General features: G+C 52.1%; 2 protein-coding genes and 1 pseudogene across 2 annotated transcripts; 2 read left to right on the forward strand and 1 right to left on the reverse strand.

Moving 5' to 3' along the window:
• The first annotated feature begins 40,377 nt into the window (after positions 1-40,377).
• Positions 40,378-72,437, forward strand: LOC132085896 (zinc finger protein 180-like). Its single transcript, XM_059491370.1, has 6 exons — positions 40,378-40,429; positions 44,341-44,406; positions 44,560-45,192; positions 47,545-47,639; positions 72,105-72,128; positions 72,255-72,437. Exons 2-6 carry the CDS (start codon positions 44,385-44,387, stop codon positions 72,435-72,437), a joined length of 957 nt encoding a protein of 318 aa, XP_059347353.1. The 5' UTR covers positions 40,378-40,429; positions 44,341-44,384.
• Positions 72,438-83,348: 10,911 nt separating this feature from the next.
• LOC132085917 (olfactory receptor 14J1-like) lies at positions 83,349-84,305 on the forward strand. Its single transcript, XM_059491386.1, has one exon. It carries the CDS (start codon positions 83,373-83,375, stop codon positions 84,303-84,305), a length of 933 nt encoding a protein of 310 aa, XP_059347369.1. The 5' UTR covers positions 83,349-83,372.
• Positions 84,306-98,752: 14,447 nt separating this feature from the next.
• The window catches only part of LOC132085897 (zinc finger protein 850-like), a 997,265-nt pseudogene continuing 953,656 nt past the window's right edge, over positions 98,753-142,361 (reverse strand).

Below are 142,361 nucleotides of genomic sequence, written 5' to 3' on the forward strand. Positions count from 1 at the left end.
CTCGTGACTCAACTTCCTCACTTACTACTCTGTCACACTGCCTTTTCAATCTACCTGTTCCACTCCTATCTCTCCCTCTTTCTCTATCTATTAGCCCCATCCTCTCACCATCTAATCACATACTAAATTGCCTGCTACCAACCCCTCCAAGGAAATTGAACCTATTCATTCACTCTCTTTCTCAGTCTCCCTACTGAGTAAATCCCTCCTGCCCAACGACCTTCCTACAGGTGCCTGGACCAGGGATCCCCTCCTTCCCCCTGGGTCAAACCCTCCCGGGGTCCCCACTCATTCATTTTTCTTTCACTTCCCTCCTTTTCTGGCTGACCTCTCCCCAGCCCAGCCCAGCCGGCTCTGGCCCCACAGCTCTGCTCAGGCCAGGCTGCTCTGGCCACTGCCCCACGGCCTCAGCCCCTGGCAAGGGCACAGCAGCAGCTGCAGCTGCCCCAGGACTCAGCCCCAGCCATGGGGGAAGGTGCTTGGCCAAGGCCAAAGGAGGCTCCCTGGCTGCCCTGCTGCCCTTGGGCTGAGGTGCTGAGAGCTCTGCAGCCCCTGCTGCCATCCCATCTGCCCAGGGCAGCACAAGAGCTCCGGCCTTGGGGCCCTCATGCTCCAGGCCCAGGGCCCAGGCCAAAGCTGGGGCAGCCACAAAGCTGTGCCCATTTCTGTTCATTGCTGCTCTGATGAGGATGGATCCTCAGCCACTTGGAGGTTGCTGATGAATTTAATTACTCCAGTGGCCTCTTCTTTCTTGAGCTCTTAAGTTCAGGAATTCAGTGAGAAAAGCACATAAATATTTGTTCAAAACACCTGAACATGAAAAGTCCCTAGGAATAATTTGTTTTCAATTCTCTTATGGTTAATTATGCACATTCCAGAAGTATATTGAAAGTCAATATATGGTATTGAAAACAAGACGGAAAAAATTGTTTTGTCCTGTTTTCTTTTCCTGTTTATAGATAGATTTTCAGCAATGCGCAATTGATTTTGACCCCCTGCACCTTCTAATGCAATTTGAACATATATGAAAATCAAGACCCTTCATGCCTGACAATCAATTAGACCTTATCCCCACTCCCTCCCCACCATTTCTCTCATCAGACCCCTGGCACTCCTATGGATCAGGAATGGTGTGGCCAGCAGGAGCAGGGCAGTGATTCTTCCCCTGTGCTCAGCACTGCTTAGGCAGCACCTTGAGTGCTTTTGCAGTTCTGGGCCCCCAGTTTAGGAAGGACATGGAGGGGCTGGAGTGTGTCAAGAGAAGGGCAACAAGGCTGGTGAGGGGTCTGCAACACAAGTCCTGTGAGGAGTGGTTGAGGGAGCTCAGGTTGTTTATCCTGGAGAAGAGGAGGCTCAGGGGACACAAGGTGGTATCAGGGCAAAGATTGGACTTGATGATCTCCAAGGTCTTTTAAGACCTTGTTGATTCTGCGATTCTCTGAAACCACCCTTGGAGCAGTTGCAGGAGGAGCCCTGGGCCTCCTCTTCAGGAGCTCCAGCAGCCCAGGTCCCTCAGCTTCTCCTGCCCGCCCCAAAGCCCATCCTGTCAGTCCTGCAGAGCCTCTGCAGCTCCTCCTCACTGCCCAGAACAGGGAGCCCCAGAGCCAGACACAGCAGCCCAGATGTGCCCCCCTGGCCTGGGGTGCCTCTGGCAAGGGAGCAGCACCAGGCACTGCAGGAGCCTGCAGACAATTCCTGCAGCATTTGTAGGATGATCCTGCTGCCCAAGGGACGTTCCCATGGGGCCAAATCAGGAACTGCAATGGGGAGTGGGGCCAGAGAGGAAAGGGCAAACAGGGATGGGCTGTTTGCAGGGGAGGGAACAGGGGTGGGCAAGAGGAAGAAATCTGGATAAGGAAAAAAGAACGAAAGCACAGTTGAAGGAAAGGAAATGCTTGGGGCAGTCTGGGGTGGCTGCCAGACAGCCCTGGCTCTGAGCAACAGCATCTGCAGTGGGACAGAAAACTCCCAGCTGATGGGAGCAAAGTTTCTGGCTGACTGCAGAGGCCAGGACAAACCTGGGTGGTTTCCCTGGTGTCCCCCAGCCCTTGCTGGCCCCAGGGGCTGATGGCATTTGTGCTCCCTCAGGTTCATGTCCCCACACCAACAGCATGGGGGTGCTCCCCCTGCTCTGTGCAATGCAAACAGGGGCTCCTGAGCCAGTGCTGCCGTGTCTGTGCCTGCAAGGATGGGGCACCTGTGTGAGCTGGGGCAGAGGCCAGGGCTGCACAGGGGGGATGTTGTTGGCAGCTCCATGAGGACGCTCTGGGACGCTGCCCTGGGCTGTGCAGCGCACTGGGGATGGATCAGCCCCTGCTCTGCTGCTCCTTCCCATCTGCCCCAGGGCCCTTGCAGAGCCCCAGCCATGCTGTTTGCCCCCAGCCTGCCCACGGCCAGCCTGGGGCTGCTCACAGGGCTCTTTCTGTGCTGAGCATTGGCCTGGCCATGTTCTTGAGAGAGCCTGGGCAAGGAGCCTGGAGCCCCCAGGCCCTGGGCTGAGGCGTCAGCACTGCCCCAGCAGTGCCCATGGCCTGTCCCTGCTGCAGCCCCGGCACTGCCACCCCCAGGGCTGTGCCCAGCCCCAAGAGCACTCAGGCCCTGCAGCAACACCAGGGCCACCAGGGCAGCAGGGCAGGGCCACGGCAGCAGCACTGGCAACACCAAGTGCTGCTGCTGCTGGGCACAGCTGCTGAGTCAGCGCTGATCTGCCCCCAGCTCTGCACACAGACACTGCTGCTGCAGCTCCAGAGAAGAGAAAAAAGGGGATCTCCCTTGAAAACTGCTGGGAGATACTTTAGTTCATTTGAAGCCACCGAGAGTGCAGCACCTCATTTACACAGTCTATGACTACAGCAAAGGTGGAAAGAAACAAATATAGAAATGGCACAAACAATGGCATTTATTTCTGGACAATCTTAAAAAAACTAAAACAAAAGAAAAAGACAACACATAAAGCACCAAACCTAACTACTATCAAAGACAACTTGAATTGCAAGCATATTGCAGAACATGACCAGCAGTTTAGGGTTTCTTAAACCATCCAGTCATCAGTGTCCACACTGCAGCCTTGACCTCCTGGTTCCTCAGGCTGTAGATGAGGGGGTTAAGGGCTGGAGGCACCACCGAGTATAGAACTGACAGGGCAAGATCCAGGGAAGGAGAGGAGATGGAGGGCGGCTTCAAGTAGGCAAATGTGCCAGTACTGAAAAACAGGGAGACCACAGACAGGTGAGGGAGGCAGGTAGAAAAGGCTTTGTGCCGTCCTTGCTCAGAGGGGATGCTCAGCACAGCTCTGAAGATCTGAACATAGGAGAAAACCATGAACACAAAACAACACAATGATAAACTGGCAGTAACCACAATGAGCCCAATTTTCCTGAGGTAAGACTTGGAGCAGGAGAGCTTGAGGATGTGGGGCATTTCACAGAAGAACTGGCCCAGGGCATTGCCATGGCACAGGGGCAGGGAAAATGTATTGGCTGTGTGCAGCAGAGCACTGAGAAAGGCACTGGCCCAGGCAGCTGCTGCCATGTGGGCACAAGCTCTGCTGCCCAGGAGGGTCCCGTAGCGGTCGTAGCACATGACAGTCAGGAGGGAAACCTCTGCTGAACAGAAAAAGACAAACAGAAACACCTGAGCAGCACATCCTGAGTAGGAGATGTCCCTGGTGTCCCAGAGGGAATTGTGCATGGCTTTGGGGACAGTGGTGCAGATGGAGCCCAGGTCGCTGAGGGCCAGGTTGAGCAGGAAGAAGAACATGGGCGTGTGCAGGTGGTGGCCGCAGGCTACGGCGCTGATGATGAGGCCGTTGCCCAGGAGGGCAGCCAGGGAGATGCCCAGCAAGAGGCAGAAGTGCAGGAGCTGCAGCTGCCGTGTGTCTGCCAATGCCAGCAGGAAGAAGTGCCTGATGGAGCTGCTGTTGGACATTTGCTGTCTCCAGCCATTGGAACCTTTTGAAGAAGGAATTAGAGTGCTAATTGAGGGGAGATTTCTCACAGAAAATCAAAGTTGTTTCTCATAGACCCTTTCCTGCCACTTGACACCTCCCCCTGTCCATGTCTAGGAGACATTCCTTCACCTTTGTTGCTGGAGCCCCGATTGCTGCTGGCCAATGTTGTGTGAGGAGCTGGACCTTGACCTGCAGGACACCTGGGAATCAGCCCTGACTCCCAGTCAGTGCAGGAGAACAGTGAGGGCAGAGGCCAGTCCTAGTGTTAGGACTTGGATAAAGAATATTCTCCTGTGGCAGAGGATTGCCTGGGTGATGGGACGGGGAATGCAAGAGGCAGAAGGCAAGATTCTGCGGCACTGTGGAAGAACAGAGTCCAGAGAGGCAGGAGGATTGTCTGAGGCTTAGTGCAGAATGAGGGGAGCTGCTCTGTCCCTCTCTCCTGTTCCAGCTGCCCTGGACTTGCACCTTTCTGAGATCCACTCCTCTGTTACCCTGGACAGCCAGGAGATACAGCTGAGAGCAGAGGGATCCCTGGCACACAAAGTGGCTCCTGCCTTTCCCAGAGTCAGGAGAGTGGGCTCAGTGCCAGCCTCCCAGGCTGCCCTGCCCAGAGCTCCCTGGGCACAGGGAGCTGGGACACCCCATTGCTGAGCTCAGCCTGCACAGGAGGAGCCCAAGGGCTGGACCTGGACCTGCAGCTGGAACTGCCATTGCAGAGAGCCCCTCAGCAATGCCAGCAGCACCTGGGCAAGGCAAGGAGAGAGAGAGAGCCAGGCCTGAGGAAAAGCCGTTCCCTGGCCAGCCACAAAAACCAACAGCGCTGAGTGGAAGGGAAAGTTCTGGGTTTGTGTTGTTTGTTCTGTTCTGGTTTATAAATTTCTTAGTAAAGAGCTGATATTCCTTTTCCTACACTTTTGCCTGGAAGCCACATAATTTTCCAAATTTAAAAATGTAAGAGATGGGTCTTCTTTCTATTCCAGGAATGTTCTTACTTTCCTTGGCTGACATTTCTAATTTAAATGTCAATTAAAGAGTTGCCAACTTCTGGGTTCCAGAGTTGATGGGACAGAGACGTCAAGAGGAGACATGGTCAAGGACTTGGCCATCTCATGCTCTTCCTTTTAAGCCAGTTGGGACACTAAGGGCCCTCTCCTCAGATGGCACTTCTGCTCATGTGGTCGCACAGGAGCTGGCTTTGGTAGAATGTCACACTGTCCCCAGTGTGCCATGGCTGACAGACTGATGGACAGATGGGGCCCTGTCTCTCACCACAAGCAAGGCCTGACCGACACCTGCCACACACAGGTGTTCCAAAATATCTCCAGACATCAAACATTTCCTGTCTCTGACACCCCACCCTGTGCCATGCCCTAATCCCGACTGCCTTGGTAAAGAGCGACACTCTGGAACCCTCACAGGGCCTCTGTGAGATCATCGTCTTGGGTACAGGGCAGAGGAGGGGTTTGGAACAGGGGACAAGAGAGTCCAGAGCCACCTGAAGGCCGCTGTGGCCATCAGAGCAGTGAAAGTCCAGGGCTCTGCCAGGTTCCTCTGGTGGAGGAAACATGCTGGGGACAGCGTTTGGGGTTTATTCCTTTTGTGGCTTTCCCTGGAAATTGTTCCTTTTTTGACCATTTGGACTCTGAACCTTGTTCCTGTTTCTGTTGGTTTTATTCTCTCTCATTGCTGTTTCAGGAAATCGTTCTTCTCTAAGCCCTTTGGGATCCTTGTGCCCCCATGGGGATGGAGAGGGGCAGTTTTTAGTGGCAGCACACACACGAGTGGGTGCCGATGGGTGGGCACCCCCAGTACCCCCCAGTTCCCCCCAGTGTCACAGCACATTCCCATAGATGTCACCGAGTTCCTGCAGTTGCCCCTGGGGTCCCCGCAGCTCCGCGTAGGTCACCTGGGGATCCTGAAGGGTGGTGGCACGGGGGGACACTGCGAGACACACGGGCTGGGGTTCTGGGTGGGGTAAAACTCATGGGTAACGTGTCCCCCTGCGTGTGTCCTCCCCGTACTCACCCCCTGCCCTCTTGGTGGACAATGTTGGGTTCCCAGGGGAATGGGGGTGCCAGGGATAGGCAGTGGCTGGGTGGGCACAGGGGTCAAAGCTCCTTCCTGGAGTGCCTCAGATTTTGGGGTGACCCAAGGCCCAGCACAGCCCCCACCCTGGGGCACCCCAGGGCTGTCCTGAGAGTTTCTGTTTCCCTGCTCCACACATCCCTGGGTCAGGTCCCCCCATTTGGCCTTCCATCCCAGGCAACACCTGATGCCAAATTGCTTGAGACAAACTTATACATCTATAGAATAAAAGCAAAAGCATTATTTTCCCAAGAAAGAACAAACTCATCAAAAATCAATCTGACAAGGTATATAATGGTCTGGTTTATAGAACCCATTGCTTTTCCAACAAATCCCTCACAATAAAAACACAAACAAATCACAATGAAATGAGAAGTTTTGGTTCTCTTGCTGCATCCCACAGCAGCTTTATCTCCCTGAGTGTCCAACAGCTCCATGGGATTATTCCCTGCCTGCTGGGCAGCAACCCAGCCCATAAGGAAACCTTTTCTTGACCCATATTTAGGAACTCTCCCTGTGTTTCTCATTTCCACCCTGAAACCTGATTGATTTCCCATTGAAGAAGGGGAGAAGCTCTGTCTATCCTTGGGACAGTGCACAGGAATCTGTGGAAATGCCTGTGTGTGCCTCAGGGTCTGATTCCCTGGTAAATCCACTCCAGCCTGCCCTGAATTCCCCTGCATGGACACTCCCTGCTCCTGCTGTGACACCCCTGTTCCCCAGCCCCTGGTGTGCCACCCCTGCTCAATATTTTCACACTTTCCCCTCTCTTCTGGTGTACACATCCAGAAAACACACATTCTTTCCATGAGGTTCCAAAGGGCTGCAGGTTTTGTTCAAGAAGGAGGGTCCAGGTCAGGTTGTTGAGCAGATTGTGTTGTCCTTGCAGTAGTTTTGTGGTTTTTCTCAGTCCCTTGGGCAAAGGGACAAAGTGATCAATTGTTGCATTTCTGGACTGGTTCCCTCTCAGCTGCCCCTGCAGGGGGAGTTTCCAGCCAGCCCTGCTCTGAAAACCATCAAAGGCCCTCTCAGAGCCACTGCTTGGCCTGTCTTTGGGTCTTGTGCTTCTTGCAGGGCTGAGGAAACCACAGGCAGGCCTTTTTCCACCCACAGAATTCTCACCTCTGCAGCAGCTCTAAAAGTGCCAGAATAAAAGCCAAAGGGGCAGGGAAGACCCTCAGGTCCTGGCTGTCACCTAGCGCTGGCCAGAGCAGGGCTGGGCAATGGCCATCCCTGTGCAGTGGGGCTGGGCCATGGCTGGGCCCCACCCTTGCATTGACAGGCGTCCCCAGGATGTGCCACCCCTGGGACAGGCACCCGGCCAGGAACGTGCAGGGACATTTTTGGAACTGCCACCCTCTGGGACAGGACCCCCCATGCCAGGATACGTCACCCCCTGGGACAGGATTCTCTCAGGACAGGACCCCCCTTGATGTGTCCCCCAGGACAGAACCCCGCCCCTTTCCCATCTGAAACTGAGCACAAATGGCCTCTTCCTTCTTGTCTAGGAAAAAGAAAGTGAAAGTGTTGAGGGGACACAGCCCAACACCCCCATCCCCCACAGCCTGCCCACCCTTTCCTGCGTCCCCCACTCCCCATCTTCCCTCTCTCCTGGGTGCCCCCAACCTGTTCTTTGCTCAGGTGTTTCCCAGGATTGCTGCGTCAGGAACCGGGGATGGGGGTACATTGCACAAAAGTGAGGAAAATAGGGAAATAAGAGAAATAAAGAGAGGAAAAAGTCAAGGGCGGGGGTGGGCACAGAGGCACAGCAACCCAGGACCCCCATGTGATACCTCCCCAGGAAATGAGCACCCCAGGGAGGCAGCGCTGGGCCCTGGGTCACCCCGATTTCTGAAGCACCCTGGGAAGGAGCTGTGACCCCTGTGCCCACCCAGCCACTGCGCATCCCGGGCACCCCCATTCCCCTGGGAACCTAACCATGGGACCCCCATTGCCTTGGTCTCTCCTCCCTGGGGACTTCTATCCCAGAACTGCCATTGCCCAGCACCACCATTGCCTTGAGCCCATCCCATGGGCTGCTTCTTCCCCCAGAACCCCTATTCCCAAGGGTCCCATTTTTCCCCCTGCGCCCCTAACTCCGGCACCCACATGCCACGACACCAAATCCCTGGGGACCCTGTTTCCACAGCACTTCCATCCCTGAATCCCCCTAGGCATGGAGACCCCAATTCCCCTGGACACCCACCCTTGGTTCCCCACATCCCCTGAGCCCCCCACTCCTGGCAACACCATCGCCAACCATGTCCCCAGACTATCCCAGAATGTCCCTGGCCTGTGCCCAGCTTGTGGCCACCCTGCCCCCACCAAGGGCCACCTACATGTGGGGACGGACATGACCTCGCTTCCTTCCCCTTAATCCAAGAGTCACCAGCCAGGGGAGTGGTGGCCACAGCAATGAGTGACAGCAAGTGCACATGGCTGGGGACACCGGGATGGCTGGGAAGGTGGCGCTGCTCCTGTGGGGTGAGTCCCCTGGGCACGGGCCTGACACCCTGGGCATGGGGAGAGGACAGGGCACAGAGGAGCTGTGGGGTCCCCTGAGGTCCCCAGGGTCAGCAGGGCATTGAGCCCAGTGTGACCAGAGTCCTGGGGTGGCTTTTGGGGACAGGAACAGGGCTCAGGAATAGGGGAACTGGGATGTGGGGACAGGGGATAGAGATGTTGGGACAAGGATGTTGAAGAAGGAACCTTGGGGCTGGGGCAGCTGTGGGGACAGGGACACAGTGATGCAGGGACAGGGACAAGAGGACAAGCACCATGCTGATGGGCCATGGGGACAGGTGCCAATGGAATGGGACCATGGGTGCAGGGCCATGGGGATGTGGCTGTGGGGCTGCTGATGTTGACCAGTGTCAGCACAGGGTCCCCATTCCTGAGCATGGGTTGGCCACTGTGTCCCTGCCCTTGAGACATCTGTGCCACACCAATGCCCCCATGGAGACCTTTTGGGGACAGCCCCAACACCCCATATTCCCTGTGCTGCTGTCCCTGCAGTGCCATCCCCCATCCAGCCCTGTCCCTTCGCCCTTTCAGCCCAGACCCTCGGCCTCGCTGGTGAGTCCTCAGGGGATGCCATGACCTGACCCTGCTGTCCTCAGCCCTGCGCTGGCCCTGGTAGTCTGGTGTCCCCTGTCACCCACAGGTGCCCAGACCACCCAGCTCCTGGTGGAGTCCCCGTGGAGGCCGGCAGTGCTGTGGGACAGGGTGACACTGACCTGTCAGGGCTCGGGGACTGCCAGTGCTACCACCTGGTACAAGGACAGGGAGCGCTGGGTGCAGGACGGACAGGAAAACATCACTGTCACCAAGAAAGACACCTACTGGTGTGTCAGACCTGGCACCAGGCGCAGTTTCCCCCTGAGCATCTCAAATGATGAGGGATGTTTAGGTGTCCCCAGCCTGGGACCCACGAGATCCCTGAGGGCCCCTGGTGGTCTTTGCTCCATAGGTCACCTCCTGTGTTACCAGAGCTCGTCCCCTGCTCTGGGACATCCCAGAGCATCCCAGAGTGAGAGGATCCTGTTGATGGAATTGATGACCTCTGGTGTATTGGAAAAAAAGGCTCCCAATATTACCAGTTAGATTGTGCCTGGGCCGGTCTGACCCTCGCTGCTGGGCCAAAGGCAGCAACTGCAGCGTGTCACCCCAGAGATACCTTGGCTTGCTGGAGATTGCAGCTGGGCACTGAACAAGTCCAGGCTTGTTAGGAACCCCGTTTACCTCAGGAGGAATAGCTTCAGGCGATGGTGAAGAGAAAAAGGAGAGGATTCTGCTGGAGGGTTTAATGTCCAGAGGTTTATTCCATGGTTGCAGAGGTCTGAACGTGAGCAACTGCTCCAACAGAACCCCAGCCACATGGTCTCATTCACCTTTTAAGCTCAGGGACAGGGGGAGGGGAGGTACAGGTGAGCCACCAACCAGGTGAGAGGGGCAGGGTCTCAGGGGAAGATGACACCCAGAAAGGCCAATGACCTCTGGGCATAGGGGCATCCTTTGAACTTGACCAACCACACGACGCCTTGCTGGAATGTTCAGTCTGATTGACAGGACTCACTCAGCATGGGGGCAAGGGGGAAGGGAGAGACCTATAGGCACACCTGGGAAAGTGACCTGGAAGGCCAAAATGGGACATTACAGCACACCACAACACTGGTGCACTGAGTGCGACCCAGTGGGGGTCCTGATTTCACCAGGACCCTCCAGATCCCTGTCATGTGATGTGATGAATCCTCTCTGTCTCCGAGACTTGCTGGTACTGCAGGCACTGGGGCAGGCGCTACTGGAGGGGGACACAATGACACTGTGCTGCCAGGGCTGGTGGAACAACACGGTCACCTCGGTGTCCTTCTACCAAAAGGAGACAGATCTGGAGGTGTTCTCCAATAGCACCGAGCTGTCCCTGTCCCCTCTGCAGCTGAACCACAGTGGCCACTACAGCTGCAAAGGCCAGGTGGAATACTGGGTGTGGAAGGAGTCTGCGCTGGTGACAGTGACAGTGCATGGTGAGCATCCCAGAGCTGCCACCCTGACACCTCCAGCCCCTTCCAGGGAACTTGGGGTCACAAATCTCCCTCCCCTCTCCTTCCCTGAGCTCTTCATGGTGCAAGTGCTGGAAGGTCCCCGTGATCTCACCATAGGTTCCCCCCTCACTCTCAGCTGCCTCAGCACCCCCGGGCCCCTGCAACCCTGAGCCCCCCTCCTGCACGTGTTCTACCAGGACGGGCAAGTGGTGGGGGGCCTGCAGGGGTCTTCACCCACTGTGGGGGTCTCCCACTCGGGGAATTACAGCTGCCAGGTGCTCTCCAAGGGGAGGCCATGTGGAAGAGCAGTGCCTGGCTCTGCGTCACGGTGCGCAATGAGTGCTAGGATGGGTACAGGGAGCCCCAAGAGACCCCTTGGGTCTCCTGCCTGGGCACCTCCATGACCCCCGGACACCTTGCTTGTGTCCCCCCACCTCTGCCCTGTGTCCTCTCACCCCTCCACGGTGTGACCTCATCCCCGACATCCCCCATCACACCCATCCCCCCTGTCCATACCCACCCACACTGGCTGCCAGCCCCTCCCTGTTCCCTCAGCCCTGTCTGTGTCCCCACAGTGCCCGTGGCCAATGCCACCATCATCCCCAGTCCCCTGTCACACCAGGTGCGTGCAGGTGACCCCATGACCCTGCGCTGCTAGGTGCAGGTGGGTTCAGCCCCTGTCACCTTCACCTGGCTTCACAATGGGCAGGAGGTTGCCTGGGGTGCCCTCCTGGAGCTCAGAGCCATCAATGTGGGACATCTGGAGCTCAGAGCCATCAATGTGGGCCACCTACCAGTAAGTGGCCACCAACCAGCTGGGACAGGACGGCACCGTGTGTTCTGGGCACTCAGCCCTGAGCTGGCACTGACAGTGAAAACATGGGGACACAGGGACACAGGTGGCGACACACAGGGTCACTAGGGAGTGCAGGACCCCTGGAATGATGGGTGACACCCTGACACCGTGTCCCCCTCTGTTTCTTGCAGTGGCTGCAGGGGTTGGTTGGGCCCTTTTGTTCCTGCACCTGCTTGTGGGTGTCATTGTGACCTGGCATCAGTGGCACCATATGGGTGGATGACAATGGGGAGACAGGGGTCCCAGGGAGCTGTAGAGGTCCCCAGAGTTGGGGAGCAATTAGACAGCACCCACAGCCCCAGAATTGTGACCTTGTCTGGGGGTCCTTTAGGGTTTGGGGAGGTGCTGGAGGGTCCTGCAGGGATGTTGGGGGTTCCCTTGGGGGTGTTTGGGTGTCTCTGTCTCTGCCGGGCTTTGGGTTCTTGAGGCTGAGTTGGTCGGGGGCACTGGGGATGTTCATGAATTCTGGGGGACCTCAGGGATGCTTGGGGGTCCTGTGGGAAATTGAGGGCCCCTTGGCTGTTCAGGATTCCTGAGAGGGGTCATAGCCCTCGGATCCCACAGTCACCCCTCCCCTCTTTCCTCTGCAACTGCAAGAAAGCAGCAGGAAAGGTGAGTGGGGGCTCAAACCACACTCTCTCCTTTTACCCCGACCACCACGACCTCCCATTTCTTCCCCCACATCCCCTTTGCTCCTTCAGGGTCCCCCCGGATCCCCCGGCCCCCCCAGAGGAGGGGGAGGTGCTGTACACCCACGCCATGGTCACCAAGAGGGCAGGGGGTGAGTACGGTGGGGACACACACAGAGGGACACCTCACCCACGAGTGTCACCCCACCCAGATCCCACAGCCCGTGTGTCTCGCAGCATCCCCCCGTGCCACCACACTCCAGGATCCCCAGGTGACCTACGCGGAGCTGCGGGGACCCCAGGGGCGACCACGGGAACCCAGTGACATCTACGGGAATGTGCTGTGACACTGGGGGGCACTGGGGGTACCCACCCATGGGCACCCACTCTTGTGTGTGCTGCCACTAAAAAATTGCTCCTCAACCTCCTTGTGAAGGGAGAAAGATCCCAAAGGACTGAGAGAAGAACAATTTCCTGAAACAGCAACAAGAGAGAATGAAACCACCAGCAACAGTAACAAGTTTCAGAGTCCAAAGAGTCACAAAAAGAACAATTTCCTAGGAGAGACCCCAACAAGTAACAAACCCTGAACACTCCTCCCAGCATGTTTCCCACGCCAGAGTAACCTGGCATGGCCTTGGATCTTCCTCGCTCTGATGGCCAAAGCGGCCTTCAGAAGGCTCGGGATTCTCTTCTCCCCTCCTCTTCTCCCCTCCCAAACCCCTCCTCTCCTGTGATCATCCCACAACAATGCCACGAAGGCCCTGTGAGGGTTCTGGAGCCTGCCCCTTTGCCAGAGCAGTTGGGATCAGACCATGGCACATGGTGGGGGTTCAGAGACAGGAAAAGTGTGATGTCTGGAGATATTTTGGAACAGCTATGTGTGGCAGGGGTGGGTCAGGCCTTGCTTTTGGTGAGACAGGGCCCCATCTGTCCATCAGTCTGTCAGCCATGGAACACTGGGGACAGTGTGACACTCTGCCAAAGCCAGCTCCTGAGTGGTCGGGGGACCAGAAGTGCCATCTGGGGAGAGGGCCCTTGGTGGCCCAACTGGCTTAAAGGGCAGAGCATGAGGTGGCCAAGTCCCTGATCCTGTCTTCCCTTTAGGTGTCTGTCCCATCCACACTGCAGCTCAGGAGCTGAAATCTCGTTTATGAGCAATATGTGCCAAGAAAGTGGGAATGTTCCTGGAATAGAATGAAGACCCATGTCAAAAATGTTTTCTAATTTCAAAAATGGTGGGGCTTCCAGGCCAAAGTGTAGGAAAAGGAATAACAGGTCTTTACTGGGAAATTTATAAACCAGAACAGAACAAACAAGAGAAACCCAGAACTTTCCCTCCCGCTCAGCACAGTTGGTTTTTGTGGCAGTTCTAACTGCGGCCAGCAGGGGGCGCTGCAGAGAGCACTCCCGGCCAGCAGGGGGCGCCCCGGTCCAGCTCCATCCCCTCAGGGACCATGGCAGCCTCGGACGGGAGGGAGGAGGGGAAATCGCTCCTTTTGCAAACTCACGGGCACCAATCGCTCCCGGCACCACCACCGGCAGCGGGCAGAAGCCGCCAAGGCAGCAGGTTGGATCCCAGTGCCCACCGGCAGCGTAGCAGTGTCCTGGACTCAGGCACACGCCCTTTGCAACACCTGCGACTGCTGTCCCTGATCCTGAATGGAAGGAAGGCAGCACCTGACCCCAGGCAGGTCTTGGGTCCACAGCAGCCCGTCTAGTGGCTTTACACCGCAATTCCTGCAAACCCTCAGCCTTTCACTCCGTTTTCTTCCTTCAGCCCTGGCACAGCCACTCTGGAAATGTTGAATTGCCCTGGCATGTTGAGGAAAGCTGGTACTCGGTGCTGACTCTGCCAGGGCTCCTCAGGGGGCTCCAGAGCACTTTTGGAGTTCCTGCTCTTCTTGGGCCACTGCTGGTCCCTACACAGAAGCCACGGGGGAGGAGGAGAAGGAGAGCAGAGCCGCAGCTCTGAGGGCTCTACAGCTGCAGCTGGAGCACAGGGACAGCCCAGGCTGGAAGCAGTGCCTTGGGAGGGCAAAATGGGGCAAAATTGGAGCTGATTGGGCCAATGCCCCAGTTCTGCTCTGGGTGCTGCAGACCGTTAAGGAGGCATTGTAATTAGGGCCGGGGTTCCTAAATTTCAGCCATAGTCCTAAAGCATCCCGGTGCACAAACATCCAGTGCCTCTACTGGCGATTTTGGGCTACACAAGGCAGCACTGGACACAATTTGGGGGTCCGATGCTGCCAGCTCTGCCCACAAGGAGCTTTTTTGGCTGTCTGTGTTATGTTTGCCCAATATTCCCATCATAAAAAAAACCCAAACAATATTTGAGATAGCAGCAATTTTATTTGAATAGTTGAGAAAATATATAAATAAGGGATAATTTGGTTCAAATAATAGCGCATAAGCAAAAAAAAAGTGGGGTACAGAGTGAAGGGCTCTTGGACCCGTGCCACCTCACATATGAGCTTGCCAAGTGAAAATTACCCCCTTACATGCCATGTGTTAATATCATCTCCTCCCATTTTCAGTTTGTCATATTTCTATCTCCACCCTCATTACCACCTTTACCGCCACTGAGTTTGATGGTCGCACAAGTCTTTTGGAGGTCGTCTGATGAAGATTTCGTAGTCTTCCTGTGTGTCTTTTAATTCACCTTTGGGTTACACATGCGCCACCAAGCCAGTACAATGTAAGCCAAGACTAACATATCACTACATCTACATATCAAGGCAATAAATCCCTTATAATTAACATTTTTCTGGGACCCAACCAGAGTTTCCCTTCTGTGTTAATTTTTAGCAACTGTTATCTCTTGCTTTCCTCCTGTTCCTGAACATCTGCAGGGAGGGGGGTGGAGCCCCTCTTCTCCCTTTCTTCTTTGGCATTACAATTTTTAACTGTTTTATTATCCACAAATATTAATTATTGTATTAATATTGATTCCTGTTTCAATTTTTATCAGCATGAATCATACCTGTTTACCACAAATCCCCCATTTCTCTTCTTGATCATTATGTTCTGTGCTTTATTAAAAATCTATGCCCTGATATCCTTTATACTCTTCAGAATTTTGATTTTCTTGTTGTCTCTTCAGCTTCAAATTTCTCCAGCATTTCTGTTGCTGCCTCTAATTTTCCAGACTTTTTTCAAATTTGGTTAGCATTTCCTGGGCTATTTCAATCTGTTTAGGTCCTTATTATTTAACACCGGTTGATTCAGCTGTTAGTACCATCACAGATTTTGGTTTTCCTCTTTCTACTGATTCTGAATCTAGAGATATTATTGTAATCTGCATCTCCTGAATCACTGAGCAAATTAGCCTAATAAAACATGGAATCATACAAGGCAGAAACAAAGGTCTCAAAATTGAACAAAACAACATGAACTCTAACTTTTTCTACCAAACACCTCCAAAGAGGTTATCTCATCAATCTGCTTTCTAGATTGAATTCCACTTTTGTACTGGCTCATGAGCCACCCTTTTAATTTCCTCGACAGGTTCAGTGATAGCTTCTCCATTTTCTTCAATTTCTATGCAGCAGTAAAATTTGTTAAATCTCCCATAAACTCTTCCTTCTTCTGCTAACAGATAGTCTAGGGCAATCCTGTTTTGGTACACAAATGCCCGCATTTGTGTATATTGCCTGGCCAACATTTTTAAGGCACCAGTGGTGTGATTTGACACCACTTCCACTACTACTTGGGGCCCTATCACTCGATTCAACAGGCAAATTAGGGTCCTATATCCCCATGACCAATCCTGAGCCATTGATAGATTGGTAGGGGTTAGCTCCAGGACTTCTGTACCAGCATAAATCAATCTGTTCATCCCATTCACAGTTTTTTTTTATTGGTCTCTAATAACCAACAGGGGTTTCAGGTCACCAAACTTTTGAACGATTATCCATATTGACCACCAATGTGGATTTACAAGGAGTATGCCCCACTACTTTATTAAATTTTCTTCCTTCTTGAGTTATACAAATGATTTCAATTACTTGATAGCTTAGAATCTATCTTTCAAGTCTCTTCAATGTTCTAGAAATTTGGGTATGGTTCCATTTTAAAAATTGTTCTGGAGCTAAGCTCTCACTTTTCCACGTCCATCTTTTCAGCTATTTTTAGACCTCCACAAATCCAACATTTGGATAATCCCAATTCTGTAGCAATATCTTGCATCAACCTCACAAACAGATTCTTATTCGAGGCTGGCAGGTTCCAATCTTTGTAGTGCTGTTTAAGCTATTTATACAATTCAGCCAATTCTTTTGACTCTTTTCTCTTGTTCTTTCCTCTATTCTCCTTTGTTTCTTTCTCTTCTTTTATTTTCTCTTTCAATTTTTCTCTTAGTGCCTGGTTTCCCATGCTTATACTTGGATCATTTCAATTATCGTCTCTTTCAAAACAAAAGAACTTTTCATACTGGGGGCAAATCTGATTACCATGGGGATGAGGAGCTCGTCCATTATAGTTTAAATTTTTCCCTACCCAATGCATCTTTCTTTCTTTAACACAAACATCTATAAAGTGGTTGCGATTGTAGCAGGCAGAACTAACATATGGGTGTGTCACAAACACAGATCCCATCTTGTCCTTAATCTTCATAGGGTGATTGCAATAGTCACAAATATTGAAATTGCTGGGACTTTGTTTTTGCCCTGTTTGCTTTTTTATTGATGAAACTCTGTCCAGTGTGGCTCTCTGGCTTTGGCCAACCATCCAGGGTACCAGAATGATCACAGTGAAAATAATATTATAGATTTCTTTAGGAAATCTACCTTTCTACCTTTCTCAAGGCCCCTTGGGTTGCAACCAAGGGCCGAGATGCTAGTCTTCTCAGTAGCAAAGGTAACATCTAGGGATCTAGTCACTGGTGTTTTTAGTTTATTTGGTGCCCATAGCCCCACAGAGTTTGCTTGTCCCCTCTTAAATACCATTTCTCAGTTCTGGCTGGTTAAGAAGAAATAATTAAAACGACAAGAACAGGGGAAAGGTTAGGCTGGAATACCATAAATCTGTATTTTCCAAAATTTCAGGGATGTGTCAACCACAATAAGATTTCACTAAATATTTTCTACTTCAAGTGCAAGAAGTGCATTAAATCACAGCCTCCAATAGGCACACTTGCCAGGCCAATATGCCCCTGGAATGCACTTATGATGTGATATATAGACTTCTTCTCCACAACAACTATTGATTATGAGACACTGGTCTATAATATTATAAATTGCTTGTTCTCTTATTTGTGCTATAGCCAATATGGCAAGAACCAATTGATCTAAGTTCTCTATTAATCCAATTGCTTCTGGAAGGGTCCCGTCTCCCAGTCTCATTGGTATCTAAAAAAAATCACTAGCAATGCGTTCTATAGTTAGCTGTCTAAATACATAACTATAGCAAAGCAAGCAAATCAATTGTTTCTCCTTCTCTTCCCTCTTAGGTACTCTCCACCATGAGTTAAAGCAAAGTGTGCAAACAATACATATCCAGGGATGACACCCTAAACCATGTTTACTGCACTGCCAATGTTTTAGTTGTCTCTGGACTCTTTCAACAACAGGTGTTATCACTCTCAGTTTCTGGAATTGCAGTTTTGTAATAAATTCTAATAATGTTGCTGGTGGGTAATTTTGGAGGAGATCTTTGATCCTTTTAGGCTGTTCCCACTGATTCAGAAAGTCTTTTATTCTTTTCCACCAGCGTTCTTCTGCCTCTGAGCTCAAGGGAATTGCAGTCGGCAGCCACTCCAGGATGCTTAGTTCATTCTTACTAAATCAGGGTTAATATAAATCCACTTAAATCCCACCACATTATCACATTCTTGGAATTACATATTCCAACAATATTTTAGCCTCCGTTTGAACTGTAGCCCGAGCTGCTGGAAATGCTTCAACTCACTGAGTTAATTGATCTATTATAACTAAGAAATATTTCCACCGACTCACTTTAGGCAATTCTGTAAAATCAGCCTGGATCGTTTCAAATAGCCTGTAGGCTGTTTTGCATCCTCCAGAGGGAGGGCTTCTTAATGCCTTCTTAGTTACTTTTTGACAGGTGAGACACCCCTGGGTGATTTGCTTTCCAATTTCAAATATCCTTATACACCCATAAAATTTTAAAAAGTGATCACAAAGGGCTCTTATTCCCCAGTGTGTCCATCTATGCAAGTTATCTAAGACCTAATGTGCCACTGGTTTTGGCATCATAATCTTGCTATAAAGAAAAACCCACTTTCCCTCCTTAAATGTTTTTCCTAATTTCCTTATAGCTGCCAGTTCTGCTAGCGAAAGAGAAAGTGTCCCCTGCTGAATTCTGTTTCTTGTAAGGTAATGATTTCAGTATTTTTGCTTTGGGTTTTTTTTTCCTTAAGGTCGCTCTTTTTGCTTCTTCGTCGGCCAAATTATTCTCTCTGACTCTAATATCCCTCTCTCTCTGGTGTCCCTTTGCATGAACTACTGCTATTTTCTTTGAGCTTTTTAAAGCTTCAAGTATCTGAATTATCAATTCCCCGTCTACTAACCCTTTCCCTTGAGTGTTTATAAGTCCCCTTTCCTTCCAAATTTTTCTAAAAGTATGTACTACACTAAAAGCATATTTGGAGTCTTTATAAATAGTCCCTTCTTGCTCTTTTAGTATGAATAATGCACGGAGTAATGCATAAAGTTCACAGGCTTGTGCTGACCAGGAGGGACTAAGGGGACCAGATTCCTTTACCCCAAGCTCTTCCCCACTTCACTCAAATGACAACCCATATCATTAATTTCCAGATTATCTTCTTCAGTTAAAGAATAATTTTTTAGTTTTCCTTCCCAGGGTTTTATCTGTAAATTTAAGGCTAATATTAGATCTCTGCTTAATAAATTATTCTCCACTTCTGGTATCAACAATAAATCATTTACTCCAAATTTGTCGCCTGTTTAAATTTGCACCCCTTTAATTACAGGAACTGGAAAAGCCTCTCTTGTAATTCTAACTACTGGAACTTGCTCACAACTTATCTCACATCCCTGGGGTAATTTTGTCATTGTCGACTGAGAAACTCCTGTATTGACTAAGAATATAACTTATCAACACACTTCTGGTGGTGTTTTTCAGTCCCCTTCATTAAACAGAGCCCCTGACCTCCATAAAAGTTTCCTCATCTTGCTCTTTCTTCCTGCAACTTTTTTTGTCTGTGCCCCTTTTTATGATAGTAAAAACAGGTAGGACCTGCACCCTTTAAGGTAGGGCAAGAATTTTTTTAGGTGCTCTTTCTTGTGGTCGGAAAAACACACAGGTCTTGTGTTCCTAAAGATAGATCTTGACATCTGCTCTTTGTTTTTCTCTGTGGATTTTTCTGTATTCAAAGCTGCCTGCATTTCTTTAACTGCTGCTACCAAAATTCTGGCATCTGCTTTCTGCTTTTTCTTATCTCTGTTCACATACACCCTTTGTGCTCCTCTCAATAACTCCTGAAGTGCCCTGTCCTGCCTCTGAACAACAGACCTACTTCTCCCCTCAGGACTCCAAAAGGCAGCATTTTCACTCTCCTCCTGATTAACAGGGTCTTTTGAATTCACATATATATTTAGAGCCTGGCAAATATAATCCTCAAATGATCCGAACTTAGACCAATAAAAATTATCTTTCCGGATCATTTCCTTTTTCCATTTAAACATGTAATACTTAATTATTTTCCGTTTACTTTTTCTCCTTTGGGATTCCCATTCATCCCCAAACCGTATTATCATCCCCAGTGGGCTGTCCTGAGGAATGCTCTCCCCCTGAGAACCCACCTCACAGTTCCTAGATACCTCAAACTGCTGTGAATTACTCACACAATCCGCAGCCCCTGGGTCAAGGAACTTACTTTTTCCCTGACCCATTTCTGGACAACGAACTAAGAAATCCCTGGTGTCACAGACATCTTTTGTGAAAAATCCTTTCTTTGGGATTTTTTCCCTTTCTGAGAAGCTGTGGCCTCAGTAACAAAATGTAAACTATGGTTATCTGCTGCTGTGAAATGCAACAGGTGCACCTGTGATTGGCCCATGTTTGATGTTTACAATTAATGGCCACTCAAGGACCGAGCTCGCTGTTGGGACCAGTGACAGGACTCGAGGAAAGGGCAGGGAGCTGGGATGGGGCAGGTTTCATTTCCGTATTAGGAAAACGCTTTTCACCCAGAGCAGAGTCAGCAACTGGGACGGGTTCCCCATGGACGCAGCCCAGCGGAGCCTGGGATGCTCGTGGGAAAAAGTTAAAATGGAAAGAGAAAACCCTAGCAAAGTAGCAAAAAGATTGGAGTTCGTAGTCACGAGTCAAGAGCCAGGCTGAGGTGATCCTGATTTCATGTTGACAGAGCTAACCAAAGCAGCAAAAGAGTTGGCGATCAAGGCAGCCAGAGCACGTGTGCAGGGACAAATTGCTAGTGGAGCCTTACAAGGCACAGTAGACAAGCTGTGTCCTATCGTAAGCCCTTTGTGGGACGCGAACGATGCCGGCTGCTGTGCAATGTTCACCAGATACCAGGAATGACCGAGACTGGCAGTTCTTGCCCTAGCAGGTTACCGGTTAAAATGCAGCTAAAGAATAATAAAGAAGTTGAATTTTTAACTAAATGTGGAGACACATTTTCACGCGTGAATCAAGCACTGATACCCAAAAGTGAAAACTATCCGCCAGCAATAGGAGCCAGAAAAGGCATTCTTCCTGCAACCACTTCAATGTAAAATCAAGAAGAAAATGGGAATACATCAGTTTCTTTATTTACCAAACTCACTCAAATCTGTCCTAGGCATGGATTTGCTTGAAAATTTAGAAGCAAGAGTTCCGTTTAGAGAAAGAAAACTAACATGGAAGGTAACTGAAGACAAATGAGAAGTTTTAGCAGTAGGACTGACAATTGACCCAAGACCAACAAACAAGAAGAACTATTTAGAGCAAGTATTGAATCAGGTATACCCCAGAGTATGGGATACTGATAGCCCAGGAAGATCAAAACGAGCAGACCCTGTGAAAATTGAGCTACACACAAGAGTTGAGCCAGTAGTCAGAAAGCAATACCCTTGAAGATTAGAAGCTAGGAAAGAAATAGAACCAACAATCAATAAATCCCTGACATCAGGATTATTAAAAGAATAAAAGTCAGAATTGAATACTGCTAGATTAGCAATAAAGAAACCTAATGGCACTTAGAGACTAGTGCCAGATTTCCAGGTAATTAATGGTTTATACCTTACTAGCTTACTGGCTAAGCTTGGAGATGATTTTATTTGGTGCGGGGAAGGTCCATGGGCAGGTGCTGTGGAGAGCCGCTCCCTCTTGGTCTGAGAGACCAGCTCTCCCAGCCCACCTTGCTCCCAGGCCCGGAGGGTGTAATGTGCGCTCGACCGGCAGCCGAAGGAGGGCTCTTGACACCGTGTCTGATGCAACAGGGTTTACTGAAGGTAGGTCAGAGGGTGCAGGTTGGGTGAGGGTGAGAAGAGGGACAGGAAGAGGCAGGAGCACAAGCACTGTAACATGACACATAAGGCACCTGCAAGCTGCTGGGGAAGCCTCAAGTCTGCTCAGTGAGCCACGTGTGCCCTCAGCATTGGGACAGCCACCTTTCCCTCAGTGAGCCTCACATGCCAGGGTCATCATATCAAGAGGCACCAGGCATGCTGTAGGTGACTCAGAGCGAGTGCAGTGGGTCATGGTGGCCAGGGGCCAGAAGCCGGCAGAAAGCCACCAGGGCTTGGAAAAGGCTCTGCTCTGCTTACAGCGTGGGCTGAGAGCTGGGAGAGCTCCGTTTCCCCCTTGACATGTTGGAGACGGGGCCTTTCACCCTCCTGATAGGGCTGCCCCTGGCTGCAGGCAGCCAGAGGAGTACGACGACACAAGGCCGAGAGCAGCAAAGCAAAGAGCCAGCCGTGCACAGCACAGGGAGGTGGCCCAGTGCAAAGCCAGCGTGGCACCCTGAAGGTGCCCGCTGCACTCTCATGTGTCCCTGCCTTGGGAAGGACAGGAATGCCCGTGGTCCAAGAGGGCCTTTCTGTGGCCCCTGTGGGCTCAAAGCTGCTGCTCTTCTGGCTCAATGGGGCCTAAAGCCACAGAGCTCGGCCTCCCCCACAGCAACAGGAACAAGACTTGGATATCAGACAGTGGAGCTCAATGCCTAAGGCTGAGGGGCACGGGGCCTCCAGTCTGGAGCCCAGGGAGGGCACATGCCCAGCCCCACAACAGCTGGCCTCACAGCCCTGAAAGGCCAGGACCAGGGTTCCACGCCTGATCCCAGGGGGTCCCTCCAACCGGCCACAAACCTGGAAGCGCCAGAGCAGCCGGCTGTCAGGATCGAGGCGGCTGCCAGGGGGCTGCCTATGGCCTCTGCCAGCCAATTGCTCAGGGCTTAGCAGCGCCTCAGCCCCTCAGGGTCTCCCCCAACCTGGCCAAGCTTGCCGGCAGCAGCGCCGCAGCCCCACAGCAGCTCCAGAGGAGCCCCATCCAGAGGCACCTGAGAGCCCTCAGCAAGGCAGCCAGCAGCGCATGGGCAGGAGGACACGGATGGCCCTTCCTCCCCGGCACAGGGCTTGTGGCCATTGCCAGGCACCGCTCTGGCTGGGATCCCCGCAGCTCCGGCCCCTGCCCAGCCGCTCTGTCGGCAGCACAAAGGCTTCAGCAGAACCACCAAAGGCCAAGGGGCTTCTGGCCATTTTCCCTGCGACACTGCACGCCCGGACAGCTGGCTGAGCACAAGCACCTATTTCCCCCTCTCCCCATATGCCCTACAGACCCTGTGCAGGAAAAGAAAGATCCTGGCACTCTGTGTATTGGAAGATATTCTATTCTATTCTATTCTATGATATTCTATACTCAACAAAAAACGAAAATACAAACAGAAAAATCTTGAAGAAAAAACACAAATCCCTGCTGGCTTAAATGGCCCCAGCAGACAGAGTCTTTCAGATCATCTCTCTGCGGAGCTCCAGCAGAACAGCACGGCAGTGCTGCACAGACGAGGCCGTTTCCTCCATGCACTGCGGAATCGATCTCGCAGCTTACGCCATGGGGAGTAGGGAGCTCTCTGTAGGGCCCGGAGAACTAAAGAAAATTCAACTGCAGCATCTCTGATTGCAGGACTGCTGTCACATGCCATTTCTTCAAGGGCTGCAAGAGAGCGGAAAAGAGGCAAGGTCGGATCCCGCATGTGCAGGGAGCCGAGGAGAGCCCCTGCCGGCGCTATCCCGGCCGGCTCTTGCCAAGGCCCGCAGGGAGAAGGGAGCAAGGGGATCAGCCCGAAGGTGCTGGCCACGAATGCCACACGTAGCCCTGAAATCTCTGTGTGCTCTGTCCACGGGAGCAGAGCCCTCCGCAGCCGGGGCAGGGCTTGCAGCTGCCCCCTCCAGCCCCCGCGGTCAGCCGGCTGCCCTCACACACTCACCAGTGCAGATCAGCTGCAGCTCTTGCTGCTGCCCCCTCAGGTGCCGCCCGGCCATGCCTGTGAACACAGAGCCTGTCACGGCCCCAGCAGCACAGCTCCCTGCCGGCTGCGCTGCCGGTGCTGTGGCCACACGGGCTGCTGGCCCGGCAGGGCTCAGCCCGGGCCCTTGCCGCACGCTGCCGCCCCAGGGCACGGCTGCCAGAGGGCGGCAGCAGCAATGCCCAGGCCAGGCGGGGCTCCACAGCGCCGGGAGGTGCTCTCTAGCTTGTTCCAAAAAAAACTCAGAGGTGTGCTCTCTAGCTTGTTCCAAATTCCCTCAAATCCCCCAAAGTGGGATTTAGCTACAAAGAGATGACAAGGACTACTCTTAGTGCTGGCTCTTTGACTCCAGAGCAGCTGCTTTAGAATCTTTCCCACAAGCCTGTGTAGTCATGTGCCAGAAATGGATCATTTGAAGAAACTTTCCCAACTGACTTGCATGGAGGTTTGTCTGAAGGGTATTTGAGGAGAAAGGCTCCCAGCAGAGGTCTGGGCTTTGGCCTAGCTGTGTCCCCTGCTGACTGTGAAGTGTGCCATCAACTGCCATCAGGCTTTCTGGGCTAAAAATATCATCAAGTCACTTGGACTTGCTCTTTTAGGCCTCTAAGAGCTGGACCAAATTTCGGGGCACATTTGGAGACCTCGTCTATGGGTGGATGTTCCACCTAGGATTTTCCCAATTGCTGGGAATGGTTCTCCAGGTCCCTAGTGTAAAACAGGGCTCCCCAGGAACTGCGCATCTGCAAGATGGTAAACAATTGTCTTGGTTTGAAGAGAGAGGTGTTGGCTAATGAAGGCAGAAGGCTTCTCTGAAATGGAAAATGTAAATCCCCTCCCTTCAAATGATTCTCATTTAGAAATTCAAATGCTCTCAGGGAAAGATATGGGGATAGGACTGAGCCCGCAGAGGCGGGCAGCGTTTGCTGATGGTCTGAGCCCTTCCTAAAGATCCTGTCGGGCTGTCTTAGACACCTGGGGCCAGGCATTCCTTCCAGCCTGGGCCACTTTGGCTGCACTGGGGGCGGCCCCAGGGCAGAAGGCAGTGTGTGCCAGGGCCCTGGGTGGCACGCTGCAGCACGGTCTCTGTGCCATGGAACGGAACCCGGTGACCAAGGGCCCTTTGTGACACGTGGGAAATAGAAGCTTGCCGGGTGCTGGGAACGCACAACGGGGCAGAACGGGACAGAGCCGTGCCGTGAGGAGCCCCCGCACAGCGCACTCGTTCCCGTCTGACCCGGAGCCTTTTGGAGGCGTTTTTCCTGCAGCTGACCTCGAGGCCAGACCACAGGACTTGTTGACCCGTGGCCTTCCCGAGGCTTCTCTTCTGCAGGTGCCCTCACAAATCCCATCATTAACATGGAGCAGAGACCCCTGAAAGTGCCCAAGGTGGCCTGGGGGGAAGAGGAGGAAGAAGGCCTTGGAGCTGTCCAAGCACATCAAACCAAAGAGGTGGTGCGGTTTGAGCTGCCGCAGGAGGGTGAGTGGCAGAGCTGGGCCACAGGGTCAGTGCCTGCAGCCAGCTTGGCGCCATTCCATCCCATCCCTTCCCACTTTATCCCACCCCACCCAATCCCATCCCATTCCCATGGACAGGACAGAAGAGGGGCCGGGCAGACACCCCGCAGGGGCCGTGCTCCATCCCCTGGGCCATCCTGGGGCTGTCCCTGCCTGGGGAGCGCAGGGCTGGGCTGTGTTCTCTGGCCTCTCCCGCAGCCCCTCACCTCTGGCTGCGCTCGCTCTTTGCCAGGTGCAGCCCTGCAGCGCACACAAGAGCAGGAACGCACCCGTGGCCTATTCCGCAGAACAGCGCAGGTACCTGCAGCCGTCCCCACCTGGGCTGGGTCTGCTGGCACCGTGCTTTGTGCATTCCCTGCAACATCCCTGGCTTCTTGCCCTTCTCCTACAGCTGGTTTGCAAATTCATCAAGAAAATTCGGCAGGAAGAGACCAGCACCATGGGCACTGGGCTCAGAGCATATTCGCACATCTTCCAAACCAAGACCAGTGCTGCCCTGCTGGATATGCTCGTAGAGGAAGGCTTTTCCAATTCAAAGCAAGTAAGCAGCCAGTGGCCAGGGTTTGATCCTCCCAGCAATTGCTTGGTCTACCAAGCCATTCCCGCTGGTCACTGTTACTCTTTGAGGCCATGGCAGTGTGCTGGGAAGGGAAGCACTTCTCTGGGGAAGCTGGGGACATTCCTCCCTCTGGCAGCTTTCCAAGTCTCCCCTGCCTTCTCCAGGTGCCCGCCCTGGTCAGGTACATCCACCAGTGGCTCCTGGCCAATCAGTTTGCCGAGCACAGGCTGGACAGGACCCTGCTGGATCTCACCGAAGCACAGCCCGCTGACGTGGTCATGACGCTCCTGCGTGTGGCCCCGTCCTGTGACAGGTATGGGGCCCACCTGCCCAGAGGGCTCAGGCCTCCCCAGCCCATCAGCCTGTACAGCCTGGCCCAGGTGTGTGACCAACAGAGAGTTCCAGGGCTCTCTGGCTGCTGCCTTTCCCAGCCCTGGCAAGTCAGCCCCTGAGCCTGCTGCCATGCTCCTTCCCTGCCCCTCAGGGGCCTGTCCCCACAGGGCTGGGCTGCCTGTGTGCTGCTGGTGAGTGGCAATGTGCAGAGGCAGAGCTGGCAGCCAGCTCAGGTCCCCACTGCTGCCCAGGCCACAGTGCTGTATCTGAGACCCCCCTGAGACAGAGCTCTAACCCCACAGAGCTGCTTTGACCATGTGGATGAGCATCATGTGCTCGCCCAGGACTGTGGAGCCGGCGCTGCTGATACTCCGGGATGTGCTGGCGAGCTGGCCCAAGCACACCACGTGCACCTCCGATGGGGACAAAACGGGTGTCTTTGTCCTGGCTGTGAGTTTCTGTAACTGGCCTTTGCTGGCCCCAAGGCTGCCTCTCCAGCAGCTCTCCATCCTCCTTCCCCCACTGCATCTCCCTGCCTCAGGCGCTGGGTTGAAACCTAGCCCAGGGGCAGCTTCAGGCCCACCAGGCCCCGTGCTCCCCCTGCATCTCTCTGAGCCTCTCCCTGCCCTGCTCGGGCCCTGCCACACGGACACCTGGGCACTGAGCGCTGTCTCGGGGGGCTTTGTCCTTTGCAGGCAACTGTGGTGATGTGGAAGATCGTCCTGCCCTGTGTCCCACATAAGGTGATGGTGTATTTCCCCCACCTCTTTGTGCATCTTCTCTCCCAAGTGTTCTTGGGCACTCTGGATATGCCAGAGGAAGTCAATACCTTCTGGAAGGGATGCCAGGAGGAATACGGCCTTGCCACCAGCCCCACCAGGTGCTCCACGCCACTCCTCCTGTCCCTACCATGTCCCTGGGCAGGAGCCAGTGCTCCCAGCGTCACCTGGGCTTTGCTGTGCACGCAGGTTTGCAGTGAGGACCCTGAAGTCCCTGCTCTGCCGAATGCAGCACGAGGATGTGGTGGTGGCAATGGAACGCAATTGTGGCTGGGACACGCTGCTGCGTGCTGACACCCACCACTATGGCGTGGGTCTGCTGGCCAGGTGAGACCCCCTTCTCCCCACTGCCTTTTGACATGTGTGCTCCGTGCTCAGGTGCCCCACACAGTCCCCGAGGTCGTGGGCCATAGGGCCTTGTCACCGAGGGATGGCCAAGCAGATTGGAAAAGGCTGGGAGAGGAGGGTGCCCACCAGGAGCTGCCTCCCAAATAGCCCAGGGCCCCTTGCAGGGTGCTGGGGAAAGACCAGACCTCTATGAGTCACTCCTGGCAGAGGTTTGTCCCCCTTGCCCACAGTCTTGGCTCCTTTTTCTCCTGCCAGAGAGATGTGCTGTGTCTCCATCCCCTTGTGTTCCCGGATCGCTCGCTACCTGCTGCGGCTGCTCAGCACACAGGAGCCACGCTGGGAGCTGCCCGCCCTGGCGTTCCTTGTGGAGGTGAGCCTGATGGCCAGCGCTGCCTGGCTGAGCTGCCTCCCAGCTCTCTGCCCTCTCGGAGCCGCAGCTGCCTGGCACGGTGCCCGCGCCCTGTGCTGCTGCCTGGGCCCAGCCCCGTGCGGCCCCGGGCTCCTGCCGGCCGGCTCCCTGTCACTGCCCTGTGCCTTTCAGGTCCTCCAGTGCCTGGACTTGAGTGAACGCGGTGCTAAAAGAGTCCTGAAAATCTTGTCAAGGCAGCTGCAGAGCGAGTGCAGGGAGAGGCGTCGCCTGGCACTCAGGGCCCTTCTTGAGCTCATTGAGGAGCCCTCCATGGTGAGAAGGGGGCAGTGGCTGAGGCTGAGCTGGGGAATGCAGTCACTTGGGCTTGGCAGGGCTTTGGGTGCTAGGGCAGCTGCTCCCAGCTCTTCTGCCTCCCAGTTCAGCTGCCCGAGTGCTTCGGGACAGGCCTTTGGCCTCTGGGCCTTGCGGCGGCAGGATGGCGTTTCACAAACTTGTGCTCCTCACAGACCAAAAAAATGTGGAGCCTGACTGAAAGCCTTGTGGAATTCCTGTGGGATGCAGATGGAGAGATAGTTTTCATGACAGTCATGCTCCTCAGCTTTATCATTTTGGACAATGACATGCTGATGCCTGGTCCCATCACAATGCAGCTGCTTGAGGCGCTCCTGCCACTCATTGACCACGTAAGGCTCACTGCTCCCAGCCACGGCCACTGGGTGCTGTCCGGACACTTTGTGCCCTGTGGATTTGCAGGCCTGTGCCAAGCTGAGCCCTGTGCAGCCAATGCTGAGGTCTTTTGTTCTTCCTTCCATACAGAACAATTGGCAGGTTCAGCTGATCTCCATACTGCTCTTCCGAACATTGCTGACTCTTCCACAGGAAAAGGAAAAAAAGGCCCTGAAGACACCCCTGCGCCAGAGCCTGCTGCCCCTCTTCTTCCACTGCCATGATGAGAAGCGGCTTGTGGCACAGGTGAGGACTCGTGGGCTGCTGCTGTCCCCCTGGCAGGGGGCTCGGCTGTCTCCTGCCCTGTGCCTGCTGGACTGCAGCCTCCTCCAGGCCATGGCACAGGGACGCGGGTCCTGCACCCTGCGCTGTGGGGCCATCCCCACGTCTCTGCTGCTCTCCAGGCTTCTCAGGAAACGCTGCTTGGTGTGGTCGAGTTCCTGAAGAGAAGGGATCTTGAAAGAATGGTGAAAAGACAGAATCTGTGGAAGTTCAGCGAGTGTCTGGTAAGGACAGCCTGCGAGCCCCAGCCTCAGCCCGGAGAAGCCCCCCGAGCGTGGTGCTCAGTGTGCAGGGCTGGCAGCTGTGCCCCGGCCCGGTGCTGCACGCAGAGGCCGCGCGGGCTCTTCTCCAGGCTCCCGTGGGCCAGAGCCGGGTGCCCACGGAGCCCTGGCCCGGCGGAGCTGCGGGGCGGCACCGCGGCTCCCCGGGCAGCAGCCGGCCCTCTGCCCCCTCCTCTCGGGAGCCCTTGGCCAGCGGCTGCTGGCCACGCCTCAGGGCTGTGCGGGCAGGGGAGGCCGGGGCTGGGCGCAGGCAGCGCCGGGCCCCCAGGGGCTGAGCCCGCGCCAACCCTTCCCTCCTGTCGCTCTCTGCAGCTGGCAGAGGACAGGATCCGAGCGGCCGAGCACCTGCGCCGGGCCATGCCCTACCTGGAGAGCCCACAGGAGTCCCTGCGAGAGGCGGCCATCAGGTTCATGGGTGAGTCCCGAGCCCGGGCTGCCCCTCCCCTCCCCTCCCCGGCCCGCCGCAGCTCGGCCCCAGCCCCGCCTGCTGCCCCGGCCACGCCAGCCCTGCCCTGGGGCGCCGTGGAGCCCCGCCTGGCCTGGGCATTGCTGCGGCCGCCCTCTGGCAGCCGTGCCCTGGGCCGGCAGCGTGCGGCAAGGGCCGGGCTGAGCCCTGCCGGGCCAGCAGCCCGTGTGGCCGCAGCGCCGGCAGCGCCGCTGGCAGGGAGCTGTGCCGCTGGGGCCGTGACAGGCTCTGTGTTCACAGGCATGGCCGGCCGGCGCCTGAGGGGGCAGCAGCAAGAGCTGCAGCTGATCTGCACTGGTGAGTGAGGGCAGCGGGCTGACAGCGGGGGCTGCCGGGGCAGCTGCAAGCCCTGCCCCGGCTGCAGAGGGCTCTGCTCCTTGTGCGGACATGGGGCGGCGTGGGCAGAGCACACAGAGATTTCAGGGCCACCTTGGGGATTCGTGGCCGGCAGATTCGGGCCGGTGCCCTTGGTCCCTGCTCCCTCCTGGCCATGGCCAGAGCCGGCTGGGATGGCCCTGGCAGGGGTCTCTCCACGGCTCCCCGCTGATCCGGTGTCTGACCGTGGCTCTGTCCCTCTCTCTTGCAGCTCTTGAACCGCTGACAGAGGACATCAGCAGTGCCGTGTCGGATGTGGCGCTAGAAACACTGTATGGCCTCCAGGCACTGCAGAGGGAGCGATATTCCCTCTTCCAGAGGCTTCAAGATCAGCTCTGCAGGACATGGAGGACACGGCCTCGTCTGTCGGGGCTCGGCTGGCTGCGCTGCTGCAGCTCTGCAGAGAGCTGATGCCAGAGGCTCTGTCTGCTGGGGCCACCTGAGCCAGCAGGAATTTTCCATTTCTTTAAGATTGTTCTTTTCTTCTTTTTGTTTTTTTTTTTGTTTTCTTTAGTATATGAATATAGAGTGTGTTATAATACACAGACTCCCAGGAGCTTTCTTTTGCTACCCAGGGTCTGCAGGGCATAGGGGAAGAGGGGGAGAAAGGTACCTTGGCTCAGCCAGCTGCCCAGGCGTGCATTGGTCAAGGGAAAATGGCCAGAAGCCCCTTGTCCTGTGGTGGTACTGCTGAAGCCTTTGTGCCGCTGACAGAGCGCGTGGGCAGGGCCCGGGGCTGCGGGCATCCCAGCCAGAGCGGTGCCTGGAGATGGCCACAAGCCCTGTGCCAGGAAGGAACCACCCTCTGTATCCTCCTGCCCGGGTGCTGCTGGCTGCCTTGCTGAGGGCTCCCAGGTGCCTCTGGATGGGGCTGCTCTGGAGCGGCTGTGGGGCTGCGGAGCTGCTGCCGGGCAGCTTGGCCGGGCTGGGGCAGCCCCTGAGGGGCTGGGGCGCTGGCAAGCCCTGAGCAATGGGCTGTCAGAGGCCACAAGCAGCCCCCCGGCAGCCGCCTTGTTCCTGCCAGAGCTGACTTGCAAGAGGGATCCTGGGCACTCTGGAACTAACAGCATCAGTGTTGCTGGAAACCCAAATGCAGGGAAATCTCAGACCTTTGCTCTTGTCAGCAAAGCTTAGAATTAAACACAGGATTTGATCGGAGACCTTGGAAAGGCCTTCCAAACTTAGGTGCTAGAAGCGAGAATGAAGATTTCTAGTTTATTATAGCAGAGACACGGGGAGGAAGGTTGAAGTGGAGGCAAGTTTAGAGTTTTAGGGCTGAAGATCTAGAAAAAATACAAGTAGTTACAATGGTAAACGAGAAGCTTAGGATGCAGTGCTGTAGGTTTGTGTGTCATAACATGATTGGCTAAGGAAGCTTACACTGTAGCATGAGCCCCTAAGATGAAATATTGAAGGACTGGCTGCAAAACATAAATATCCTTGTTGGCAGTGTCTTCTTGGCCAAGAAATCCTTCAAAGCTCTTGTAACTACAAGTCTTGCGGCCTTGTGAGCCATGCAGTGCAGATGTGAGACAAACTCACCCTTCCTGTCTATGTAGAAGAGAAGAAAAAGCAATGGCATCATCTAAAAAACTCAGAGGTGTGCTCTCTAGCTTGTTCCAAACTCCCTCAAATCCCCCAAAGTGGGATTTAGCTACAAAGAGATGACAAGGACTACTCTTAGTGCTGGCTCTTTGACTCCAGAGCAGCTGCTTTAGAATCTTTCCCACAAGCCTGTGTAGTCATGTGCCAGAAATGGATCATTTGAAGAAACTTTCCCGACTGACTTGCATGGAGGTTTGTCTGAAGGGTATTTGAGGAGAAAGGCTCCCAGCAGAGGTCTGGGCTTTGGCCTAGCTGTGTCCCCTGCTGACTGTGAAGTGTGCCATCAGCTGCCATCAGGCTTTCTGGGCTAAAAATATCATCAAGTCACTTGGACTTGCTCTTTTAGGCCTCGAAGAGCTGGACCAAATTTCGGGGCACATTTGGAGACCTCGTCTATGGGTGGATGTTCCACCTAGGATTTTCCCAATTGCTGGGAATGGTTCTCCAGGTCCCTAGTGTAAAACAGGGCTCCCCAGGAACTGCGCATCTGCAAGATGGTAAACAATTGTCTTGGTTTGAAGACAGAGGTGTTGGCTAATGAAGGCAGAAGGCTTCTCTGAAATGGAAAATGTAAATCCCCTCCCTTCAAATGATTCTCATTTAGAAATTCAAATGCTCTCAGGGAAAGATATGGGGATAGGACTGAGCCCGCAGAGGCGGGCAGCGTTTGCTGATGGTCTGAGCCCTTCCTAAAGATCCTGTCGGGCTGTCTTAGACACCTGGGGCCAGGCATTCCTTCCAGCCTGGGCCACTTTGGCTGCGCTGGGGGCGGCCCCAGGGCAGAAGGCAGTGTGTGCCAGGGCCCTGGGTGGCACGCTGCAGCACGGTCTCTGTGCCATGGAACGGAACCCAGTGACCAAGGGCCCTTTGTGACACGTGGGAAATAGAAGCTTGCCGGGTGCTGGGAACGCACAACGGGGCAGAACGGGACAGAGCCGTGCCGTGAGGAGCCCCCGCACAGCGCACTCGTTCCCGTCTGACCCGGAGCCTTTTGGAGGCGTTTTTCCTGCAGCTGACCTCGAGGCCAGACCACAGGACTTGTTGACCCGTGGCCTTCCCGAGGCTTCTCTTCTGCAGGTGCCCTCACAAATCCCGTCATTAACATGGAGCAGAGACCCCTGAAAGTGCCCAAGGTGGCCTGGGGGGAAGAGGAGGAAGAAGGCCTTGGAGCTGTCCCAGCACATCAAACCAAAGAGGTGGTGCGGTTTGAGCTGCCGCAGGAGGGTAAGTGGCAGAGCTGAGCCACAGGGTCGGTGCCTGCAGCCAGCTTGGCGCCATTCCATCCCATCCCTTCCCACTTTATCCCACCCCACCCAATCCCATCCCATTCCCATGGACAGGACAGAAGAGGGGCCGGGCAGACACCCCGCAGGGGCCGTGCTCCATCCCCTGGGCCATCCTGGGGCTGTCCCTGCCTGGGGAGCGCAGGGCTGGGCTGTGTTCTCCGGCCTCTCCCGCAGCCCCTCACCTCTGGCTGCGCTCGCTCTTTGCCAGGTGCAGCCCTGCAGCGCACACAAGAGCAGGAACGCACCTGTGGCCTATTCCGCAGAACAGCGCAGGTACCTGCAGCCGTCCCCACCTGGGCTGGGTCTGCTGGCACCGTGCTTTGTGCATTCCCTGCAACATCCCTGGCTTCTTGCCCTTCTCCTATAGCTGGTTTGCAAATTCATCAAGAAAATTCGGCAGGAAGAGACCAGCACCATGGGCACTGGGCTCAGAGCATATTCGCACATCTTCCAAACCAAGACCAGTGCTGCCCTGCTGGATATGCTCGTAGAGGAAGGCTTTTCCAATTCAAAGCAAGTAAGCAGCCAGTGGCCAGGGTTGGATCCTCCCAGCAATTGCTTGGTCTACCAAGCCATTCCCGCTGGTCACTGTTACTCTTTGAGGCCATGGCAGTGTGCTGGGAAGGGAAGCACTTCTCTGGGGAAGCTGGGGACATTCCTCCCTCTGGCAGCTTTCCAAGTCTCCCCTGCCTTCTCCAGGTGCCCGCCCTGGTCAGGTACATCCACCAGTGGCTCCTGGCCAATCAGTTTGCCGAGCACAGGCTGGACAGGACCCTGCTGGATCTCACCGAAGCACAGCCCGCTGACGTGGTCATGACGCTCCTGCGTGTGGCCCCGTCCTGTGACAGGTATGGGGCCCACCTGCCCAGAGGGCTCAGGCCTCCCCAGCCCATCAGCCTGTACAGCCTGGCCCAGGTGTGTGACCAACAGAGAGTTCCAGGGCTCTCTGGCTGCTGCCTTTCCCAGCCCTGGCAAGTCAGCCCCTGAGCCTGCTGCCATGCTCCCTCCCTGCCCCTCAGGGGCCTGTCCCCACACGGCTGGGCTGCCTGTGTGCTGCTGGTGAGTGGCAATGTGCAGAGGCAGAGCTGGCAGCCAGCTCAGGTCCCCACTGCTGCCCAGGCCACAGTGCTGTATCTGAGACCCCCCTGAGACAGAGCTCTAACCCCACAGAGCTGCTTTGACCATGTGGATGAGCATCATGTGCTCGCCCAGGACTGTGGAGCCGGCGCTGCTGATACTCCGGGATGTGCTGGCGAGCTGGCCCAAGCACACCACGTGCACCTCCGATGGGGACAAAACGGGTGTCTTTGTCCTGGCTGTGAGTTTCTGTAACTGGCCTTTGCTGGCCCCAAGGCTGCCTCTCCAGCAGCTCTCCATCCTCCTTCCCCCACTGCATCTCCCTGCCTCAGGCGCTGGGTTGAAACCTAGCCCAGGGGCAGCTTCAGGCCCACCAGGCCCCGTGCTCCCCCTGCATCTCTCTGAGCCTCTCCCTGCCCTGCTCGGGCCCTGCCACACGGACACCTGGGCACTGAGCGCTGTCTCGGGGGGCTTTGTCCTTTGCAGGCAACTGTGGTGATGTGGAAGATCGTCCTGCCCTGTGTCCCACATAAGGTGATGGTGTATTTCCCCCACCTCTTTGTGCATCTTCTCTCCCAAGTGTTCTTGGGCACTCTGGATATGCCAGAGGAAGTCAATACCTTCTGGAAGGGATGCCAGGAGGAATACGGCCTTGCCACCAGCCCCACCAGGTGCTCCACGCCACTCCTCCTGTCCCTACCATGTCCCTGGGCAGGAGCCAGTGCTCCCAGCGTCACCTGGGCTTTGCTGTGCACGCAGGTTTGCAGTGAGGACCCTGAAGTCCCTGCTCTGCCGAATGCAGCACGAGGATGTGGTGGTGGCAATGGAACGCAATTGTGGCTGGGACACGCTGCTGCGTGCTGACACCCACCACTATGGCGTGGGTCTGCTGGCCAGGTGAGACCCCCTTCTCCCCACTGCCTTTTGACATGTGTGCTCCGTGCTCAGGTGCCCCACACAGTCCCCGAGGTCGTGGGCCATAGGGCCTTGTCACCGAGGGATGGCCAAGCAGATTGGAAAAGGCTGGGAGAGGAGGGTGCCCACCAGGAGCTGCCTCCCAAATAGCCCAGGGCCCCTTGCAGGGTGCTGGGGAAAGACCAGACCTCTATGAGTCACTCCTGGCAGAGGTTTGTCCCCCTTGCCCACAGTCTTGGCTCCTTTTTCTCCTGCCAGAGAGATGTGCTGTGTCTCCATCCCCTTGTGTTCCCGGATCGCTCGCTACCTGCTGCGGCTGCTCAGCACACAGGAGCCACGCTGGGAGCTGCCCGCCCTGGCGTTCCTTGTGGAGGTGAGCCTGATGGCCAGCGCTGCCTGGCTGAGCTGCCTCCCAGCTCTCTGCCCTCTCGGAGCCGCAGCTGCCTGGCACGGTGCCCGCGCCCTGTGCTGCTGCCTGGGCCCAGCCCCGTGCGGCCCCGGGCTCCTGCCAGCCGGCTCCCTGTCACTGCCCTGTGCCTTTCAGGTCCTCCAGTGCCTGGACTTGAGTGAACGCGGTGCTAAAAGAGTCCTGAAAATCTTGTCAAGGCAGCTGCAGAGCGAGTGCAGGGAGAGGCGTCGCCTGGCACTCAGGGCCCTTCTTGAGCTCATTGAGGAGCCCTCCATGGTGAGAAGGGGGCAGTGGCTGAGGCTGAGCTGGGGAATGCAGTCACTTGGGCTTGGCAGGGCTTTGGGTGCTAGGGCAGCTGCTCCCAGCTCTTCTGCCTCCCAGTTCAGCTGCCCGAGTGCTTCGGGACAGGCCTTTGGCCTCTGGGCCTTGCGGCGGCAGGATGGCGTTTCACAAACTTGTGCTCCTCACAGACCAAAAAAATGTGGAGCCTGACTGAAAGCCTTGTGGAATTCCTGTGGGATGCAGATGGAGAGATAGTTTTCATGACAGTCATGCTCCTCAGCTTTATCATTTTGGACAATGACATGCTGATGCCTGGTCCCATCACAATGCAGCTGCTTGAGGCGCTCCTGCCACTCATTGACCACGTAAGGCTCACTGCTCCCAGCCACGGCCACTGGGTGCTGTCCGGACACTTTGTGCCCTGTGGATTTGCAGGCCTGTGCCAAGCTGAGCCCTGTGCAGCCAATGCTGAGGTCTTTTGTTCTTCCTTCCATACAGAACAATTGGCAGGTTCAGCTGATCTCCATACTGCTCTTCCGAACATTGCTGACTCTTCCACAGGAAAAGGAAAAAAAGGCCCTGAAGACACCCCTGCGCCAGAGCCTGCTGCCCCTCTTCTTCCACTGCCATGATGAGAAGCGGCTTGTGGCACAGGTGAGGACTCGTGGGCTGCTGCTGTCCCCCTGGCAGGGGGCTCGGCTGTCTCCTGCCCTGTGCCTGCTGGACTGCAGCCTCCTCCAGGCCATGGCACAGGGACGCGGGTCCTGCGCCCTGCGCTGTGGGGCCATCCCCACGTCTCTGCTGCTCTCCAGGCTTCCCAGGAAACGCTGCTTGGTGTGGTCGAGTTCCTGAAGAGAAGGGATCTTGAAAGAATGGTGAAAAGGCAGAATCTGTGGAAGTTCAGCGAGTGTCTGGTAAGGACAGCCTGCGAGCCCCAGCCTCAGCCCGGAGAAGCCCCCCGAGCGTGGTGCTCAGTGTGCAGGGCTGGCAGCTGTGCCCCGGCCCGGTGCTGCACGCAGAGGCCGCGCGGGCTCTTCTCCAGGCTCCCGTGGGCCAGAGCCGGGTGCCCACGGAGCCCTGGCCCGGCGGAGCTGCGGGGCGGCACCGCGGCTCCCCGGGCAGCAGCCGGCCCTCTGCCCCCTCCTCTCGGGAGCCCTTGGCCAGCGGCTGCTGGCCACGCCTCAGGGCTGTGCGGGCAGGGGAGGCCGGGGCTGGGCGCAGGCAGCGCCGGGCCCCCAGGGGCTGAGCCCGCGCCAACCCTTCCCTCCTGTCGCTCTCTGCAGCTGGCAGAGGACAGGATCCGAGCGGCCGAGCACCTGCGCCGGGCCATGCCCTACCTGGAGAGCCCACAGGAGTCCCTGCGAGAGGCGGCCATCAGGTTCATGGGTGAGTCCCGAGCCTGGGCTGCCCCTCCCCTCCCCTCCCCGGCCCGCCGCAGCTCGGCCCCAGCCCCGCCTGCTGCCCCGGCCACGCCAGCCCTGCCCTGGGGCGCCGTGGAGCCCCGCCTGGCCTGGGCATTGCTGCTGCCGCCCTCTGGCAGCCGTGCCCTGGGCCGGCAGCGTGCGGCAAGGGCCGGGCTGAGCCCTGCCGGGCCAGCAGCCCGTGTGGCCGCAGCGCCGGCAGCGCCGCTGGCAGGGAGCTGTGCCGCTGGGGCCGTGACAGGCTCTGTGTTCACAGGCATGGCCGGCCGGCGCCTGAGGGGGCAGCAGCAAGAGCTGCAGCTGATCTGCACTGGTGAGTGAGGGCAGCGGGCTGACAGCGGGGGCTGCCGGGGCAGCTGCAAGCCCTGCCCCGGCTGCGGAGGGCTCTGCTCCTTGTGCGGACATGGGGCGGCGTGGGCAGAGCACACAGAGATTTCCGGGCCACCTTGGGGATTCGTGGCCAGCAGCTTCGGGCCGGTGCCCTTGGTCCCTGCTCCCTCCTGGCCATGGCCAGAGCCGGCTGGGATGGCCCTGGCAGGGGTCTCTCCACGGCTCCCCGCAGATCCGGGATCTGACCGTGGCTCTGTCCCTCTCTCTTGCAGCTCTTGAACTGCTGACAGAGGACATCAGCAGTGCCGTGTCGGATGTGGCGCTAGAAACACTGTATGGCCTCCAGGCACTGCAGAGGGAGCGATATTCCCTCTTCCAGAGGCTTCAAGATCAGCTCTGCAGGACATGGAGGACACGGCCTCCTCTGTCGGGGCTCGGCTGGCTGCGCTGCTGCAGCTCTGCAGAGAGCTGATGCCAGAGGCTCTGTCTGCTGGGGTCACCTGAGCCAGCAGGAATTTTCCATTTCTTTAAGATTGTTCTTTTCTTCTTTTTGTTTTTTTTTTTGTTTTCTTTAGTATATGAATATAGAGTGTGTTATAATACACAGACTCCCAGGAGCTTTCTTTTGCTACCCAGGGTCTGCAGGGCATAGGGGAAGAGGGGGAGAAAGGTACCTTGGCTCAGCCAGCTGCCCAGGCGTGCATTGGTCAAGGGAAAATGGCCAGAAGCCCCTTGTCCTGTGGTGGTACTGCTGAAGCCTTTGTGCCGCTGACAGAGCGCGTGGGCAGGGCCCGGGGCTGCGGGCATCCCAGCCAGAGCGGTGCCTGGAGATGGCCACAAGCCCTGTGCCAGGAAGGAACCACCCTCTGTATCCTCCTGCCCGGGTGCTGCTGGCTGCCTTGCTGAGGGCTCCCAGGTGCCTCTGGATGGGGCTGCTCTGGAGCGGCTGTGGGGCTGCGGAGCTGCTGCCGGGCAGCTTGGCCGGGCTGGGGCAGCCCCTGAGGGGCTGGGGCGCTGGCAAGCCCTGAGCAATGGGCTGTCAGAGGCCACAAGCAGCCCCCCGGCAGCCGCCTTGTTCCTGCCAGAGCTGACTTGCAAGAGGGATCCTGGGCACTCTGGAACTAACAGCATCAGTGTTGCTGGAAACCCAAATGCAGGGAAATCTCAGACCTTTGCTCTTGTCAGCAAAGCTTAGAATTAAACACAGGATTTGATCGGAGACCTTGGAAAGGCCTTCCAAACTTAGGTGCTAGAAGCGAGAATGAAGATTTCTAGTTTATTATAGCAGAGACACGGGGAGGAAGGTTGAAGTGGAGGCAAGTTTAGAGTTTTAGGGCTGAAGATCTAGAAAAAATACAAGTAGTTACAATGGTAAACGAGAAGCTTAGGATGCAGTGCTGTAGGTTTGTGTGTCATAACATGATTGGCTAAGGAAGCTTACACTGTAGCATGAGCCCCTAAGATGAAATATTGAAGGACTGGCTGCAAAACATAAATATCCTTGTTGGCAGTGTCTTCTTGGCCAAGAAATCCTTCAAAGCTCTTGTAACTACAAGTCTTGCGGCCTTGTGAGCCATGCAGTGCAGATGTGAGACAAACTCACCCTTCCTGTCTATGTAGAAGAGAAGAAAAAGCAATGGCATCATCTAAAAAACTCAGAGGTGTGCTCTCTAGCTTGTTCCAAACTCCCTCAAATCCCCCAAAGTGGGATTTAGCTACAAAGAGATGACAAGGACTACTCTTAGTGCTGGCTCTTTGACTCCAGAGCAGCTGCTTTAGAATCTTTCCCACAAGCCTGTGTAGTCATGTGCCAGAAATGGATCATTTGAAGAAACTTTCCCGACTGACTTGCATGGAGGTTTGTCTGAAGGGTATTTGAGGAGAAAGGCTCCCAGCAGAGGTCTGGGCTTTGGCCTAGCTGTGTCCCCTGCTGACTGTGAAGTGTGCCATCAGCTGCCATCAGGCTTTCTGGGCTAAAAATATCATCAAGTCACTTGGACTTGCTCTTTTAGGCCTCGAAGAGCTGGACCAAATTTCGGGGCACATTTGGAGACCTCGTCTATGGGTGGATGTTCCACCTAGGATTTTCCCAATTGCTGGGAATGGTTCTCCAGGTCCCTAGTGTAAAACAGGGCTCCCCAGGAACTGCGCATCTGCAAGATGGTAAACAATTGTCTTGGTTTGAAGACAGAGGTGTTGGCTAATGAAGGCAGAAGGCTTCTCTGAAATGGAAAATGTAAATCCCCTCCCTTCAAATGATTCTCATTTAGAAATTCAAATGCTCTCAGGGAAAGATATGGGGATAGGACTGAGCCCGCAGAGGCGGGCAGCGTTTGCTGATGGTCTGAGCCCTTCCTAAAGATCCTGTCGGGCTGTCTTAGACACCTGGGGCCAGGCATTCCTTCCAGCCTGGGCCACTTTGGCTGCGCTGGGGGCGGCCCCAGGGCAGAAGGCAGTGTGTGCCAGGGCCCTGGGTGGCACGCTGCAGCACGGTCTCTGTGCCATGGAACAGAACCCGGTGACCAAGGGCCCTTTGTGACACGTGGGAAATAGAAGCTTGCCGGGTGCTGGGAACGCACAACGGGGCAGAACGGGACAGAGCCGTGCCGTGAGGAGCCCCCGCACAGCGCACTCGTTCCCGTCTGACCCGGAGCCTTTTGGAGGCGTTTTTCCTGCAGCTGACCTCGAGGCCAGACCACAGGACTTGTTGACCCGTGGCCTTCCCGAGGCTTCTCTTCTGCAGGTGCCCTCACAAATCCCGTCATTAACATGGAGCAGAGACCCCTGAAAGTGCCCAAGGTGGCCTGGGGGGAAGAGGAGGAAGAAGGCCTTGGAGCTGTCCCAGCACATCAAACCAAAGAGGTGGTGCGGTTTGAGCTGCCGCAGGAGGGTAAGTGGCAGAGCTGAGCCACAGGGTCGGTGCCTGCAGCCAGCTTGGCGCCATTCCATCCCATCCCTTCCCACTTTATCCCACCCCATTTTATCCCATCCCACCCAATCCCCTCCCATTCCCAGGACACCCTCAGCACCCCCCAGAGCCCTCCCCAAACTCCCCCCAGGACCATCCCAACACCCCCAGACCCTCCCAAGACCTTTTTACGACCCCTCCCCAAAACCCCCCCAGACCCTCCCACGACCCCTCCGCCCCCCCGCGAGACCCCTCTTAGGAGCCATCCGCAACCCCCAGGTCCCCCCACAACGCACCAGGACCCCTCCCCAGACCCCCCAGACCCTCCCAAACCCCCGGACCCCTCCAAAACCCCCCCAGACCCTCCCCCGCCCCCCCCCCCCGATCCCCTCTCAGGCCCCGCCCGTTCCTGTCCCGAGCCCGGCGGGTCCCGGCGGCGGCGGGGGAGGGAGGGCCGCTTCCGGCTCGCCTCTGATTGGCTGGGGCGGCACGGGGGAGGCGGGCGTAGCTGAGGGGAGCGATGCTGTGAATGGTTATTTCGGGGACTTGCAGGGCGGTGGTTGGTTGGTTCGGGGCGGGGCGTTTTGCCGTTCTTGAGAGTCCGCGCGCGCGGCAGAGGCCGGAGATTGTGAGGGGAGAGCGGAGGTGAGGTGGGGACGGGGGGAAACTGGGGCGGTTTGGGGCAGGTCTGAGGGGAAATTGGGAGTTTTTGGGGGCAACGACGGGAAACACAGGGGTGTGCGATGGGTTTGGGGTGAATGAGGGAGTCTGAGGGGGCTTTGGTTGGTCAGAGGGAGCTTTAGGGAGGTTGGGGGGGAGCTTGAGGCGGTCTGGAGCGTTCTTAGATGGGTTTAGGGGGATCTCAGAAGGATTGGGCGGGTCTGAGGGGATTTTGGGGGATTGTGAAAGGAACTGGGGTGTTGTGAGGGCATCTGGGGGGTTCTGAGGTGGCTCTAGGGGTAATTTTGGGGAGTCTGTAGGGGATTTCATAGAGTTTGGGAGGGGTCTGAGGGGGATGTGGGGCATCCTGATGGATTTGGAGGGGGTCTCAGGTGGGTCTGGGGTGAATTTTGTGGGGAAATGGGGGGGTCTGAGAGTCCTGGGGAGGTTTTTGGGGTCCAGGGTGGTTCTGGGCCGACACTGGGGGACTCTGGGGGGTTTGGGGTTCCTGGACGGGTCCCGGGGGAAGATTTGGGGGTCTCGGGGGGTCCCAGGCCCACCCTGAACCGGGGTCTGGGGGTTTCGGGGGGAGGGGGCACAGCAGGGGTTTCCCCCCCACCCTCCAATTTTTGGGGGGGTCTCCCATGGTGCCCCCTCCCCAAAAAGCTCCGAGGGCCCCCTGAAGTGGCTCCTGTTCCACCCGCCGGTGCCCCCTGATCCAGGACGGCCCCACTGACTCTGGGGGGCTTCTGGGGGATTTTAGGGTTTTGAGAGGGTTTTTGGGGATTTCAGAGTTGCTATTTTGGGCTTTGTGGGATTTTTTGGGGAGTTTAGGTGAAATTATTGGGATTTTGAGGAGAATTATTGGGTTTTGGGATGGTTAGAGGATTTTGGGGGGTTTTGGATTTTGGGTGTTTTGTTGAGGTTGTAGGGGTTTTTTGGATGGGGAGGGGATTTATTGAAATTTTTGGGAGTTTTTTATAATTTTGGTGAGTTCCACTGGGATTTTTGGAGATTCTCTGGGGGTTTTGAGGGTTTTCTTGTGACTTTTGGGGATTTTGTGGGGTATTAGTGGAATTTTAGGGTGGCTTTGGGGCATTCCATGGGAGTGGGGAAGGGCTGAGATGCACCAAAATCTCCTTGAAACCCCTGAAAATCCCAATAAAACCCATTAAATCCCAATTAAATCTCTCAAAATCTCATTAAAACACCCTAGAATCCCAATAACAGCCCACAAAATGTTTTGAAATCCCAATAACCCCAAAAATCCTGATTAAACTCCGCAAATCCCCCAAAACTGTTCTCAAAACCAAAAAACGTCCCACAAAATCTCCCCCAAATCCAAAGAAATCCTGGCAACACCCAAAAAACCTCACTAAACCCTCCAAATCCCACCAAAAATCCAAAACCCCCCAAATCCCCAATGAATCCCACTAAATGCCACCACAATTCCAATAAAATCCCCACAAAATCTCCTAAAAAATCCCAATAAAACCCCCAGAATTTCTGAGAATCCAAAAAATCCCAACAAAATCTCAGTAAAATCCCCAAAATTCAAAAAAAGCCACAAAAAATTCAATAAACCCCCAAACACCCCAAGAAAAACTCCCCCTCAAACTGCCAATAGAATCCCCCAAAATCTAAACCCCCCAACATCCACAAAACCAGCCACTCCCAGTCAATCCCAGTATGATTCCAGTTGCTCTCTATGTGATCCCAGTGTAACCCAGCATGGACTCAGCTGCTCTCACTGTGATCCCAGTGTGATCCCAGTTGCTCCCAGCATAATTCCAGATGTTCCCAGTTCCTCCCATTATGATCCCAGTTGCTCCAAGAATACTCCCAGTCCCTCCCAGCAGGGTCCCAGTTGTGCCCAGTTGCCTCCAGGGTAGATTCAGTTTCCCCCAGCATCGTCCCAGTTGCTCCCAGCATGATCCCAGCTGTTCCCAGTGTGGTTCCAGTCCCCCCACTATGGTTAGAGACACTCCCAGTTTGTTTTAGTTACCTCAGAATGGTCCCAGTCTTGCCCAGTTACTCCCAGTTTCCTCTAGCATAATCCCAGTTTCCATCTGTTGCTCAAAGGGTGGCCCCAGTTGCTCCCAGTATGATCCCAGTTGCCCCAGTTATAGTCTCAGTCCTCTCAGCATGGTTCCAGTTCCTTCCAGCTGTTCCCAGTTGCTCCCAGTATGTCACATTTTCCTCCCAACATGGCCCAGTAGCTCCCAGCAAGCCCCAGTCAGGTTCCATTCAAACCCAGTATAGTCCCAGTATGAGTGTAGCCACTCCAGTATGAACCCAGTCACCTGCAGTCTAATCCCAGTGTCTCCCAGTCACTCCCAGTTTGATGCGAGTGCCCCCAGTGTGATCCCAGTTGCTCCCAGCATGGGCCCAGCTGTTCCCAGTGTGGTGCCATCACTCCCCTGTTGTTACAGACACTCCCAGTGTGGTCCCAGTTGAACCCAGTCACTCCCCTGCTCTAGTCCCAGTCACTCCCCAGATGATCCCAGTCCCCCCAGTATGGTCCCACTCACTCCCAGTTGCTCCCAGTGTGGTCCCAGTTCTCGCCAGCATGGTCCCAGTTGTTCCAGTCATTCCAGTATGGTTCCAGACACTGCCAGTATATCCCAGTTGTACCCAGCATGTCTGTAGCCATTTCCAGGCACTGCCAGTGGCCCCAGTAAGGTGTTAGTTCTCCCAGTATGATTCTCCAGTCATGCCCATTGTATCCCAGTTGCCTCCGGCATGCATCCAGTCCTTCCCAGTTCCTCCAGTTTGCTTGCAGCATCATCCCAGTTTCCCTCAGTTGCTCCCAGTAGCCCAAAGTGTGATCCCAGTTGCTCCCTTTCAACCCCAATAGGATCCCAGTAAGCTCCAGTTTGATCCCAGTCACATGCCAGTCCTCCCAGTGTTGTGCCAGTATAATCCCAGTTCCTTCCAGTCTCTCCCAGTATGGTCCCAGCTGCCTCCAGCATGGTTCCAGTTGCTTCCTGGATCAGCCCAGTCAGTCCCAGTATGATGCCATTTGCTCCCAGCGTGCTCCCGGTCAGGCCCAGTATGGGGGATGATGTGCAGGGTGTGTTCCCAGTCACTCTCAGATACTCCCAGTATTAGTCCAGTCCCTCCCAGTATGATCCAAAGGTGAGCCCAGTGTGCTCCCAGTCCCTGCCACTATGAACCAGTTGTGCTCCACATGGTTCCAGTTGCTCTCTTTCACCTTCACTTTTGTTCCAGTCACTCCCAGTATCTCCCAGTGTGTCCCAGTTCCCTCCAGCATGTTCCCAGTCACTCCCAGTTGCTCCCAGTTGGGTTTTTGGGGAGATGTTTGGAGAATGAAGCAGTCCAAGGCTGAGCGGAAAAGGCCCCTTGGGGGGACATGGGGGGGTGCCAGTGGCGGCTGCCGGCAGAGGCAGCCTGGAGGAGCAGAGCCCTGTGTGCCCCAGGAGCCCAAAGTGGGGAGCCCAGAGAGGGGGAAGCGCCGCCATGGGCGGGAGCCTCAAGAGCCTGGAGAGGGGCAGGGGGGACTCCTTGGAGCCGCTGCAGCCCAGAGCAGAGAACGAGGGGAGAAGGGAGCCCAAACAGCCCCGGCATCCCGGAATGGGGAGAGCGAAGAGGGGGGAGCTTTTGGCATTGCTGGGACTGCCAGCAGCCTGGGCAGGGTGGGCACCGAGCACAAGGGGGACCCTGAATCCAAGCATGACCCCAGCAGCTGGGACAGGGGGAACCCCCGAACACCAAAGGGGAGGGACCAGGGATGGGGAACTCCTGGGAGGCTTTTCCATGGCTGAATCTTGGTGTTTGGGAGGTTTTTATGAAGCTCAGATGGCCAGTGACTTGTAGAGATGGACTTGGGCAGAGGGAACTTCAAACTCAATGTGCCTATACCTTGTTGTCCTCAAACCAGGATTTCCCATTCGCAGTGCTTGGGAGGCTGCGAGGAAGAGGAAGATGCCCCGGGACACTGATGCAGGTGAGGAGGAAGTCAGTGCCTCTTTCCCCTCTGTGCTGCTCCCTCTCCCAGCCCAGCACGGCCCCAGCTGCAGCTCAGCCCTGGGGGAATCTCCTTGCCCTTGCCTGTGGCACGGAGGCAGATCCCATCCTGTCCTTGTCCTTCCTCCCCCAGAGCAGGAGCTGAGCATGGAGAGCAGGGAGGACAAATGCCCGTGGCAGAACCTGGTGGAAGAGGCCGTTTTGAGCGGCTCCACGGCGCAGGAAGCCAACGGGGAGGAAAAGCCCCGGAGATGCCGCACAAGGAGGGGCTGCAAACGCAGCTGGCGGGGATCTGAGGGGGAAAGAGCCAGCCTGGGCCGGGAAGGCGGCTGGAGATGGAGCCAGAGCTCGGAGCTGGTGCTCCATGAGCAGCTCCATGATGGGGAGAAGCCCCACACCTGCTTGGAGTGTGGGAAGAGCTTCAGGAGGAACTGCAACCTGATCAGGCACCAGAGGACCCACACTGGGGAACGGCCCTATGAGTGTGATCAATGTAGGAAGAGGTTTAAGAGCAGCTCCAATCTCCTCGATCAGCAGCACACGCACAGAAAGGAGAGGCCCTTCCGCTGCCCCGACTGCAGGCAGGGCTTCAGGTACAGCTCCTGTCTTGTTGTGCACCGACAAACCCACACTGGGGAGAGGCCCCACGAGTGTGAGGAATGTGGGAAGAGCTTAAGCCATAGCTCCCAACTGATCCGCCACCAAAAGATCCACACGGGGGAGAGGCCCTACGAGTGTTCCAAGTGTGGGAAGGGTTTCGGATCAAGTCAGATCTCCTCCGGCACAATTGCATTCACACAGAGGAGAGGCCTTTCCAATGCCCCGGTTGTGCGAAGGGATTCCAGCACAACTACACAACTACACCCTCATCAAGCACCGGCACATCCACACTGGGGAGAGGCCCTACGAGTGTCCCCAGTGTGGGAAGAGCTTCTCCAGCAGCTCTAACTTGACCCAACACCAACGGAGGCACCGGTAAGGGAAGCCCTGTGAGTGCCCCGAGTGCGAGAAGAGCTTCGTGCGCTGCTCCAGCTCCATCCCCCACTGGAGGAGGCACTTTGGGCACAGTCCTGGTCACTCACATTCCCTCTGATCCGTTTTGGGAACACACCTGGCTGCTTCTCCTTTTGGTTTGGCTTAAATTTTTTTCTCTTCTCCATGTCTTTGCGCTCCAAAAGCCAAGAGGGATCAATCTGTCACCTCAAAACCACTCAAATTCCAATGAAAACAACTGCATTTTAACCCAACAGGGCTCAATCTCACCTCAAATTGCTGGTTCCCGCCTGACAAAAACTCAATCCTGTGCCAGACTCACTCCATTCCACAGCCACCAGGGTGAGTTGGGGCTGGGAGGTGATTGGTAGAAGTGGGATCCCAATTTGGAGCAGTGGGATGGGGATTGTGTGGGGTGGCTGGGTGGGATGTATTTGACAGCAAATAAAACTTTCAGAGTTACTGATTTCTGTCCCATTCATTTTCAGTCACTTCTGTGTGCAGAGTGCAGCCTTCTCAGCTGTTTCAATTCCTATAAAAATCTCATTTTTTAAATCATCTAACCCAAACAATTCAAAAGCCAATATCCAAATAAAACCACGCACCCGAAATTAGAATTTTGAAAAAGAAAATTATTTTTTAGAGTACTTAAGGATGTTGATAAAGTTTAATTGTTTGGTTCAAATGTGTGAGAAATTATAGTGGTGTTTGGTTTTGTGTTTAGTATATTTGTAATAGGAATTTTTTTTACTAAGGTGTGTTAGATTCTATGATAGTTTTTTAGATATTTTTTATCTAAAGTATATTGGTTACTGAGTTAAAACTTACAAAAGGTATTTCTTTGTATATAATTGGTTTATTTATATTTTTTGGTAATGTTATATTAATAGTTTACTGTTGTTTTGACTTGAATCATTATTGGAGTATTGTAAGGAAGAGTTGAAATTATATTTCATTTTTATATTTCATTTTTATTCTGATATATTTAATTTTAATTATAATTTCTTGATTTTTAATTTATTATAATTTGCTGAGAGAATAGGAAGGAAGTTCAAGGGCAGGAACACTTTTTCCTGGCTGGGAACTGGAATTCCAGACCCTAGGAGTGTGTGCTGGACCACACACACTGCAATCAAATATGGACTGGGATCAAATATGGACTGGGATCCTATGGGTCAGGACGGCACAGAATGGGACCATAGGGATCGGGACCACACAACTTGGGATAAACTGGACTGCGATCAAATATGGGCTGGGACCATATGGAATGGGACCATAGAGATCAGGATGAGACAGGCTGGGATAAACTGGGTTGAGATTATACGGACTGGGCCATATGGACTGGGATTGCACAGACTGGGATTGCACAGACTGGAATCACACGGACTGGGAAAAAGCTTTGGCTACCATAGGCTGCCTTTGGCTGCCATGCACGTCGGAAGGCAGCCACATCAAGTTGGCCATGTCCTGTTTGGGGGTCCCATCCCCCTCTTTCCTCCGCTCTCCCGCCCCTTCCCCATCATTCCCCCAGTCCCCAGTCCCCTCCCCCGTTCTTGGTTTTGCGGGTTCCAGGCCTCTCCTGCTCCCTTTGGGGGTCCTGACCCCCCTTTGGGTTAATTTGGGGCCCTGCCCCCTTCTCACCGGGCCCTGCCCCCGCACGCCCCATCCCCATCCCCGGGGTCACTTCCCCCCGCCCCAAATTCCGCTCCTGGCAACTGATGAGTCATCAGCGACAAACGCTCTGATTGGCTGGAAATGGCCCCTGGAGCAGCGGGACAGGCACCTTTGCAGCCTGAGCTGCCCTTGTTCCTCTCTGTCCGTGCCTGGAACACAGCGCGGAGGAGAAGGGCAGCAGGGCCCTGCGTGTCCCCCGGCTCAGGTTTTGCGCCGCTTCAGCTCCACGGAGACGCGGGTCAAGTGAAAAACACAAACAGTTTATTAAGGGAAAGCGAAGGTAAGGGCTGAGCTGGGAGGCAGAAAAGGGGATGGGCAGGGCCTGAGGGCTGCAGGGAAGGAGCTGCCAACAGGGAGAGAGATGGCAGGAGCTGCTGGAGCTTCGCACAGGCTCAGCTGTGAGCAGCCAGAGCCGTGCGTGGAGCTCCAGCTGGTCACTTCTGCTCTGCAGGTGCTCCCATCTTCAATGGGCACTGGAAATCACCGATGGACGCTGGTACATCTCATCCAGCTGATGAACAAAGTCGTGAACATCTTCTTTCAAAGGTCATCTAAAGCAGTTTGCTCATGCATGATGGATTCTAATTTTCCTTCAGGGCTTGAGCTGGAAGATTGGAACAGAGCCATGGTCAGAGGCCAGATTGAGGGAATCCAAGGAAAGCCTCCTGCCAGGACCATCCCAGCCGGCTCTTGCCATGACCAGGAGGGAGCAGGAGACAAGGGCTTCGGCCGGAAGGTGCTGGCCACGGATCCCCCATGTGTTCCTGAAAGCTCTCCGGGCTGTGCCCCTGCCACCCCTGGTCCGCACAGGCAGCAGAGCCCTGCGCAGCCCGGGCACGGATTGTAGCTGCAGGGCCGGCATTTGCAGCGGGCGTGGGCAGCCTCCCAGGCGGCTGCAGGTACCAGAGGCCCGAGAGCTGGGAGCCAGCTCAGCCAGGCAGCGCTGGCCATCAGGCTCACCTCCACAAAGAATGCCAGGGCAGGCAGATGCCAGCGGGGCTGCTTCCCAACGAGCAGGCTGAGCAGGTGCGAGGCCATGAAGGGACACAAGGGGGTCAAGCCACAGTGCATCTCCCTGCCAGGGGAAAAAGGCACCAAGGCCCTGAGCCGGGTGGGCAGACCTCTCCCAGGTGTGGTCTCACAGAGGTCTGATCTTTCCCCAGCACTCTGCAAGGGTACATGGGCCCCTTGGGAGGTGGCTTCTGCTGGGCATCCTCCTCTCCCAGCCTGTTGCAGTCTGCTTGGCCCTCCCTCGCTGACAAGGCCCTCTCGCTTACAGCCCCAGGGACTGTGTGGGCCACTCCGGGCAGGGGGCACAAATGCTGGTGGTGGCAACGGGGACTAGGAGATCTCACCTGGCCAGCAGACCCACTGCATAGTGCTGGGTGTCAGCACAGAGCAGGCTGTCCCAGAGCTGCTTGTGCTCCAGAGCCACCAGCTTCTTGTCAAAGCCCAGGCGGGAGAGCAGAGCCTTCATGGTCTGTGCTGCAAACCTGCGTGCCGAGCAAAGGCCAGGTCACTGGGAGCACTGGCCCTGGCCACAAGGGCGTGGGAAGGACAGGGCGACTGGCACCTGTTGGGCTGGCTGGGGAGGTCGTGTTCCTCCCGGCACGCTCTCCAGAAGCGCTGGGTCTCCGTGTCCTCTGGTCTCTGCTCCGTGGTGGTAAAAATTTGCAAGAACAGAGCCACGGGTAGGTGGGGAGAATGAAGGAGGATTGCGTAGTGCCACTCGGGCATGCTTGCAATCTTCCACAGCACCAGAGTTGCCTGCAAGAGACAAAGCAGCCCGAGGCAGGACTCAGTGCCGAGGTGTCCATGAGGCAGGGCCTGAGGGGAGAGGCAAGGGGAGCACCTGGCCTGCTGCCCCTAGCCCAGCTTTCAGCCCAGGCAGGGAGCTGCAGGCTGGGGAGAGCATGGAGAGCTTCTGAGAAGGTGACCTGGAGGGTGAGCATAGGCCAGCTCCAGAAACTCACAGCCAGGGCAAGGATGGCCTTCTTGTCCCCGCTGCAGAGGAAGCCGCCGTACGGTGGCTGCTCCTCTATCGCAGAAAGCAGCACTAGAAGCACCTCCTCCACGGCTGCTTCTGAGGTCCCCACGGCTCTCCAGATCAGTGCAGCAGTTCTGTGGGACCAGAGCTGTGCGTCAGTACCAAGCCCTGTGCAGCTGCATGGGGCCGCGAGGGAGCATGGCAGCAGGCTCAGGAAACAGAGGGGCCCGAGGGTGCCAGTGCTCTCCGCCTGTCTGGCAGAGCCCGCTGGACAGGCTGTACAGGGCAAGGGGCCCTACGGGCCGGTGAGCACCGAGCTCTCGAGGCAGTTGTGCCCCGTACCTGTCACACGTTGGGGCACAGCGCAGGAGGCTCATCACCACGGGGGCAGGGTGTTCTTCAGTCAGGCTGACAATGGCCATTTGCAGCCCGGCATCCACAGACTCACGGGACGTGAGTCTCTGCAGCATGGCACTCACCACAGCTTGCACCTGGAGGAAGCAGCATGGGGAAGACTTGGAGTGCTGTCCAAGGCAGCAACTTGCCCAGCTTCCCCCAAGAAGTGCTTGCCTTCCCAGCACACTGGGATGGGGCTGAGGGGGCCCAGCGAACATGGCTTGAGGGGCCACGTTATCCTGGGAGGCCTTCAGCCCTGGCCCCAGACTGCTGCAGAGAATAAAAACCCTTCTGGAATAACTCCAGAGTGGGTCCAGCACTCACAGTGAGCGTGGGCATGGCCTCAGTCTCTGGGATGCCCTGTGGGATGGTGTTGGTGGTGGCCATCCCCTCCGTCAGGGCCATGTCAGCCTCCTCGCAGCCCTCATCCGTTTCCCAGTCGGAGCTGGTAGCCAGGTCAGAGGAGGCTGTGCTGGCAGCAGCCTCTGCCCACAGCTCGCTGGGCCTTGGGTCGGGCTCGGCCTTGCCCTTGGGTGTGGAGCCGCTGGCCTTTGTGTGCTGAAGGCGGAGGAGCCTCCGCAGTGTCTGCAGCAGAAGGAAGGGCGGGAAGAAAGGGACGTTCCATGGCCTGCTCCAAGCGCAGGGCCCGGCCGAGCAGTGCCAGCAGGCCCAGCCCAGGGGGGATGGCTGCAGGTACCTGTGCTGCTCTGTGGAAGAGGTCACGGCTGGGCTCCTGCTCTTGAGTTGGGTCCCTGGCTGCATCTGTTAAAGAGCAAGCGCATCCAGAGCTAAGGGGCTGCGGGAGAGGCTGGAGAACACAGCCCAGCGCTGCGCTGCCCAGGCAGGGAGAGCTCCACGGGAGCCCAGGGGATGGAGCACGGCCATTCAGGGGAGCAGCCCCGGCCCCTGTCCCATCCCGTCCATGGGCATGTCCACAGGGATGGGATGGGATGGGATGGGATGGGATGGGATGGGATGGGATGGGATGGGATGGGATGGGATGGGATGGGATGGGATGGGATGGGATGGGATGGGATGGGGCAGGGCAGGGCCAGGCCAGCTGCAGGCACCAGCCCAGCAGCCCAGCTCCACCACTCACCGTCCTGCAGCATCTGCAACTGCTCTGGCTCTGCAGGCTTCTGCGCTGGGGCAGCTGCAGGGCCTTTGCTTTTCTTGCCCCCAAGCCCCTTGAACAGACTGAGCAGTCTGCCCACTATCCTGCTGTCTAACCTTTCAAATGCCTTGGCAAAGGCCTGAGTAACCAGGGGCTGCAGTCTTGCCTTGAAGGCATCTGCAACAGAGGAGCCTCAGGAAGACTACAGGACAGCAAGTCCTGCACTCGAGGGCTCCTGCCACAATGACAGGAGACTCCTGGTGAATGATGGAGGTCACCAAGTCCCACGGCCTGGCCACGAGGGCACCAGCCGCAGGGATGGGAGATGCCTCGGAAAAGCTCCGAGTCACCAAATGCCGAGGTCTGGCCGTGAGGCCAGCCGCAGGAGGAATGCCTTGGAAAAGCTCCAGGTCAGCAGCCAATGAGCCAGCTGTGGGGCGACAACTCACAGCACCGCTCTGTCACCTCCTGTCCCATCGCGTGCACTGAGCACTGTGGTGTGGCCGTGTGGCTGCCAGCCCCTATGTCAGCGCGTGCCACAAAGGGCTGCTAAGACACGCTGTCCCTTTCGGTTCCACAGGGAACCTGCTGCACTGTGTCACAAAGGGACATGCTGCCACGTGCCCCGGGGCCACCCCCTCCCCACCCAAGGTGCCCCTGCTTGGAAGGAATCCATGGCCCCGAGTGTCTAACACAGCCCTGGACACACCACAACCCGCCAAGTGCTCAGGGAAGGACTCTCCACGGTGCCCGCACAGCCCAGCTCACTGCCGGCCCTGCAGCAGAGCAGCTTCCAGCAAGCAAGGGGCAAACGCATCTTGCCAAGAGTTAAAACACAGCAGATAGGAAAGATGGCATGAATGTGTGCATAAAGGCCTTTGAATTCACAGCTCTCTGAGAGGCATTTCGGGCTCTTGGCTGGACAGAGATGATCCCTCTCTGTCCTGTGCTCAAAGCAGGGGACACACCCTGCCGCTGGTGCTTGCCTTGGTCTCTGCAGGCCCAGGCAGATGCCAAAGCTGTTCTTCACAGCCTTCTCCCTTGCCACGCCCCTCTGCCAAGTGCAAGGGGCCTCAAGGACGGAAAGGAGCGCAGGGAGCAAAAGGGAGACAGCTGCACCTACCTCACTGGGGGCTCCTGGGGAAGCACTTTGCTTGAGAAGCAAGCCCCTCTCTTCCAAAGGCATTTCCCCAAATGTGTCCATTTCCCGGGGAACACCAACGCACACTTAAGAAACCCTGGCAAGGCTCTATTACTTCTGCACCTTGTAGCACAGGCACTCCAGCTCGAGCTCATCTTCCTTCTCCTGAGCCTGTTTCCTCGTGTCCATTGTGGCACACAGCCATGGGCCCCCTAAAAACAAGAACTGCCTGCTGTCCCTTCAAGTGCCCGAGCTCCTGCCCACGCTCACAGCAGCAAAACCAGGCTGTTCCCAGGCAGGGAGCGGAGCCCTGTTCCCACAGGAAGCTCTTGTGAGCCCCTTCCCCACTGTGCACGCAGCACTTCTGCCTGCCTGCCTGCCCAGAACGCTCTTGGCACAGCAGAGCACAAGCTGGCCGGCTCTGGGCTCAGCACAGCCCAAACACAGGCACGGGAAGACACAGCTGCGGCTGTTTTGCAGCCATGCCCCAGAGGGATGGGAAGGGGCCCCTGCCTCTGGTCTCACTGCCCTCTTCCTGTCCCTGTGTAGGGATGGAGCATTGCTGTGCTTTCAGGAAGCTCTTTGTGGAAACTTCTGCCATTGCAAGCTCCTTTGCCCTCCGTGGATGCCTGCACTGGAATCCCTCACGGCTGGGTTCAGAGCACACTCAAGCTGGCTCTTCTACAACTCAGGGTCCTTGTCCCATTCAGCGTGCTCAGCACGCCCTTTAACTCCACGCTGCTGTGCAACTGGAGCGGCGGGACAGGCACCTTTGCAGCCTGAGCTGCCCTTGTTCCTCTCTGTCCGTGCCAGGAACACAGCAGGCAGGAGAAGGGCAGCAGGGCCCTGCGTGTCCCCCGGCTCAGGTTTTGTGTCACTTCAGCTCACGGAGACGCGGGTCAAGTGAAAAACCCAAACAGTTTATTAAGGGGAAGCAAAGGGAAGGGGCGAGCTGGGAGGTAAAATAGGGCATGGCCAGGGCCTGAGGGCTGCAGGGAAGGAGCTGCCAACAGGGAGAGAGATGGCAGGAGCTGCTGGAGCTTCACACAGGCTCAGCTCTGAGCAGCCAGAGCTGTGCCTGGAGCTGCAGGTGGTCCCTTCTGCTCTGTAGATTCTCCCATCTTCGATGGGAACTGGAAATCATCGAAGGAGGCCGGTACAGGTATATCTGATGCAGGAGACAAATGAAGTCCTGCAGATCTTCCTTCGAATTTCATCTGAATCCATGTGTTCATGCAGGATGGGCTCTCGTCTTCCCTGACGGCTTGAAGAGCTGGAAGAGAGAGGAACAGAGCCATGGTCAGAGACCAGATTGAGGGAATCCAAGGAAAGCCTCCTGCCAGGGCCATCCCAGCCAGCTCTTGCCATGGCCAGGAGGGAGCAGGAGACAAGGGCTTTGGCCAGAAGGTGCTGGCCACGGATCCCCCATGTGTTCCTGAAAGCTCTCCGGGCTGTGCCCCTGCCACCCCTGGTCCTCACAGGCAGCAGAGCCCTGCGCAGCCCGGGCACGGATTGTAGCTGCGGAGCCGGGATGTGCAGCTGTGCCCGGCAGTGCTCGCTGCCACGCGGCTGCCCTGACTCACCCTCAGTGAGGACCCGGAGCTCCTCCTGCTGCCCCATCACGAGCACTCCGGCCACCCCTGGCAAGACAGAGCATGTGGCGGCGCCAGGCGGCACAGCTGCCCGACACGGGCTCTGCCAGCCCTGCAGCCGCACGCCCTCCTGGCGGGCAGCGAGCTGCCGGGCCCTGCCGCACGCTGCCGCCCCATCCAGAGGGCACGGCTGCGGGAGGGCGGCGGCAGCAATGCCCAGGGCGGGCGGGGCTGCAGCGGCCCGGGCGCGGCTCCCGCTGTAGCCGGGGCAGCAGCCGGGCCGGGGGCAGGGAGGGGCGCGGGGCTGCCGGCTCACCCATTGACCTGACGGCCGCCTCTCGTAGGGGCCTCTGTGGGCTCTGCAGGTGCGGCAGGGACCAGCGCAGGTGCTCGGCCGCTCGGCTCTCGTCCTGCAGCACTGCGGGGAGCGCCGGCAGGGAAGGCTCGGCGCGGGCTCTGCCCCTGGGCAGAGTACTATACAGTAAACAGTACTATAATGTTAGAAATGAGAAGCATGACTAGGTCATTATTCAAGCAGCAATCAATTTATTAATTATTTTGGTTTACCAAATGAGCAATTGGTTTACCAATTTATGAGCAATACAGCGCTGAGTACAGTGGGGGAAGTTTTCCCTCCAACTGCACACGGATAGTTGAGGCTTACCAGTATTTACAGAGGCACTCCTAAGCTTTCTCAGCAGTTTCTAGTCCAAATTTTTACTCATCAGTAGTTTCTCTTCCCAATTTTTACATCACAATTCTATACAGTATTGTGATTATTTTTTCTCAGGATGTATCCCAGAAAAGGAATATCCCAGGTGGTGGGGGGTTCCAACTTCTGAACGAAGAAAGAAGTCTCCCAGCTGTTGGGGTCCAGATTCCAGACATGGCTTTACCTTTTGATTGCAAAGACTATAAATCTCACAACAGTGATGTCCAGCTTCCCTTGGTCAAAATTGTTAGTCCTTGCGTTGATATTCATATTCATTTCTCAAGCTGCTTTTCACTGTTTTGTCAAGGCGTAAGATAGGCATATTTCCTTTTTATATATTCTAAAGCTATAGTTTCAAAGATCCTTACTACAAGCAATATTCTGAAATTATACTTCAAAAGGTTATTATTGCAAAACTCTTTAAGTCTTAGCTACAAGCAGAAAGTTCCTGTCAAAAAGCAACATCCGCAAAGCTTTAATTCAAATGCTACTAAATCAACTTAAGACTTATAAAAGCTAATTAGGAACAAAGGATAGGTTCAAAGGCCTTCTTGCATGCTTTACTTTCCACAGTTATATTAGAATTCATCTTTATAAGTGTCCCATGGTTGGTTTCCAAACATAGCAAAATCGCAAATACACACGTTGCCGGCATGTACCAGACACAAAATACAGCTTTGTATTTGACAAAAGGAGAGAAAGGAGAGCGATTTAGAAAGATGCATCACCAATTGCCTAAATTGTTTATCATCTTGCAGATCTGCACTTGCTGGGGAGCCTGATTTTACACCAAGGAACTGGGGAACCATTCCCAGCAATTGGGAAAATCCGAGGTCGTCCACCATTCATAAATGAGGTCTCCAAATGTGCCCCGAAATTTGGTCCAGATCTTCGAGGCCTAAAAGAGCAAGTCCAAGTGACTTGATGATATTTTTAGCCCAGAAAGCCCTGCAGCTGATGGCACACTTCACAATCAGCAGGGGACACAGCTAGGCCAAAGCCCAGACCTCTGCTGGGAGCCTTTCTCCTCAAATACCCTTCAGACAAACCTCCATGCAAGTCAGTCGGGAAAGTTTCTTCAAATGATCCATTTCTGGCACATGACTACACAGGCTTATGGGAAAGATTCTAAAGCAGCTGCTCTGGAGTCAAAGAGCCAGCACTAAGAGTAGTCCTTGTCATCTCTTTGTAGCTAAATCCCACTTTGGGGGATTTGAGGGAATTTGGAACAAGCTAGAGAGCACACCTCTGAGTTTTTTAGATGATGCCATTGCTTTTTCTTCTCTTCTACATAGACAGGAAGGGTGAGTTTGTCTCACATCTGCACTGCATGGCTCACAAGGCCGCAAGACTTGTAGTTACAAGAGCTTTGAAGGATTTCTTGGCCAAGAAGACACTGCCAACAAGGATATTTATGTTTTGCAGCCAGTCCTTCAATATTTCATCTTAGGGGCTCATGCTACAGTGTAAGCTTCCTTAGCCAATCATGTTATGACACACAAACCTACAGCACTGCATCCTAAGCTTCTCGTTTACCATTGTAACTACTTGTATTTTTTCTAGATCTTCAGCCCTAAAACTCTAAACTTTCCTCCACTTCAACCTTCCTCCCCGTGTCTCTGCTATAATAAACTAGAAATCTTCATTCTCGCTTCTAGCACCTAAGTTTGGAAGGCCTTTCCAAGGTCTCCGATCAAATCCTGTGTTTAATTCTAAGCTTTGCTGACAAGAGCAAAGGTCTGAGATTTCCCTGCATTTGGGTTTCCAACAACACTGATGCTGTTAGTTCCAGAGTGCCCAGGATCCCTCTTGCAAGTCAGCTCTGGCAGGAACAAGGCGGCTGCCGGGGGGCTGCTTGTGGCCTCTGACAGCCCATTGCTCAGGGCTTGCCAGCGCCCCAGCCCCTCAGGGGCTGCCCCAGCCCGGCCAAGCTGCCCGGCAGCAGCTCCGCAGCCCCACAGCAGCTCCAGAGCAGCCCCATCCAGAGGCACCTGGGAGCCCTCAGCAAGGCAGCCAGCAGCACCCGGGCAGGAGGATACAGAGGGTGGTTCCTTCCTGGCACAGGGCTTGTGGCCATCTCCAGGCACCACTCTGGCTGGGATGCCTGCAGCCCCGGGCCCTGCCCACCCGCTCTGTCACCGGCACAAAGGCTTCAGCAGTACCACCACAGGACAAGGGGCTTCTGGCCATTTTCCCTTGACCAATGCACGCCTGGGCAGCTGGCTGAGCCAAGGTACCTTTCTCCCCCTCTTCCCCTATGCCCTGCAGACCCTGGGTAGCAAAAGAAAGCTCCTGGGAGTCTGTGTATTATAACACACTCTATATTCATATACTAAAGAAAAAAAAAAAAACCAAAAAGAAGAAAAGAACAATCTTAAAGAAATGGAAAATTCCTGCTGGCTCAGGTGGCCCCAGCAGACAGAGCCTCTGGCATCAGCTCTCTGCAGAGCTGCAGCAGCGCAGCCAGCCGAGCCCCGACAGACGAGGCCGTGTCCTCCATGTCCTGCAGAGCTGATCTTGCAGCCTCTGGAAGAGGGAATATCGCTCCCTCTGCAGTGCCTGGAGGCCATACAGTGTTTCTAGTGCCACGTCCGATACGGCACTGCTGATGTCCTCTGTCAGAAGTTCAAGGGCTGCAAGAGAGAGGGACAGAGCCACGGTCAGATCCCGGATCTGCGGGGAGCCGTGGAGAGACCCCTGCCAGGGCCATCCCAGCCGGCTCTGGCCATGGCCAGGAGGGAGCAGGGACCAAGGGCACCGGCCCGAAGCTGCTGGCCACGAATCCCCAAGGTGGCCCTGAAATCTCTGTGTGCTCTGCCCACGCCACCCCATGTCCGCACAAGGAGCAGAGCCCTCTGCAGCCGGGGCAGGGCTTGCAGCTGCCCCGGCAGCCCCCGCTGTCAGCCCACTGCCCTCACTCACCAGTGCAGATCAGCTGCAGCTCTTGCTGCTGCCCCCTCAGGCGCCGTCCGGCCATGCCTGTGAACACAGAGCCTGTCACGGCCCCAGCGGCACAGCTCCATGCCAGCGGCGCTGCCGGCGCTGTGGCCACACGGGCTGCTGGCCCGGCAGGGCTCAGCCCGGCCCTTGCCGCACGCTGCCGGCCCAGGGCACGGCTGCCAGAGGGCGGCAGCAGCAATGCCCAGGCCAGGCGGGGCTCCACGGACATTACAGAGTGGCAGTATGACATCACAGAGAGGGTTCTGTGATATTACTGACGGGTTATGACATCACAGAGGTTGCTGTGACATCACAGAGTAGGGTATTAGGCCATACTGCAGACTCTACTATCATGGAGGGTGGCTCTGTGACATCAGAGAGTGGGTTGTGACATCACTGTGTGTGTGAGTGACATCACAGAACAGGCTGTGACATCCCAGGACTGTGACATCATTGTGTTCCTTTGTGATATCGCAGAGCTTTCTGTGACATCACAGCACAGCTGTATGACATCAAAGAGGGATATGCCAGTGTTGGCTCTGTGAAACAGGATGGCTTTGTGACATTCCACAGTGGGCTGTGGACATCCCAGGAGGCTGTGTGACATCACAGGTGGCTTTGTGACATCACAGATGGCTGTGTGACATCACAGGGGAGCTCTGCGACATCACAGGGACTGTGTGACATCACAGGGGCTGTGTGAGATCCCTGGGGCGGTCACTCTGCCCCGGCCCACCTCACAGTTCTCTCAGAGCAGTCCAACCCTGCTCGTGCACAGCAGGGTCCCCTGTCCCCCCGGGTACCCCCGCCCCTGGCCCCGCAGCCTCCCCCAGAGGATTTTTCCACGAGATCGACCCCAGAGCCTGAAACGGGGACGGGGGGCCGGGGCCCTGGGGGTGGCACAGGGGGACAGGGACCCCCCGACAGCGTCCCCGTGTCCCCCAGGGCCAGAGCCTGGGACAGGGCTCCTTTACCCTGCTACCAACGAGGCCTTGAGAGCGCTGAAAAAATCCCCAGCAAGGGATCAGCAAAAACCAGACTGAATATAAAGGGACAGCAGCATAGATTTCCGTGGCAAGAGTCACTCTGCTGGTGACTGGACACTTCAGGCACACCAAGGAAACAAAGCAACAACAAAACCAACCAAAATCCAGGCAATCAAACCACAAATTAACTAAGAACTTTCAAAATTTGTGCACCTGAATGTGTGCCTAAAGGACAGTGAGGGCAAGGATAAAATGAATGCAGCCTAAAAGCTAAACAGAACTCAAATTTAACAGGCCTTGATTGATACCTTAGACTTCAGTATTTAGCAAAATAACAGCACTTGACAGTACTTAATCTTACTTATAACCTAGGACTTAATGATTTTACAGTGGAAAAACACTTAACAATATTCAGCTTAGCTTATAACTTATGTTAAACTTCACTACTTAGCAAAAGAAAAACTCCTAGTAGCATTTAACTTAGCTTACAGTTTTTGACTCACCCTTACCTACAGGCCTGACTGGCTCAGCTATCCAAGGCACTCAGACCCCTCAGAGAGCAGCATTTCTGCCACATTTCCCCAGCACAGGCACTCCTGTGTGCACACAGACACCAAGAGTCAGTGCAAGGCACCTGTGAGCAATTCCCCTGAGGGCAGGCAATGCTCACTGTGGATCCTTTGGCATCTCCCCAGCAAAGGGCAAAGGGTTGAGCCTGAAGGAGTGGGGGGATCGGCCCAGGCTCCGAGAGTTCCCGGCTGGGAGAGGCCCCACTCAGAGGGAGTCGCTGGCCCAGGAGAGCTCCAAGGGCTCCTTTTGGAGCGCTGTTTGTGGGGCCCCAAGAGAGGGGCTTCAGTCCCAGCAATGGTTCATCCTGGCCACACTTGGCACCAACAGCTTTCTTTGGCAGTGTGAGAACAGGGATCTTGTGCCACTGAGGGAACAGAAACAGGTCCCAGGGCTGCTGCTAAAGGAACCAGGAGCTGGTTGGGCAGCAGCAGTGCCTGGAGCAGACAGTGTTTGTGATGAGCTGCAGAGGAGCTGAGCCCAGGGGCTGTTGGCCAAAGCTGAGGCCCTCAGGAGGGGGAATGCAGCAGTACAGGGCCATTGAACCAAGGGACCATTGTGACACTGTGGGGCCCTGTGAGAGCAAGGGACCATTGTGACACTCTGGGACCTCATGGAACCATGGAGACCACGGTGACATTGCTGGGCCCCATGGAACTAAGGGGACAGTACTGACACTGTGTGACTCCATGGAATGTAGGGATTATTGTGCCACTGAGGGGCCCCATCAAACCAAGGGTCCATTGTGACACCAAGGGTCCATGGAACTGTGGAGACCATTATGGCACTTTGGGGTGTCATGGAAACAAGGGGCCATTGTGACACTGTGAGACCCCATGGAACCAAATGTCCACTGTGACATTGCAAGGCCTCATGCAACCATGGAACCATGGAAAGATCATTAAGTCATTTCACAGCCTCATGGAACCAGGGAGCCATTATGACACTGAGGGGACTCTTGGAATCCTGGAGACCATTGTGACACTACGACGCCTCATGGAATAAGCAAAGCATTGTGACACTGTGCGGCACCACAGAACCAAGGAGACTATTGTGACACTGTGGGGTACCATGAAACAAGAGGCCTTTGTGACACTGCAGGGCTGCATGGAACCAAGGGGCCATTGTGACATTGTCAGGCCTTCTGTCATCAGTGTTCCTGGGTCCCTGTGGTTCCATGAGGCCCCATGATGTCTCAAGGATCACTGGATACCACAAGGCCCTGAGGTATCCCAAAGGATCCTTGTTTCCAACTGGTCTCACTGAGTCAAAAGGGACTCTGGATTCCATGAGAACCCACAGTGTCACAGTGTCCCTTTGGTTCCATTTCATCCCGTAGTGTCACAAGGATTCCTGGGAACCATGAGGCCCTGAGGTATCACAATGGATGGTTCCATGAAGCCCCAGAGTTTCACAGTCTCCTCTTGGTTCCATGGAGGCCCATGGTCCCAAAGGAGTCTCTGGATTCTACAAGACCCTGGAGTGTCACACGGCCGCTCTAGTCCCATGAGGGTTTGCAGTGTGACAATGTCCCCAGGAGACACTGCAGTGTGACAATGTCCCTAGGAGGCCCTGCAGTGTCACAGAGGAGCAGCACTGGAGTGGGCAAAGCACCAGGGGAGGTTTGGCAGTGTTCCCGTGTCTGTGACACAACAGTGGTGGCAACATCAACGTTCCCCTCTCTATGATACCACAGCGGTTCAAGACTGAGCATTGCCCTGTCTGTGACACCACAGGGGTGGCAGCCACAGTGTTCCCCACTCTGTGACACCACGGCTCTGGCAGGACCATGTCCCCCTCTATGTGACACCACAGCAGTGACAATTCCAACGGTCCCCTCTCTGTCCCACCACAAGGGTGGCAATTCCTATGTTCTCCTCTCTGTGACACCATAGCTGTGGTAGCTCTAAAATTCCACTCTCTGTGACACTACAGCAGTGGCTGCCCTAAATTCCTTCTCTGTGACACCACAATAGTGAGAGCCACAATATTCTCCTCTCTGTGACACCACAGCGGTTGCAGCCCCTGTGTTCCTGTCTCTGTGACAACACAGCTGTGCCATCCCTCTTCCCCCTCTCTGTGACACCACAGAGGTGGCACCCCCAGCGTTCCCCTCTGTATGACACCAACACAGTGACAGATCAAATATTCCCCTCTCTATGAGAAAACAGTGCTGGCAGCACCAATGTTCCAATCTCTCTGACACCACATTGGTGGCACACCCAACATTGCCCTGTCTATGAAAACACAGTAGTAGCAGCCCCAACGTTCCCCTCTCTGTGACACCACAGCAGTTGAAGCCACAACTTCCTCCTCTTTGTGACACTGCAGCTGTGGAAGCCCCACGTCCCTCTCTCTCTGGCACCACAGCAGTGGCTGCCCCAACCTTCCCCTGTCTGTGATACCACAGTGGTGGCAGCCCCAAAGTTCTCCCAGTGACACCACCGCTGTGGCAGTCCCAGTGTCCCCTTCTCTGTGGCACCGCAGCAGTGGAAGCCCCAAAGTTCCCCTCTCTATGACACTGCAGGGATGGCCGTCCAAAGTTCTACTCTCTATGGCAGTGCCACAGTGGCAGTTCCAACATTCCCCTCTCTGTGACTCCTCAACATTTGCAGCCCCAGTGTTTCCCTGTCAGTGACACCCCAGTGGTGGCAACCTCAAAGTTCCCCTGTTTGTGACATGACAGCAGTGGCATTACCAATGTCCCCCTGTCTATGACAGCAAAGCAATTGCAACCCCAGTGTTTCCCTGACAGTGACACCACAGAGGTGGCACCCACAGTGTTCTCGTCTCTATGACAGCACCACAGTGGCAGCCCCAACATTCCCCTCTCTATGACACTGCAGAGGTGGCAGCCCCAAATGCTCCCCTGTCTGTGACACCACAGCGGTGACTCCCCCAACATTCCCCTCTCTGTGATACCACTGAGTTGGCAGTCCCAACATTGACTTCTGTATGACACCACAGCGGTGGCAGCCCCAAGATTACCCTCTCTATGTAAAACAGGGATATGAAAAAACAGGGGTAGCAGCCCCAAGGTTCCCCTGTCTTTGAGCCCACAAGGATGGCAGCCCAAACACTCCCCTCTCTATGATACCACAGCAGTGGGAGCCCCAGCATCCCCTGCCTGTGACACCACAGCTTTGACAGCCCCAACATTGCCCTGTCTGTGATATCACAGTGGTGGGAGCTCCAGCATCCCCTGTCTGTGACACCTCAGCTTTGGCAGCCCCAACATTCTCCTCTCTATGACTCCACAGCAGAGGCAGCACCAATATTCTCCTCTCAATGACAAGACAGCACTGGAAGCCCCAGCGTTCCCATGTGTATGATACCACTGTGGTGTCAGCCATAAAGATCCCCTCACTATAGCACCACAGCAGTGGCAGCCCCAGTGTTCCCCTCTCTAAGAAACCACAGCTGTGCCAGTCCCATTTTCCCGGTCTCTGTGACACCACAGTGGTGCTGCCCGAATGTTCCCCACTCTGTGACTCTGCAGCTGTGGCAGCAGCACTAGAACAGAATCAGCATCTGTGGAACACCAGGGGAGCAGGGGAGGAGCAGAGAAGGAGCAGTGGAACAGTGGGAGATGAACAGTGTTGGAGCAGCAGTGGAGCAGCCGTGAAAGAGCAGAGGAACCGTGCTGAAACAGCACAGCACAGCTTCTGAGCAGCAGTGGAGTGAAGCATAGAAAAGGAAGAACAGTGGTGGCACAGGAACTCCAGCCATGGAACAGAGGTGGCACAGGAACTCCAGCCATGGAACAGTGGTGGCACAGGAACTGCAGCCATGGAACAGTGGTGGCACAGGAACTGCAGCCATGGAACAGTGCTGGCACAGGAGCTACAGCCGTGGAACAGTGGTGGCACAGGAACTACAGCCATGGAACCGTGGTGGCACAGGAACTACAGCCATGGAACAGTGGTGGCACAGCCCCACAGCTGTGGAGCAGCGCCTGAGATGCCGAAGCTGCGGGACACAGAGCGGCTCCCAGCGCTGTGTCCTGCAGGAGCCGGCCCCGCACACACCAGAGCGATGCCCCTCAGGCTGAGCCAGAGCTGGGGGCACAGGCAGGAATTGCTGCTGGGCTGTGGAAGGTGTGGATCGAGTGCATTTAATGGTGACCTGGGGATTTGATCCTGCTCATTGCAGCTGCTTTTGTGCTGTCGTGACTGTTCCTGATCATCTGAAGTCATGAACTCAGGAGAAACTTGGGACAAAAGGAATCAAAGTGCCTTCTGTCCTGCTGTCTTGGTTTGGAAAGACAGGAGCCTGCTAAGGAAGTGTCCTGGTTTAGGACAAATTAGGGGAAATCTCCAAAAGGGAGCCCCCCAAAACAAAACAAACCTCCAACCACCCCTCCCCCAACACCGGGTTCGGGAAGGAATTTCTCGGAGGAGCAAAGTGGAAAACAAAACCTATTTATTTACAAGTAACAAAAGAACACTCCCCAACACAAGAAAAGAAAAGAAAACAAAAAAACAGACTGTGTGTTGAGAGGGCGCGGCACTTCTCTGCAAGCTTCGGGTGTCCTGGACGTCTCAGGTCAGGTCTGGAGCCGGTCCAGTATCTTCAGGGGAGGGTAAGAAAGAGGGAGCAAGAGAAAAGAAAAACAACAGCACAAAAAGCAGAAAGCAAGCAAGCAAAGCGGCTAGCCAAGCCAAGCAGCAAAAGCCAAAAGCAAAAAGGCCTGGTCAAACACTCCCCCCTCTCTTCCCCGCCCCGCCGCAGCAAGACGGTCGGGGGGGGGGGAAGAGAGAAAAGGCACAGCTGCCAGACACAACACACGATATTGGGATAAAGGCTGTAAACCCACGACACTCCACCCCTTATCCCATATCGTGAATATACAATAAAAACTTTCATTTCACTTACTCACACTTTTGACACTTACGCATTCCTCTCATCTTACTTGCTCAGACCTTTGACACTTACAGTTTCCTTCTGTCTCACATTCAACAAACAATGACATTCATATATGAGTCTCATCCCACAATCAGGTCTCCCTGAGGTACACACCGTGTTGTTCCATCTTTCTGCATTATCCACCATGTATAACCTGGTCCTTGAGCAAAGACAATCCCACGGATGGGTTTGTCTGTACTCGAGGCAGGGTTGATCCATACTGTCTTTCCCAACAAACCTCTGACATGGGCCACTGGGGCTTTATCCCCATCTACTATATTAAGGAGCTCACACTGAGCAGGACCCGCTCGGTTGGTGGAACCTCGAGTGTTAACTAACCAGGTAGCCTTTGCCAAATGCTGCTCCCAGTTTTTTAAAGACCCCCCACCCAATGCTTTTAAGGTGGTTTTTAACAATCCATTATACCTTTCCACTTTCCCTGCAGCTGGTGCATGATAGGGGATATGGTATATCCACTCGATGCCATGTTCCCTAGCCCAAGTATTAATAAGATTGTTTTTAAAATGAGTTCCATTATCCGACTCAATTCTCTCGGGAGTACCGTGCCTCCAAAGGACCTGCTTTTCAAGGCCCAAGATAGTGTTACGGGCTGTGGCATGAGACACAGGGTAGGTTTCCAACCATCCCGTGGTGGCTTCTACCATGGTTAGTACATAGCGCTTGCCCTGGCGGGTTTGAGGCAGTGTGATGTAATCAATCTGCCAGGCCTCCCCATATTTGTACTTAGACCACCGCCCCCCATACCAGAGGGGCTTCACCCGCTTGGCCTGCTTGATGGCAGCGCACGTCTCACAGTCACGAATAACCTGAGAGATACTGTCCATGGTTAGATCCACCCCTCGGTCTCGTGCCCACTTATAGGTGGCATCTCTACCCTGGTGGCCTGAGGCATCATGGGCCCATCGTGCTAAGAATAACTCTCCCTTATGCTCCCAGTCGAGATCTATCTTCAACTCCCCTATCTTTGCAGCCTGATGTACTTGCTGGTTGTTTTGCTGCTCTTCATTAGCTCTACTTCTGGGGACATGGGCATCTACATGGCGAATCTTCACAGGTAACTTCTCTACCCGAGTAGCGATATCTTTCCACTCTTCCGCAGCCCAAATTGGTTTTCCTCTTCGCTGCCAGTTCGCCTCTTTCCATCTCTTCAGCCATCCCCATAGAGCATTGGCTGCCATCCAGGAATCGGTATACAAATAGAGCCTTGGCCACCTCTCTCTCTCTGCAATACCTAGGGCCAGTTGAATAGCTTTGATTTCAGCAAATTGACTGGATTCACCCTCTCCTTCAGTAGCCTCTGCAACCCGTTGAGTGGGACTCCACACAGCTGCTTTCCACCTCCGTTTCATCCCTATGACACGACAAGAACCATCGGTGAATAGAGCATAACGTGTTTCTTCTACTGGTAACTGATTGTATGGCGGAGCTTCCTCAACCCGGGTCACTGGCTCTTGTTCCTCATCTGCGACACTAAAGCTTTCACCTTCAGGCCAATTTGTAATTATCTCCAGGATCCCAGGGCGATTTAACTTCCCAATTCGAGCGCGCTGCGTAATGAGGGCAATCCACTTACTCCAAGTAGCATTGGTGGCATGGTGGGTAGAGGGAACCTTTCCTTTGAACATCCATCCCAACACCGGTAGTCGGGGTGCCAAAAAGAGTTGTGCCTCTGTACCAATCACCTCCGAGGCGGCTTGGACTCCTTCATAGGCGGCCAAGATTTCCTTTTCTGTTGGAGTATAGTTATCTTCAGACCCCCTGTAGCTCCGACTCCAAAATCCCAATGGTCGGCCTCGGGTCTCGCCAGGTACCTTCTGCCAAAGGCTCCAGGACAGACCATGGCTCCCGGCTGCAGAGTAGAGCACGTTCTTCACATCTGGTCCCGTCCTGACTGGACCAAGGGCTACAGCATGAGCGATCTCCTGCTTGATTTGGACAAAAGCTTGCTGCTGCTCAGGGCCCCAATGGAAGTCGTTCTTCTTGCGGGTAACCAGATAAAGGGGTCTCACAATCTGACTATACTCAGGGATGTGCATCCTCCAGAAACCTATAGCGCCTAAGAAAGCTTGTGTTTCCTTTTTATCAGTTGGTGGGGACATGGCAGTGATTTTATTAATAACATCCACAGTAATCTGACGCCGTCCATCTTGCCACTTCACCCCCAAGAACTGAATTTCTCGGGCAGGTCCCTTGACTTTGCTCTTCTTAATGGCAAATCCAGCTTCCAAGAGAATATGAATTATCTTCTCTCCTTTCTCGAACACTTCTATTGCCGTGCTCCCCCAAACAATGATATCATCAATATATTGCAGATGTTCTGGAGCCTCACCCTCTTCTAGTGCAGCCTGGATCAGTCCATGACAGATGGTAGGACTGTGTTTCCACCCCTGGGGCAGTCAGTTCCAGGTATACTGCACTCCCCTCCATGTAAAAGCAAACTGAGGCCTGCATTCTGCTGCCAGAGGGATGGAGAAAAACGCGTTAGCAATATCGATGGTCGCATACCACTTTGCTGCCTTAGACTCCAGCTCGTACTGCAGTTCCAGTATGTCCGGTACAGCCGCACTCAGTGGTGGAGTCACTTCATTCAAGGCACGATAGTCCACAGTCAGTCTCCATTCTCCGTCAGATTTTCGCACAGGCCAGATAGGGCTGTTAAAGGGTGAGTGGGTTTTACTGACCACCCCTTGGCTCTCCAGCTCTCGGATCATTTTGTGGATGGGGATCACGGCATCTCGATTCGTCCGGTACTGCCTGCGGTGCACTGTTGAGGTGGCAATTGGCACTCGCTGCTCCTCTACCTTCAAGAGTCCTACTGCAGATGGGTTCTCTGATAGTCCAGACAAGGTGTTCAATTGTTTAATACCCTCTATCTCCACTGCAGCTATTCCAAAAGCCCACCTGAATCCCTTAGGATCTTTGTAATAGCCATTCCGGAGGAAGTCTATGCCCAAAATACACGGAGCCTCTGGACCAGTCACAATCGGGTGTTCCTGCCATTCCTTCCCAGTCAAGCTCACCTCAGCTTCCAACAAAGTCAACTGTTGTGATCCTCCCGTCACTCCAGCAATGGAAACAGGTTCTGTCCCCACGTGTTCCGATGGCATTAAGGTACACTGTGATCCAGTGTCAACCAATGCTTCATAGTCTTGTGGCTCTGATGTGCCAGGCCATCTGATCCACACCTTCCAAAAAACCCGGTTCTCCCGTGCCTCTTCCTGGCTGGAGGCAGGGCCCCTCTAAGCCAGATTGTCCTTCTTTCCTTGGGCATATGCCTTAGAAGTTCCTTCAAGGGGATCGGACATGTCATCGTCATCATTATACTTAACATCTCAGCTATGAGCGACCGGAGCTGCTATCCTTTTGGTGATACTTTCTCTTTTCTTCAAATCACGCACCCGTTGTGCCAAAGCAGCAGTGGGTTTTCCATCCCATCTCCTCATGTCTTCTCCAGACTCACGCAGAAAAGCCCATAACTCAGTCCGTGGGGTGTACCTTCTCTCCCCATCAAAGGAGCGCCAGCGTTGGACACCAGGACCTCTAATTTGTACAGCTGAGATTTGAATCAGGTCCTCCTTAATCTCTTCCCGGAGTTTCTTATGATTCTCCTCAATTTTATCCTCTAGTTTCTGCAGTCGGGTTTCCACTGCTGCAATTCTGGCATGAGTTGGGCCATGCACAGCATCTGCATACGCTCGAAGCTTCTTTGCCATATCGAGCACAGTCTCATATGTATCATCCCGCTTCATTATTGCTAGGGCAGAATCGTATTCAGGTGGCCCAAGTCGCACAAGTTTCCTCCACATTACAGGTGTGCATGGTACCAGGTCCGGATTTCTAGTTGTTGTATCACCTGAGAAAATGAGCTCTGCCACCGCCATCTCTCTCAGGCGTTGGATCCCCTGTTCTATGGTCTTCCACCGTGTCTGCTGCATATAGAGATCATCCGTACACAGGTATTGTTCTGCTACGCTTCTTAGGACCCGTTCCCAGAGGCTGTGAGGGTTAGCCCCCCTCATCATACCTTGATCGATGACAGGATCATGTGACAGGGATCCCAAATGCCTCGCTTCAGTACCATCCAAAATCGTAACCTCCCCTGCAGCATCCCAAAGGCGGACTAACCAACTAATTATAGATTCGTCAGGTTGTCGTCTGTAATCCTTTCTTAGGCCTCTGAGGTCCTTCAGAGAAAAGGAGTCAATATTAGCTCCAGATTCTGTGCCCCTTGATGTGGCCTCTGATTTTGGTGAGGGTCCTTCTCCTGCATCATCATCCTCATCATCCTCCACCTTTCGATCGGTCTTGCCTTTACACTTTCCACCTCTTGTATTAGCTGCAACAGCCATGGTTTGGGGCCTACTGTCTGATGCAGCTGCTAGCCTGGAGCCTGGGATGTTAGCTGCAGCCTGGGTCACTGGGGTAGTAACTAACTTATCTCCCTGTTCCCTTTCTGCTATCTGCTGCTCCACAGTATCTAGCAGAGTACGGTAAACAAATGCCAAGGCCCAGCTCACTGCAGTAATCCTTTCTTCCTTAGTATTACCATGGCACTTCTCCCTCAAATACTTTGCCACCTCGACTGGATTCTTAATTTGATCAGATGGAAAGTCCCAGTCTATAGGATCAGAAAATTCCTTTAAAGTCTGGCCCACGTCCTCCCATTTCCCACTCCAGTCAAGATTTTTCCTGCTTTGTTTTACTCCTAAGTCAGGAGTGTCTCTAACCCCTCTAGAAATCTCAGTCTTCATTTTATACACACTCCAGACAGTATAGAAAAGGCTTAATAAATTAAATGCCAGAAAGATGGTTTCTTTCAAACTCAGGGGAAATTCAGTATTTTCTAATAGAGATGTCAACAATTTGGAGGACAAGAAGGAAGACAAAGGCTGAAAAGCCCCTTCCCCTTCTTCTCCCCAAACAAACTGAGTAAACAACCATAATAACAGTCCATACATTCCTGAAATAAAGTCCAGCATTTTTATCCGACACATCATCACACATAAGACCAGCACAATGACTATTCTGGTTAGTGCCCCCCGCTTACAAAAGCTACTTATTAGGGCCAACATCAGAGCTATTTTTGGGTAAGGAAATAACCCCAGGGACCACAAAAGTATTAAAACTTCAAAAACCCCTAGGGACCAGAACGACCGGCAAGCTTCCACTCCAAATGACATTATGAATCACCGATATGCCCACAAAATAGCCAAAACCAAAATATTATTGTTATAGGTTTTTTTTCCACTGTTTTTTGGCCTCCGTTTCCCGGCCAATGCACCAAAAAGTATATTGTCCTGGTTTAGGACAAATTAGGGGAAATCTCCAAAAGGGAGCCCCCCAAAACAAAACAAACCTCCAACCACCCCTCCCCCAACACCGGGTTCAGGAAGGAATTTCTCGGAGGAGCAAAGTGGAAAACAAAACCTATTTATTTACAAGTAACAAAAGAACACTCCCCAACACAAGAAAAGAAAAGAAAACAAAAAAACAGACTGTGTGTTGAGAGGGCGCGGCGCTTCTCTGCAAGCTTCGGGTGTCCTGGACGTCTCAGGTCAGGTCTGGAGCCGGTCCAGTATCTTCAGGGGAGGGTAAGAAAGAGGGAGCAAGAGAAAAGAAAAAAAACAGCACAAAAAGCAGAAAGCAAGCAAGCAAAGCGGCTAGCCAAGCCAAGCAGCAAAAGCCAAAAGCAAAAAGGCCTGGTCAAACACACCCCCCTCTCTTCCCCGCCCCGCCGCAGCAAGACGGCCGGGGGGGGGGGGAAGAGAGAAAAGGCACAGCTGCCAGACACAACACACGATATTGGGATAAAGGCTGTCAACCCACGACAGGAAGGCAGGAGCCTCCCCTGAAATGGAGAATGTAAAATCCCCACCACCACCGAATTGCTAGAAATTTTAAATTAAGGGGAGCTCTCAGGCAAAAAAATATGGCAGCAGGAAGTAACAGTTCTTTCATAGAGAAGAAAATAAAAGGATAAAATAAACAATGCAGTAAACTAAAACAGCACTTAGAGAGTCAGAACACAACCTGACACCCTGTTGGTCAGGGTGTTGGTGGCAATCCAATTGGAAATGTGGCTGCAGTCCTCCTGGAGTGTCAGGTTCTGTTGGAGCAGGGGGTCCTGTAGAAAAGGGTGTAGTCTTTCTCTGAGGATCCAGTGGAAGAAGAGGCAGCCGCTGTTCCTCTGGCAAATCCAGTGGAGAAATTGTGCTGCTATTCCAGAATCTCCAGATTATATCTGGGTAGCAATGCTTGGCTCTTCCCTTTCGGCAGAGCATCTCCCAATGGGATGCTGTAGTTCTTATCAGTCACGCAGGGACATTCAATAGCCTGTTATCAGCAGATGTCCCCCCAGGAGGGAGTAGTGGTTGTGGAAGAAATAAGGAAAACTGCCATACAGATGGCAAATAGAATGCATCTTGCCTTGCAATCCAGGACACCTGCAGAGAAAGACATCTTGGTAGAATTTGAATGATTTCTGATTTGGGAAATCATTAAAAAAAAAGTGGGTCAGTTATTGGCCTGTGGTTTGTTCTCATCCAGAAAGATGTTCCAAAGTACTGCAATTTGACATTAAAAACCAGGAATGTGCCTCTTCATCTGGATATTGCACATGGACTGCAGAGCTATTTGTCATCATTATGATAGGAAAACAATTGGAGATCTTTTCCCAATTTAACTCTTTCTTCCTGTCTCTGGGATTAGGCCTCCAACACCTGCTGTTGGAGTCTTCTTTCCATAATCTGCTCCTTTGGAGTTGGGATGTGACAAATCAGTGGGAAGAGGGAGAGACCATTAAAACTTCAAACTCTGTTTTTATAGTCTCTGGATTTCCAGTGCTTAGAAATTGTCATGTTTTCAACTGTCTGAACAAATCCCAAATTGCTTACTTTTTCTGTGGCAGGAAACCTTCCTTTGGCCCCATTTAGGAACTGACCCTGGGAAACACCTCATTGCAGATGCATTTTGTTGGTTTTGCTAAGAGATGACAAGAAAATCAGCACACGGGGCAGGGATGAGAGAAAGGGAAGAAACAATTCCTTTCTTTATCTTCCTTGTGGGAACTCTCCTCTAGAGATTGTGCTCCAGCCAGAGACTCCCAGGCCAAGGGTTGAGGGGATCAATTCAGCTGAGGCAGTTGAGGCATCTCCTCCCTGGTCTGTAGCCCTGGGGCTGGCAGGGGACACGGGTGCCCCCCTTGCACCCCCTGGAATGGGGGATTCCTCCTGCCTCTGCCAGATGCTCCTGATCCTGGCATTAGCCCTGGCCTGGGTGCTCCTGCTCTGAGCTCCCTGCCATGGGCATTGCTGGTGCTGGAGGGCAATAGGGAGGGATTCAGTGCAAACCTGGGAGGCGCCAGTGGCTCAGAGATGTGTGGAGGTGACAGTGACAGAGTGACATAGGGAGGTGCAGATGGACACAGGGACAAGACAACACCCCTGGGAAAACTTCTTGGAAATTTGGGGGACTTTGAGTGTAAAATACACACAAACACAGAGACACAGACACAGAATGCTGCAAAGCATTTCCCAGCTATCTTAAGTGGAACATGGAGCGTGTATTCTATTCCTATCTGATGGGGCAGTTACCTTCTGTTAATTGGGCAGTTTTCTTTATCTCTTCCAAAACCCATCCTCCCTCCCAGGAGATATCTTCTGTTAATGGGCCATTGAGTGCCACTGCATGACTGATAAAATTCCATCATCCCATTGTGAGAAGCTCCGCCCAGAGGGAGGAGCCAAGCATTCCTACCTGGAAATAATCAGAGGGCTGGAAGACCAGAGTCAGCCTTTTCTACAGGATTCCCATAGGAAGACCAGGCCAAACACCACCACCACTGGATCTTCAGAGGAAAATGCCACCTTCCTACAGGATCCCTGCTTCAACACAGCCACACCTGTCACTGCAGGCAGACTGTAGCCACCGTTTATTGGGACTGCCACCGCCACTGTGACCCACTGGGTGTCAGGTCGTATTCTGAATCTGTCGGTGTTTTTTCTCTGTACTATTGCATTTATATTTTAATTTTCTGGCTACATAACTGTTATTCCTAGTCCCATATCTGTTGCCTTAGAGCCCCATAATTTCAAAATTATAACAGTTTGGAAGGAGGTTGTTTACTTTTTTCCATTTCAAGGGAGGCTCTTGCCTTCCTTAGCAGACACCTGTCTATTTAAACTGAGACAATGCCCCCGGACACCCAGGCAGGTGAGGAAGAAGTCAGTGCCCCTTTCCCCCTCTCTCCTGCTCCACCTCCCGGCCCAGCATGGCCCCCGGCTGCAGGACAATGCTGCTGCCAATGCCATCCTGCCGGGGAAGCACTGGGGACATCTCCTTCTCCTTCCCTGTGGCACAGAGGCAAATCCCATCCTGTCCTTGTCCTTCCTCCTGCAGGCAAGAAGCAGAGGATGGAGACCAGGGAGGACAAATCCCCACAGCAGAACCTCATGGAAAGGCCACTTTGAGCGGCTCTACTGCGCAGGAATCCAATGGAGAGGAAAAGTCCCAGAGGTCCCACAGGACGAGGGGCACCAAACCCAGCCTGGGTTGCTCTGAGGAGGAAAGACCCACCCTGGGCCAGGAAGGTGGACAGAGCTTCAGCAAGGGCTCGGAGCTGGTGGCCCAGGAGCAGCTTCATGATGGGGAGAAGCCCTACAAGTGCTTGGAGTGTGGGAAGGGCTTCAGGTGCAGCTCTGAGCTCGTCACCTACCAACACATCCACACCGGGGAACGGCCCTACGAGTGCCTCGAGTGTCCAAAAATGTTTCACACCACTTCCACTCTCGTCAGGCACCAGCGGATTCACACAGAGGAGAGGCCCTTCCGCTGCCCTGAGTGCAGGAAGGGCTTTAGAGAGAACATCAGCCTTGTTACCCACTGGTGCATCCAAACCAGGGAGAGGCCCTACGAGTGTCCCAAGTGTGGGAAGAGCTTCACCCAGAGCTCTCATTTGACCAAACACCAACAGAGGCACCGGTAAGGGAAGCCCTGCAAATGCCCCCACTGCAGGAAAAGCTTCTTGCACTGCTCCAGCTTCATCCCCCATTGGAGGATCCCCTTTGGGAAGAGCCCTGGTGATCCATGTTCCCTGTCATCAAAGCTGGGAAGACAGCTGTCCCTTTTCCTGTCCCTGCCAATGACATGATATGGGTCCAAGAACATGAGGGTCTGGCCATGTTTGTGTCATTATATTCACTCCCACATCAGGTTATTGCTAGGGGCAGGAAAGGAACTGTCTCTCTCCTCCCCTGAGGAGAAGGGCGTCCTTTCCAGGCAGGAGTGAATATGTGGCTGGAAAGAGACAGTCAGTGGTGTTGTAGTTTTCCCTGTAAATAGTTTTTCTGATCCTTTCTGTTACCAGTGTTGTTGCTGTTCCAGTTTGTTCCTTATCTGGTTGCTGTTCCAAATAAATTGTTCTTATCCCAGCCCGGGATCTTTGCCTTTTGTGCTTTCCATGGGAGGCAGGAGGGCAGCGAGGGCAGCGCGGTTTTAGCAGGAGCAGAAAATTGGGGAATCCCATACCTGCACCCCGGCCCAAGGAAACCGAGCATCCCAGCTGGTCCCAGCCCTCGTGGCCATGGCAACAGCCTTGGGAGCGGGTCCCTGGCTGGGGCTGTGGGAACCTCTTCCCTCTGGTGCCCAGGGACAGGAGTAGAGGGAACAGCTGCAGCTGAGTCGGGGCAGGCTCAGGTTGGATGTCAGGAAAAGGTTTTTGCCCAGAGGCTGCTGGGGCCCTGCCCAGGCTCCCCAGGGAAGGGTCCCAGCTCCAGGGCTCTCTGAGCTGCAGCAGCGTTTGGACAGCGCTGCCAGGCCCAGGCTGGCATTGTTGGGGTGTTCTGTGCAGGGCCAGCAGTTGGACTGGAGGATCCTGATGGGTCCCTCCCAGCTCAGCCAATTCTGTGGTTCTGGGATCCCATGAGCCTGGGGATGGGGCTGCCAATGGTTGCCATGGCAAGGGGCTCTGGCTGCAGGCCTGAGTTGGTGTCCATGGCAACCAGCCCGGCATGGGGTCTCCATGGAGCTGCCGAGGGACTGACCATAGCAACAGGGGGCTGGTGATGGTTGCCATAGAAACTGACCATAGCAACAGGGGGCTGGGGAGGGTTGCCATGGAAACTGTCCAGAGCAACAGGGGGCTGGGGAGGTTTGTCATGGAAACTGTCCAGAGCAATGGGTTCTGGTGATGGGTGCCTGCTAAGAATTGAGTTGCCACAGGCACTCAGAGGGGTTCCATGGGATGTGCCCTGATTTTTTAAGATTTTCTACGATACTGAAATTTTTGTAGCGAACTTTCTCACACACTTGCTGTAAATAACTCATTGTTTTGCATTCCTTTATGGAGGAGGAGAAATTTGATGGATTCTTAGTTTGTCCAGTGTCATTGGAGAGGTGACACTGTCACCCTCCAATCCACTGTCACTCTTGGGAAACTATAAATGTTGGAGTCAGAAAATAAACTTCATTTTTTTTTCACCATGAGAACAGCGGTGTGCGCTTGTGTTCTTTTGTGTCCTATAGCAACACATGGGGACATTCCAAGAGTCTCCAGCCTGTTCCAGAGCTGGAATGTCACACACAGAGACAGGGGCTCCATGGAGACCTCCCAGAGCTTTCTGGGGATGGTAAAGAGCCCTGTGCTCAGAGGCAGTCACAGCCATTCCATGGTGACATCCCAGGGCACCTTGTGCTGCAAAGGCACCGATCTGTCACAGGCACTCACAGGGGCTCCATGGTGACATCCCAGGAGTCCCCAGGCTGCCAAAGACCCAGGATGTCCCAGACACTCACAGGGGTTCCTGTCATGGGCCAAGTGGGAGATTCAGGCAAAAGCTTTGTTTCTTCCTTGGAGAAATTCCTGCTGAGTCATGGGGTGGAGAAATGGCACACAGCAGCCACCATAGAACCCATAAAACCCTCCAGATCCCCATGACTTCTAAAATTCCATCTCAGAGAGGAGACTGGGAGTGGCTGGATCCAATCCCAGCCCCAGACATTGACAAAGGTGCAAAAGATTGGACAGGGGGAATTGAACTTGTCCCACAGGATTAATGATGGTATACCAGAGAGATTTCTAGAAATTCTGATCATGCTTAGACAGAAAGATCTTGATCTGAGTTATTTCCTCCACAGCATTGGAGCTCTAACAATTAGAATATTCTTTGCTAGGAAGAAATTTTGAAGTCAACAGGGCCTTGCTGGAGTTGTTGGAGCCCATGGCAGGCAGAGCCTCCTGCTCCAGCAGGAACTGCCTTTCCTGTGCTATCAGCAGGGCAGGTCCTGCTGCAGGAAAAGCCCCAGGCCAGCCCCAGCACAGGGAAGGGCTCGGGCACAAGGGCAGAGTGCCGTGCTGGGAGCTGTGCCAGGGAGAGCCTGAGGCACCAAAGGCACCTTGGCAGCAGCAGCTGCTTGCAGCCCATGGCCAGAAGGCTCCCTTGGCAGCCCGGCCTGGTGGCCACCACTGCAGAGCTGCTGCCTCAGGGCTCATTCCTGGCTGGGCTCTGAAAAGCCACTTCTGCCCCAGGAGCCTGACTGGGAAGCCATTGGCCCCAGCACCTTGGGGACAAGATATTAATGACAAAACTCTTCATGGCAGCAGAGCCAAGGCAGGGGCAGAGGAAAGGGCAGAGCCAGGCCCAGGGGACAGGGCTGCCATGGTGATGGCTGTAAGGTCACTGCCCCAGCAGCAGCCTGGCTGCCCTCAGCAGACATTCTGGCCAGAAGCCTTGTGAGGGCACCCAGCATATCAGAGAACCCACAATGCAGGAATTCTGTCACTGGAGATGAGAGGGTTTCAATGGGCAACGCTGCACAAAGCTCCTGCTCTTGGACAATTCCTGGGATGGGGAATCCACTTCTCTGGAAAAACGGTTGCCATTTTGTGCCACTCTCATAATTATAAAATATTTCCTCTTTCTAACAAATGTAAATCTACCCTCATTCAATTTAGAAATATTGAGCCTGTCACTGCAAGATTTGGGAGAAAATGCCTTTGACCACATTTTTCCATTTTCACAATCCTTGGAGAGGAACCAAAAATCTCCCAAGATGGGATTTGGAGGCCTCATCATATAACCAGCAGAGATGGGCTGATGGCTCTGGGGTTGTTCCAGATTACAAGGCAAGATGTACTCTATTGCCATCTCTATGGCAGTTGTCTTTTCAAGTGGGCAGTTTTCCTTCTCTCTCTGACTGGACATCTGCTTATAATGGGCTATTGAATGTCACTGCATGACTGATAAGAACTACAGCATCCCATTGTGAGATGTGAGCCCAGAGGGAGGAGCCAAGCATTGCTACCCAGATATAATCTGGAGATTCTGGAATACCAGAACAGCTTTCTCCACTGGATTCCCCAGAGGAACAGCAGCTGTCTCTTCTTCCACTGGATTTTCAGAGGAAGAATACATCCTTTTCTACAGGACCGCCTGCTCCAACAGAACCACACCTGACACTGCAGGAGGGCTGCAGCCACATTTCCAATTGGACTGCCACCAACACCCTGACCCACAGGGTGTCAGGTTGAGTTGTGACTGTCAATGTTTTTCTAATGTACTGCATTGTTTATTTGTTTAATTTTCTTCCCTAACAAAGAACTGTTATTTCCTGCTCCCATATCTGTGCCTGAGAGCCCCCTTTATTTCAAAATTATAACAATGTGGAGGGAAGAGGGCTTCCATTTTCCATTTCAGGGGAGGCTCCTGCCTTCATTAGCTGACACCTGTCTTTTCAAACATTAACAAGGGGAAAGTTTCAAAGCCTCAGTTATACAGCAAACAAAGTTTGGAGGAACAAATAAAATGGGAATTGGGGATGTTCTATTAGTTCCAGAAGCAGGATGAAATTTATTAGGACAGGATTTACAGGTGCATTTTGACATTCTCTGGAGTGCTCCCAGAGAAAGGGAAAATAGTAGTTGAGCTTCTCCAATTAAGGGAAGAAATTGAGGAGAAAATTCAAGAGATGATTTGGGCAAAACCAAAAAACTGAGGTAAATTGAATATGAAACCTATAGTAATAAAAATAGTTAATGTGAACCATCCAGTTCAGCTATGACAATATCCACTCTCCCTGGAGGGGAGATGGGGACTACAGCCACTGATCCAGGACCTACTTGAGGACAGGATCTTAGAACCATGTATATCCCCCCATAATACACCCATATTACCAGTAAAGAAGTCAGATGGGACTTACAGGCTTGTCTAAGATTGGAGAGAAGTGAACAAAAGAATAGTGAATCAGTACCCAGTAGTGCCTAATCCCTATACACTCCTAAGTAACATCCCAGTGGTTTAGCGTGATAGACCTAAAAGATGCTTTTTGGGCATACCCACTGGCAGAGGAAAGTGGGTTATATTTGCTTTTGAATGGGAGGACCCCAATTCTGGGAGAAAGCAACAGATTCAGTGGACTGGGTTACTCCAAGGGTTTTCTCAATCCCCAAACTGTTGTTATCTTGTTGAATTTCATATTTCTAAAGTCCCATATTGTCACAAACATATTTCTAAAGTCTCGTACCTTCTCGGTGATATTTCTTGGGGGCAGTTCTTCACATCACAGACTTCACCTTCTTCTTGTTGCTGCTTCTTAGTCAGGGCTCCTGACTGGCCAAGCCCAGCCCCTTTTATCCCAGTTTTCTTCACTAGCTACAGCTGCAGCCCAGTTAAGGACATCGCAGCTGCAGCCCATCAAGAACAACCGGGGCTTATCGGGGCAAGGCCTATATACAGATATTCAAATACAATACAGATATTTTACTAGGCCTCCTACTATACCAAACCTCTTTGGTCAAGCTCTAGGAGAAGTAACACAACTCTTCTCCATTAAACCTGAGATAAAGCTCATCCAATATGTAAATTATTTGCTTCTCTGAGGATGGGAAGAAAAAGAAATTTGGGAATCCACCATAGTGTTGTTAAATTTTCTGGGGCGCCAAGGACTTCAGGTATCAAAAGGGAAACTCGAATTTGTAGAAAGGGAAGTGAAATATCCAGGACATATAATTTGTCAAGGGAGCTGGGGACTGAACCCTGAGAGAATTACAGGAATAATCTCACTCCCACGGCCAAAAACTAAGAAAGAAGTCAAAAGGTTTTTAGGGCTGTTGGGATATTGTAGGCTATGGATTGGAGGATACACGCAGGCCATCCGGTTCTTGTGTGAAAAGTTAATTGGAGAGATTAGGTGGGAAAAAGACAATGAACAAACGTTTGAAGCTGTGAAGCAAAAATTAGTCAGTGCACCAGCCCTGAGTCTTCCTGCCTTAGACAAACCCTTCTATCTGTCTGTGGATATAGAAAAAGAGGTAACACATGAAGTGTTAGCCTAGGACTGAGGAGGATCCAGGAAACCAGTGGCCTATTTATCAAAATTACTAGAGCCTGTCAGCCAGGGCTGGCCAGCCTGCATTCAGGTGCGGCAGTGACTTCCCTACTCATAGCAGAAAGCAAAAAATTAACCATTTAATTGAAAATTGAAGATATATGTCCCAGACTCAATAACGAGTATCCTGAGAAATGGCTCACTGATTCCCAAATGCTAAAGTATGAAGCCATCTTAACAGATAATGTTTTAGAGCTAATCGTCAGTAACCAACTCAACCCTGCCCCGTTTTTATATGGAGAACCAGATGAGGCACTAATACATAATTGCCTAGAGGTTATAAACTGTCAAACTAGAGTAAGAGAGGATGTAACAGATCAACCACTCCAAAGTGAAAAACAATTGTACATCAATGAATCTTCACAGGTAATAAAGGGGCACAGGGTATTGGGGTACGCTATAGTGCATGAAGGGTTGGTAGCCATAGAAAAGATAAAGTTACTTTCCAACTGGTCAGCCCAGGCATTGAGTTGTATGCCCTAAAACAAGCTCTGGATATATTAGCACAGAAAAGGGGAACAATATATACAGACTGGAAATACACTTTTGGAAGAGTGCATATATTTGGAAAAAATTGGGAAGAGAGGGGGCTATTAAATTCAAAGGGAAAGGGATTGATTCACAAAAAATTTCTTTTAGAAGAGTTAGAAACCTTACAATTACCAGAGTAAGTAGCAGTGGTGTATGTTAAAGGACATAAAAAAGGGGCAATTCAGGAGGAGCGAGGCAACAATTAGGCTGATCTAGAGGCTAAAAATGCAATTGAATCAGAGACAAAAACACTAATAATAGTATTAACACCCATGAGAGAAATGCAAAAAGTCCCTGTATTCAGTGGGACAGAAGAGGAAGAACTCCTTAAAAGAGGAGCCAAGAAAGATAAAAAAGAGAAGTGGAGATTACCAGATGGAAGGCAAATGTTGAATAAACTCCTGGCCAGGAAAATGCTAGAAGGCATACATGGAACAACACATTCGGGTACACAAGTGCTAAGTGATCAATTTCTAAGGGATTTGGGATGCAAAGGAATTTTCAGAATAGCTAAGCAAGTAACTGGAGGGTGTGTGATATGCCAACAAGTGAATAAGAAAATCATGAGGAAAACACCCAGAAGAGGGTGACAACTAGCCTTAGAGCCCTTTCAAAACATCCAAGTAGACTTTACTGAGCTTCCCCAGGTACAATGGTGGAAATTTTTGCCACTGATAGTAGATCACGTGACTTATTGGGTAGAGGTGGTACCCACTGTGAAAGCCAATGCCAATGTTGTGAGTAAAACACTTCTAGAATCAATCATTCCCTGATATGGGATGGCAAACAGGATTGATTCAGACTGGGGAACTCATTTCACATTAAAGATATTGCAGAAAATTGTTCAGGCCCTGGGAGTAAAATGGGAATTACACACTCCATGGCATCCACAGAGTTCTGGTCAGGTTGAGAGAATGAATGAAACTCTTAAAAGAGCTCTATTTAAGCTAATGATTGAAACCCAAGTGTCATGGATGAAATGTCTCCCTTTGGCCTTATTAAGAATTATTAAGAATTAGAACCCAACCCCAGTCAGCTCTGGGGGTGTCACCCTATGAAATGATGTTTGGGTTTCCCTTCCGGACCTCACCTCAGAAGGTTGCCACCTATGAGGAAGGGGAAACCAATGCCAAGAAATTTGTTATGTCCATAGCACAAACCTTAGAAGGGCTAAGACATAAAGGGGCAATTACTTAATCTACCAGCCTGGATTGCGGAATCCATAATATTAGTCCTGGGGATTGGGTGATGATCAAGCCACAGGGAGATCAGCCTCTAACTCCCCAGTGGGAAGGTCCCTTTCAGGAACTGCTCACCACCAAATCGGCCGTGTGAACTGCAGAGCAGGGATGGATTCATGGCAGCATAGTCAAAGGCCCAGTAGAAGAGCCCAAGGAGTGGACTGTAACATCCAGGCCAGGTGAAACAAGATTGACTCTCAAGCAGAGACTGAAAGACAACCAGAAAAACACCAAGATACCCAAAAAGTGGAGTCAAGCTTCCACCAACCAGCTTGAGAACTCTTCCTGTTTTAATGGATGAGAAATACCAGCATTTGTTGAGGAGAAGTACACAAGGAACTGTGAAAGGTAATGGGACAGCTTCTTTAAGAAAATAAGACAAAAGAAGGGAAACAAGACTGGGTTGGCCCCTTTGTTTGCTACCAAGAAGGCTCCATACCCCTGCTGTGGGTAACAACCCCGTAGGCATGGTAAGGTAGGGACAAAAGGCCATACCAGACCTCTATAATTCCTCAGTTGTCTTTTAATTCAACAGGGACTGGAGGGCAGGACTGAGTTGGCCACTGTACTGACCCCTAAAATACACTGACTATGGATAGCAGCTACATAGGCACGGTAGATGGGAGTCAAAGCCATACTGGACCTCTGGGATGCCATTTTGTGCATTCCAAATAAATGTGTCTAAGGAAAACCTGAGATTTTTTTCTCCTGTTCCCACTGTCCTTGGCCACATCAACAGATGCTGGTGTGACTTATTCAAGAGAGACAGAAATTTTTTACTTAAATTGTTCGTGCAAAATGACTTCTACAAAAAGAAAAGGAGGTTTGTTATAGATGAGTAATTCTATGGTTGACTCTCACAGTTAAGGGGTGAATATTAAATATATGTTAAGAGAAGTTTAGTAGATGTATAGTTATCTTTCCCCTCCCCCTTGCATTGTTATCACAGGATGGCCTCAGTAGTTGGGGCAATTGGGAGGGTCGGCTTGTTACTATGGCAGCACCTGACCTCCAATCAAGGTGTATGACAGTGATCTCTGCCACTAGACAGAGAAAAAGGAGTCGATTGACAAGACTTTGGGAGGGGCTAGAGGTGTAAAAGACAGAGCATCCATTTTGTAGATGAGCACGTGGTGACTGAATTCTTTGCTTCCGGCACTGTATTCTTTTCTTTATTCAGTCTTCTGTTGTATTTGAAAAGATATGAAAATCAAGAACCTTCTGTTGTATTTTGATAAGGACTTAATAAACCATTGAAAATATTGAAAGTGAAAATCATGTCTCACATGGGGTTGGAGAATCTGAGGTGTGGCTGTCCACAATGGACTCCAGTTCCAATGTATAACTCTTCTGACATGGCCAGACCTCCTTAGGAGCAGCACTACATCAATATCAGGAACGGAATGCTGCAATCACCTCTTCTCAAAAGAGAAAAGTAATAAAATACAGTCTTTAAAATAGGATTACATATTTCTTAGAAGCTCATTGAAACATTTCTCTGTAACTGTAAAAGGAAATCTTCCTGATGAACTGCTCCAGACCAGAGGGAAATCAAGGCAGAGCCATGGTTTGGCAGGACTTGCCTGATCCTAATGAGCTCTGAGGTGCATTTGAAGCTGAGCCCTTGAACCTCAGGGCCTGAGAGGAGATTGCACAAACCTTTCCAGGAGTCAAAGTCAGAGGAAAGACCCAAAGTGTCTCAAAGCATGAATGGGTCCCACTGAGGTCCCTCTCCAACACAGGCTCCTCATGGACTCCTTGCAGGAGAGAATTGGAGGCCAGGATGGCACAAAAACCTCTCAGAGATGGAGAGTGGAGAAAGAAAAATCCAAAGTACCTTAAAACCTTGAGTACCTCAAAGCATTAATGAACCCCACTGAATGTCAGTACAAAGCTCTCAAGGGACTCATTAAAATAGATAATTGGGGCCATGATTGAACAAACCTTTCACAGAGTCTGTATCCAAAGGGCAACACCAAGTACCTTAAAATAACTGAAGTACCTTGAAGCATTAATGACCCCCAATGAGTGTTGTTACTGACAAAGCCTCTCCAGGGACTTTAGTAGATAATTGGAGGCCATGAGTGCACAAACATCTCAGAGACTCCAAGGCAAAAGCCAAACCCAAAGTCCTTTGAAAAACCTGCAGTACCTGCAGGGAGCATTAAGGAGCCCCCAGGGCCATTCCTGGCCAAGGCTCCCCAGGGACTCTTGCCAGCAGATCCTTGAGGCCACTGGGATGTGGGCTAGGGGGGATGCTGAGGGCAGGACAAGGGGCTGACCGTGCCCAGCCTGGCTGGGGCTGTGCCAGGAGGCCCCAGTGCTTCAGGACAAGGTGTCTCCTCCCAGCCCTTGGTGGCACGGACCCTGCTGTGCCCCAGAGCACCAAAACTTGGCTTCTCTTTGTCCCCACCTGTCATCACTGCCTCCAGTTCTCTGCTCTGCCTGGGGCCTGGGGACACTTTCTCAGTCATGTCCCTCACTGGGACCAAGTAAAAGTCTAAGAAACTTTAGAGATGGATTCTGACTTAGAGTTCTGGAGAGGTTTCTTCAGCTCCCTCTAAGGGACTGATATTCAGGGCCTCAGCACAAAGCCCCAGAGGCTCATTAAAGTCCTGGTGCTGTGTCTGTGCTGCTGAGCTGGGCTGGGCTCCTGGCCCAGAGGCAGCTCCTGGTAACCAAGAAGAGCTTCAAAAGCACATTTCTCTTAATGAGCAGCTCTTCTGCCAGCCCAGCAGGACTGGGGCACTGCCTGCAGCCACCCCAAGCACAGCACAGAGGCACAGAGAGCTTCAATCAGTCAGGGCTGGGAAGAGGCTGAGAAGTGCCTGGGGCAGAATCACTGCCAGCCCTTGGCACAGGAACCTCTGGCTGCAGGACAATGCAGCTGCAGCTCCTGGAGCCATCTCCTCAAGCTGGAACATCCCAATGACTACAGACCCCGTGAGTACATTCTCTGATTGTCTCTTGGGCAGAGCAGCCAGGGGTGCCCAGGGCTGTTGTGCAGAGCAGGGTCCTGCAGCCCAGGGCGCTGTGCTGGGGCAGGGACTCTGCTGCTGCCAGGGAATGCTCTCAGCCAGCCCTGGCAGCTGCTGCCAGCACTGGGGGACAAGATCTGGGTGGGAGGAGACAGCTGGTAAGGCTTGGAAGTGTTCTGCTTGTGTGGTGAGGATGCTGCATTGTTCAGGGCTGCTCTTAGCATGGCATTTAACTGCAGCACATTTCCAAGTACATTATACAGGGAGCATAGCAAGGCAGGGGCTGCATAAAAGCGAAAATCCTGCTTTTTTAATATACTGCTCTGGGTAACCTGGATGGACCCTATAGATTTTCATCTCTCAGTTCAGAATGGAATAATAAAAACATTTTGTCTCAGATCTGAATAAAGCAGGCAGTGACAGATATCTGCACAGGGCCCCTTTGAGGTAGCATCAGTGTCGCTTTTCCAGCCTCCTCATGGTTGCTCTGACATTCCTATCAGAGCCTGCAGAGCCAGAGCATCCCCTGGGCAGTGCCAGAGCTGGGAGGGGTCTTCAGGGCAGAGCTGAGTCCCCAGGGCTGGGCTGGGCTCTGGCAGCACTGGCAGGGCCTAGCCCTGGGCACAGGGAAGCAGCTGCTGGCAGGGACAGCTCCAGGCAGCAGAGCCCTGGGCAGGCAGTGGGGGGAAAGTGCCCCCAAGATGTGCTGGGATATTCAAAGTCCTCTCCAAACCCAACTATTCCATGATTACTTTTCTTACAGATCCCCATGCCAAGACAGCTCAAATGTCCAACAGCAGCTCCATAAGCCACTTCCTCCTGCTGGCATTGGCAAACACGCGGCAGCTGCAGCTCCTGCACTTCTGCCTCTTGCTGGGCATTTCCCTGGCTGCCCTCCTGGGCAACGGCCTCATCATCAGCGCCGTAGCCTGCGGCCACCAGCTGGACACACCCATGTTCTTCTTCCTGCTCAACCTGGCCCTCACTGACCTGGGCTCCATCTGCACCACTGTCCCCAAAGCCATGCACAATTCCCTCTGGGACACCAGGGACATCTCCTACAAAGGATGTGCTACACAGCTCTTTTTCTTTCTCTTCTTTATTGGGGCAGAGTTTTATCTCCTGACCATCATGTGCTACGACCGCTACGTGTCCATCTGCAAACCCCTGCACTACGGGACCCTCCTGGGCAGCAGAGCTTGTGCCCACATGGCAGCAGCTGCCTGGGCCAGTGCCTTTCTCTATTCGCTGCTGCACACAGCCAATACATTTTCCCTGTCCCTGTGCCATGGCAATGTCCTGGGCCAGTTCTTCTGTGAAATCCCACAGATCCTCAAGCTCTCCTGCTCAAATTCCTCACTCAGGGAACTGGGGCTAATTGCAGTTAGTGCCTGCTTGCTATTTGGTTGTTTTGTTTTCATTGTTTTCTCCTATGTGCAGATCTTCAGGGTCGTGCTGAGGATCCCCTCTGAGCAGGGACGGCACAAAGCCTTTTCCACCTGCCTCCCTCACCTGGCTGTGGTCTCCCTGTTCATCAGCACTGTCATGTTTGCTCACCTGAAGCCTCCCTCCCTCTCCTCCCCATCCCTGGATCTGGCTTTGTCAGTTCTGTACTCAGTGGTGCCTCCAGCCCTGAACCCCCTCATCTACAGCCTGAGGAACCAGGAGCTCAAGGCTGCTGTGAGGAGACTGATGACTGGGTGCTTTCAGGAACATTAAACTGCTGGTCAATTTCTGCAAATCACTTGTAATAAAACTAGTTTTTGATACTTCTTGTTGGTTTCATTTTGGAGATTTCTTTCCTTTTTTTTAGTTTTTCCATTCTGTCCACAAAGAAACATCATTGCTTGTGCCATTTCTCATTTTGTTTCTCTCCACGTTCCTTGTGGCCACAGACTGTGTCAATGGGGGACTGCACTCTTGGTGTATTTAAAGGAAGTAAAGGATGTCCCAGCAGAGTTTTCTGCAGAGATGCCCTTTTGTTGCCTTCTCTGGAGCTGCAGCAGCAATGTCTGTGTGCAGAGCTGGAGGCAGATCAGTGCTGGCACATCAGCCTTGCTCCTACTGGCCACACCATTCCTGAGCCAGGCCAGGAGCCATTGGCCTTCTTGGCCACCTGGTCACACTGATGGCTCATGTCCAGCCTGCTGTTCATCAGTCCCTGCAGGTCCCTTTCTGCCTGGCTGCTGTTCAGCCACTCCATCCCCAGCCTATAGCACTGGGGCCAAATTGCAGGGCCTGGTACTTGGATTTTTTAAACCTGAAATTGCTGGATTCAGCCCCTCAATCCAGCCTGTCCAGGTCTCTCTGCAAAGCCCTTCTATGCTCCCACAGATCAGCACTCACATCCAGCTTGGTGTCATCTGCAAAGATGTCCTAGGTTCCAGGGGGCCCCTCAGTGACACAATGGCCTCTTGGTTACACAAGGCCCTGCACTGTCACACTGTTCTCCTTGGGTCCATGAGACCATGCAGAGCAACAATGGTCTCCTTGGTTCCGTGGGGCCCCAAAATGTGACAATGGACTCCTTGGTTCCATGGGGCTTCACATGTTCTTGCTTGTGCTGCAGTTTCACAGTGGCCCCTTGGTTCCATGAGGCCCCAGAGTGTCATAATGGCCCCATGGGTACATGAGGTCCCACACTGTCACCATGGTCTCTGTAGTTCCACAAGTCCCCTCAGTGTCACAATGGACTCCTTGTTTCCACGAGGCCACACAGTGTCACAACGTTCTTCCAGATCCCCTGAGGCCCCCTCGTGTCACAGTGGCCCCTTGGTGAAACATGATCCTGCACTGTCACAATGTCCCCTTAGTTCCATGAGGCCCTGCAGTGTCAGAATGGCCCCTTGGTTCCACTGGGCCCTGGAGTCTCCCAATGGTCTCCTTGGTGTTCTAGTGTCAAAATGGTGAAACCCCTTGGTTACACAAGGCCCTGCAGTGTCACAATGGCCTCTGTGGTTCCACAAGGACCCAGAGTGTCACGGTGCACTGCCTGGTTCCATTTGGCCCCAGTGGACCCCTGGTTCTGTGGGGCTGCATGGTGTCACCATGGTCCTCTTAGTTCCATGAGGCCTTGCAGTGTCACAATGGCCCCAGAGTGTCCCAATTATGACAGAATGACAGAATCAAATAGGCTGGAAAAGACCTTTGGGATCATCAAGTCCAACCAATGCCCTAATACTGCCTTGTCACACAGACCATGGCGCTAAGTGCCACTGAAGAGGGACAGGGACTCTGCCACCTCCCCCTGGCCAGCCATTCCAATTCTCACTCACCCTTCCGGTGAAGAACTCCTTCCTATTTTCCAGCCTGAACCTCCCCTGGTGCTGCTTAAGGCTGTGTCTTCTTGTCCTGCCTTCCAGCAGATCCACACTCACACCCAGTTTGGTGCCATCTGCAAGTTGTGAATGGTGGACTCGATCCCCTCACCCAGATCACCAGTGAAGATATTAAACAGGACTGGGCCCAACACAGATCCCTGGGGGACATCACCATTGCCTGGACACCAGCTGGGTGCAGCACCATCCCCACCACTCTCTGAGCCCAGCCTCCAGCCAGTTCTTAAATCTCCCAGCAAGGAGAGAACCTGCCCAAGCCATGGGCTGCAACTTTTCCAGGGAATGCTGTCAGAGACAGTGTCAAAGGCTTTGCTGAATTCCAGGCACACAACATCCACAGCCTTTCCTGCATCCACAGGTGGGGCACCTGGTCATTGTCAAAGGCTTTGCTGAATTCAAGGCACACAACATCCACAGCCTTTCCTGCATCCACAGGTGGGTCACCTGGTCATAAAAGGAGATCAGATCACTCAGGCAGGACCTGCCACTCCTAAATCCACACTAGCTGGCTCTGACCCCTTGGCCATCCTGTGGGTGCCCTGGGATGGCACTCAGGGTGATCTGTTCCATAACCTCACTGGACACCCAGGTCAGGCTGACAGGCCTGGAGGTCCCCAGATCCTCCTTCCAGCCCTTCTTGGGGATGGGCTCACACTGGCACCTCCAGTCCTCTGGGAGCTCCCTGCTGAGGCAGCACTGATGGTCAATGATGGAGCGCAGCCTGGGGAGCTCATCCACAGCTCCCTCATTGCCCTAGGATGGATCCTGTCTGATCCCATACACTTGTGAGCATCTGAGTGGCTCAGCTGGTCACCCACTGCTTCCTCCTGGATTCCAGGGGCTGTTCTGCTGCCTGTGCCCATCTACCAGCTCAGGAGAACACTTGTCCTGAGGGCAACCTGTCTTAATATTGAAAATTGAGACAAACAAGGTGTTAAGTAGTGTAGCCTTTTCCTTATCTTTGGTTACTATATTCTCCACTGCATTCAACAGAGAGTAGAGGTTCGCCTTATCCCATGTTTTGCTATTAGTTTATTTATAGAAACATTTCCTATTATTTTTCACAGAAGTGGCCAGGTTAAGTTCTAATTGAGCTTTCACATCTCAGCTTTTCATTCTGCATGACCTAACAACACCCTTAAACACTTCCTAAGTTGCCTGAGCTTCTATCCAATGTTGATGCTTCCCGCTTAACATTACTTTCTTGAAATGTGTCCATCCTTCCTGGGCCCCATTTGTTTTTAAGGGCTGTTTCCCTTAAAACAATCAGTACCTGATTTGGTATTCTGTCGGTTTCTCAGCTGTTTTAATGACCTGGAAAGGCCCGGGGTGGTCTTGGGCAGCCCGGGCTTCAAAGGACGAGAAGAGGCTTCAGGTTTTTTCTCGGTCTTCAGTGTTTATTAGTTATTTATCTAAAAGATTTTCTCTTGGCCCGACAGAGGTCTGCACAGCAAGCCAGCCATGAGCACACTGAGAGCCCCCGGGGAGGTCACCTATCTTTATACTCAAAACTACATATACAATATTTACCTATTTCCCCCAATACCTTTTACTCTTATTGACCAGTACACCTTTAGTAATAACCAATCCTAAATTGCCAACATCACCACAGAAGATGGAGGCCAAGAAGAAGAAGAAGAAGGACAGGACACACCCCAATTCCTCCATCTTACTTCTTTAGACCCCCCTGTACAGAAATCTTAAACCCTGTGTTTCACACTCTAATTAACTTATCCCTTCACCATTCACCCCAGTGAAATCCTCCCATCCTCATACAGGTGTCGTCTCCCGTGTAGGATCAAAGTCCAGCCACCAGACACTTCTGACGACATTCCAGGACTCCCGAACCCCCCAAGGGTGGTCTCGGTCACTCTGCACATCAGTCCTGAGGTGCTGAGATACCACAGTATTCCCCAAATCTGCCTCCTAAACAGGCCAAAGTCTGCCTTTCCTAATTCCAGTGTAGAAGTTTTGTTACTGCCCCTCCTTCTTTCACAGAATATTGAAAACTTGATTATTTCATGGTCACTCTGCCCCAGGCTGCCTCTGAGCCCCACATCTGCCACCAGCCCTTCTCTGTTTGTGAATAGCACCAGACAGAGCTTTCCTTGGCAGTGAGAGTGTTACGAAAAATTTAGTAAAACAGAAAACTCCTTAACCCCAGTGTAGCATTAAGAAGCTGCATTCTTTATTCAGCTGGATGAACAGGGGATAGCTCCTCCCAAAGCCATGCATGCTGAGTACTGTCGCAGACATTTCTCCATAGAAATCCTTTCTTTCGGATTTCTGTGTCTTCGGGAGGCCAGAGGTTAGGGCTGAAACTTCGCGGCGCGAAGAAGTTTTTTTTTACTCTTGCTCCGGAGCATGTTTAGATGGAGCCTTCTCCTCCTGCCCTTCTCTCTCTCCGGGGGGATGGGAGTGGCCGCTCAAGCCAGCGCCGGCCCCTCAGACTCCGCCTCCTTCACACATGGGGGTGACACCGGTCTCTGAGGTTTCCTCCACGGCCCTGCCAGAGCCGTCACTCCAGGCGGTCCCACCCGCGGTTTCACCGGCCTCCCCGCCCCTGCCAGAGCCTGTGTCGGAGAAGGCAGAAGAGACAGCACTTCCGGCGATTGACCTGTTGCTAAGCAACAGCGATGCTCCGCCGCTTGTCCCGGCTCCGCTGCTGCCTGTTTGCGCTGTGACGGAGACTGCGACTGCGCCTCCGCAGCGGACCCCGGAGTCAGCGGCGGGGGACGGCGCCGGTCCCGCGCCGTGCCTACCGCCGCTTTCAGGGCTGGGGGACGCGGCGGAGCTGTGATCCCGCGCGTCCCCGCCGCCTCAAGCCGAGACAGCCCCAGAGTCAGCGGCAGAAAACGGCGTTGAACCCGCGGGCCCCCACCCCGGCCTGGCGCCCCCCATGGCCAGCCCGCCAGCCCTGGGCCCGCCCCAGGAAGCGGCCCCAGAGGCTGGTCTCTCCTTCAGTGGAGCGGGGCCTGCCCGCCAGCTGACTCTTGCGGCAGTCCAGCTGCCGGCTTTCAAGCTCGGCGGTTTGGGGGCTGGTGTTTCGGTTGCTGTCCCATGGAGGCTGCCATCTCTTCCGCCCCTCTTGTGCCCTAGGGGCGAGGGGGAGGGGGCTCCCAAAAGTTCTGCCTTTGGTCCTCAGCCCGGTGGGGGTGGTGCCGTGTTGCTGTGGGAAACAAACATTCCCAGACCCGAGATGAAGATTCTCGGGGCAGCTTCTATTTCCCTGCTGCTGGCATGCCTCAGTGGTTTAGGGGAAAGGAAGTGTCTCACTACCCATGCTGCCATTGTGCTGGCAGCAGAGTTCAGGCTTATGGAAATGCACAGCCTGCCTTATGTGTTTGGCCTGGGCCGTTGGGCACAAAAAATTCCTGGGCTGGCCCCACTGCGTGGCCTCCTTGTGTTTTTGGGGACTCTGGTTTCTCCTACTGGACCTGGTCCCCCTTTGTGAGCCACTTTTTGGGTTCCTGGTCCAGCATGGGCCAGGGCCCCAGGGCCTTTCCTTCTCTGGCACTGCTCTGCTCGGTGCTGCTCTTTTGCTTTCAATCAAAAAAAAAAAAAAAAAAAAAAAAAAAAAAAAAAAAAAAAAGATTGAAAACAGCGGGCAGCAGCTCTGAAGCCCTGAAGCATTGAAGGGCCAGAAAGGACATTCCTAAATTGTTCAAATTGTTTTAAATTGTTTTAAATTTTTTAAAATTGTGTTATGCTGATTTCAGGACAAAAAGGACTCTCAGATGTCCAAAAGAAACAACTTCAGCTGATGAACTGTTCCTGAAACTCAGCTGCATGGACTCAAATTCTCTTTACATTGTATTTTGCATTTTTCTTATATTGTAGGATTGTTTTAGTGATTTTTGAGTATTCTATATTTTATAGGTGAAGGAATTTCCTGTTCATTCCACATCAGCATTTTTCTTTTATTTTTATACAATTTAGAAAGGTGAGATGTCGCAGACATTTCTCGACAGAAATCCTTTCTTTCGGATTTCTGTGTCTTCGGGAGGCCAGAGGCCTCCGAAGACAAGGTAAACAACTATTATCAGCTGCTGGGGAATGCAACAGGGGCACCTATTTTGATTGGTTATTGGTTCATGTTTTATGTTTATAATTAAGGGCCAATCACCAGTGCAAGCCAGGGGACTGAGTCCTTGGCCACAGCTTTGTTGTGGATTCTTTTCTATCTATGTCTATCTAGCCTAGCTGCTCTGCAAAACCTCTCTCCGTATTCTTTCTAGTATAACTATAATGAATTATATCTTATATTAATAAATTCAGCCTTTTGATTCAAGAAACAAGATTCACTGTCTCTCTCTCACCAGCTGCGCCCACTCAGGCGCAGTAATAGAGTAAAGGAGGGTTTCTCTTTATTTTCTGTATTTTGCATACATATTCATTGATTGTCCTAGACTAAACACACATGTGACAATCGTTTCCTGAATATCATTAACATATTTCCCCTCCCCTTCACCCATGTCCTGGGGGCTCTCTGGTGGTCCCTGGTGGTCGTGGACCCCAATGTTCCCATGGGCCTGGCTGAGCTGGAAGGACACTGAGGCTGCTGAACTTCCAGTTCCCCTTCTAACACAATGAGCATTGTGTAATTTCCATAGGCCTGGGTTTTTGAGAACAAGCTCCAGGTATCAGCTCAGCTGGTGGAAACAATTTGTCATCTGGTAACAAGAGGTCACAGAGTGGGTTGTGACATCACAGAGTGGATTATGTGAGGTCATTGAGAGCTATGACATCATACACTGCCTCTGTGACATAACAGAGCCAGCTGTGACATCACAGGGCAGAGGTCTGACATCACAGTGCAGACTACGGCATCACAGACTCTGGTGTGACATCAGAGACCAGCTGTGTGACATTGGAGAATGGGCTGTGACATCCCAGAGCAGGCTGTGACATCCCAGAGGGGCTGTGTGACATCCCAGCAGGGCTGTGTCAGGTCACTGGCTTGGTCACTTTGCCCCAGCTCCCCCTCACAGTTTCTCCAACCAACTCCAATGCTGTCCATGCCCAGCAGGGTCCCTGTCCCCCAGGATCCCCCTGGCCCACCTGGAGCCACAGCCTCCACCAAAGGATGTTCCACAGGATCCACCCCAGAGCCTGACAGGGGACAAGGGGCCAGGGCTGTGTGATCAGGACATCAAGGACTGGGATTATCCAGGTCACTGTGGCCTGATCTGGGTTCCCCAGGGCAGGAAAGATGTCTGGCAGCTGGAGCAGGGTCTGGGAAGGGCCTCCAAGGTGGGGCTGGAGCCCTTGGGCTGTGAGCAGAGGCTGAGGGAGCTGCGCTGGTCCAGCCTGGAGCAGGGAAGGCTGAGGGGCTCCTCATGCCAGCCTGGCAGTGCCAGCCAGGAGGGGATGGAGAACACAGAGCCAGGCTCTTCACAGGGGGCTGGGGGGAGACAAAAGCCAATGGGTGGAAGGGGAAAGAGGGGAGATCAGCCAGGGCATGAGGAAATGAAATGAGTCAGGCTGCTTTCAGCATTTCCTCAACACCAAGAGCAGCCTGACCTCCCTTCTCCATCCACCACTGATAGATTTGCAAATCAGGAATTGTTTGTGCTGTTCTGTCCTCAGTCCAGGCCAAGAGTCCTGATACAAGAACTCAATTGTGTTTATATCTATCACAGAACCACACTAGTCAAAAATTAATTTTAGTATGCAAATCAGTTGTGAACAGTGGACTCATCAGACATGCTGGGACATTGCACATAGCTCAGAGAAGAGTTTGGAATTGTGTGATTGTTATTTTAATGGTGTAATTTTTATTAAGTTATATCCTGTTCAACTGTGGTCTGTTGCCTAGGTCCAGTGTGGGCTGGAGGGAGTTCAGATTTGCACAAGGCTGCTCTGAGTGCCAGCCTTGGATGGGGAAAATGGTGGGGTGGGGGTAGGGACAGAGTCTGATTGATTGTCAGCCATGAAAGGTCCTGATTTTCATACCCAGTCAAACTGCATGAGGAGGTACTTGGATTCAGTGTCAACTGGAAATTGCACATATCAATTTATGAACGGGGAAAAAAACTGAACAGGACCTAAAAACTGTTTCCTCACTGTCTTTTTAAATAGAACATATTCAGTTGAATGCACTTCTGAAATCTCTCTTATTAACCACACAAGATTTGGAAACTGAAATCAAATTATCCCCAGAGATTTGGCTTGTTAGGGTGTTTTGAATGTTAATGAGCCCTGGGACACTGAATTCCTGCACTGAAGAGCTGAAGGCTGAACAAGCCTCTGGAGCAGGAAAATTCAGCAGCAGCCTCCAAGGTGCTGAGGATGTCAGCAGCCCCCACTGAGGCCATCCCTGCCCAGAGACCGTGGGGGAATGGACAGGCAAGGAGAGCGTCCCTGGGGCTGGGGTAGCACAACTCAGAGGCACCAGCGGCTCCAGCTGGGAAATGGAGTGTGGAATGGGGCTGGGAAAGCCCTGCCTGGGCTGTGCCAAGCAGGACACACAAGCCCTGACTTCCATCCAGTAGAAAACTCTGTCAAGGAGATATTTAAAAGGAATTACAATTGTTTCTGTATTCTTAATTGGACTTCCTGGAGAAATACCAACAAGAGATACTCAGGAGCTCAAAACAACAAAACAGTCTTTACTGGGAACTTTAGAAAATCAGAGAATTTTTGGCAAAAGATTTAATATGACATTCAATCAACATAGAACACTTCTTAAAGCACTGACTTGGCCCATTCAACTTCACAAACTCTAAGCTATTTGAATTTTACATTACTGAAATTTGCAAAAGGACCGAAATAGAAGAAAAGGACAGAAAGAGAGAGAGGCAAAAAGGATACAGAGGAGCATACACAGAGGTACCAGCTCCTGGATTCCAGTAGCATTCAGATGGAAATTCCAAGAGGAGGTAGGGTCAAGATATGTGCTTGCCTTTGGTCAGCCTTCAATACCCCTTGGTCTTCCAGGGCCCTTCCCCCAGGTGGGACTGTGGCTCATTTGGTCCCTCAGGAGCTGGGCTGGGGCTGCAGAGGTGGCTGTGGAGCATTGCCTGTGCTGTGCCAGGGACTGGCAGACACTGCTGGGCTGGGATAGAGGCTCTGGGGGGATTGGGGTCACAGGGCAGGGCAGGGCTGGGCTTACAGGGCAGGGGAGGGCTGGACCTGCCCCTTTCTCCTCTATTGGAATAAGATCCCAATATTACCAGGTAGATTGTGCCTGGGCTCGTCTGACCCCTGCTCCTGGGCCAAAGGCGGCAACTGTGGTGTTTCACCTCAGAGACACTTTTGGCTGGCTGGATGGTGCAGCTGAGCGCCAAAACAAGTCCAGGCTTGTGGAAACTCAGTTTGCCTCAGGTGGGAAGGCTTCAGGCTAAGGTGAGGAGGAAAAGGAGAGAGATTCTGCTGGAGGGTTAATATCAAGAGTTTATTCCATGGTCACACACGTCTGAAGCTTAGGTAACAGCTCCAACAGAATCCCGACCGCATGGCCTGAGTGACTTTTTAAGCTCCAGGGGGAGGGGGAGGGAAGGGACAGGTGAGCCACCAACCAGGTGGGAGGGGCAGGGTCTCAGGCAATGATGACACCCAGACAGACCAATGACCTCTGGGCACAGGGGCATCTTTTGAACCTGACCAACCACACGATGGCCTTGCTGGAATATTAAGACTGCTTGACAGCCCCGCAGGGGGCGAGGGGGAAGGGGAAGGGGAAGAGAGATATTGCCACTCCTGGGAAGGGGCTGGGAAGTTTAAAACAGGAAATTGCAACACACTGCAACACTCCCCACACATGAAATGTCTTGAGACAAGAAATTCCTCCACTCTGTCACAATAGGGAATACTGGAGGTGAAATCTTAATTCTGGCCATGGGCACCGAGATAAGAAGGACAGTTCTTTTCCTTAGGAATGAAAGCCCCAGTTTTCAGTAAATTTCTGGTTTGATTGTTTGGATTCTGTTTGGTTTTGCTGTTGCTTTGTTTCCTTGTTGTGCCTGAAGTGTCCAGTCAGGAGCAGAGTGACTCTTGCCAAGGAACTTTGTGCTGCTGTCCCTTAATATTCAGTCTGGTTTTTGCTGCTCCCTTGCTGGGGATTTCTTCAGCGGTCTCAAGGCCTCGTTGGTAGCAGGGTGAAGGAGCCCTGGCCCAGGCTCTGGCCCTGGAGGACATAGGAATGCTGCCGGGGGGTCCCTGTCCCCCTCTGCTACCCCCAGGGCCCCAGCCCCCCGTCCCCGTGTCAGGCTCTGGGGTTGATCTCGTGGAACATCCTCTGGGGGAGGCTGCGGGGCTGGGGGCAGGGGGACCCGGGGGGACAGGGGACCCCACTGTGCACGAGCAGGGTTGGACTGCTCTGGGGGGAGCTGTGAGGGGGGCTGGGGCAGAGTGACCGCCCCAGGGACCTCACACAGCCCCTGTGATGTCACACAGCCCCTGTGATGTCACACTGCCCCTGTGATGTCACAGTACCCCCATGATGTCACACTGCCCCTGTGATGTCACACTGCCCCTGTGATGTCCCAGAGCCAACTCTGAGACGCCACGCTATGATGTGATACAGCTGCTCTGTGATGTCACAGAAGTCTCTGTGATGTCAGAAAGTCACTCTATGATTTCACAATCTCTACTGTGATGTCACAGCCTGCTCTATGATGTTACACAGCCACCCAGTGTTGTCACAGCCCACTCCCTGATGTCACAGAGCCACCTTCTATGATGGCAGGATCTGCTCTATGGCCTCACACCCTAATCTATGATGTCACAGCCATCTCTGTGATGTAACAACCCCCCTCAGTGATGTCACAAAACCTTCTCTGTGATGTCATACTGACACTCTGTAAGGTCACAGCACATACTTTGACCTCACTGCCAGCTCTATGATGTCATGCAGCCATGCCATGATCTCACAGCCTGTTCTGTGATGTCACAAAGTCCCCTCTATGACGCTGTAGCTGCTCAGTGACCTTACACAACAAACTCTTTGATGTCACAGCCCAATCTGTGACCTCACACAGCCCACTCTGTGCTGTCACACAGCCCCTTGGTGACATCCCAGCTGCTCTGTGCCTCTGTGACACAGCCACAGAGGTGCTGCTGTGACATAGCCCCCTAAGGGCCATCCCACAGCCCCTGCCAGTGCTGAGCCCCTGTGAGCTCTTTCTGTGCCCTGCTGGTGTCCCTGAGGGGCCCTGGCAGTGCCCCAGCCCTGCTGGGCTGTGCACAGGAGCTGCTCCTGGCCAGAGCTGTGTCTCTGCAGCGCTGCCCTTGCCAGGAGCTGCCTCTGGGCCAGGAGCCCAGCCCAGCTCAGCGGCACAGACACAGCACAGGGACTTTAATGAGCCTCTGGGACTTTGCTGCTCTTTGCATCAGACTCAGTCCCTCGGAGTGTGCTCAAAAAACCTTCTCAGGGACTCAAAAAGAGGGTGAAACCCTGAAGTTTCTCATACTTTAAATAGATCCATCTGAGGGACAGGACTGAGAAAATGTCCCCAGGTTCCAGGTAGAGCAGAACACTGGTGGCAGTGATGACAGGTGGGGACAAGCGAGGGAAAGGTGTTTCTGCTGCTGAGCAAACCTGCACCTCTGTCCCTGCAGGCTCTCAGCACCCCTCGGCTGCCCCACATGGCTGGGCCCTTCCTTTGCTGACAGCTCTGCCTCCTGCCTGCCCCTGCATGCCCACACAGAGCCTTGGGCTGCTCCAGGCTCCTGCTGGGGACGTGCTGTACCACAGCCCTGCTCTGACAGGGAAATTCCTTTCTGCTGGTGTTCAGTCTGGACCTCCCAAGCTGCACTTGGTGCTATTAGGTCTTCTTCAGGCTTATTCCTACTATGAAGAAAAGCTCCAGCCTCTCTGAAACCACCCATCCATCCCTCCCAGGCTATTCCCTTTCAGTCCTCAGTCTCTACACCACTGACCACAGAGGCCGCAGACTCTCCCTGCTGGTTTTGTGATGAGGCCTCCAAATCCCATCTTGGGAGATTTTTGAGTCCTCTCCAAGGTCTGTGAAAAGGGAAAAATAGCATTCTAAGTTATTTTCTCCTAAATCCTACAGTGACAGAAAACGAGTCAGTATCTTTAAACTGAATGGGGACAAATTAACATTTGTTAGAAGGAGGAAAGATTTTACAATTATAAAAGTGGCAGGAAACTGCAACCGTTTTTCCAGAGAAGTGGATTCCCCATCCCAGGAATTGTCCAAGAGCAGGAGCTTTGTGCAGCGTTGCCCATTGAAACCCTCTCATCTCCAGTGACAGAATTCCTGCATTGTGGGTTCTCTGATATGCTGGGTGCCCTCACAAGGCTTCTGGCCAGAACGTCTGCTGAGGGCAGCCAGGCTGCTGCTGGGGCAGTGACCTTACAGCCATCACCATGGCAGCCCTGTCCCCTGGGCCTGGCTCTGCCCTTTCCTCTGCCCCTGCCTTGGCTCTGCTGCCATGAAGAGTTTTGTCATTATTATCTTGTCACCAAGGTGCTGGGGCCAATGGCTTCCCAGTCAGGCTCCTGGGGCAGAAGTGGCTTTTCAGAGCCCAGCCAGGAATGAGCCCTGAGGCAGCAGCTCTGCAGTGGTGGCCACCAGGCCGGGCTGCCAAGGGAGGCTTCTGGCCATGGGCTGCAAGCAGCTGCTGCTGCCAAGGTGCCTTTGGTGCCTCAGGCTCTCCCTGGCACAGCTCCCAGCACGGCACTCTGCCCTTGTGCCCGAGCCCTTCCCTGTGCTGGGGCTGGCCTGGGGCTTTTCCTGCAGCAGGACCTGCCCTGCTGATAGCACAGGAAAGCAGTTCCTGCTGGAGCAGGAGGCTCTGCCTGCCATGGGCTCCAACAACTCCAACAAGGTCCTGTTTGCAAAGCCCCAAGTGGGAAATGAAGGAGGGGTGTCACACTGCTTTGGGGGTGAATAATGCTGAAACCAGCCTGACTCCTCCATCTCAAAGTTCAACATCCTCAGAGGGAGCTGAAGCTGTGGCAGAGCTGGAAAAATCCCCAGAGAAAGGAACAACCAAGTGACACCACTGAGAGCTTCTGCAGCGCTGCTGAGCTGGCCCAGCCTGGGCACATCTGACTGACAGGGCAGCACCTCAGACGAGAAAAGCCCTGTCACAAATTTTAATGGCAGCATCTCCTGACATTTCCCTTCTTGAGGGGTGTGGGGATTCCTCCCAGTGGTGGGGAAACCCTCAAGGTCACTGCTCCAGGCTGAGCCAAAGGGAATTGCCCATGGTCATTGGTCTAGGGGAGTGACATCAATCTCTGCTTAATTATGGGTTTTGCTTAATACAGTTGCTTTGAAATAATTTCCTAGTGCTCTGTATAATATATTTTACGTCTCTAACATCCTGGCATAAATATTTCTGATTAAGGCAATTTTGTCTAATCATTACCATAACAGAGAATACATATTTATATAAATATATCTGCCCATGACAGGAACCCTGTGAGTGTCTGGGACATCCTGGGTCTTTGGCAGCCTGGGAACACCAGGGATGTCATCATGGAGCGCCCGTGAGTGCCTGTGACAGATCGGTGCCTTTGCAGCACAAGGTCCCCTGGGATGTCACTATGGAATGGCTGAGACTGCCTCTGAGCACAGAGCTCTTTACCATCCCCAGAAAGCCCTGGGAGGTCTCCATGGGGCTCCTGTCTGTGCCTGTGATATTCCAGCTCTGGAACAGCCTGGTGACTCCTGGAAAGTCCCCATGGAACCCCTCCGAGGGCCTGTGACAAATCTGATCCTTAGTAGGCAACCATCAGAAGCCCCCTATTGCTATGGGCAGTTTCCGTGGCAACCATCACCAGCCCACTGTTGCTATGGTCAGTCCCTTGGCAGCTCCATGGAGACCCCATGCCGGGCTGGTTTCCATGGGCACCAGCTCAGGCCTGCAGCCAGAGCCCCTTGCCATGGCAACCATTGGCAGCCCCATCCCCAGGCTCATGGGATCCCAGAACCACAGAATTGGCTGAGCTGGGAGGGACCCATCAGGATCCTCCAGTCCAACTGCTGGCCCTGCACAGGACACCCCAACAATGCCAGCCTGGGCCTGGCAGCGCTGTCCAAACGCTGCTGCAGCTCAGAGAGCCCTGGAGCTGGGACCCTTCCCTGGGGAGCCTGGGCAGGGCCCCAGCAGCCTCTGGGCAAAAACCTTTTCCTGACATCCAACCTGAGCCTGCCCCGACTCAGCTGCAGCCGTTCCCTCTACTCCTGTCCCTGGGCACCAGAGGGAAGAGGTTCCCACAGCCCCAACCAGGGGCCCGCTCCCAAGGCTGTTGCCATGGCCACGAGGGCTGGGACCAGCTGGGATGCTCGGTTTCCTTGGGCCGGGGTGCAGGTATGGGATTCCCCAATTTTCTGCTCCTGCTAAAACCGCGCTGCCCTCACTGCCCTCCTGCCTCCCATGAAAAGCACAAAGGCAAAGATCCTGGGCTGGGATAAGAACAATTTATTAGGAACAGGAACAAGATAAGCGACAAACAGAACTGAAACAATATTGATAACAGTAGGGATAAATGAAACAATTTACTGGGAAAACTAAAACACAACTCACTGGGTATTACTGGCCACAATTTCCCCTGTTTGGAAAGGACACCCTTCTTCTCAGGGAGAGAGAGAGAGAGTGTCCCTTTTCTGCACCTGGAAATTCTCTTAGGTGGGAGTGAATGTAATGACACAGCCGTGGTAAGATCCTCATGTTTTTCAATGCCACATCATTACACTGATAGGGGCAGGGAAAGGGACTGGTGTCTTCCCAGCATGGATCATGGGGATCATGGATCACCAGGGCTCTTCCCAATGTGGGTTCTCCCATGGGGGATGAAGCTGGAGTGGTGGATGAAGCTGTTCCTGCATTTGTGGCATTTTCAGGGATCCCTTACTGGTGGCTCCGTTGGTGTCTGGTCAAGTGAGAGCTGGTGGTGAAGCTCTTCCCACACTGGGGACACTCATAGGGCCTCTCCCCTGTGTGGATGCGCCGGTGGATGATGAGGGTGAAGTTGTGCTTGAAGCCCTTTCCGCACTCAGGGCAGTGGAAGGGCCTCTCCTCAGTGTGAATTCGCTGGTGCTGGAGGAGAGTGGAGCTGGTCTGAAACCTCTTCCCACATGTGGCGCACTGGTAGGGCCTCTCCCCAGTGTGGATGCGCCGGTGCTTGATGAGGTTGGAGTTGTGCTTGAAGCCCTTCCCGCACGCAGGGCAGAGGAAGGGCCTCTCCTCAGTGTGAATCCACTGGTGCTGGAGGAGACTGGAGCTGGTCTGAAACCTCTTCTGACACTGGGGACACTCGTAGGGCTTCTCCCCAGTGTGGATGCGTTGGTGGGTCACAAGGTTGGATCTGTAGCTGAAGCCCTTCCCACACTCCCCACACTTGTAGGGCCATTCCCCAGTGTGGATCATCTGGTGGCTGATCAGGTGGGAGCTCCACCTAAAGCTCTTCCCACACTGCAAGCACTTGTGGGGCTTCTCTCCACCATGAAGCTTCTCATGGACCACCAGCTCTGAACTCTGGCTGAAGCTCTGCCCACCTATCTGGCTCAGGGTGGCTCTTTCTTCTTCAAAGCACCCTGGGCTGGGTTTGGAGCCCCTCCTCATGGGAGATATCTGAGGTTTTTCTTCCCTGTTGGATTCCTGTGCGTTAGAATCAAAGCGGCCTCTTTCACGAGGTTCTGCCATGCAGATTTTTCCTCCCTGGTCTCCATCCTCAGTTCCTTCCCTGGAGAAGGAAGGACAAGGACAGGATGGGTTTTGCCTCCATGCCAGAGGGAAGGGGAAGGAGATTCCCCCAGTGCATCCCCAGCAGGATGGTGTTGGCAGCAGGGTTGTCCTGCAGATAGGGGCTGTGCTGGGCTGGGAGATAGAGCAGGAGAGAGGGGGAAATAGGAACTGACTTCCTCCTCACCTATCTGGGTGTCCTGGGGATCCTTCCTCTTCCTCACAGCCTCCTTCTCCATCCAATCAAGGTTTGGGAATGGGAAATCCTGTTCTGGGAAGAAAACAAAGGGTGCGCACATTGTCTTTTGTACTGGTTTGAAGGCAAACCTGGGGAGGGTCTAAACTAGAATTACAATTTAAAAGAAAATGAAGATCAAGGCAATGATACAGAAACACTGCCTTAAACTGACAGAGTCAGACAAGTGTGACATTGTCCTCTGTATGCGTGGCATTCCCAGGGTGGGGGTTTTACAGCTGAGCCAGTCTGGGTAAGGGGGGTGGTGTTCACCCCCTGAGCAGGGATTACCCCACTGTTTCAGGTTGCCATGCAAGATGTAACCAAATGCATGTTTTCAATCCCCACCTTCAGCAACTCTTATAAACAGGTGGGGCAGTGTTCTTTATCTCTTCCATGACTCACCCCTGATAACGCCCTCCAGGGGAGATATCTCCTGTGAATGGGCCATTGAGTGTCACTGCAGGACTGATAAAATTCCATCCTCCCATTGTGGGATGCTCTGCCCAGGGGGAGGATCCAAGCATTCCTACCTGGATATAAGCTGACACTTTGCTACACCAGGAGCAGCTTACCTACTGGATTGCCAGAGGACAAGAACTCCCTAGCCACCACTGGACCTCCAGAGGAAGACCAGACCCTTCTACAGGATCACTGCTTCGACAGAATCACCTTCATCACTCCAACAGGACTGCACCACCATTTACTGGGACTGCTGCCACCACCCTGAACAACAGGGTGTCAGGTTATATCCTGACTCTGTCAGTTTAAGGCAGTGTTTCTGTATCATTGCCTTGATCCTTATTTTGTTATTGAATTGGAATTCTGGCTTAGACTCTTCCCCAGGTTTGCCTTTAAACCAGTACAAAGCTCATTGTGCTCAACCCTTGTTTTCCTCCCTTGTTTTAGGAATAGCCCATTCCTAAAACTTGGCCAGATGGCGGAAGACACCTCAAGGAAGATGAGGATGCCCCAGGACACCCAGGCAGGTGAGGGGGAAGTCAGTGCCCCTTTCCCCCTCTCTCCTGCTCCATCTCCCAGCCCAGAAAATCCCCTCGCTGCAGGACAACCCCACTGCCAATGCCATCCTGCCGGGGATGCACTGTGGGGATCTCCTTCCCCTTCCCTCTGGCACGGAGGGAAATCCCATCCTGTGCTTGTCCTTCCTCTACCAGAGAAGGAGCTGAGGATCAAGATCAGGGACGATGAATCCCCACAGCAGAACCACATGGAAGAGGCCGATTTGAGTGGCTCCATGGGAAAAGAATCCAACGGGGAGGAAAAGCCCTGGAGATCCCCTATGAGGAGGAGGGGCTCCAAACCCAACCCAGGGTGCTTTGAGGAGGAAAGACCCACCCTGAGCCAGGAAGGTGAACAGAGCTTCAGCCAGAACTCGGAGCTGGTTCATGATGGGCAGAACATGGGCAGCTTCATGATGGGCAGAAGCCCCACAAGTACTTGGAGTGTGGGAAGAGCTTCAGGCAGAGAGCACCCTGATCAGCCAGAGGATCCACGCTGGGGAATGGCCCTATGAGTGTGGGGAATGTGGGAAGGGCTTCAGCTCCAGCTCTGCCCTTGTCATACACCAACGCATCCCCACTGGGGAGAGGCCCTACGAGTGTCCCCAGTGTCAGAAGAGGTTTCAGAGCAGCTCCAGTCTCCTCCGGCATAAGCGGATTCACACGGATGAGAGGCCCTTGCGCTGCCCTGAGTGCGGGAAGGGCTTCAAGCACAACTCCAACCTCATCAGGCACTGGCGCATCCCCACTGGGGAGAGGCCCTACGAGTGTCCCCAGAGTGGGAAAAGCTTCACCCAGATCTCTGTCTTAACCAGACACCAACGGAGGCACCTGTAAGGGAAGCTCTGCCAATGCCCCAATGCAGGAGGACTTTTGTGCACTGCCCCAACTTCATCCATAGTTGGAGGATCCGTGTTGGGAAGAGCCCTGGTGATCCATTTTTCCTTCTGATCCATGCTAGGAAGACACCTGTCCCTTTTCCTGCCTCTGCCAATGACATGATGTGGGATGGAAGAGCATGAGGGTCTGGCAATGACTGTGTCATTACATTCCCTCCCACCTCAGGACATTGCCAGGGACAGGAAAGGGACTCTCTCTCTCTCTCTCTCTGTCCCTGAGGAGAAGGGTGTGCTTTCCAGGCTGGAGGAAATACGCGGCCAGGCAGACCCAGTAAGTTGTGTTTTAGTTTTCCCTGTAAACAGTTTTATTTATACACTCTATTATCAATATTGTTTCTGTTCCATTCGTTCCTTATCTCATTGTTGTTCCCAATAAATTATTCTTATCCCATGCTGGGATCTTTGCCTTTTGTGCTTTCCATGGGAGACGGGAGGGCAGCGAGGGCAGCGCGGTTTTAGCGGGGGCAGGAAATTGGGGAATCCCATTCCTGAACTCCGGCCCGTGGAAACCGAGCATCCCAGCTGGTCCCAGCCCTGGTGGCCATGGCAACAGCCTTGGGAGCGGGTCCCTGGTTGGGGCTGTGGGAACCTCTTCCCTCTGGTGCCCAGGGACAGGAGTGGGGGGAACGGCTGCAGCTGAGTCGGGGCAGGCTCAGGTTGGATGTCAGGAAAAGGTTTTTGCCCAGAGGCTGCTGGGGCCCTGCCCAGGCTCCCCAGGGAAGGGTCCCAGCTCCAGGGATCTCTGAGCTGCAGCAGCGTTTGGACAGCGCTGCCAGGCCCAGGCTGGCATTGTTGGGGTGTCCTGTGCAGGGCCAGCAGTTGGACTGGAGGATCCTGATGGGTCCCGCCCAGCTCAGCCAATTCTGTGGTTCTGGGATCCCATGAGCCTGGGGATGGGGCTGCCAATGGTTGCCATGGCAAGGGGCTCTGGCTGCAGGCCTGAGCTGGTGTCCATGGCAACCAGCCCTGGCATGGGGTCTCCATGGAGCTGCCAAGGGACTGACCATAGCAACAGTGGGCTGGTGATGGTTGCCACGGAAACTGCCCATATCAATAGGGGGCTTCTGATGGTTGCCTGCTAAGGATCAGATTTGTCACAGGCCCTCGGAGGGGTTCCATGGGGACTTTCCAGGAGTCACCAGGCTGTTCCAGAGCTGGAATATCACAGGCACAGACAGGAGCCCCATGGAGACCTCCCAGGGCTTTCTGGGGATGGTAAAGAGCCCTGTGCTCAGAGGCAGTCTCAGCCATTCCATGGTGACATCCCAGGGGACCTTGTGCTGCAAAGGCACCGATCTGTCACAGGCACTCACGGGGGCTCCATGGTGACATCCCAGGAGTCCCCAGGCTGCCAAAGGGCCTGGATGTCCCAGACACTCACAGGGGTTCCTGTCATGGGCACAGTGGGAGCTTCAGGCAAAAGCTTTATTTCTTTTTTGGAGAAACTCCTGCCACGACGTGAGGTGGAAAAATGACACTCAACAGCCACCATGGTTTCTCAAACTTGTGCAGGGCCCCTAGACTTCTAAAATTCCTTCTAAGTGAGAAGACTGGGAGTGGCTGCATCCAATCCCAGCCCCAGTCTTTCTCAAAGGTGTAAAAGATTGGACATTGGAATTGGACTTTAACGCTATTTGTCCCACAGGATTAAGCATAGAATAGCAGATAAATTTATATAAATACAGTTCTGATTTTTTTCTGATCATGATTAGACAGAATGGTTTATTTACACCACAGAGTAAATGAAAAAAATGAGTTATTGCTGTAGTCTTAGGTGGTCTGGACAAAACTTTCCCCGAGAGTGTCTTGTGGCAATGGGGCAATGGGTAGGAACCACGAGAGCACCAGCACACTGTGGTAGATAGGGAAAGGCGCTCCGGAAGATCTCGCGATGTCACGGAAAGGCAGGACCCCCTGTTCCTCTAAGATAAGAGATTACCCTAGGGGTGTGGCCCCACTAACAGTAGTGCTAGTAACTTTCCATTCCTTACCCAGTACTTTTCCATTCCTTACTAACCATAGATAAGAAGGACAAACCCCCTTTTGACGTAGAGAACCCCTTAGACTATAAAACCCCACGAGAAGAAGTAATAAACGCCTTTAGACCGTCCACCATATTGGTGTCTGCGTGTGTCATTGGCCCGAGTGACCTTTGAGAGTGGGTCGCCGTGCTGATCCTCAGAACCAGGTCGCCTGCCTTGATCCAGAAGGCAACATTTGGTGCCAAAACTCGGGAACCGATCTGCGCCCAGGGAACGGGAATTTCTCCTGGAAAGAGGACAGCAGCTGTGGCAGCAGGCCTGACCACAGCGGGAGGGACGCCTCCAGACCAGCGTGGACCATGGAAGCCATAGCGAAGGTCGTAACAGAAATGCATGCACAATGGGGTATAGAATGTAAACTTAGAGATTTAACTCTCGCATTGCTGAGACTGATTAAGCTTGGGGCTATTGAAAGCCCTGTGGACGTCCTACATTCAGACGTGTGGGATAATTGTACAAAAGCTCTGGCGGAGGACACTATGTCCTCGGGCTCAGGGAAAGCCTTAAAATCGTGGGGCAGAGTTGTCCAGGCTCTGCAAAAATCTCGACAAGAGCAAGAAAACTGGATAGCCGTGCGAACTTGTTTATTAGCCATGCCGCAGTTGGGCATGGGCGTGGCGACACAAACCGCAGAGGTGCTTGACCCGGGCGGGCGCGCGGAGGCGCGAATGCCGGATCCCCCTCAGCGAACGGACTCACCATCGGAGGGGGGGGACACATGCGGGCGTTCTGGCGGGGGCTCGCGGAGGAGGCGTGGAACGCAGCCGGATTGTCGGACCCCATAGGGATCGATAAAAACGCCCCCCCACCATATGCGTTTGAAAATGGTGCCAGACCGCATGGTCAGGGCGGAAAGGAGGAGGCGGGGGGCGGAAACGCAGTCAGCCTGCTTAACAACGCATGCGCGGGTGAGCGGGGAGACAGGGCGGCCCCCGCGGAGGCGCGTAAGACCAATCAGAGCGCTTTATTCAAATTAAGTCCTTATAGGGCAAGGACCTCCCCCAGCAGGATGCAGGGGGACCCCGGGGGGGGAACGGCCCGACCCCTGCAGGAAGGGGCGGGGTCGGAGCCCGAGGAAAAGGCAGAGCAGCCTGGAAGCGTCTAGTTACTCAACTTCCGGCTCGGACTCGGACTTGAGCTCTGAGCCCGAGATAGGATCGGAGGATTCCTGTCGACGGAAGGAGACCCAGACATCAATTTGATCATCACAGGCCCAATTTTATTGATCAGTACGGCGGGTTAAATACAGTTAATAATGAGCTTCATACATATTGCAAAAGTTGAGCTCAGGATTGGTCAGTTACACATCAGCACCTACGCCTACTTCTGCATTCCTATGGTTCTACTTTTGATACTTTTCACATATTCTCAGGATATATTCAGGACTAATCTCTACTCCCTCTCCTCATGTTGCAGCAAGGTCACTGCTGACCTTTCCTTTCAGCTTGCTGACTGCTGACTTTCTTCCTTCAGCTTAACCAGCGGCATTATGTCAGTATGGCCTTTCTCAGCTAACCAACTATTAATAAATCTCTCCACATTTCCCCCGTTTTCTTCTTGAGCAAAGAGATTAGTTTGCCATGTTTTTGCTATATTACGGCTGACCATGTTTTGAATACAGTTAAAGATACAAGGCAGGCCTATAGCATAGATCACAAGGTTCCTCAGCCACGGTCCAAGTCCTAAGCCTTTAAGCCATTCGTCAATTCCTAAACCATCTTCTTCCTTAAGTTTGTGAAGTCCCTGTTGCAATTCTTTTATCTTAGTGTGAATGGACACCGAATGATCAGACAGATTCATGCAACACATTCCTTCCAACTCTTCACATCCATGCCCTTGTGCTAAGAGTAAAAAATCTACAGCAGCTCTATTTTGCAAAACAGCATGGTTAACACTCTGCACATCTGCAGTTAGCATGTCTAGAATTTGTGATGTCTTGTTCAGCTCATCCCTTGCCCAGCATCCTAATTGTTTTGCTAAATTCATGGCTTTATTGGCAGATCCTCCTGGCAAGATAGTTGAAACTACCATTTGTTTGAATGTGCCCCAAAACCGTGGATCTCCTTTCTGGCTGCAGTCTAAGTCAGGTATGCTACGTTTTTTTCTGTTTGAATTTTGACTCAGCTGCATTAGCAAGGATACATTAGGGTGAAACAATGACAATTTTCCAAAAAAACAGGGTCCACCCTGTGGTTTAGCTGGTATACCATTCCACGCCCTGTCTCCACAAATCAAAAATATTCCTGTGGGTAATTTCATTGGTGCCGTGATATTAGTGCCGTTACATTGACTGTAATGCTGTGGAGAGAATTCACTCACATTCAGGGATGAATCTAGGGTGGCCCATGTTTCTTTAGGTTGGTTTAACTTCTGAGCACCCAAAAATTTGAAGCTAAACCATCCGCCAGCTGTAGTGTTAGACATACTGGCGTTTGCACTTCCAAAAAGATCTAATTACTCAGGAGGAGAATGCAAAGAGGTGTTAAGTGATTGGATTAGTAAGCATTGACGATAGCCATCACTCTGACCTGCAGTATACCCTTGTTGCGCTGGCAATGTGATGTTTGACATGTTAGACGTACATAAGGTTTGATTGTTTATCAAACTGCAAAATTCTCCAGGAGACCACACCGGAAGTCCCACCAGGCATGTTCGAAATGGGTTAGTTACTCCTCCAAGACTATAACAAAGTGATGATTGGTTAGTTTGATTAGCAAGTGTCACCCATAAATTTTCCCTTGGTTGACTAAAGTGTGTTATTCCTACTGCTTCACTTGCTACAGCATTGAGCAGTATAACAAGAACAAACCTCATTTTTCTTTCTGCTTGCTTTGCTTCTCTTTTCCTTCCTTCTGCTTGCTTTGTTTTTCCTTTCTTCGCTGTCTTTTCCCTGGTTTGCTAGATTGTCTATTGTAAGGCTGAGTCAATTTTTGAATGTACTGATCTAATTCTAAATCAGCATCCTTGCTCACAAGTATAGCATGAGATAAGTTTGAAGGCAAATCAGCTTTACAGCGAGCTGCTATGATGCGTGAGGCTTTATTAATTTCAAATATTCTAAGTGTTTCCTGCAACTTCCTCCTAAGATATGCTATAACCACTTGTTCTGCACTCTCAAAAAGCTGTAATCCTGTCCGTCCTGGCAGGCCAGTACTTTGTTCAAGAGCTCTAACCCAGATAAAATTTCGAATCCACTTCCAGAACAAGGTGCACACCATAAATAGTCTATTGACCTCTGTCAATACCAATAAATCTGATTACAATCTGCACAATGCAAAGCTACCCATGCATAGCACTTATCATTGTCCCTTTTTGCAAACATAACAAGGAAGTGAATATAAGTAAGGACCAGTATAAAAGTCTGTTTCTTCAATCCAATACAACCAATTCAATGGTGGTGATCGCAAAGCCTCTTCAGCTTTTTTACTATATGAGACTAATAGTTCAAGCTCTTTCTTTAATACAAGGTGTATCTTATTTCGTAACCGTAGTTCTTGTTCGTTATCTTCCTCAACAACTATATCTTCCCGAGGGTCCCATAACTGTAAAATTGTTCTAATCATAGAAAATTAATTAGCAATCACTGATATCCTTACTCAAATGAGATCGTTCCCTTTTTGCCTTCTTTTTCTTATCTGTCTTCAATCTTGCTGCTCCTGATTTTACTGGTCCTCCCACTTGCAAACTCAATTTTTGCAACTTGTCAATGCAGCAATCTAATGCTCTATCAGGATTCCCTTTGAAGGGTCCTACAATTGAATGCTGTGTTAAAGGCACTAATTTCCTACACCATATAGAAACTATACATGATTTACTTTGAACCTTAATTCTATTCACAATACATTGTACCTCCCATCGATAATAAGCAAGAATTTTCTGTTCAGGAGACTCATAAAGATTTAAAGCTATATATGTGTTTTGCCCTGTTTGTCTCCTTAATTCATCTTGCCAACTTTTACCCCTCGTGTGCTCGTGTTCACAAGCATGACACCACAAATCCCACAATAATGATTGTTCTATCCAAAAAGTTCTTTCACAACCCCCACAACATAGAGCTATCCAGGCAGCACAATGTGGATTGTGACAGTCAAGGCAATGTAGTTTCGCTGGATTTGTTAAGCGAAAAGTTGATAATGAGTCAATAAAACAAATCAACTCCTGGGCTGTCCAATAGTGATGTGTCAGTGCTCTGTCCACCGCTTCCGAGTACCCCTTCAATTGTAACAGTAGTGGTTGTAGGACTAGAAGCAGTTTCTTCCCCAGTCGCTCCCTGTCCTCCTCCGTGAGGCGATCCACCAGAGGCTGCATCAAAAACAGGTTTAGTCCACTTAGCAGGCACCCACAAAGGCCCTGTAGGTGAGGAAACACAAAGATACCCCCAACCCCAATATAATACTATTGCAGGTTTTTCCCATAATCCTGTACTCGGGTTCTTATACTTAACCCAGACCTCTGTTTCCTTAGTATTTTCCTGACCTGACCTTGGATGATGTTTCATTGCAGGAGGGGTATCATCTTCCCCAAAAATGCATAAATGGTTAATCACATACAAAACCTTAGCCAAACATTCTTGTGTTTGATGATGGAAATAGAGGCCAATGTTGTGGCCACGCTTCTGGAGAAATGATGCTGGTATCTGCTCCTGTATCCAATAATCCATAAAGGGTTATGCTTTGATGCCCATAAGTAATTTCAACCTTTTGCTTTGGTCTATTTTGTAAATCCACAGTCAAAAGTGTAACACCAGTAGAGCCAAAACCCTTCTCATTCCAAGTTTGACCAGTAAATGATTGTATTCCCGATGTCATTTGTGATAGTGGTACCAATTGTGCGATGCGTTGTCCTTTTGTAATTTAATCGGAGGATAAAGGGTGTAAACCATGATTTGTATTTCCCCTGTAAAGTCTGCATCGATAACACCAGGCAAAACAAATAATCCCAACATAGTTGTAGAGGAACGTCCCAGCAATAATGCTCCACATGTTTGTCCATTTAATATAAGAGGACCCTTTACTCCAGTGGGTATCCTCTCAGGCCGGTTCGTCATTAAAGTGACGTCTACTGCTGCTGCTAAGTCCAAACCGAGGCTCCCTGCTGTTGCGGGTGCAGACAGGAGGTGGCAGCGATGTCCCGGCAGCTGCTGGTGTCTCCGATGTCACGGCGGCAACTTGTGTCTGGGCGCGGCCCCCGAGATGCGCGCTCCGCGGATGGTTTCGCGACCGGCGCCTACAAGCCGTAGAATTGTGGGAGCTGGATCGGCAGTGTTGACACCATATACCAGTCGCTTGACATGTTCGGCGTGTGTGTCCTTCGTTGCCGCATCGGTAACACTTGATGAATGGTCTCGAGCCTCCTTGCGTGACTGTCAGTGAGCCGCTTCGGAGAGGAGCAAGAGCAGCTAACACCTGATTCTGAGTAGACTCTGCTTGCTTTTGCAACCCCAATCCTAATTCCTTTAAGGCTTCTGCTATAAATGCCTGTGAAGCTGTTGGCATTAATGCCATTCGTTCTAATGCTTCCTCAATAGTCCAATTTGCCCCTAAAGTAGCTAACACTCTCTGGGTTGCTGGATTACTGTTTTGCAAGGCACACTGCTTCAATAGCGCCCCCTTCATGTAGTCTGCAACACCAGCCCGATCTATGGCAGTAGCTGCTCTATCAATAAAATTTCCAAATGATTCTTCCCTTCCTTGCTTAATACCCATATAAGCCGGTAACCCTCCTGGCTCTTTAACCATATCTATTGCAGCATGCACTAACCTCATAGACTCTCTAAGTTTATCTGCTCCCGATATCATCTGTGCCTCTGTACGCAAATATGCCCCTAAGCCCATCAACTCCTCTACTGTCACTCCACGTAATGGGTCTCCCTGGGCTTGTTGTACAGCAACTGACTCATTCACCAACACTTGCCAATGTGCATTAAACAATAACTGCTGATGCTGAGTGAATATCAACCAAACTATTCCTCCTAAATCATTAGGACATAAAACCTGAGTATTAAAAAGATAATCTAGCATTTGCCTAACAGGTTCACTTTTTACTCCAAACTGACTAACCGTAGAACGTAGCTGAGTAAACAGCTTCCAATCTAAGGGAGTATATTCTGCTATATTATGCGTAAGGTTCCCCTGTGCATCATACTGTGGTGTGTATGTTACCGGACATGCAAGACTAGAGGCTATTTCCACCGCTTCACCATCCCCCATTTGCATTACTTCTTTCGCCAAAGCAGCCCAAGCTTCCCTCCTTTGTTTAGCCATCTCCCCCCATGGATCACGGTATGCCCCTGGGATGGGATTTGACTCTTTAAGGGTGCTATGCTGCTGGCGCTTCGGTACAGACACCGAGTTTTCGCACAGGGAATGCGGTGGAGCAAAGGCTGGCTCGCGCGGGGGAAGCGGCCTCCCCCACTGGAGCTGACAGTGAAACCGGAGCCGACTCGAGCGGAGCCGGCTCGCGCGGGGGAATCGGCCCCCCCCGCCGAAGCTGTAACCGGAGCCGGGTCACTCGGGGGAAGCAGCGGAGGCAAATCTGGCGGCGGAGGCGAAGCTGGTTTGCTCCCACCCCCACTGTCCGACACGCCTGAAGCTGGTGGCGGAGGCAAAGCTGGTTTGCTCTTACCCCCACCATCCGACTCACCCTCCCCCTCTGACAGGAAGGGTGCAGACGGTTCCACTGTACCTATAGGAAAATCCTCCACACCACTTTGCTGGGGACCCTTAGGCATAAGTATCTTAGTTACAGAAGTTGCCAGGGGATCATCCTCACGACCATACCCTATATTCCTCTTATGAGCTTCTGTCGCCCTTTCTGCTGCCTTTCTCTCAGATACCTGCTGAAGTAACGTGTTATACACCACCCGCCATAGCTTTCCTAATTTCTTTGCTGACTTATCATCGTCTAGCACTGTATCCCACAGTATTTCCCCAAACTTCTTCCACTCTGCTAGCTCATTAACTGTATGAGGGTTAGAAAAGATACCCTTAGCATGGCCATAGGCTAATAACCCTGGTAACTCCTTTTTTAAATCTATCCCTTTTATCCCTCGCCGCTCTAAATACGTGGCGAATAAATCATATGCCGCTTGCCCATCCATACCTATTAATCAGCGCGCGCTGTTGCAGCTCTCCAGGTTTCGGCGGACACGCATTGGCTTGGCTCACCGTTGTGAACACCAAGGGTGCTTCAAATTCCGGCACCGTCCCGGCTGCAAGGACCCAAACCCAACTTCCTCGACTGTGGCGTAATCCCCTTTTTCTTTTAATCCGAGATAAAAGGGCAGAGATTCGGCGTTGCCCGCATTCTCCACCATTTGTCGACGGAAGGAGACCCGGACATCAATTTGATCATCACAGGCCCAATTTTATTGATCAGTACGGCGGGTTAAATACAGTTAATAATGAGCTTCATACATATTGCAAAAGTTGAGCTCAGGATTGGTCAGTTACACATCAGCACCTACGCCTACTTCTGCATTCCTATGGTTCTACTTTTGATACTTTTCACATATTCTCAGGATATATTCAGGACTAATCTCTACTCCCTCTCCTCATGTTGCAGCAAGGTCACTGCTGACCTTTCCTTTCAGCTTGCTGACTGCTGACTTTCTTCCTTCAGCTTAACCAGCGGCATTATGTCAGTATGGCCTTTCTCAGCTAACCAACTATTAATAAATCTCTCCACAGATTCCGACTCAGATTCTAGCTTTAACAGAGAGAGAGCAGTGGCATGTAAGGTCACTAGCCACAGCGCTTCCGCATGGGTGAAGGGGTTACCAGAGAAAAACCGAACCCCGCTTACAAACTGGCGGAAAATAAAAATGGCTTGTGCGGAATGGACTCCGTCTGCCACTCTGGTGTTCCCAGTCCGTGTGGGGGGGGCAGGCGGAAACCAAAAGACTTATTCACCAGTCAATCTGAAAGATGTGCAGGCAATTGTTAAAGCGATTGCGGATAAGGGAATTAATTCTGCCATGGTTTGCACACTTATTGACAGCCTTTTTGGTGGGGACGATATGCTTCCCTTTGATATTAAGCAGACGTGTAGGATGATATTTGATGGTGCAGGGATGATCGTTTTTAAACAAGAATGGGAGGATAATTGCATCAAACAGCTAGCCTTGGTAACAGGGGCAGACCACCCACTGCACGGCTCCAGCATACAGAGGCTAATGGGCACAGACCCCACTATGATCACCCCCCAGCTACAGGCTGAGGGCTTGCGGGCCCATGAGGTTATGACAACAACCCATGCTGCCCGAGAAGCCATCCGTAATGCTTCCAAAGTGGTAGCCAGATCATCGCCATGGTCTTCCATAAAGCAGGGTGAGAGTGAGAGTTTCACTCAGTTTGTGGACAAACTTCAGGCCGCATTAGATTCCTCTGCGTTACCCTCAGAGGCGAAGGGCCCCGTGCTGGCAGACTGCCTACGCCAGCAATGCAACTCAGCCACCAAGGACATTTTAAGGTCACTGCCACAGGGGTCTAATATAGCTGCCATGATCAGACATGTTGCAAAGGAGGAACATCTAGCTCCCATTCAAGCAGCAGTTCACACTGCAATAACCAGTGTGATGGCGTGCCTTAAGTGTGGCCAGGCAGGTCACTTGGCAGTAAACTGCTCCCAGCCAAGGCGCCTATCAGCAGCTGCTCCACCACGCCAAGGGGGAGGCAGGGGGCCGTGCTGGGTGTGTGGAAGGAATCACAGAATCACAGAAGTTCAAGACTGGAAGAGACCTATAAGATCATCAAGTCCAGCCGATGTTCTAACTGTTCAACTAGATCATGGCAGCAAGTGCCACATCCAGTCTTTTTTTGAATTCTTCAAGGGATGATGACTCCACACCTCACTGGGTAAATGATTCCAGTATCTGACCACTCTTTCTGTGAAATATTTCCTTCTTAATTCTAACTTACATCTCGCTTGACGCAGCTTGAGACTGTGTCCTCTTGTTCTATCTGTTGTCGCCCAGAGAAAGAGGCCGACCCCCAGCTCACCACAGCTACCCTTCAGGAAGTTTTAGAGAGTGATGAGGTCGCCCCTTAGTCTCCTTTTCTCTAGGCTAAACAACCCCAGCTCCCTCAGTCGCTCTTCGTGTGGCTTGTGCTCCAAGCCCCTTATTAGTCTCATTGCCCTCCTCTGGACACGCTCAAGTAACTCGATGTCCCTCCTAAAGTGAGGGGCCCAGAACTGGATACAATACTCCAAGTGAGGCCTCACCAGTGCCGAGTACAGGGGAAGAATGACCTCTCTGCTCCTGCTGGCCAATCCATTTCTGATACTGGCCAGGATGGCATTGGCCCTCTTGGCTACCTGGGCACACTGCTGGCTCATATTTAATCGACTGTCAACCAGCACCCCCAGGTCCCTTTCCACCTGGGCACTATCCAGCTATTCCGTCCCCAGCATCTATCGGTACAGGGGGTTATTGTGGCCGAAGTGCAATACTCGGCACTTGGACTTATTGAAGTTCATCCCGTTTGATTCTGCCCATGCGTCTAACCGTTCCAAGTCTATCTGGAGAGCCCTACACCCCTCTAGCAGATCTACACTCTTTCCCAATTTAGTGTCATCAGCGAATTTACTAATAAAAGACTCTAAGCCCTCATCCATATCGTCAATAAAAATATTGAACAAAATATTGAAGGGGCATTTAGCTAAGGAATGCAGATCCAGGCCCAAGGAAAACGGGAGAGGGAGGGGGCACCTGGGCCGCAGCCAGCCCCCTCCCACCTGGAATGTGCAGCGGCCCAGCTACAGCAACCCCCAGTGGGGCACGGGACCCTCATACCCTATGCCCCCACAGGGAGCAGTCAACTTTGCATCCCCCCCAGCAATACAATGGCAGAGTTGTGCAGCACCCTCAATACCTTCGCACCCCCCACCGCCACAAGCCGCGCCGGTGTCACAGGAACAGCAGGGGACGCCCCAGAGCGGGATCCCTGGGTGGCCTTGGTCATGAAAATAGGGAAGGAGCCCCTGATGGTGTGGGGGACATGCCGCCTTTACGGCAGTCAGAATCCCCACGTCATAGGGTTTCAGTTTTGGGCGGACACGGGATCAGACTGCACAATTTTTCCCCAAGCACATTGGCCCGGACATTGGCAATTCAAAGAAGTCCTCCCAGTGAACGGAGTGGGGGGGCAGTCCCGGGCATGGAAAAGCACCCAGCTGGTGGCTATAACACTTCACACGAAAAAGGGACCAGAACAGACAGTAGCAATCTACCCCTACATTTTGCAAAATTCTCCACCCCTGTTAGGAAGGGACGTCCTTTCCATGCTCGGATTTCGGATTACAAATTTATCATGAGGGCCACTGCCATACACCCTCCGCTGCCAAACAAATTGACTTGGAAATCATCAGACCCTGTATGGGTTGAGCAGTGGCCCCTGACAGAGCCTCGAATGGCAGCCTTGCTGGAACTGGTCGACCACGAACTGCAAAAGGGTCACGTAGAACCCTCCACCAGCCCATGGAACACCCCTGTATTTGTGACCCCCAAAGGTCCTGACAAGGCTATCGCCTCATCCACGACCTGAGAGAAGTGAACAAGACAATCCAACCCATGGGTCCAGTCCAGACACTGCTACCCGCAAACTCAGCCATCCCCGCAGGGCAGCCGTGCGCAGTACTGGACATCAAGGACTGTTTCTTTTCGATCCCCCTGCACCCTGAGGACAGAGAACGATTCGCCTTTTCCGTGGCGTTTCCAAACGGCGAGCGGCCCAACCTTCGCTTCCAATGGAGAGTACTTCCACAAGGCCTTGTCGACAGCCCGACCATATGCCAAATCACTGTGGACAAAGCACTGATGCCAGTCCGACACTCCTATCCCACCGCAACCATCATCCAGTACATGGACGACATCCTGGTCGCAGCACCATCGACAAGCCAAGTAGATCACCTGGTGTCCACAATCACGGAGACCCTTCAGGCCAACGGCTTCGAGATTGTGAGCGCAAAGATCAAGAGATGACCCTGCGTGACCTTCCTGGGAGTAGGAATTACAAGCTCCTACGTGACACCCCCTGAAATGAAGATCAACCGAGACGTCGAGACGCTCCACAACATGCAACGCCTGGTGGGATCGCTGCAGTGGCTTCGCAACATTGTCCTGATTCCTCCTGAGGTCATGGACCCTCTGTACGACCTCCTGAAAGGAAAGAATCCCTGGGAACCCAAGGAGCTGACGCCGCAAGCAACGAGCTCCCTCGACTTCATCGAAAACCAGATGTCCACTGGCACGCTTGCCAGGTGGAACCCAGCCATGCCACTGGACCTGTACTTCCACTTTACACCGAAGGGGGGAGTGGGAGCACTGGCCCAAGGACTTGCTGAAAAGGCCCGACCGATCCAATGGGTGGTCCTCGGAAGACCTGCTCATGCATTCTCCCCAGGAATCGAATGCATCACCAGCCTCATCATGAAAGGCAGGAGACTCGCCTTGAAACACCTAGGGACAGAGCCAACAAGCATCCACCTTCCGTTTCGCAAGCAGCCGACCGCAGAGTCAGCCACAATATCAGAGTACCTGGCCCTTGCTCTCTCCCTACTCTTGGGGAGAAATCTCCTACTCCTCCAAGCCACCCTGGACTCAGCTGCTGACCGTAGTCGACATGGACATGCCACCGAAGGTCAAGGACAGACCGCAGCCAGGACCAACGGTCTTCACAGACGCTTCCTCCACCACTTCAACCGCAGCAGCAGTGTGGCAGGCAGGAGAGCAATGGCACTGCGTCAAAGCGTGTGACCCCACACTGTCAGTGCAACAACTGGAGGCAGCAGCAGTGGTTTTGGCGTGCGGACTCTTCCATGACGAACACCTCAACATCGTAACGGACTCTATATTTGTGGCAAGGCTCTGCCTAGCCATGGCAGGACCAGGAGTGTCAACATCAGCAGCAGCCCTAATGCTGGAAGAAGCACTCTCCTTGCGACAGGGCACCGTGTCAGTCATCCACATCAACAGCCATGACCCAGTCAAAGGTTACTTCCAGATCGGCAACGACAAAGTGGACGCCGCAGCAAAAGGTGTTTGGACCTTGCAAAGAGCTCGTCAACTGCATGAGTCGCTCCACATCGGAGTCAAAGCACTGGCGAAGAGATGCGGAATCTTGACGGCGGACACAAAACATGTGGTAGCCACCTGCCCTCATTGCCAGAAGTCACCCCTTTGGACCTACGGGGTCAACCCAAGAGGTCTCAAGCCCTCAGAAATCTGGCAGTCGGACTTCACCTGGTGCGAACTGCTGAAGCCCCGAGCATGGCTTGCAGTGACAGTGGACACTTATAGCGGAACGATCATAGCCACACAGCACCCCAAAACTAACTCCAAAGCCACAATTCAGCACTGGCTGACAGCCATGGCTTGGCTTGGTATCCCCAAGCAGATCAAAACGCACAATGGCTCCAATTTCACCTCCAAACAAGTACAGAAATTCGCCTCGAAATGGGGCATCACGTTAGTGCAAGGCATCCCATATAACAGTACCGGGCAGGCCATAGTTGAGAGAGCAAACCAGACCCTGAAAACCAAGCTAGAAGTGTTGGCAAAAGCAGAGGGCTTTGCCAATGCCATTTCCCCAGGAGATCAGGCACATATGCTGGCAACCGCTTTGCTGGCACTGAATCAATTCCCTAGGGGAGATGAAACAAACAGTCCCATCCAAAAACACTGGGCCACTCGAACGCTAGAAGAGGGCCCGCAGGTTGTAATTAGAAACGAGCTAGGCGAGTGGGAACAGGGTTGGAGGCTGATGCTCATGGGGCGAGGGTACGCAGCTGTCAAAAAGGACAGCAAAATCAGGTGGTGTCCACTTAAGTCGATTAAACCAGACCTTCATAGCGAGCAGAATGAGACTGACGAGAATTGCGAGTCTTTGTTTACAGGACCTGCTCGTGGGACGTCCTCGTGACGCGTACATCCTGGTTCCAGACGAAAGCGACAGACCACCAAGCCGTCAGGCAGCACCCGAGACACCCGCATGGGTGAGACCCAGCACCAAGGACTGTCCCAGCTGCAACAGACCATTGATGAGGACCTGCAAAGGATCGAGAAATCCATCTCCTTTCTAGAGAAGTCGGTCTCCTCACTCTCAGAAGTGGTCCTGCAGAACAGGCGAGGACTGGACCTCCTGTTCATGCAGCAAGGGGGCCTGTGTGCCGCCTTGAAGGAGGAGTGCTGCTCCTATGCAGACCACATGGGAGTCGTGAGAAACTCCATGGCAGAACTCCGAAACAGACTGGCTCAGAGACAGAAAGACAGGGAAGCCCAACAGGGCTGGTATGAGTCCTGGTTCAATCAATCACCTTGGCTAACCACTCTGATTTCTGCCCTGATAGGTCCATTGGCGATGCTGTTTCTAACAGTTACCTTCGGACCATGCCTGCTGAACAAGCTGGTCTCGTTCGTTCAGAGCCGCCTGGAACGGACCAACATCCTGTTCTTAGGCCGGTGACAGTTGCTGTGAATTCAACCAGGGAACACTGCCAGTCACAAGATTTTCTGAACTTGTCTGGCAAAAGCTTACTCAGGTTTTCCAAAACTCCTTTCCCTTGTCAAGTTACAACCTTATACCTCATTTTAGTACCTATGTATATGACTACCTCATTCATTTGTGAAAAAGGGGGGGGAGATGTGGTAGATAGGTGTTATGGTTTAAGCCTGGCAAAGCCGGAGCCCCCATGAGTACACCTTCTCCCCAGTGTCTGCTGTGAGATGTGACCAGGAATAAGCAAAGCCGGCTCCAAACTCAAACATAAAGAAAATTTTATTAACTAAGCTACACACAAACAATTACTAAACTACACACAAAAGAAAAAAGGAAAAAAAAAAAACAAGGAAAATGAAAACCTCACAAAAACACTCTCCTCCTCCTCCCCCCTAAATTCCCAATACAATACATCCTCCAAATCACCAATTCTAGGTCCAACACCACCCTTCAGATTGCTCAGACTTTCAGCTCCTCAAGAGGAGAGGGAGTCCTTCTGTGTGTCGTGGTGGCCTCTTCCGTCCTTGTTCCAGTGCTCTCACCACCAAACAGGGATCAGGGCTGCTTCCAGGGTTATCTTTTTTTAAGGATGCTTTGTCCAGTTCCAGAAAAACACAGTATCTCACCTTCTCACCTTTGGGACATCCATCCCCCCATATTTTATATACCCCCTGGGGCCGAGGGGTACCCACACTGAATCTTCTCTGGCACTGGGACATTTCTCCCCCTGGACTCAGTCTCTGTATCTCACAGAAACATAGCTCTGTCCATGGCTACACAAAAGAGTCCAGCATAAAATGCCACTCCATCTTCTCCCTTCTTTCAACATCTCTCACTCTCTCTCTCTCTGGTCCAGACCCCCATCACTGGTTCATTTCCTTCGTCCTCCTCCACTCTTATCACACGTCTAGGAAGGGTTAATGTTCTGTAGGGTTTTCATTGTCCAAAAGGGGTTAAAAACTCCTCCAGGCGGCTGGACTCCTGGCTGCACCCCCCCCATCTCCTCAGCTGGGCTGCCTGCTGCCAGCACATATTTACTGAATTTCAAGGTAACGACACAGGCTGCACTCTCTCTCTCTCTCTATCTGTCTCCGGGGGATGGGGGGGGGGGGGGGGGGGAAGGCTGTCCGATGTCTCTTGGGGCTCTTCCTCCACCCTTCCATCATCCAAGGCCTCCTCACTCCCATGTCTGTCCAGGCCCAGGCCTACCGCATGGCTGCCCCTCCCCCGCCCAGCGGCAGTGGCTGAACGGGGGAGAGCTCCGACCTCGGTCCCTCGAAGTCCCAAGAGAGCCTCCCAGGGCCGAAGCTCTGCTTTTAACCCCTGGGTGTTCTCGGAGGTGTGTCCTAAAACCCACTGGCTACCCCAGGTGCCAATATCAAAATCCAAGCACCCATTGGTTTGACCAGAACATCCCAGAATTCCCACTTCTTTCTGGTCAAACCAAAATAGGGAAAGGCGCTCCGGAAGATCTCGCGATGTCACGGAAAGGCAGGACCCCCTGTTCCTCTAAGATAAGAGATTACCCTAGGGGTGTGGCCCCACTAACAGTAGTGCTAGTAACTTTCCATTCCTTACCCAGTACTTTTCCATTCCTTACTAACCATAGATAAGAAGGACAAACCCCCTTTTGACGTAGAGAACCCCTTAGACTATAAAACCCCACGAGAAGAAGTAATAAACGCCTTTAGACCGTCCACCATATTGGTGTCTGCGTGTGTCATTGGCCCGAGCGACCCTGGAGAGTGGGTCGCCGTGCTGATCCTCAGAACCAGGTCGCCTGCCTTGATCCAGAAGGCAACAGCACACAGACACACACACAGACACACAGATACACACACACACACACACACACATACAGAGAGAGAGAGAAAGAGAAACGCTGAAATTTTCCAGAGGCCAAAGACAAAGGATTGTCCAGGGCATAAATGGAGGGAAAGAGGGTGCAATGGAGGGCACCAGGTATCGAATGGTCTGAGGGCTCAGGGGTGGTACAGTGAGAAGGGACAAGTAGGGAAATCCAGGGTAGATGGACAGGGTTACACACCAATGGGAAGGGAGAACTCAGCAGAACATGAACATGTAAGTGCAAAAGGGGTAGAGAAGGCCAATGGAGAGGACAGAACTGGGACAAATTAACATAGTGCTGCAGAGCACAATGGGGAAGCCTTTTTTCTCACCCTGAGCTGTGAGGAGTGCCCGGAGCCTGTGGTGTGTCTTTCCAGGGCATTGCTACTGCCTTTTCCCTGGTAGGCTCACAGGTTTGCACAGTTTGCAGTGTCCCAACGATCTCCTTGGTTCTGCAGTCCTGCTGTGGCTGCTGTGTAACAATGGACCTGTGATACCAATAGGCTCCATAGTGTCACCATGGTCCCTTTGGTTGCACAAGGCCCTGCTGGGACACGATGGACCCTTGGTTGCATGAGGTGCCTGGGCTCCCACAGCCCCTCACAGACCCGTATGGCCTCTCAGAGTTCCCCATGGCCCCTCATGGCCTCTCAAGGCCCTTAATGGTGCCTCATGACTGATGGCCCCTCACAGCCCCAGGTGCAGGGCTCCTCCAAAAGGAGAAGGGGTCAAGTCCTGCTTGTTCTCCTTTCATTTCAGTCCCTTCACAGCTGTGAGTGCAGAAAGGCTGAAATGGAGCCTTTCCCCAGCGTTTCCCTCAAGGTTAACTGCAGGCTGAAGCTCTGTGCTGGTGCTGGCCCCAGCGCCACCCTCCCTGCAGCCGCCAGGCCTTTGCTGTCCCCCCGTGTTTGTTCCCTGTCCCCAAGTCCCGCCCGGCTCTGGCAGCAGCAGCAGCCGCAGCTCAGGGGGCGCCGGCCCAGCCCAGCCAGGGCTCCCAGCCAGGAGCAGCAGCAGCGCCGGCCCCTCCCCGCCTGCTCCTGCCTCAGCTCCCAAGGGCTTTTTCCAGCTCAATTCTGGAGCAGAGCAACCAGCACCCACACACAGCCCTGACTGCTCAGGGCCTGCCTGTGCTACCCTGAGCCAGCCCTCAGAGGAAGAAAGGATCAGGTTCCAGCGCTGTTTTCAGCTCTGACTCACCCTGAGGTGACAGCAGGAGGCTGCTGGCGCCTTTGCCTTGGGAATTGCAGATCATGACTGCTCTTGGCCCTCTTCTGCTTGCCACCTGAATTTTATCCATAAAAATGCAAGTGCCTCTTTCAGTTGGTGCTACCCATGGTGCTTTCATGACAGTGAAGTCAGTATTTTTGTCACAGGCATAAAGATCAGCAGATACTGGAATGTCCACCAGCCCCTGAGCACTAAAGTGAGGGGAATTAAAGCCACACAGGCCACATTTGCAGTGCTCCAACAGAGCCCTGTTGCTGGCACTGTTGAAATAGAATAAACTGACAGAGGCCATCACAGAAATTGCCTCCGCAGTGTGGAATTAAATTGCAAAATCCACCAGGAGAAACAGAAACCAGAACTTCTCGACTCACTTCATTGCTCCTTCCCAGCAGCAAGAAATGCAGATGCCCAGAGGTGTTTGGCACTGCTGCTACCCCCAGTTTGAGCCCAGGCTCTGCCCAGTCCCAGTGGGAACCTGAGCCCAGCCCAGGCAGCTCAGCGCACACGGGGCCAGGCCCAGAGCCCCGGGCACGGCCGCCCATTGCGGGGCAGCGGCGCAGATGGAATGTCCTGCGGCCAAACCTCCTGCTCCTGCCACACAGCGCCAGCCTTCTCCCCCTCCTCCTCCTCTCCCAGCACGGCACAGATTCCAGCTTGGAGGAGGCTGCCCCAGAGAGGGCTTCAGCTCCTCTTCCAGGCTGAGTGTCCCTGCAGAGGAACAGGGCATCTTTCAGGCACTTGCACAAGCCCAGGCTTCTCACTTCATCGGGAATCTGGGATGCAGATGGCCTTGCTAAGAAAGCCAAAAGCCAAGGGAATGGATTATAGATTACTGAAAAAAAAAGTCACCCATCTTTCAGGCTAGGTTTACCAAGTCATTTCCTGCATTTCTTCTTTTCAGATTCTTTCAGTTGGCTACTCTGGGAAGTCCAGCTTGTACTGGTGCTTATCATGAACTGATTGTGCTCTTGATTTACGCAGCAAGACACCAAATGTGGAATCATCTATATGGAACTGTTATGAATGATCAGTCGAAAGCCAAATTATAAAAAATGCCAAAAGATTTCTTTATCTTTTTCCGTGACAAAAATATGGCCTTCAAAACCACCACAGCCAAAGAGACAGTGTCGAGCCCAGGTTCGGTGCTGGCTGAACCTGGATCCCACCTCTATTGCATCGGAGCCTCCACCATTCACGAGAGCTGCTTCTTGTAGGGATGCTTTATATAGTTTATTATGCCTGAGCGAAGAAGTCCCAGTTTCTTTTGTAACTCTGCATATTCATAGTTGGTTCTTTCAGTGTGCAGAGCTGGACAATCGCCATTTCCTTGTTGATAAGCCAGCGCTGATCGGATTCAGGGAAGTCACGTATTCACAGGTTTCTTTCTGGCGACTTTGGCTATCTTGATCGATGTTATCAACAGGGCAATGATCGCTCTTAGGTGTTTTTCGAATGACTTGGGATTATGGTGATCATTGTGCTGGGTGTGTCTATTCTTGGGCTAAAGTGCTGGTTGTTATCTGACCACCTTCAGGAATTTCGGAATTTGAATAGACTCCTGCCTCTCAGGCTGCCTGTGGTAAGAGACTTGGTTGGATTTTGCAACCTTTATGAATACATGCTTTTAGAACATGAATTATTTCCCAACATATATTACAACACCACTACAATCTCACAGAAGAAGGCAATCATACAGATCAGTGTATGGTCAAATTGCCCTCTAATGCTCATAAAGTCCATCTACTCTGCATACGCTTACTTTGTATTTTTGTTTCTCAGTCATCACAGAACTGAGAGCTGCAAGAAAAAGAGAAAGAAATATGAACAGTCCTTGGGTAAGGGAAATACTGCACTATCAGGAACTAAAAATAGTTGATAGCATCTGTATCAGGCAATTTTTTTTACTCTCTACCAGTGTCCATTTCAGGCATCCTGTTAGCATGACTTAGGATTTTGCAGCTAAATGCAATGGGCTGCAATTTGAGAGGCCTACAAGAAAAAAACTTATCAGACTTTCCCCCCCCCCCCCCCCCCCCCGAGTGACAGATGCAAATTACAAAATGAAAGGGCCTACAGAAATTTAAAATTTTCTAATTTTAGAAAAATATAGTATTAGCATCAGATTCCAAGGGCATAGAGATATAGGAGCAGCAAGGAAATACTCCCAGAAATGTTTTCTAGCCTGAAGAGACAAGCTAGCCACAGGAAAAAGAGAGAGCCACTTCTTTTAAAATGTGTGAATTACTGAATGCAAGAGCCATTGGCCCTTTCAGCTTCTGTTTTTAACAAAAAGTAAGCTATTAACTTGTGTTTTTGAAGACTTTAGTTGGACTTCAATGTTTTTGAGACAGCTTCTGAGCAAAATACAAAGAAACTACATTACATATCAGTAAATGCAGCATTTAGAATAACAACTGAATAGTCCTAACTCATAGTTAAATGTTCAGTTCTTCATGTGATCAAGTCCATGAAATGCAGTACCTAATCCAGTTAAATCCCACCTACACCTCAGATTTGCCTGCGTAACTGATATTTTCCACTCCACTCCCTATCCCTTCTCTCACCACAGTCCTCAAGCCCTCAGCCAGGCACAAGCCAACTTCTCACCTCAACTGCTGTTAGCTATTACCAAGCACCTGTTGGTAATTACCTGAGCACCTGCCCCACCCACAGCAGCTGTAGGTCCCTGGCTGCTGGGAGAACAGGTCTGAAGTGCAGACCCCAACACCACCACCCCCCCACCAAATAAAAAGAAATTAAAACTTTTCTAAATAATTTGAGACTAGTAAAAGATCAGGACATGGAGGGACTTGTTTCTCCCCTTTAGGCCAATCAAGAAAAAGTTTATAGCCTTCTCTGGAAAGGGAAGACTGGGGGGTTTTTCTTGAAGCAGAAGCATGTTTTATCAGCCCAGTTTCCTTCCTCATTTGTTCCTGCTCCCCAGGAGGCCATTCACTAGGCATATATATGTAAATATCTATGTCTGAAAACACATCTACAGGAGTGCATGACTTACACTGGTGCAATTTAAAGCATAGTTTTTATTGTGCAAAAATGCAGAAATCTGTTCTAGGAGAGGCACATCTTGTGGAGCTGTAAGGACCCTGCCAGCACATCTGCTACCAAAGCAACAACTCCTGCTCTGCAGTGGCTTGAGCGGGCTGAGATGGAAGTGTTTCTTCATCAATGCATAAACCACAACAAAGCAGTCGTGACAAGCCTTTTTTCCAAGTCTGACTGAAGGTTTGGGAAGCAGGTCTGCCGGCAGAGGGCACACAGAAGCATGACACGTTTGCCTACTGTGCGCCTACAATTTCTACACCATCATATCACTACTCAGGTCACTGAGCAAGCTGACACTGTATGACAGGTTATCTGTCCTGCATAGAAAGTCACAGAGAGAAGAAGAGAGGAAGAAAACACAGAAGATGACAATGCAAAAGAAGTTGAAGAAATGTGGCAAGGATTGAGCATTAAGGGACAGAAATAAGAAGAGACCATACCCTTGAACTGTAAAGTCCTGTCAGGAAACTGCAAGTACTTGCATATTTGAGTTCACCACCCGGACTTGCATGCTTCTCCACATTACCATTATTTCAAAAATTTTGCTTCCTGGAAAAGCTGTCAGGTCTCCAGTACCAGTCCTAGCTCCCTTCCAGCAGTCTGCATCTGAGCAGGGAGTTGAAAATAGATCAGGGCTTACCTTTTATGCTGTAAGCATTCAAGACAGCTAAAGAACTTTGAGGAAAAAGCCCATACTGAGTGCCCAGGACAAAGAGATCTTAAGAAATTGGAAGAAGGATGTATTGATTGAGGGTCACAGTTATGTTGAGGTTTAGCCTTTCAAAGGTTTGTTGTTTTTGTACTGAAAACTGCAGGTGAGAAAGCCTAGGCAGAAAAGGGAAGGAGAAGCTATGTAAACAAACCCATAGCTGTACACAAGGACAGAAGCAGATTTCTTCTTCACCAGGCTGAAGAGAGTGGTTTTATTATTTGAAAAACAAAAGCAAAACTACCCCAAGTCATATATTGTCCCACTACATTTAGACATTACAACAATAAAAATGCTCTATAAAACTACTGCAGTAAATTAGTCAGTTAGGAACAGTAAACAGGGCACATGTTAATAGTATCCATATCTATCTTTGGAAAGATGAGCAATTACAATCTGCATCCCAGCTCATGCTCAGTATTTACTACAATCTCAAATAACAATGAAGTCAAACACAACAGATGACTGATGTTCCTACCTTCTGCTTTCCAAACAGAGTTTTAAAAGATAGTTTATTACAAAATCAGTCTCAAGTATGTTCAAGGCCTTGGGAGCTCTCTAAGCTTAATTAACAACAGAAAGAAAAACTATATCTTTATAACAAAGTTATAAAGATCACAACTTTAACATCACACATATAGAATCCATTTTTATATTTCTGTAAAGCCAGTATTCTAATATTATAATTTTTATATAACAATCTATTTGTAATATTGCCGAAAGAAGGCACACTTTTCTAAATACCTACTGGCTTTGGTAACTGCTAAAGGTAATGTAGATTGGGCTGTACTACTGCTTAATCATCTTTCTGTTGCACAGAAATCTTGGATACTTTAGTGCGTACATCTGTAATTCTGACATTTTCTGAAATTAAAGCGAGAGGAGAAATGGGCTAAATTCAGGTACCTAAAGTTACGTATCAACATTTGCAGACATAAATCAAATACACAAGGAAAGCTTTTCTATAGGAAGTATGCCGGAGTAAATTAAAATATGTATTGATAAGAATAATCAACACAGTAGAAATGAAGAGCATCTGCACCATAGCAGAGAGTGTGTAAAATTACACTCTGCATCAAGAGAACATAATTGGTATTTCTTCACAGCCTTCTCCCTTTGCATGCCCCTCTGCAAAGTGCAAGGGGCCTCAAGGACTGAAGGAAACACAGGGAGTCAAATGGAGACACTTGCACCTGTCTCACTGGGAGCTCCTGGGGAAGCAGTTCCCTTGGCAATCAAGCCCCTCTCTGCCAAGGGCACTTCCCAGATGTGTACATTTCATGGGCAACACCAAGCTACCCTTAAGTGCGTGGTGCGGAGGTTCAGGGACATCATAACATAACCAATATGATCCAGTGAAGCTAAATTTATTATTCCTAAAAAGACTCTATTTATAATAAATCTTTACTGTCCACGTGTCTCTAGCTAATACATGATTGGTTAATCCTAGCTGTTCACACGTCTAAAATACAATGCTGATTGGATCATCTAATTTTTTACACATCTGGCTGGGGTTGTCTGGCCCAACGATGGCTCACTTTCCTAAACTTGCTGACAAACTTGCTGAGTCCTGATGACTCTTCTTCATGTATCTTTTTCAAGGATATACTGAGCCCATTTCTGAATATGTCCATAATTCATTCTTTGTGAACATGTTCATTGTCCATTATTACAAGCAGGCTGGATTGGGCATTGGCTGAATATGACCACTCTCTTGCAAAACCTCCTTCATTCTGTCTCTGAGCCAGCATTCGAGCCAGTTAAACAAAATCATCCCTCTCATGCTGTAAAGAATATGGAATTAGAGTTGGAATGTGACCCTGAAATGGAAGCAGCTCAGAAACGAAAGTAGAAAAAAGTTATTGCAGAAGCTATTGTGGAAGGGACTTTTCTCTCAAATTATGTAGAAGCTTTTCCTGTAGTAACTAATGCTGCAAGAAGAGTTTGAGAACCTTTCAATTGGAAGATTTTAGAAAAATTGAGAGGTGCATTTTCACAATTTGGTTGAAAATCCCAACTTGCACAGTCACTTCTGCAGTATATTTTTCCATCTAACACATTAATTCCAGCTGATGTGCATACCATGGTATGACTTATAATGCCACCCTATCAGCAGGTGATGTGTCATGAAAGCTGGGAGGAAAAGTGTGCTCAAGAAGCAGAAAGACCTAGAGTGCAGGGTGATCCTCTGTATGGTTTAACAGCACAACAGTTACCTGGCAAAGGGCCCTGGGCTACTGCCACTGCCCAGGCTAAGAGCATTGATCAAGTCTTGCAGATGAGCCAACAACTGGCATATAATGCTATTCTTGCACTTCCAGATGGGTTACACACTATTGTTGAAAGCGAAGGGAGACGACCCATCTTTGTTGATCAGCATCAACTCTGATTTATACACCTTTTATAACAGTGTTAACACCTTTTATAATAGTGTTAATTGACTTCATGCATATTGCAAAATTCGAGCTCACGATAGGCTACAGAGGAAACTCCAACCCCTCCTTTTGTTTACAATACCTGTGGCTTGTTTATTGAAAACAGGCTCAGTGTTCTCACCGTGATATGAAAAGTTCTCAAAACCTTCATATCTGTTCCCAGAGCAGCTATCTGTTCCCAGTAGCAGCTATCTTTTCCCAGTAGCAGCCAAGGACAGAATGTTTGCCTGTTATGAGAAGACTGGCTGAGAAACTTATTGTTTATAAAATTACCTGAGAACCTAATTATTTACAGAATCAAGCCTGGGAAATGCTGCTTTACAGCTACCCTCTACTTTCCCATCAGCTGTATACCCTCATGGCCTCTTTCTTTAAGCCATGCTTGAACCAGGCTCTCCACAAACTATGTCTTTTACACAAATTCACCAAAGAAGAATGAAGACTTTGATAAATTTGTAGACAAATTGCATGAAGCTATCTATAAGCATTCTGATTTAAATTCAGACACAAAGATACAATTGTATGGACTTTGGGATCATTACTCCATTCCAAATGGCTTTCCCTTCAGTCACAAGAGCCTTCCATCTCTTCCAAAAAGTGCCTGCTGAAACTCTTCTGCTCCCTTCCAAATCAGTTCACTACTCCACCATAACCCTGGAAGCACAGACAGATGACTCTTGAACTAATTATAGTACAAAAGAAGGGTATTTATTGCAGCCCTGGACACATGTGAACTAGTTTCCAAAGACACGTGCAAGGAGCTGCAGACTCCTGTTCTCTATTTCTACAGAAAAAGTTTTACATTAGGTTTCTAAGGACCCATAATACATAATTCTTACCTGCCTGCTTCGCATTTTTATCAGCTGAATATCTATCACAGCTGTGCAATTGTACTCCCTTAACTGGGTTGGTGGGATTTTGAAATGAGGGAGTGGTTGTATGGGAGGAAGAAAGCCGTCTTCCTCATGGTGAACTCTTCTCCCATGGCCAGCTGGCGAGACCTTTGGACCTGCTGCTCATGGTCCAAGCCTCTCCTAACTGTTCAATTATTCTTAAGGCAAGGTATTTCTATGGTCTCTGCTTCTTCACAATTGCTTCCTCTATCCCTGTCACTCCTAGCTTTACCTTCCTAATATATTTGGTACTCTTTAACTAAGGGACATGATTGCTGCTAGCTGTATTACTAACTTAGCTTCTTACCTCATTTGAAAATCTTAACTAAAATATGCAATCTTCTACTATCCCAATCATATTCCCATCTAGCCCCTCGACCCATCTGCAGTTTTCAATTATCCTAATTACATTTTCAGCTAACCCCTTGGCTCACCTCAGGCACATCCCCGACTGCCTCTCTCCCAGCAGCTCAGAGCTGCATTACACAGCGCTTGCTGTGCACCAGAGAGCACAAAGCAGGCTGGCCTGGTGGGCCTGAATATTTCTGCCAAACACTCTGCATCTCACACCTTTGCTCTGGCTCAGTGCAGAACTGCAGGATTGCAGGTGCTTCCTCCCAGAGCGCATGAGGCGCTGGCTGCTGCAGATGTGCCCTGCCAAGCTGTCCCTGCCTCACGCTGGCCTCGCTTCCCCTGGCAAAAGTGCGGGGCCTGAAGGAGCTGCCCTGTGCTCCAGCCTGCCGAGCAGTCCGGCTCCCTGCCCCGGTGCCCAGAGTGCTGCACACACTGCTTGCCTTTGCCAGGAGTTGCAGGGCAGCCGGCAGAAGAGGAGGAATCCTCAGCCAGCCCAGCGGCCCGCGGCTGCCCTTGGCCTTTCTCTGCTCCTGGGCACACTCCAGACGGCCATGGCCTCCAGGCCGGGCTGTGCCCAGCACGGCTGCGCTTCCCCTCGGCAGCAGCCAGCTGCCACCTGGGCTCTGAGAGCGGAGGATTCGCCCGCTCCCAGCAAGAGGCACCCAGGGCCCGGCTGCTGCCTCTTGCAGCTCCAAGGGCCTCCTTCCAGCCTGCCTCTGCCGGGGCTCTGGCTGCTCCGGCCTCTGCCGGGGCTCTGCTGGGGCTCCATCCTGGCCAAGGCCAGGCCTGCTCTCACCTCACAGGCGCTGACAGCTCTGCACCACAGGAGACCTTCCCGAGCACCCTCTCTGATCTTTCTGCTTTCTCACTTGAGCAAGGCTCTCCTCCAGCCAAAGACATTGCACCTAGGGATACAAATCCAAGTGACAGGAACCCCAATGCTCTCCAGTCACAGCTGAAGGCCTGCATCTGCGTAAGATGTTTGGGCTGCTCCATTCTTCCTTTGGTTTTATCTTCAAATGCCATTACCCTTTCTGCCTCAACTAGAAGTGTCACAGATGTACCAAAACGGGCCAGTGTGCTGGCCAAAGGCAGTGTGCTCTGGAGATGATGAATGAAGAGTCTTCCCAGCTTTCAAAGCACATTGTGAAAAACAACAATCCCTTCTTTTCAAATTTGAACAGTTTAGTAGCAATAAAATGGTTATTAAGATAGTAATAAAAGTTAGAATAATAAGAATTTGGACAATCAGAGTTAGAACAGTAAAGGACAATAAAAACAAAGACATACGGACAGTCCTGGTGCCTCCTGGGCAATTATGCCCCGAAAGCACACACGCTAACAAAGGATTAGCCCTTAAAAGCAATAGCCTGTTGCATATTCATATATCTCACACATGATGCATAAATTCTTTTCAAACAAAGGGTGTTCTCTGCTTATTGTCAAGTTCTCCCCGTTAATCCTGTTGGCTCCTCAAAGTCGGGAAGGAGGTGGAAGAAAGTTGGTCTTTTCCAATAAGGACGCAAGAATTCTTCCCTTGGGGCTCTTGGTGTCCTGTTGCTGTCATCTCTGGGCAAAGAATTTCTTGATTACCCCATCCCTTTCTTGAGCTAGTTAAAAAAGTATCTTACATCACATAGCTCCTGTTTTACATAATGTTATAACCTAAAACTATATTTACCACTGAAATAATTACCAATATAGCTGGACGGAACGTACATGAGCTTGTCTGTCCTTTGCTGCCTGACCAAATAGTGGCAACTGTGGAATTTTACCCCAGAGACATTTTTGGCTAGCTGGGTGCTGCAGCTGGGCACTTGGAGGCAAGTCCAGGCATGCAGGAGCTCAGGTTTACCTTTGGTGGAGAAGCTTTAAGGCGAGGTGAAGGAAAGGAGTCGGTTCTGATGGAGGGTTTCTATCCAGAGCTTTATTCCTGGCCCACAGGCCTCTGGATCCAGCAAGGGCTCCAGGAGAACTCCCAAACGCATGGTTTGCTCGCCCTTTTACCCGGGGCAGAGGGGCAGGGAAGGAACACGGGGAGCACCAACCAGGTACAGGCAGGGAAGTCTCAAGGGACAGAGGACACCTGGATGGCTCAATGTCCTTCCAGGAGGGGAGGGCATCTTTTGAATTCTGCCAATCACTCGCCGCCCTTCTGGAATGCCAGGATTGACAGACAGCGCTCAGCAGGGGTCAGGGTGTGGAAAGGAGGGATGATTGACACACCTGGCAGGGAATTATCAGGGAGGAACCTGGGGTATCTGAGGCAAACCATGACATCACACCGCAACATACCACACTACTTAAAAAAATACAGTACTACTAACTAAGACAACATAAAAAATATAGTATATTAATTTATATATATATATATATATATATATATATTTTAATATCTGTGAAGACCCTGTCCTATAATATGCACTTTTCACAACCCCGAAGAAGCCATTGCACCTTTAAGAGCCAGCTGACAACTCAGAAGGAAATGCTCAGCTTGTTCACAGGGTGAGAAAGAAAGGATTCTTCCAGATGAGTTAAAGTTTCAGAAACTTTATTTATTTACAATCCTACTCTATAATCCTGTAGGGTGGTATTTACAGAAAAATGGACAGGCACTAAATGAACCAGCCTAACCTTCTGGAGCTAACTAAACTAACTAACCTTCTAGGACTAAGTCAGGTTTTTAATAAAGCTGCATTCAACTTTGTCGATAAAAAGGTGATGTTGTGAGCAGAAAGAAGAAGCAGAAGAGTTGCTGACAGACAAAGGGGTAGCAACCCAAATAAAATGACCCTTACAGCATCTACCAATTAGATTAAGAAAAAGATGCAACCAAACAATGCATGACTACAGAAAGCTATAGGATAGGAACTAATTATAAACTATGTTTAGAAGCACAATAAATGGCTTCTCCTTGATTCACATTAAATTGTGCAGAGTCTTTTTTCTTTTCTCCACATAGTCCTTCTCTAAATCCTACTCTACAGTCCTACTCTACAATCCTACTCTAAGATGGCTATGGAGAAAATGGTCCTGATATGATTATAGCACTGTTTGCTTCTCCATCCTCCTCTTCACTGAGATGATGAGTGGTGCCAGGGTGGATGCAGCCTCGGCTGATGTCACAAATGGATGCTGTTCACAAAAAAACCCCAAAAACCAAAAAAAAAACGAATACAAAAACAAAAACAAAAAAGAAAACAAAACACAAACAAAAAACCCAAAACCAAAACAAAACAAATAAACCAAAACCAAACAACAAACCAAACAACAAAAAGACAAGGAACAGTTAACAGTGAACCATTACTTTCCAAGCTCAGTGCTTCACAGGCTCAGTTGGGATTGCTCTGGGTCCTAAAAAGACCCAGAAAGAGGAGCAGTGGGACCATCTGCTACCCAGCAGTCATGTGCAGGACCCTGCCATCACAGGCAAACCTTGCCCAGAATCCCACTCATCCATTAATTCAGGTTTCTTTATCTTGTTGGGATTTTTGCCCTGCCAGTGCTCTAGAAATGGTGCTTTCTGTCCCTGGATTTTCTACCTTTCAGGAAACTCCACTGGCTCACATGGGTCCCTGCCTTTGAAAGACAGGCACTGTGCTGATTCCCACAGGGACAGAAAGCAGTGTCTGCCTTTCCATGCCCTGCCCCTCGTGTGCTGGATGGCTCCTTCCTTCCCAGCAGGGCCAGCCCAGTGGCACTGGGCCCTGCAGTTCCCTCTCTGCCACACAGCCTGGCAGTAACCCTGGCACAGTTCCCGTCTGCTTGAGCGTGCCAGGCAGCAGATGGGGCTGGGACAAGTCCCTCCCAGCTGTCCCTGTTTGCGTGGCAGAAACCTCTAAGGGTGGGCTGGGGGGCACAAACCAGGGCCCCTCAGAGTGAGCCCCCCACAGCCCCTCCTGCCCACAGCCAAATCTCTGACCCCTAGGCTGGGACTGGCTTCCTTGGGTTCCTCCACCACCATTTCATGTCTCTGTACCCTGCATTGCTCTGCTTCAATTCTTTTGCCATTAGATAAAACTGAGCACTCCACCAAATTACAAAAGAGGGTGACAGAAACAGTCAGAGGACAGAGCGCCTCTCCTCTCAGGAAATGCAGAGGGAGCTGGAGTTATTCAGTTTTGTGAAGAACAGGCCCCAGGGAGACTTTATTGCCACTTTCCAAGATTTCAGAGTGGCTTTGAAGAAAGTGGGGGACATCTTTTTTAACAGGGTCAGTTACCATAGGATATGGACAAATATTTTTAAACACAAAGGACATCTAATCAGAGTAGGTCTAAGGAAGAACTTGTTTTCTTGGAGCATGGTGGAACCCTGGCACAGCTTGCCCCAAGAGCTTGTAGGTGCCCCATCCCTCCAACCATTCTGGCTCCGGTGGCAAAGGGCTCTGAGCAACCTGATCTCGTTAAAGATGTCCCTGCTCATTGCAGGACACTTGCACCACAGGACCTTTACAGGGCCCTGCCACTCAGCCCAGTCTAGGATTCCTCACTGTTTTCATTTTAAGAGGAGCAAGAATGGAGGTGAGGAGGAAGGGGGCTCATCTGCTGCCTTGGGCTTGAGTGGAGGAGGAGCCCATCCCTCAGAGCCTGTTTCACCTGCAGCCCCTTCACATTTTACCTGCAGGAGCTCCTTGGCAGACCAGCGCCGCGCCTCGTCTCTCTGCAGGCAGCAGCTCAGGAAGTCACGCAGGCAAGATGAAAATAGGTTGGGCTGCTGCAGCTTTTGTCTTCCTCCTGTGGCTATCAGGAGTTGAGGCTGGGAAAAAGGAGACACCAGGCTCCACCTGCTTCTTTCCCATCTGTCACTGCTCTCCCAGATCCCATTGATTAAGCTCCACTCTGCAGTGGCAGTTTCTGCCCTGGCAGAAACCCAGAGATGACTTTCCTTTACCAACCAAAAACCCAAACTCCGATGCAGCCACAGCTTTCCCACTGTCCTGCAGATCTTGCCTTGGCAACTGATTTCATTGCCTGACCTAGTTAGTGGGAACTACATCAGCACAAGCACGTTTCCTTCCCCGAGGATTCATATCAGCTTGAGAGGTGTTTTGGAAGAAGGACTTTGCTATACTAACTCTACTGTATCCAAGGGTTAGGATATGAAAAGTATCTCTGCAGTGCTTCTTGTCTCTTAAGCACAGCTGCCATAAAACAAAACCAATCAAGCTTTTTGCTTTGTTCTTGAAAACAATGGGAATTGGAAGGAAAGAAAGGAAATCCACCAGGTATTCCTCAGGTAAGGAAACAAACATTTGGAATCTCATCTTCAACACAGACACATCAAGATGCATGCACAAATGTACTGGGATGAAAACGCCTGCTGGGACACACAGGAGCCACCTGCAGCTCTGTCTCTCAGCAGCCTGAAAATTTCTGCTTTCCTTACATGGAAAAGAAAAACTTTTCATGGTCAAATCAGAAGGAGAGGTTCCATCCCTACGGTCACCCTCGACTCATTTGGCTACACAAGTCAATGCATGAATGGTAGGCCCATCCCAGAAAGTGCCAGGAAACAAACGGGAGGTTTTGGCAGGCTCTCCACATCACCAGGCTCTGGCTTGGTGATGTGGAGAATGTTGCTTTGGGCTAGGAGAGAAACACGGTCACTGAGTGTTTCAGCAGCACTGCACAAGAAGCAGAAGAGACTCTGTGGCCTTTACACCCTCATGCCCAGGTTTCAGGCATGTTTCCCAGTGAGAAGAAACTGCACAGGGGCTTAAGTTCCTCTCTAAAATACAGTGCCTTAGCAACTTTCTTGTGTTTGGGCTTCCTTTCTTCATTTCTGGAAATGTAACACCAGTTCTGAGAGGCTTGCCTTGTGGTTTTAGGGGCATCTTCACAGACAGACAAGTGGGAGCAACTTGAAACCCAAAGCAAATGTTCCTGAGAAGTGCGGGGGAGTGTTTGCCTGTGGTGCGGCTTGAGCTGTCTGGCAATCCCTTTCCATGATGTGCAGAAACATCCAGCTGCTCCCCAGAACTCAGTCCCTCTGGGCACGCAGGCCTCTGGAAACCCCTGAGGATTCCAGCCTTTCTCCTGCTCAAGAGCATCTAACCTAAGCTGAGCTCCAGTTTCTTCAGCAAGGCCAAGGATGCTCACTTCCATGCAGCTGACAGTGTCCATGGAGCTCAGCAGGTCTTTCTCATACTCCTCAGGCCAAGGAATTACAGTGTAGATTGGCAAGACATCGGCTGATCATTATCCAGTGTGGTTCATGTGGAACCAAGCTCTAACACGCTGACAAGTCAGAGGGAGAGAGCTCATTCTGCTTTTGCAAGATGGTATTTAGAAACATAAGACACCCATTTTGAACTATTCAAACCTCAACTTGCAGAATCCATCTCAAAGAGACGAAAATAACAATGGCAAGAGGCCTTGGAGTCTCCATAAAAATGCCCACCACTGTCATGATAACTCTGTGCTCGTGGCACTGAAATAGATGGTGACCAAAGAGACTTTGCTATTATCCTCTTTAACCCAAAGGAGAATTTCAAAGCCGGAAATGGCAATGCGCTCCCCTTGTGTACAAATAATTTATGTGGCTTTCTGTCCTTTTCCCTCATCACCAGAGATGACAAAGAGGGTTTTATCCTGACTCTCAGCTGAGCTCAGCCACTGGCCATGGTGGGGAGCTGGAGTCCTCCCTGTCATTAGAACTGTGCAGGCCAGGGATGGCCCTGCTCCTGTGGTAAAGAAACACAGCACTGGTGTCAACTGCCCACGCTGGATCCCAGCCCAGGCACCTGCCTGCAAGCTCATCAACTTGTTAAAGTACCCAGAAACAGCCAAGGGTTTGGCAACTGCAGTCGGAGAAAAACACATCCTAAACTTATCCAGGCCACCCACACACATGACTGAACAATGTACAGATGACTTGAAAGCCTGAAAGTTTTGAAGATCCACAGGATTTGGAAAAGATGCTACAGAATGGAAGAGAAGAGCTGTGTTTAAAAAATGGAAAAGCAAGCAGAACTGCTTGGGCATTGCTTTGGTAGTAGTTTTTTTCTCTTTTCCTTTTTTGTTTACTTTTCTTTTTCCTGTTTTTCTCATGTTTTCTATAAAATTGAAACTGGGAAGGTCTAACCTCCATTGCTCAGGATGTTTATCACATGTCTACCCTCTCCACTGAAAAATTCTTGTCCTTCAGAAACAGAGTTCCAACATTGTTCAAAAAACAAGTGAGAAATGCCAGGCATGGCTGGAGGCCAAAATAGCAGGTTTCTGAACTGGTTAGGTTTCTGAACTGCCACTTCCCTTTCTGATACAACCAAAGCTACAGCAGATGCTGATGTGTTGCAGGGGCATTTTTAGAAGGAGACCTTGGTGGAAGAGGTGCCAGCAGATGGCAATGGGATTTTGTCCAGTGGCACACCGAGCATGGGACAGGTGAGAAAGACAGTGGGATCGGTGAGTATTTGCACCTTACCAAGACAGGAGTTGCATTCCAGGAAGGAACTTCTCGTTCCACCATTTCAATGCCCACGATTCCCAAAGACCATATGTCCACTTTGGGGCCACATGGTTGGCCTGTCACCACTTCAGGCGCCAGCCACCCAGCAGCGCCGGCCACGGAGCTCCGTCTGCCCTGCTCAGGGCTGAGCTGAGCAAAGAGGCCAAAGTCAGCTGTGGAGAAAACAACAAACCATGAAAGCCAGCTCCAATTAGGAAACCAAGCAAAAGAATTCCCCACTCTCGGACTAAGAATGTGCTGTTGAATCTCCTGGAGAACTGTCCACGCTCGATTTCCTTGGGGCTTTAGCCAAGGGAGTATGGAATTGGCCACCTCCAAAAAAACCCAGGTTTCTTAACGCTGCTCACAGCAGTGGACTTTATTCCCCTGAAGCTTTAGATTGTAGCTCCCTCTGTCTGGAAGGGACACACACAGAGCAAGGCCACTCTTGACTGCTTGTGGTTCCTTATACCTCTGTGCACGTTGCAACTGTGCCCTCAAATCGCAGCAGGGGTCCCTGCTCTGCCACCAGCACCATTTTTGGGGAGCTGGCAGTCACTCCAAGCAGCCCCACACCCACATCTCTGGAACACTGAACCTGACCAAGAATATACTGACCCAGCTTGACAGAACCGTCAGTTCTGAGAAGGATGTTTCTGCTCTTCACATCTTGGTGGATGACGTGGTTTGAATGAAGAAATTGCAGTCCTTGCAGGCACTGAGACAGAAAACAGAAACAGGAGGTCAAAAATGAGTGATGGGATTTCATCCCACAAGAAAGAAAACAAAGAACCTAAAAGATTCCCTCTCCAGGGGAATGGGGAGTAAGGGCAGAACAGTAATGGCCTCTGAGAGGAAGAGCTTGCTGCTCCAACACTTGCAGAGCAGGACCTTTCTGAGGAAAGGCACGTCAGCTTTTGAAAGAGCAACAGCACCTGCTGTTGTAGGCTGTCCCCTGCCAACCAGCCAGGATGACTCCTGCTGCAGTGGACGTGCTTTTCCCTTGCAGAGGACAAAGGAGGGGTTTGGAAAGGAAAAGTCCCTCCCTTTGGTCTTTAGTGGATCACTTTTGGGTGGGAGGCTGCATGACAAAGATTTTCTTGCTGGCCTCAGCACAGGCTTGGATGTATCACACCAGTCACTTTCCAGAAGCAAAGAGCATTTTGGCTGCACTACTATCCTTTTCAGCTGAGGACTGTGAGAAATGAGTCTTTTTTCTTTGCTGATCATTTCAAATCCTGCCACCAGCACCTTTGCTTTCACAGGCAAGGAATGCAGTGAAGACAGACTCCAGGCAAACACTTAGAGAGGCAAGGTGGAGAACAGCATATACAAATACAAGAGACAGAGCGAGAATACAACAGCAGGAGATAAGAGTACTGGCACTGAGTACAGGGAGTGCAGGGGCACTGGCAGGCCTTTCACTTGAGATGCTTTTACTTGGCCATAGAATAGCAGCAACACAGAAACAAAGCTTGGCACAGGAAATCACTCCAGCTCTGAGGCCCTGTTTCCCAGACAATGCTGCCCAAGCCCTTGGAAACACAGATGGGATTGCTGACCTCCCGACTGATGGCTGCCATCTCATCTTCAGACAGGAAGGTCTGGCTGATGACATTGCTCAGAGTGCCTCCATCCATGTACTCCATAACCAGGGACAGTTCCTCACCCACAAGGTAGCTGAAAGAAGGAAGCAAGGGCGTGGAGATCAATGTACATGGCTAGGTTGCTGTTTGGAAAAGACGGGTTGACTCTTCTTTTCAGATCCCTTTGAGACAAAGACAAAATAAAGGAATAGACATCCCCTCTTGGCTGTGCATTTTTTGCCATCTGTGCAGTCTCAAAGAGAAAGGTGCAGCTGCGAAAAAGGAGATGTCTTAGATGGGCAGCAAGCAAAATGTGCCGTTTAGTAACAGCCCAGATAAAAAGCCTGTCATGCATGGTGTTTCTGGAAAAAAGCACCTAGTCTTCCTGGCATGCATAGCAATGGAAAACAGTGGCAACAATCCGAGGGAAATCCTTGTTAGTTTACCTGGATGTAAGAAGACACTTGAAAAAAATCAAGCTCCAAACCAAAGTGGTGGCTGTGAATATAGAGATCATTGATTTAGTAAGACACGACTCATCCGGGTTTTTGAACAATTTTCAAATGCCATGTGCCAGCAAAGACTCATGCAAACAAAATGCAATCTCTTCCCATCCACTGGAGATGAAAAGAGCAATAATAATTAGCCAATAATTACAGCTCTGTTTTCTGCCAGTGACCAAAGTGGGATTTTACCTTGCATGTTTGCAATATGTGAACAAACATTCATAGGACAAAAGCACAACTCACCTGTCTAAACAGCTGACCAGGTTGGGATTCCTGTTCACCTTCATGACCATGAGTTCATTGACTTTAAGTTCCTTCATCTTCAGTCCTTGAACATGTATTTTCTTGATGGCCACCTAAAATGAGATTGAAAATCAGTAACTTGAGAGGTTGGCAGCACGAAACCACAAGGCACGTGGAGCGAGTGATTTTGCAATGACACAGCTGAGCTGTGCCAAACTGCCTTGTGATTAGGCACTGCAGTCATTAGGAACTGACATTCCAACAGCCCATTTCTCTTCTCCCTTGGGAGCCAGTTACAGGACACTTGGGGCCACTGACATTTTGCCTTGACCACTTGGTAACAGCACTGTCTCAGTTATCACCCACAAACCTCTGACCACACTCTCTGCTGCTTTGTTTGGGATTCAGAAGAAGTAATCCTTGCCTTAATACTCTGTGGGTACATCCTGGGCTATGGGCAGGGCTTAGGGCTTTCAGGGATGCCTTGCAGATCTCTCCCTATGTGCAGTTCCCAAGTGCAGAACTGCAGGTGGCTAAGGAACTTCCATTAACTTTGAGATGGATTTGCTGGCAGGCAGAAATGAGAACTCAGGACTCTGAAGCTGTAGCCCCAAAGAGCAGTGAGGTGCTCGCAGGCACCACCTTTGTTTTAGCAGTGGAGAGCGAGTGAGCGCGTCCTTCTCTGAAAGGAACCGCTGCCCACCGTGCCTTCCTTCCGGCAGCTGAGGAGGACAAAGTCCCAAATGTGTTTTGTGGGCTGGCACCAGTCTGTGCTGCTTGTGCCTTTTCAGCACAGCTCTGCCCAAAGCTCCAGCCACAGCTCACACCAGAGGGGAAAGCCCTCGAGTGCAGCAGAGTCTGCAGGGGCTGTTGACATTTACCTCTCCTCCTGTGGCAGTGTCGAGTGCTTTACAAACATCTCCAAAAGTCCTAGAACCAAAACAGAAACAGAGAAAGGAGAAGCCATTTAGATCTTGCAGTGAAAGCCAGCCCACACAGGAGATCTGTGCTGGACTTGCCTAAGACCTGCAGGATACTGGAAGCATGGAGATGTCTTTGACAATGTCTTCTGAGCACACTTAGAAATTCTGATCAGAATTGACAATCTGAGCCCAGTGCCTGAACACACTTGCAGCTTGTCTGACTTTACACTTGATACCTATTCCACTGTCGCAGACATTTCTCCACAGAAATCCTTTCTTTCAGATTTCTGCGTCTTCGGGAGGCCAGAGGCCCCTGAAGAGAAGGTAAACAATTATTATCAGCTGCTGGGGAATGCAACAGGAACACCTTGATTGGCTCATTTTCTATGTTTATAATTAAGGGCCAATCACCAGTGCAAGCCAGGGGACTGAGTCCTTGGCCACAGCTTTGTTGTGGATTCTTTTCTATCTATTCTTAGCTTAGCTAGCAGCTCTGCAAAACTTCTCTCTATATTCTATTAGTATAGTAATAATGTATTATATCATATATTAATAAATCAAGCCTTCTGATTCAAGAAACAAGATTCACCGTCTCTCTCTCACCAGCTGCACCCACTCAGGTGTGGTAATATTCCACCAGCAAAACACCTGATGCATAGTTTTGTACAATTAACATTGCTTGGACTCACCCACTGCCAATATTTTCCAGTTCAATGTATTTTAGAATAGGATTTTCCATCACCATTCTCCCTGAGGGAAACAAAATGCAAGATGTTCACTTTAAAGCAGAGATCCCACTTTCTAGGAGATACAAAAGGCAGCCCCACTGTCTGGGGCTCTGAGCCCTCCCTTGGTGGACAGCTGGCTAACAACAACAGGAACAGCAACTGGAACAACAAGAAAAGAACAGCAGGCCCCCAGCACAAGTGGCTGGCACAGAGACTGATTTCCAGCATCCTTTGAATTGAGAGACCTCTTGACAGCAGGCATGCAGGGAAGCACAGGGAGATACATTCAGAGGAGACTGGGACCAGAAGAGAATACCTACCAAGGCAAGTAAGTTTGTCATCTAGAAACATTAAGGAGAACTGGAACTAACAGTGCCTTTCTTTTCTTGGGAATAAACACTGTGAGATTTAGAAAAGGTTTTCTACTTGCTAAGATTAAATGCACCTGGACATCTAGAATCAATTCCTCTGAACAGATGCCAAGTTCAGAATATTGCCAAGTGTTCCCATCTTTTCCACCTTGCAGCAGTTTGCCAGAAGAATGCCTCTGCGTTTGCAAACCAGAGCAGCTCATGCTAGAACCAATCCCCACGGGGCTTTCAGCATCAGGACCCGCACCCTTTATGAGCAGGCTGAGCCCAAAGACGCCCTTGCCCGTGCCCCGCGTGAAGAACCGCGCCGCTTCTCTTCACCCTGACAGCGCGGCTCAGTCGCTCCCATTGCACTCGCCCTCTCGGCACTGCACACATCCCCATCTTCCCAACTTGGCACGGCAGGCACGGGCACAGAGGACAGCAGTGCTCCTCAGGTGTCCCTGTGACACAGAGAGCTGCCCAGAGGAGATGCTGACCCTCCTGTGAGCCCAGGCCGTGCGAGGCAGAAGCCGGCCCAGAGAAGGGGCTGCGGCCTCAGGGAGCTCCGTGCTGCAGCAGCCGGGCAGCAGCAGCACCCTCCCAGCTAAGGAAGGCTCCAGCCTCTGCATTCCCACAGCCCTCAGGGACAGGGCAGCGACCACAACAAGGCTGGCAAAGCCCAAGCATGAGCACTGACAGGCACTGATGGGAAGAAGCCAGAGTCAGCCTGAGCCCCGGACAAGCTGCTGCCCCCATTCAGTACACAACAGGATGGGCTTTGAGATCAGCCACACCCAGGCACAGATCAGTGCCCTTTTTGTCCCAACAGGTGATGGTAGACACAGAATCCACTGGGCTCTCTTCTCAACCCTACCAGATCTTATCTGAGAGCACAGCACTGGCAGCTGTTCAGGGCAAGAAGCAGATTCATTGAGTTGTGCTGCAGAATCACAAAGGGCTTGATGTGTTTTCCTGGAGACTGATCTCAGCAGGGCTTCTGCCAGTGGCTAGGACTCAAGCAGTCACAGTCTTCTGCTGATCTAGGAACAATCCCTGCTTCTGCCTTCGGCAGAGAGGGAAGCCCAGGCAAACTCCAGCCAGTCTAAGCTGCCCTCAGAGGCAGCAGGAACACCCAGAGCTCTCTCTTGCTGCCTCGGAGCGCTGCCAGCACTTCTGTGACACTAAACTGAGCAGAACCCTTTGGTACAGCTATGCTGACACGTGCACACAACACACTGTCCCTCAGATAAGAAAGATACCAGACGTACTCTGCTGCTCCAGGGAGTCACCCGCCATCTCCTGTTGCTGAGCAGCAGCTGGGTCAGCACGGCAGGTGAACCAAGGGCTCAGGCTCCACTTCTTCAGCTGGGGAGCAAAGGCTCCTTGGGACAGCACTGCTGCTTCTGCAGCAGCTTCAGTGTCAGAGTCGGTGTAGATCTGAGACAAGAAATGAGTTGATGTCAGGAAGGTGTGGCAGAGATTGCCCTGAAATGCAAGAGAGATTGCCATTTGAAATGCAAGCCCTTAGGAAGCTGCTGTCAGCCACATGCAGAGCTCTTCCACTGAATTGCTTTGGATGTCCACTTGTGAAACCAAATGGTCAAAACCAAAGGCTGGTTTGACTCGAGTTCATAGCCAGTTTCTTGTTCTAAAGGATGACTGCAGCAACGACCGCTCCACTTCCTCCCAAAGACTCCTTTCCCCCTCCTAGGTCTGCAGATACATTTGCAGCTCCTCATTCTAATGTTCTACCTCCTGCCATGAAATTCTCTTTTTCTGCACCTTCCTCGGGATGAGCTTATCCCGCAGCATCTCTGGATGGTTCAGTGCCTGGGCCTCATGCCAGCCTCGGGGCTCTTGGTTGCCCGTCATTTGCTGGAACTCTCTGCAGGCTGCCAGGTAGGATGGCGACACTTCCACCTCAAGTCAAACAGAACAAAGCAATCAGAGACTACAGCTTGTCCCTGTCAGCCAGGAGTCATTGACTGGGAAGAAAGTAAAGAAAAGGACAGGAGCATTCACAAGGGATACAGACAGCTTGTAGCTCGTATTCCAAATCTATGTGAGTGACCATGTTCACCTGCAAAAACACCTCAAGAAACAAGGCCACCTGGAAGAAACCAGCAGGAGTTCATTCAGATGACTGCTGGCTAAATGGCCAGAGGAGTAATGCCACTGTCTAGAGCATCAGCTGACATCCAGCAGAGCAGGCAGTGTCCTTGAGAGCAGCTCTGACAGAGGCCTCATCAGGATGGCACTCAGAGGCATCACCCACCCCTGCTGCTCTGCACTGGAAAGGCAAGGAGGGCAGAAACCACCCCTTGGGTGACTGCAGTGCCTATTGCTATTTCACTCGCTTGCTTTTCTAGAGCCTTTTGCTCCTGAAGGAGGCAATTCATTCTCTCTTTGATAATTTTAATTTTTTCGTCTAGCCTCTTCTTCCTTACCTTGATCCTAGCCTCAGTTTCCTGCAGCTGTGCCTCCAGCTGTTCGTCAGTTTTCTGTAAACAACAACGGAAAGGACTCTCTTTCATGAGTGGAGTGGCTGCCATTCCTTCATTCAGCTCTTTTTGTGGATTGCTCCTCTGCATAGGGAGATTCTTCTCCTCTTGGAGTTCTTCATTCCTCCTCTTCGCTGCCATGATGGTACTCTGAGCTTCAGGCAGCTCTGCTTGTGGCTCTGCCTTGATGTTCTGTACACACAAAAGCAGAGCAAGTGACTGAGAGCTGCCATCAGGCTCAGCTTTTCCCTCTTTTAGCCTCA

This window comes from Ammospiza nelsoni, chromosome 33, assembly GCF_027579445.1.
Source record: "Ammospiza nelsoni isolate bAmmNel1 chromosome 33, bAmmNel1.pri, whole genome shotgun sequence".
NCBI lineage: Eukaryota > Metazoa > Chordata > Aves > Passeriformes > Passerellidae > Ammospiza > Ammospiza nelsoni.

Coding starts and splice junctions, on each gene's coding strand:
- LOC132085896 (XM_059491370.1), top strand. CDS start 44,385: ATGCCCCGGGACACTGATGCAG. Junction 44,407..44,559: donor GCCCCGGGACACTGATGCAG/GTGAGGAGGAAG, acceptor TTCCTCCCCCAG/AGCAGGAGCTGAGCATGGAG. Junction 45,193..47,544: donor TGGGAAGGGTTTCGGATCAA/GTCAGATCTCCT, acceptor TCTGCTCTGCAG/GTGCTCCCATCTTCAATGGG.
- LOC132085917 (XM_059491386.1), top strand. CDS start 83,373: ATGTCCAACAGCAGCTCCATAAGCCACTTCCTCCTGCTGGCATTGGCA.